Below are 142,776 nucleotides of genomic sequence, written 5' to 3' on the forward strand. Positions count from 1 at the left end.
ATTATCTAAGACCTGCCATCAAATGTCTCTCACTTCTTTACAATCATCTGTGTTCGCTGCTCCCAGAATGTAACTCTTGCGCACTTTTATGCCTAACTCCAGAATATTCAACTCCAGAGATTTGCCATGTGTATATATATATATATTTGTTTGTTTTTTCTGTCGTGTTATTGAATTTTATTTTATTTTTTACAAAATTAACAGAGATCGGAACTTTACTGATAATTCGTCTAAGCAAAAAAAATATCCCCATTCAAAAATGTCATGTCACAACCTCATTGACTTACGGAATGATGCTGTTTGGTAAGATCAAAACTAAATATTAATGAGGACAAAAGGAATCAGAAGCTCCAAAGACAACTCGATGAAGCACCGGAAAGAAATGAAGAAATTCTTCATGAGGAGGAAGAACAGGACATGAAGCAGAGAGACATGGAGCGCAAACTCAAAGACGTGGAGGAAAAATACAGAGTGGTGGAAATAAAGCTTGATGAAACAACGTGCCAGACAGTTACTTCAAGAGAAAGAAGAACAACTTATTCTCCAGGACTTTGAGAGTAAAAATCTAAAACTGCAAGAATTTTCTAATGAAATAAAAGGACAAAACAACAGAACTGGAAGCAGAAAAGGAAAAAAACCTCTCCTAATCACACAGTCGTGGTTTTAGCAATAAAATTATGCTTGTGTCAAAAACATAGACTGCATATGGACTTGAACACAAATATGTAACTTTAAGGGGAAAAATAAAAGCGATCTGTGTTTAAGATAAATAAATGATGTCTCATTGAGTAGGGAGATGGTGTAAGTGATACTGTAATAAAACGTGTGTGCAGTGCCATCCTCAGCTTTGTGCAGGCACGTCCTGCTTCCATTTAAGCAGCAGAGGGCACTCAAGAGTCGGTTGTTTGCACCATACACTCATCCATCCATCCATCCATCTTCATCCGCTTTATCCGGGGCCGGGTCGCGGGGGCAGCAGTCTAAGCAAAGAGGCCCAGACCTCCCTCTCCCCAGCCACCTCCTCCAGCTCGTCCGGGGGAACACCAAGGCGTTCCCAGGCCAGCCGAGAGATATAATCTCTCCAGCGTGTCCTGGGTCTGCCCCGGGGCCTCCTCCCGGTGGGACATGCCTGGAACACCTCACCCAGGAGGCGCCCAGGGGGCATCCTTGTCAGATGCCCAAACCACCTCAGCTGGCTCCTTTCGATGTGGAGCAGCAGCGGCTCTACTCTGAGCCCCTCCCGGATGGCCGAACTTCTCACCCTATCTCTAAGGGAGAGGCCAGAAACCCTTCGGAGGAAGCTCATTTCCGCCGCTTGTATCCGCGATCTCATCCTTTCGGTCACTACCCACAGCTCGTGGCCATAGGTGAGGGTAGGGACATAGATCGACCGGTAAATTGAGAGCTTCGCTTTTACACTCAGCTCCCTCTTCACCACGACAGACCGGTGCAGCGTCTGCATTACTGCAGCTGCAGCCCCAATCCGTCTGTCGATCTCCGGCTCCCTTCTCCCATCACTCGCGAACAAGACCCCGAGATACTTGAACTCCTCCACTTGGGGCAGGAACTCATCCCCGACCCGGAGTGGGCACTCCACCCTTTTCCGGCTGAGAACCATGGCCTCAGATTTGGAGGTGCTGATCCTCATTCCCGCTGCTTCACACTCGGCTGCGAACCGCTCCAGTGCGATCTGGAGGCCCTCACCCGATGAAGCCAACAGAACCACATCATCCGCAAAAATCAGAGATGAGATTCTGAGGCCACCAAAGTGAAAGCCCTCCGCCACTTGGCTGCGCCTAGAAATCCTGTCCATAAAAATTATGAACAGAACCGGTGACAAAGGGCAGCCCTGGCGGAGCCCATCACCCACCGGGAACGAGTCCGACTTATTGCCGGCAATGCGAACCAAGCTCTTGCAACGGTTGTATAGGGATCGAATGGCCCGTAGCAATGGGCCAGACACCCCATACTCCCGCAACACCTCCCACAGGACACCCCGAGGGACACGGTCGAATGCCTTCTCCAAGTCCACAAAACACATGTAGACTGGTTGGGAAAACTCCCATGCACCCTCAAGTATCCTCGAGAGGATAAAGAGCTGGTCCAGTGTTCCGCGACCAGGACGAAAACCGCATTGTTCCTCCTGCATCCGAGGTTCGACTAGCGGACGAACTCTCCTTTCCAGCACCCTGGCATAGACTTTCCCGGGGAGGCTGAGGAGTGTGATCCCCCTGTAGTTGGAACACACCCTCCGGTCCCCCTTCTTAAAGATGGGGACCACCACCCCGGTCTGCCAATCCACGGGTACTGCCCCTGATCTCCACGCAACATTGCAGAGGCGTGTCAACCAGGACAGCCCTACAACGTCCAGAGCCTTCAGGAACTCGGGGCGGACCTCATCAACACCAGGGGCTCTGCCACCAAGGAGTTGTTTAACTGCCTCAGTGACCTCGCCCCCAGAAATTGGCGGGTCATTCCCCTCATCCCCAGACTCTGCTTCCTCCTCGGAAGACGCGTCAGTGGGATTAAGGAGGTCCTCGAAGTATTCCTTCCACCGCCTGACAATTTTCTCAGTCGACGTCAGCAGCGCTCCGCCAGCACCATACACTCAGTGGCTCTGAAAGACAACTTTCACTGTGGAGGTCACTAAAACACCACACACGTTAGCAAAATACTTTGGTTCTTTCATTTGACAAACAGAGCAAAATCGAACAGCAGAATCTGAAGAATAAGCATCTGTAACATTTTAAAGATGTACTATGTTGCACACCTTGTAATCCTCACTTAAGATTCAATTCAATTTTATTTATACGGCGCCAAATCACAGCAACAGTCGCCTCAAGGTGCTTCATATTGTAAGGTGAAGACACAGTAAAAACCACAACAATCAGACACCCCCCTAGTAAAAAACTGGTGACAATGGCAAGAAAAACTCCCTTTTAACAGGAACAAACCTTGGGCTCAACAAGGCTCAGGAAGGGGGAAGCAATCTGCCATCTGGTTGGGTATGAGGGCAGATGTTGTGAAAATTTGCACTTAATAGGTCAACATGACGGACTACAAGAGAAGCATTGCACACAGATGTTTTGGGTGATGACTGAGAGATTACTCCAGCATTAGCATAATGCCTTCTGCATTATACCGATTCTTCACACTGATCAACTTAAAATAACATAATAAACCTGCTGTTTATACTGAGATGTAATCTGAGATTTTTGGACTTTGAACAGATGAGACCGAAAGTTTCAAATCTCTAAATCAAGCAAACAGAAACGAGGCTTTTATCTGTTTTCACACTGCCAGTGCTACTAGGCTCTTCAAACCATCCACCTGGCTCCGGGATCATTTATGGCCTCTACATAGGCCCACGTCAACCAATTGGCTCTCAAAGTTGCAGTTCTGTCATTTTAGACTGAAAATCTGCACCACTTTGTCTTGAAAGTGGTAAAAAAAAACAACCTAACCCTCTACTGCATGACTTTTTAATTTTTTGGAAAAAAAATATTTCTCCCTATTTTGGGGGAGCTTTAGGGTCCCTAATAATATATCAATCATAAAATTTGACACCCTGCCCCCCCCTCCCCCAAACAGATATTGGTTTGTTGCTTCAAGGCAACACTGTGCGACAAGGGTAGTAAAAGGCCAAGTTATTCTATAATAAGTTGTATTAGTACAACAAGGATGAACAAATAAATAAACAACAAATAAACAATGCAAACATTTCACAGAACAATAAAACACCAAAATACATTCAACATTTGACCCTAACCCCATGCACGCGCGCACACACACACACACACACACACGTTGTGTTTCCATCACTTTTGGGGACATTACATTAACTTACATTCATTTCCTGGAGACTTATTTTGACTCTACCCATCACAAGTCCCTGCCTGAACCTTACCCTAACCCTGACTCAAGCCTTCACCCTAAAATTAAATGATTTACCTTGCAATTTGTCCCCATAAAGTAGGCAAGACCTCACAATGGGAGTGTGTAAACAAATTTGTGTCCCCACAACAATAAGTAATACACGTGTACACACACACACACACACAGCAAAATTGGTATGGCACGGATCTGGCCCACACAATGTGCTTACACATGGCCCACATACCGCAAAGAATGACGGCCCTTTGGTGGCCCAGACCTGGTTTGCCAGAGGTGGCCCACACATGGGCCAGCACAAGGCCAGTTTCAGACACACTGGTGGTCCTGTGCTGGCCCATGTGTGGATTACCTCTGGCAAACCTGATCTGGGCCACCAAAGGGCCGTCATTCATTGCAGTATGTGGGCCATCTGTAGGTGATGTGCAGCCACGGGCCAGTTGTAGACACACTGCTGGCCCTGTGCTTGCCCAGAACGGTTTCAGCTCTGGCCCCAGATGTCAGCCTAGTGTGTACCTTAATCAAGCCATGCAATAACAACATGTGCCAGAACATGCAAAACAGTGCAAAAGTAACATGCCGAAACTGTTCAGACAGTGAATGGACTGATTTTTATATAGCGCTTTTCTACTCTCCCAGATTGCTCAAACTGCTCTATACAACATGCCGCATTCACCCACTTTTGCTTAACTGAGTGCTCCCTAACTACATTCATACATATTCACACTCTTGACATGTAGACTGGAGGAGCCAGGGATCGAACCACTAACCTTCCTATCAGTTTGTAACCTGCTCTACTGTTTAGGCATGCCATCGCATAAACAGTGGCATCATTGCCAGACCTGGCACACATCTGGTTGGCATACACTCTGCCAAAACACCAGTCAGTCAGAAGTGCCCGCTTGATGCCAGACCTGTTTTCTGTAGGCCTGGGCCACATAAACCAAGCCACAATCAAGCCAGATATGGCATGCCATCACATAGACAGTGCCATCTATGCCAGGCCTGATGACATACGTCTTATCATGCCAGAAGTCGGCCAGCAGTGCCGACTTGATACCAGATCCTGGCCAGACCTGCTTGCTATGTGGGCACTAACACACACACAGACACAGTTACTTTACCAACTGACCCCTGAGCTCCTAAGTATCCCCCAAACCTCATTCAGGGATCCACTACTCTACTTCAATGTCACTCCCTGAAAGCTCACTGTCCTCATTTCTGAGGACAGAAAGTGCACATTCCCTTGGTTTCCTTCCATAAAAGGTATTTACATCCATGTCCTGTAATTATGAGTAGATTGTAAAGTAAAAAACATTGACTATGATCATATAAATGCACACAAATACATCTCTACACTCATATGCAAATGCATTATAATGCCTGAAGATTTTTGGGCTAACTGCGCAGTGTTGCCTTGAGGCAACGAATGAAAATTAACAGTTTTACTGTATAAATAAATTTACAAAAGCAGAACAAACAATCAAATATGCTTCTTAACATATTCATGCACAAACAAGTATTTTTTAATATACATTTATTTCACTATAAACATGTAAAATAGTGATCTTTATCTTGCCCCCTAATGGAGATGTCCCTCATGTAGTGCAGCTTGCAGAAAGGGGTCCTCCCCGACCAAAATAAAAGTCACACCACCTTCAACTCATCATTTTATTGGAAAGAGATGTGTCTGGTAGCATTATTTGAAAAAAAAAAGTTTGGTTTTTTTTGAATAGCCAGTGTAAGGCATGAAAATGTGGTTTGTTGCCTCAGGGCAACGCTATGCTGTAGAGGACTAAATATCTATTTCAACATAATGTCACCTATATGTATAGAAATGTTGCAAAAGGTTCTAAAAGTTAACTGCCCGTTTATAATCTCCTTTCTCTGTGACTCCCTCTGTGTTCATACAGGCTGACTGTAAGAGAGAAATTGCTGATTTGCCAGCAGATGGAGACTGAGAGTCCAAATGATCTGACTCTTGATTAAGTAGATCAGAGGGGATTCCCGCAGAATTTTCCTTGTTGTTAAGTGAAGATCAGGTCTTGATAACATTATGAAAGTTGTTGTGCCACATTTTGGCACACTTTTGCTTTCTGTTTGTCTAATCGCAGGCTAATGTGTAGAGCAAAGCAAAAAACAAAAAAAGCTAAACTATGATGCAACATTGGGTTATGGAGTTTAAGTGATTAAAAAAGGGTGTATGCTACAAACTAGACCCAGCTGGTAAGGCTGGTCGCCAGAGAGCCTTCACTGCTCAATGTTTTTCTACAGCAACAAGGTCTGTAAAACCACATATCGTTGTGTTGTTTTACAGGCTTTAAGGTGTATTCTGTGTGCATTTTGTCAAAGAAACTGCAAAATAAAATGCAAAAACAGGCAAAGGAAACACACTGGTCACAGCAATAAAAATTGTAAATCATCTGTGTCTTTAAATGATTTTATTGGATTCTCTTCCCAAAGTAAAAAGAATAAATCAATCATTGCAAACATTCCAAAGTGTATTCAAACGAGATAGACAGCAGGTTGTAACAGGCTGGACTCTGATGTTGATTTAATAGTTTCTCAACTGAGCTTGTGTTTCCGTTCACTGCGAAACTGCTGTTTTGCCCACATGTGGTTAGTAAACCAATATAGTTATCCCCATGACAAAAGACCTAATTAAGCTTTGCGACAACAACTCTGGAACACAAAGCTCATTTGTTACTGATGGGAAATCAGCCGGGACTGTCATGTGAATGTGACTCTGCCGTCTATGCATGAACCTCAGGCAGTAATGTGAAGGGAGGGTGGTCAGTATCCTGAATGCAACCTTTGTATTTGTGAAGCTTTTTCCCCACAGCGAGCCTTTTGTTGGCCTGGTCTGTGTCACCAAAAACTGTGACCCACCATAATGTTCAATACGTAGATGGTGCTGATGAGATACACAGTGATAATTATACTGTCATACAGATGATGTGCTAGTAAAATGAATTTATGATGAGTGCAGCCTCATGTTGTTTATGTTTAATATTTAAATATCTTTATATTACTATTTATATGTAATACACTCTATCGTAGTGTCATAGTACTTCATAGTACTGAAGTAGTTTTTTTTTTTACTGCACTACAGTACACAACACCACACAAGAACATACTGTATGGTTTGGTAAAGTATAGTATATGGTGAAACTGCACAATATACTACTGTAAACTTTAAAAATCCATCATTGTGCTGTAAGACTACTCTCACATAAAACCCTGCCTGAAACAATTACATGAAATTTAAACACAACAATATTATTCTACGGACAGCTGAAACTGAAAGCGAAAGTATAACACAGTGATGGAGGAGTGGAGAGGCAAATTTCGTGGTACTAACTCTTAAATAGTACTGTAATATTAGTAATAGTTATTATTATTATTATTAGTAGTAGTAGTAGTAGAGATAATAATAGTAGTATTTATTGCTAATAAAGTAATAGAGCTTTAAGTTTGTCAACTCCAAACCACTGATTTTAACACAAAAGATTCTTTTTTCACACATTTATCTTCACTCACAGTGTAAACAGAAACTGTGACAGGACCAGATTGTTTGCTGTATTTTTTCCCAATTAACTGTATTTACATTTGTCACTCATTAAACCTTTGTTGACAAAAAACAAGGCCCCAGGTGCTCATATATTCCATTCATGCCCATTCCAGTTGTTAACAATTACCTAATGTTATTGTATTTTTGTCATTACAGACCATCAAATACTGCTGTTTAAACCCAGCTACCTCCGCTCAGGGAAACAAGGAAGTAGCCCTGGGAGGTACACGGAGCAGTTCTTGTCTTACAACCAAATTATCTCATTTGAACCAAAACCACGTTTTCCTAAACATAATTAAATACTCTTGGAGCCAAACCTAAACCTCACAGCTGCCAAAAATAACAGAGAACAAGAAGTGAGAACGAACATAAGCTGCAAGTGAAACAGAAGAAAGTGCAAGTGTGAACAGGCCTGTGGTTCTACTCACACATTCAAGCTAGGCGAGCTAAGCTAAGCAAGCTAAGCTAAAAGATAAACAAGCTAAGGTTTAGTCAAACATCACTTGATCATTTATGAATCATGGAACTAATACCTGTTTCCAAAATCTTCCAAGGGTTAAAAGAAATTTATTCACTTTCTTAGTTCCTTTTTCACTATTAAGCCATTTGACCGCATACATGTGTGGAAGTTTGATGATGCAAATAAAATTGCGCTTATGCCAAAATCACATGATGAAGAAAATTTACCCCTTTCATGTTCTGCACGCATGGAAGGCCTTACTTCCCATTTCTGATATTTCTTTACTTTCCTCTAATTTTCACACCCTCACAGGACATAAATAGCATGTATGTAGCGTGTATCTTTATTGTTATTATGCGGTGCAAAAAAATTTGGTTTGTATCTCCACAGATTTTAATTTGATTAAGTTAAACACACACACGCACACATACACATATACTATGCAGATATGATTGCAAATATGTAAATTATAATGTGTATTTTTTTTCCATCAAAGCTTGTTGCACACTGCAAATTAATATGGTCTGCTGGTCTCAGGCAGGGGTCTCATGCTTGTTGAATCAAATGCTGTGGGAAAGAATTCTAATTGCTCACTGAGTGACACAGCTAAGCAACAATAGAGCAGTGTTGTCTGCTCATCAGCTCCCTATCATATGCGCGTCACACAGACATACACGGAAGCAGTCTTGGTTATAAACTTGTTTGATGACCTCTTCAGAAAAAAGAGAGGCTTTATAACACATATCATAACAAAAACCTAGTGTGTATCTACATCACATTTATGCTGAAAGACATGTGCCATTGTTTAGTTTTAAAAAAAAAATAAACCCATAAATTACAAGAAACAATTCCACTGAAGGAAGCAGCAAAAAGTACCACAAAGAACGGCCTTCTTAATATGGCACAGACTCATCCCTGTGGGGATATGACATGGATATTACACATATTTCACATGAGGAGGATGTTTTAAACGCTTTCAGAGCCCACAAGAAGGCAACACCCTTAAGTGACCCAATGTCACAGAGTTCTGCAACAAAAGGGCTGTGCGTCTTATCACATCACAACACGTTTGACAAGTTCAGACAGGAAGAGCCACACACTGCCAGGCTCTCACTGAATGCAGCAGCATATTAGTTTGTTTATCAAGCAGTCCTTCACAGTTTAACACAGCAGGAAAGATATAAAGGAGATAAACAGTACTGCTGCATTCAGGTGCCTCTGGTGATTTTCCAAACCTTTGCTTGTTCTCTGTGTTTTCCTGAGCGAAACTTAGTTTTGTATACAGTGTTCCTGTCAATAATGCCATCTACCCACCATGTAACTATTGTAACTATCACTGAACCAGAAGGAGTGAACTGCCTATTTATTTTTGTAGTTTTTTTTCTTGTGCTTTGGTGAGTTAGGGAAACCACGTCTTTTTTTCTTCTTTTTAAATTTTGTTTCACATAGGGTTAGGTAACACTTCCTCTTACTGGTTGGTTTTGTTTTTAGCTTTGCCTATGCCTTCAGTTTTGGGTACTGACCTTTTGACCAAGAGTCACTGCTCTTGCTCTTGACGAAGGCGGTCGCACTTTTCTCCTCCCCTCCCTTAGTTTCCCTGCTTAGCCTCTTGTGTCCTTGTCTAGTCTCGTGTTTTTTGTATTACTTTTCCCTGGAACACTCTCTCACAGTCTGTTCTCTAAAACCTAAAAGAGGAATTATGGATTTGATCAACTCGTCCCTAAATGCAATTGACACCCCTTTCTCAACGAGAAGTTTGGGCTTGGGTGAGCCTGAGTGATGAAGATAGTGGTAACCATGGTAACAGGGTTCTGGCTGATCGGAGCTGGCTTGGCCCTGACTTATCGAAGAATTAAGAAAGCGGAACCGGCTGTTCAAACCCCCACAAGGCTGCCCGCTGGGATTGAAACGATGGGAAGAGGCGTGAGTTTCTCAAAATGGGCTCATTGAGTGCAGCACGGATAAGATCTTGGAGAGGCTACGGCTGCTGTGAATACTCAGAATAAGATCTCTGAGTGCAGACTGGATTACATCTGGAGGGGCTCGCTCGGAATAACATCTCTGAGCGCAAATTGGATTACATCTTGGGGAGGCTCACTGTGGTCGTGAGTTCTCAGAATTGGCTCTTTGAGCACAAGAATGACAACATCACAGAGCGCAAGTTTGATAACATCATGGAGAAGCTCACGGCTCTCCAACGGGAGATTGAGAGACCAGTGTTGGACTGTTAGAACAGCTTTGAAATTCATATGAGCTGTTCGCACTAAAGTAAAAAGCACCATCACTTCATGCGGATACCCTTTCGGCGCCAGCTGCGGTCTCAAGCCTGGAGCCAAACAAAAACGCCCTGATAACGACTGTGTTTAGACTGTTCCTTCCCATTCCATGCAAGGCCACCTGGGTTGGCTGGAAGACTGTTTACTTAGCCTGGCAGGGCGAAAGACACTGTCTCAGCTGAACTCTGGACACGCACACCCATACATATACACTGATATGCACACACTCATCCCCCCTCCCTTTCCAAACGCCTTCGATGCTTGTTCCTGGGAACACGGCGGGTCTGAGCCCGCGCTGGAATGGTAGCGCTGGGCAGGACGGCTGCTGTGTTTGCTTCAGATTACTCCTCACCCCCCACCCAACCCTGTGGCTTGTCACGTGTTCCATAATGTTGTGCTGTGGACTTTTTTGTGCAGAGGAGTTTTTTTGTTTCCTGCTGTCCTTCCAGTAGCCCAGCATGAGTAGAGGTCTCTTTTTTCCTCTTGTACTTTCCCATTGTAGTGTATATTTCAGTGTTGTTGTTTTTTCAGTGTTGTTGGAGATCGCTACCGATCTCCAACCTGTATCCCCATGTAATGTGTGTGTTGTGTGTGTAAGGTCGGGGGGGGGGGGGGGGGGGGTCCTATTTCACTGCAGGGCAACCTGCACATGGCGAATAAAGCCTTGATTGATTGATTGATAGATTGATTGATTGAGTAGTAACAAACCACACCTTTAATTGTGACTGGCAGCTGGACCTGGCTGCAGCTGTTCCATTTCCCTACCTCTGGACCTGGGTATTTCAGAAATCTTCACTTATTCTCATTCATATATAGTCCTTCTTCGTGATTTCTTCCAGCTTGATTAGACTCTCAGTTCCAGACACACTGAAGCATCCCCGCAACATAAACATCTACCGTGTTTCTTTGTGGGTAACACTGTTCTTTGTACACCTCTCCCTTCTTTCTCCAAACATAAGCAGCAACTTTGTGGCCAAGAAGCTCTAGTTCCATCTTATCTGACCAAATCATGCACTTCCAGTATACATAATCTGTCTCCTGGTTGTCCTTAACATGTTTTAGTCTGACTTGAAGGTGTTTCTTTGGCAGAAGTGGAGTTTTTCTTGGTCTGCACCCTCACAGTCCATTACTGTGCAGGGCTGATTGTTTCTTTGAGACTACAAGTCCTGACTTGGCTACGTCATTTATAAGTGTCTTTTTGTTTTTGTTTGTTTTTTGCATTTTTTCCCCCAGAGTCTTTGAAATCTTTCTCCTTTTTCTCAACTCTATTTATTTTATTTTTGGCATGATGCTTTCTCTTTTCTGCACCATAACACTGCGACAAATTCCTTGTTTGTATACAAATCCGGCAATAAAAGTGATTCTGATTCAAGAAACCATCACTGAAGTTTTTATACTGTATGTTAATTTGAAGATAACCCTCAGTTTTAACTCGATTTTACAAGCTTTAACTATTACAAAGCTAAAGCACACTGGTATTGTGTGCAGATAGAAATAACTTATGCTCTCTGAAGAAAACTACTATGTTTAGAAATGCTATGTTGGAAATCCACATTAAAAAGAATGCAGTTTTTATACTTTTTATAAGATAGGTTGACATGAAATAAAAGTTCTGTTGTGCCAAACATGTCATATGCATATTTCTCAGGTCACATGGGGGTTCACAATACTACAAATTCATAAAAAAAATACTGAGGGGAGCATACGCAAAACAGGCTCCTCCACAGCTCTACATCAAATTTCATATCTGGCTTACACAAACATATAATGCTTTAGAAATCAAACAAAGCTTAAACAAAGCTTAGAGACATATATCTAAACACTGAAGCATTTCAGTGTGTGCTTAGCCATTTCATGTAAAACTGACATTTGTAGATCATCTATAACAAACAAGAGAACCCACTTCCTGCATCTCCACAGTCACATACACGCATTTCCTGTGTCTGAATAGTTACATCCAAACGACAAAGCCATCGTTATCTGTGCTAATGAAGTTATGAACTGTGCACATGCAAACCAAGTCTGGATATACAGAGCCCCTGTCAAGGTAAAGGTAACATAACATAACATAAGCTCTGGATATAGCTATAAAGCACAATAAGACACAATAAATACGGGAAAGGTTTTTGGTCATCTATCCATCTATAGTCTTAACCGCTTAACCGCTTCAGGGTCGCGGGCTCTAACGCAGATGCCACTGGGTGGGGTACACCCATCTATCAGACAGATGGAGAGATATCAGACAGATGATGAGTTATCAGCCAGTTTAGAATCCCTAATTAACCAAACATACATGTCTTTGAACTGTAGGGAAAAGCCGGAGTAAACTTACAACTCCACGCAAGGAAGCTCGAGCCGGACAGCGGTTCTTGCCTCTTACTATGAGGCAAGCAGCGCAAACCACTGTTTCACCACTAACAGTAAATCCCACGATCTGCGTTGGGTGCACCCAACCCTAACCCTAACTCAACGTGCTACATTTGTACCAATTCACATGTGAATTGGTACAAATGTAGCACAGAAATGCCAAATATTCCCCAGATTTTACTGATACTTAAGCACGTAAAATTAATTTAATGCAGCTGTCATGGTTTGAATATAAATCGTTATTTGCAATGCATTCATAGGTGTAGTAATATATGTATTTAAAACATTTATACTTATATAGATGAGTATAACGGATATTAAGTGTAAAAATGAATAAAAAAAGAAATAAGTAAAATCTCTTGTCTAAACTATAAACTACTTGGTGCATACATTATACAGTTGCATAGACTGTGGTACAGCGCGGGGGAAATCCGGGAGTTTTTCACCACCGTTTTGCATTTGACGTTGTACGTAATATGATTTTTCAGAAACACGAGGTTTCCGGGAATACCTCGAACGCCTCACAACCAAAGCGCAAACAAGTTGTGAAGCCACAGGAGAGAGAAGTGAAAGTGAGTAAGGTGAGCTCGAGCGCAGAAAAGAGGATACGGATAAAAGAAAACAGCGAAATATCTCTCTGTCTTAATTTGTGACATTAGTCCGGATAGAGCAGCGGAGCCTGGGTGTTCCTCTTACTGCAAAGTTGAGTCGACTCTCCCCTTTTAAATGCGGACTCTGTGACAGTTTGGACGCAAACAGCACGAGACAACATGGACTCGGTAAGTGAATACAAGCCTCCTCTGAGCTAAAGGACATTTAAATGGCTTGCACAAAAAACACGAGATGAATGAGAGATAAAGTTTGTTAGAGCTGCCGTTTTCTTTCTTTCTTTTGTATTTTCTTTACTTTTAAGAACGCCTAAAGTACGCTGTGACCATTTATAGTCTGTTATGGTACTAATGAACAGGCAGGTCAACCTTCAGTTCTCTTAGCTTAGCTTAGCTTTTTACAACCCAAACTAACGTACTCATTCAGAGACTCGGTACAGCGAGATAACATGACGTTAATTTATACATTAACAATGTGAAGGTGAAGAGAGGCGAACCCATTTTCAGTCAAGAGAGGCACCAGGTCATGTGTGAAATGAGATAGATGTAAACTAAATGAATGGAATGAATTTAATTTGTTATATTTCTTCTCTTTTAATTTTTAAACCTGCTCATTTAACACATCCTGCTTTAAGAGTAAACATATAAGATTATAACAATTTATGGACCAGCAGAACACTTAAAACAGTGCCATGATAGAACATACTGAGCATGTTATAACATGATTTGGCTTACTGGGATAATATCAGGTACCTGAATGCGGGCAGGCAGGAGGGAGGGAGTGAGGGAAGGAAGGAAGGAAGCAAGGAGGGGAACTGGAATGGGCAGCATTTCCTGTGTCAAGACACCGCCATCTGAATTTTAAACATACACCATTGTTCAGCTGCTATTTGCTATGCCCAGGATGAGATAAGCCCGGCATAAATCAGTTGTCACCATTGCTGGGTGAGATGCAAGTTTCTTAGCCAGGTCCAATGAAAAGCAGACCGCACTATGGGAGACCTACGAAAGCCTTTAGAGAAACAGACAGCTGAGCGTGAAGTGAATCAAGGTGCTGAGGCGTATTTGTTTTGCTCTGTCTGTCAGTTTCCTGTTCCTGTCAGTATCTGAGATGTCGGTTTCCTCTCACACCCCAGAGGACGAAGGTGAAGGAGAGAGCTGTCAGGATACCAATGGCCCTTTGGCCATTCAACTATCCTTGAAAGTAGTTCAAGGATAATTTGACTTGACAAATATCCTTGAAAATCATCCCTCTTGTTGTTGTTCTGCTCATTTGCTGTCTAATAAACAGCTGGTACCAGTCTGAGTGGCAACACGTTTTCTTTTTAATAGTTTTAACATGTCAGAACATGTTCGCTTTACTATGTAAGTTAGTTTGTTCTGTGAGTTGCTTCCAGAAATATATTTGTAGCTATACAGTTTAACAATTAACATATCCCTGCTTAAGCACGCTTAAAAAGCAGGTGACGGGTGGAGAAGAGTGCTGCTGTGTTTATAAAACAAGATGCCAGTCTGACCTGTATCAGGCAGCCTAGATCTTGTTGGTGCTGGTTGCCATTTTTTTTATTTGGCAGCTTAATATTTGATTTGATTTCTTTTCAAAAAATAAAAAGTAATATAGTAATAGAATTAGAAGTAACTAAACATCCAGTGTTGCTACTTGTTCTGTTTAAAAAAGCCTTTCCACAAAAGCCCACTGAAACATCTCAGCTCCATTAAAGGAGACCTATTATTATTTTTCTTACTTTCTCTCATATATACAGTTACAATGGTAGAGGCTCTTAATTAACTTAAGCAGAGACATTATAAGATAAGTGACTTCTGCAACAGCAAGGTAGAAGTATAATTTTAAACTCTTAAACTCTCGATCTAATTTATTTAACCTTAATTGAACCAGATCCTTGAGATTAAAATTGTGTATTGGTGGCAGATGAGGGGCTGCACAAAGACACAGGCTAAATTAGGATTATTCTTGACCATGAATGATATGAAGCTCTACTCTAATTTGATATTTGATAGCACATATTTGAAAGTGATGCACAACAGGAACAAAAACTGGAGTCATCCAAATTAGAAATCCAATCTTGTGACTTCCTTCTTTTTTTAAAATTTGATCTTAGTTGTGACATAAGGATGTGCGCTGACCTGCATTTTTTGGCTACACAGATGACTTCCACAGTCACTGTGGGCATGTTCACTGAGATCCTCTGTTTATCCAAAAACACAAAAAGCATCACAGCTTGTGTGTCAACTGACATCTGTCATTATCTCACCATGAGAAAGTTTAAATAATATGAGCACATAATTCCTGCGAGGGTCCTAGGAGGTTGGGTTGGTTTAGTTTTAATCAAACTGTGTGTTCTGATTGGACAGGAGAACGGGAAGAGCCGCCTGCAGAAGACCCAGAAGGAAGTGGAGGAGGTGAAAGTCATCATGCTGGACAACATGAACAAAGCTGAAGAAAGATCTGGCAAACTCAATGAGCTTGAAGACAGGGCTGATCTGCTGCTGGAAGAGGTACACCGTCCAAGTGGAAAAGCATCATCTCTTAGCACAGCTCTATTTTGCCTACATGTTCCTTGTAAAAGTCTTTGGCTTTTATTTTGAAGGTGAATAACTGGGGAAAATGGCATACAGATCCCCTCTCCACTAGCACCTTTGGATTAATACTAAGACATGTCACATTGATGTCTATAAATATGCTTTAGGTGGAGCTGGAGAGGAAAGCAAATGTGCGATTTACATCCTGATTCTGTTTTATGGTGCTATATTTAGAAAGGTATTTCCTATTGTTTCTTAAGATGAATGAAGCAAGCTGGTCTCCCTGGGTATGAATATCCTTCCAGGGGTCAACAGCGAGGTTGCATCATTCCCACATTGCCCCATTGGCTGCGTTACATGACACTGGTGAGAAGCCAGAGGGAGAACTAAAAAAGCAGACAGGCAGATTGAAGTTCAAGAAGCACACTGAGCTACTTTTGAATATTGTAGACTGTGAAAAAACAAGGTTCAGTTCCTATGTGTTTCAAAGAAAATGCCTAAATCCTACAGCTGCACTCATACATTCTTACAGAGGATCTCACCGATACAAAAAAGGAACAGGCTTACCCCAGACAGAAGTAAGCAAGTTTGACAAAACTGGGATCAGCTAAATCGAAAACATTAAAACTCTTCAGTCCAGAGCTTTCATTTACACAGCTTTGCTCACTGACATTACTACCACCCTACTCAGCACCAGATCATTTGCATTGCACTCAGACTACAACACAGGAAAAAGATTCTGCCAAATGGTGACACCTGGAGGCAACTTTAAATCGTGGGTTATAATATAGTTAATCTATCCAGTTCAAGAGAACTATTAGAATAAAAACACCCCGAAAAATCATTTATCCCACTTCATGTATGCCATGATGAAAAAATATGATCAAACTGAACCAGAAATATTTGGGCCCTAAAGAGAAAACAAGATGAAAAAAGCTAAAAAATCAAAAGCTGAGACATAAAGCAAATCTCTGTGGATTTAACATTAACAGGTTTGAATAATTGCTGCAGTTATATCGAAGTCTCCATTTTGCTTGTACTTTCCTGTTTAATGAAAAACACGCTGACCTTCAGTCTGTGACTCGTTTGACCTAAAGATACAAGGACTTCCTCTGGATTTGTTTACGTGATACGTTTACTTGGAAGTGGCATGAGCGTGTCAGTTCTGGGTTTCATCTTTGTGATCACAGCTATTAGACATTTAGAAATGTAATTATACATGAACAAAATCTTAAACTTTTTAATTTTGTTTTTCGCAGAGTAAAAAGTTTGAAAAGACATCCACCCAGGTGAAGACACAGAAAAGATGGGAGAACAAGAAGATGAAAGTGGTGCTTATTGCAATTGCGGTGGTAGCAGGAATCATCATTCTGAGTCTTATAATCGTTGCTATTGTTCAAAGCACCAAAGGAAGTGACTAAAGGTAAAGCACCTGGGAAGAGGAGAGGAACTGTAACTGTGGAACTCCAGCATCTTGTCTGAACTGTTCTCTATGACATATTTATGGAGGATAATTCCTGTTCTTCACTCTACTGCACGCCTTAAGTTGATATGGTACCGTGGGTTGCTCAGCTGCTTTTTCTCTCTCCTTCTTTAAAAGGTGATGTTTTCAAAACACTGAACAGCCCACACGAGAGATTATAGGTGGATTTAAAGTCTTATAAGTTCACTGGATGAATATCAACAGAATGAAACTGGTCCACTGTCCTCCCAGTGAAATCTCACTGCCATGAATATTTATTCAAATGGTATCTACATACTAAGTAGATACCATTTGTGTTTTGCCCCCTTTCTTTTTTTTAAGGAAAACTCCAAGTATTTTTAATCAAATATCACCAGGCTCCTGCTGCGGTGCCCATTCATCTCTCAGAGATGATCAAGAGATGAAAGAAAACAGAACAGATGCCAAACTTTATAAATATGTATCCCCCTCAGATAGCTCCACGTGGGAAAGGAGAAATAAATGTCTAAATGTGATAAGTTTAGGTGTAAAACTTACTGTCCTCACAATCATTAAAATGTTTTTGTGTTTGTTATTTTTGAGTGGTTTATTTTAGTGTCAGGTTGCTCTTCTTTTCTTTGCTCAGATACAATCTCCAGATTTCTTGTACATGTTGTACTTACAAACAGAATGTAAGGTCTCCACGTGCCACGTCAGTATGTCATGTGACCAGCACATGTGGATGGAGAACAGATTCACTCCTTGATCGTCTCATGTTTGGAGTCGTATTGTTAATAATTTGAAAGTCTGAGCTTGGAGCCCTCAATAACGGGAAAGACAGTTTTTGTTTATCTGTAGTCAGAACGAAGAGTATTAGAGGAAGCAGTGACCCCTGGTGACTGATGTTTTCATTTTAGAGAAACATGCTAGGTAGAGGCCAAAAACCTCTGTGGAACCATAATATTTATATGTGTGGAACTTTCCAAATAATCAGGTGACTTGGTTTGTTAACATAAGAACTATGTTCACTGTTATTACTAACTGTCAGTCTGTAACCAAATAATAGAAACCCCATGAAGATATTAACATTTGCTTACCCACACACATGTTGTAACTCGACATATAATAAAAGAGTGGATTACTCTTACAGTTCACTAATGTGTAGGCATGTGTCACCTTCACTCTAGCAGGAAATTACAAAGACACGCTGTGCAGCAAGGCCAGACAGTGATATTGCGAGGTGAAAGGTGATTGTTTTAGAGCTTTAATATGTTTACACGATTCACTGTGGCTGCACTACTGTGCTTGGAGTTCATGCTGTTAGAATCTGTGTTACCTGCATTATTATGGTTAATGATTGTGTAATAGTCTGCATGTCAAAGTTACCAATTCTGTGTTCTTTTGTTAGCTCATTAGACCAAAATCATTTCTGGATAACCGTGAGAGCTGACTGACAACAGTTTCCCTGGGAATAAAATATGTTATCAACACAATGTGCTTTATAGCAAACTGGGTCAGGAATCTCTGTATATTTGCCTCTGAACTCCTCCTACATGATAAGGAACTGAGCAACCAGAATTGGCACGTAGCTTCTTGCTCACCAGAAGATTCTAATCTATATCAGATATTATGATCTTGTAATGTTGCCTAGCAACCACGTACAACATCTGAAGCTTTTTCTTTTGTATCTGCAGCTCTTTATAAATGCATGTTCATGGCAACATCTCATTTATAACAATAATCTTATAATCTTACAGTGATAACATGATAACTGTCATTTTATTTATCAATGATGCTTAGCATGTTACCTAGCAACCACCTAACAACATACTGAAACCACAGATCAAGCATTACTACAGCATGGTCATTACTTGAGAGATAAATATAAGGGTCTGTTTTTAAGTTTGGATCATGATAATAAATAAAAATATGGATTTTTGAATGAGCAGAATATATTCACTTTTATTTATATATTAACGGTATTAATCATTTAATTTTGCACACGTATTAACACAATATATGCGTATCCTGGATTCTCATTTTACTACACTTAAAAAAAAGCAAACAGATTACAGTTTTCAGTATCAGCATACCCACATTTACATATGGCAGTGACATATGTGCCCATATACATGTTTCCTTACACTTTGTCTTCATAGCATAAGCCTTTATCTTTAGGCTTTGTGAAACGTTATGAACAGACTTTCAGTAAGTGGACTTGAATTTTTCTTCAGTTTGAGACTCCATTGTGTAAAGAAATAATTAAATAAAAACAACAACAACAAAAAAGAAATAATTAAATAACACTAAAATGACAAATGGTAAAAAAAAAAAAAAAAAAATACATAAATAAATAAATTATACAAGTCAAACACCACAAGTTAGATACACACAACAGGAAGAATAGCAATAACGGCCTTGTATAAATTAATTAGAGGACACATAAAATCATGTGAGCAAATGTTAAAGCTAAAAAATGAACAGCTTTTATAATCTGACATAATCTTTGTGAAATTTACCAAATGCAAATGTTAAACAATTTTCTAATCCCCCCTGTCGCGGGATTTTGTGAATAAAGTCTGAAACGCTGAAAAAGCTGTGTTCAAGCTATTCATTACTGCGCGCAGGAAAGCCAGCACACACATCAAACATTACAGTTCACAGTCATGCCAGCTTTGCCTACACACAACTCTTCTTCTCCTTCTGAGCAAAAGAGTTAGCAGATATCATAGCGAAACATCGTTAAGCAGAGCTAAGCAGTTTCCCCAAGTCACGCTGACACATACACATACATTCATCTGAGCATACAAAAATGTTTTACAAAATCATACAATGACGTTCTAACCGCCTAAATCTACATGTGAGGTTAAACTAGAATTTTTCTGCAACACTCCAAGACACAGGAGAGAACAAAACTGTGAGGGGACATGACGATGACAATGATTTGCAATGGATAAAGCTGCTGCAGCAACACACATCATTGTTATTGCTGCTCTTTCAAGACTTTGTTGCTGTTATTACTGCTCTTTCTTATGTTGGGGAAAAGATTTGAACCCAACACCATTTACTTACTCACACCACAGGTTAAAAAGAAAATAAATGTGGTTTACACACTGTTCAATCGCAGACAAATTTCCTTCGCGATTGCGTCAGGAGAACTACGCCAAATCAGTCAAGGAGCTATCCGCTGTGGCGACAAGGGAACAGCTGAAAGTGGCATTTTTTTTTAAATTAATTAATTAATTTTTTAAATAAAGAGGGGTTTCATAGCTGCAAGAGTAATAACCTGAGCTCATGACGAGGGCAGGGCGTACAGAAGCTTATCTTATATGGAACTGTGTGTTTGATATTATAAAGAAAGCAGGACTGAGCGCGGTTTAAGGTGTGGTGCGTGTGGGTTTATGGGGTTGCATTCATAGTGCCTCGTGCATAAAAGTTTGCAATTACAAAATTAGGTGTTACAGATTAATATTGTGTTTTCTTTATGATTTCTCTTGTTACTAAATTGGAACTTGAACTTTCCCAGTTCTCAAGAATGCAGCAGAAGCATACGTAGCCGCCGTGACCCGGAAGTGGCGCTAACAAGTCCTTCCTGCATCAAGACCGGCAAGATGGCGGCGGACACGCAGGTTTGTGTGGCAGGATTTTATTAACTACTTTTACTATAGCTTTCAGGTGAGGCAGAAACAAAAATGGTGGTGTCTTGGGGGTCCATTTATTTGAACATCTCGACGGGTTTCGGTGTTCGCCACGAGACTCGAGCGGCCCTCTACAGCAGCTAACTAGCAAGCCGTTAGCTTTGTGCTACGTCGCATCAAGTGTGACTGGATGAGGCTGAGCTGTTGCAGCTGACGAGAGCAGAGGAGCGAGTCGGTACTCAGCAGAGGACCGCCTCAAACTTTTGTTTTCATCGTCTCCGACCATGTTCATAGCCCTCTGACATGAACGTTCACGTATGAGGGACAAACATTTTAGCAGAGCAGTTCAGCAGTCATTTAAGACACCATCCAATAAAAAAGACACCCAAGTATTCTTATCAAGCCCATTCTCTGATGTGTTACTGAACCCCCCTCCTCTGCCTCACATGACCACAAGCTGCACATTTTTAGCTCTTACACAAGACTGCTGTCATGTTTTCCTTTCTCATTGTGAATGTTGCTTCAGGTTTCAGACACGCTGAAGAAATTTGCTGTGAAAGTGAATACAGCCAGCGTGAAGGAGCGAAAGGAGATATTCGGAGACCTGAAACGGTGTATAAAGGGCAAAGGTGAGAGCTTATGTCTTTTTTTTAAAATCTCTCCACTGTTCGGTCTTCAGTGAACAATAACAAGCTGTGAAATGCTTTTGTTTTAGCGTTACCAGAGCCCGCCATTAAAGGACTATGCAAGCTCTTCTGCCTCACTCCACACAGATATCGGTGGGTTTCTGACATCATCTGTAAGAGTGAAGGTGAATCTTTACACTCAGTTGTTGTCAGGGGTTTCAACCCTTTCTATCCTGTGTGCGCTCTTCAGGGATGCTGCATCACGCAGAGAGCTGCTCTCTGTTATTGGCCAGCTGGCTGAAAGTCAGCCTGACATCCTGGTAACCAGCCTGCTCCACTGCCTGCTCAACAGTGGAGTCATCAGCAAAACTGGAGAGCCCAGGTAATGACCCAAACTTCAGGGTGCATCTAGTTGGCTTTAAACATTGCAGATGTTCACTGGTAATAAATTCCTGCTTTTACAGACTTACAGAAGAGAAGAGTCATAAACATCTTTAATCTTTCTGTGTTTGCCTGGTACAGTAAACACAATTTATATAACTTAGTGTAGCGGCTTTAATTAAAATAATGTGGGTGCATTACTTTATGGCATAGTAAATAGTGTTCATTCGATTTCTCGTTGCACACACTACTCCACAATCCTCTTGACATGGCAAGAGGGTTTGAGTGTTTTCTAAGTGTATGAAAAGTAAAAACTGAATATTTAGATTCTTTGCTTGGGTGAAGCATTGACAGCATCGACGCCGTAAAGTTGCCTTGGATCATAAAAGCTTGGATTTTTTTTTTCTAAACCTTTGAGAAGGGCATCAGCACACAGCAGGGCAGCAGTCCAGAGCTTTTTGAAGACACTGCTTTCTTCTCATATTCTTGAGTTTCTGAAATGTGAGATCTGGGGCACTCTGGAAGAAACGTTTTCACTGTATTTTTCTGCATCCATCCTTCCATCTGTGTGATCCTGTCACAGAACAACAGCCTGCAGCATGTTGCTGCCATGACCATGTTTGACTGTAGGTATTCTGTAGGGTCTTGTCCATCTGGGAATTACTGCCGCCTCACAGCAAGAAGGTAGTGGGTTCCAGTGTGCTTACTGGGGGTCCTGAACTAACAACTTCTCCACTTCTTGCCCTACGACAATTGGGATAGCCTCCTTCAACATTACCATAAAAACTTACGGGGTGGAGTGCTGTTTTTTTTTTTTGTTTTTTGTTTTCCAAGGTTCTCACATCTCCTTTCAAATTTGGAAAACTTGAAGTGTTCTTCCATTTTTCTGGATGCACTGTGGAAAAATGTAATTTTTCTGTTTACATATTGTTCTGTTTGATTCCTTTGTTGTATTTGCAGTAAAGCCACAGGCTCCGCTGCCTTCGTTGGCCTGTCTTGGACCTGCCTTTTAGTGTCCAGTGTGTTCTCTGCCCCAGAGAAAAGAGAAGGACCGACCTGGAAGAAAATGGTCAGTGAAAAGGCTTTTTCTTTTCTTTTTTCTCTTTGTGACAAATAGCATTATTTAAACATTTTATCAACAGGATTTGCCCGCATGAGACCAGGGCCATATTCCAGGAAGCATGGTCAACAAACTGAGTTTAAAAATAAAGTCTGACATCAGCAGCTCTTAGTTTCTCTTTCTGAAACAGCTGATCAGAGCAAGTTCAATTTTAAGACCGTTCCCCTGAGTTAAGCGCATAATTAAGTAAAGAAAGCTTCATCAATGGAGCTCCAATACCACAATTCACCATGGTAACGGATAAATATAAAAGTTGAGGGTAAAGAGCAGAGGAACACATCAGTGTGGACGGATATCTGTCTTCAGAAATTGGAGGAGGAAAAGAGTTTTAATCAGCTTGCACCATGATGGCCTCTGACATCATCACAGACTGTATAAAAGTTTGACATAAAATTTATGTCTGTGGCCGTCATTTACCCAACTTGAACTTTTTATGAGGTCAAGATGGAGTCCTAGTTTGGCATTTAATGTTTATATTCTAATTGTTGTGCCCTTACCTGACAGGAGCAAATTTAGGTGACAGAATCTGTTTTATTAGTAAAAGCAAACGTTCTGATCCGGACTGAATCCATTTAGCATCCGTCCTGCACTCCAAGTGGACTCTGACATGGACACAGTTTGCTGATCTGTTACAGTCTTTTACCTGTTCTGGTTCTGGGTCAACTCACTGGGAGTGATTTAGATCCTCTTCACTTGAAAATATGTTAAAGTTAAGACTCTAAATGGCTGAATCTCAATCTGTGAACAAATTTCAACATTTTGAGATTTTTAAACCTCAGACTGTCTGCAGCTGCATTTAAAACGTCCATTTAAAATACATTTTGTTCAGTTTGTAGAGTCTTAAAATCATTTAATTTAATTTCAGCCTCATCTTCATTGAAATAATCACATGTCCAAGATCCACCTGTAACGGACATTTTTCCACCAGAGTGATGACAACACAACAAATGACTGTTTAAAGCTTCATATACAGAGATGTTTTATTTAAACTGTGAATGCTCCAATAAGATACAATAATTGTTTGCAGTGCAGGGACAGCTGACAGGAATAGCTGTGTTATTGTCCACAGAGTCAGAAACATGGAAACTGAAATTTTATTCTGAGCTGATGATAAATCTGTGCTGCAGTCGCTGTCTCCATCCTTTTAGAAAGCACTCGTTTTAATACAAAAATCAAGCAAACTTACATCTACCTGTGACTTCAGTGTTTGTAAAAACATGAAGGTCTGCAGGTGAATCCACTCCAATGTGCGCTTTTAAACTTTATGAATGAGGAAATGAATCTGAGTGTCAGTCAGCTGGTTCAGGTGCACCAGGAGGGGAGGAAGAAAACCTGAATGCGAGTCCGTTAGCTCTCTTTCTAGAACAGAAAACCAAATCTCAAGGTTAACAAACTCAGAGTTGTTCACTAAACCTGCTTCCTGTAATAGAGCACAGGTTTTACTTGGATGTTGGTCTCACCCCTGGGTGTTTTGGCTTCTCTTTCAGGTGGAGGTTCAGAGTCTTCTTGTGGCTGAGGTTGTGGGTGGAGCCAAGGCCACCGCTAAGAAGTCAAGCCTCAAGAATCTCAGTCACTTGTGGAAAGGAGTGAGTTAGAACACATTCTTGGATCTGACCTGCTTTTTTTCACATGTCACTTTCATTCACTTCACCTAAAGGTGCAGTATATTAAATTCACAAGCACCAGATCATGTCAGCTGTCACAGAGAGCACTTAATAAACAGTTTGTTATGGCTTTAATTATGCATGCGAAGCTGATTTCATTAGCTCAGCATACACAAACAGAAATTGTCCTTTGCTTACATGGGTTCATTTCAGCATAACTTAGCGTGCGTGTGCACACACGGTGAGGCTACAGTGAAGGTGATAAGTTTTAGTTAAAAACCCAAACTTTACAAACACATAAAAATGGCCAATTTGAATATCATATTCCAGATGATTTTGTACTGCTGAAGTGTTTTCATATGATGTAGCTGCATGTATTTAACACTGTTATAGAAAGCTGGCCATTTCTTACTCCATATTCAAAGTGATATGTAAACTATCTCACTACTTGATTTAATGGCAAATTTCAAAAAAAGTAACTGTAGTTCAATAATCGAGATGGACCAGCTGTGAAATTCTGGGCTGATACAGATGTTTAAAACAGCAGTTCTGCTAACAGTAAAGCTGATACTCAGTTTTCTTTTTTTTGTTATTTCCCAGTTTTTCCCACTGAAACAAAGACAGTGTGTTTATAAAAATAAGTCACTTTTTCTTTTAGGTTCTTTTTTCCTCCATGTTTTAATATTTAGTTACCACTGAACATGACATTGATATAAATATGGTGTAGAACAGGCTGCAGAAACTTTAACTGCTTTTAGCTTTAGGTTTAGCCATCTAGCCATTTGATGATTCACACAGGTTTTCTAACAGTCATTTCTCTTTACCAGAACCCGGGGATGGTCAATCAGTACATCAGCACCCTGTTGACTCTGGAGCAGAGCCCCACGACTCTGGCTTTGCTGGGGGTGTGTTTCGACTTCTGCTCTGCTCAAAAGGACAACGCTACTATAGAGAAACACAAGGTGAGTTTTTATTTATTTTCCATTTTTAGCAGTTCTTTCTGATATCTCTTTGTACCCTGATGTTCTTTGTGTGCTTCTTTCAGAGCGCGCTGCTGGACCTGTACGTGAAATCGGTCCTCATGAGCAAGACGAAACCACAGCAGCACATTCTGGACAAAAGCGCTTCATTACTGCGTCACGTGTCTCACCCTGAGTTTAAGGAGACACTGCTCCCTACCCTGCAGAAGACGATGCTCCGCAGCCCGGAGAACGCCATGCAGAGTGAGCTGCCTTTAGCATTTGGTCATAGTGTTTAATCCTCACCTGTCTGAGGCTCATGCAGCAAATGGGGAAAAAAACAAACAAACTCTTTGATGTCATTGCAGCCGTTTCCTGTCTGCTGTCTGCTGTAACGCTCGACCTCAGTCAGTATGCCATGGATATCGGAAAGGCACTCGCAAGTAAGGCTTCGGCTGGTGCTCTTTATTTCTTGAGCAACATGATTTTAAACCACACACTCAGCCTGTGTGATGCTATGCTTTAGGTATCGTTGTGCTTTGTGTTGCAGGTCAGCTGAAAGCTAATAATGCCCAGCTGATGGAGGGAGCAGTCCAGGCCGTGCAGAACTTGGCCCAGCAGTGCAGCGACCCCACAGCTGTGCAGGATGTCGTCACACATCTCTTCAAAATCCTCGGAGGTGAACTAACTATTTCCCAAATAATGAAGATTTTTATGTTTGGGTTTGTTGAGCTGAAGCAGCATTGTTGTGGTTGCAGGTTCTGAAGGAAAGCTCACAGTTGTTGCCCAAAAGATGAGCGTGTTGTCAGGTATGCAGGCTTTCAAACACTTTGTATTTATGAGCTTGGCTGTTTAACATGAGAAAAGAAAGGCAAGCATTTGCTCTAAATGTTGTAGGGATTGCCAGCTGCAGCCATCATACCGTGTCAGGAGCCTCCAACCAGACTCTGAGCTCTGCAGTCACTGTGATGTTCATCCCCTATTTACAGCAGGAAGGTAACGCTCATCTTCCTCACCTTCCTCTCTTGGTCCTGTGTCTCTGTGAGCTCAAAATCCAGGGTTACTCTAAACTTGTTGCACATTAATTCTGACTTCTCCTTCTTTTGTTTAGTCCATGAGGGCACCTTGGTGCACGCAGTGTCTGTGCTCTCCCAGTGGAGCAACCGCCTCACGGTGGAAGTTCCCGTCGCTCTGCTGGATTGGTTCAAGAAGGCGTTCACCCTGAAGACCTCCACCTCTCTGGTTCGGCATGCCTACCTTCAAGCCATGCTGGGGGCCTTCAAAGGTCAGTGAGACGCAAGGAGACATTATGCTGCATCACACGTGTGCAGCTGGCTTAAAGGAAGTCTAACCTTATTTGTCTGTTGTCCAGGTGACACTCTGGCCCAAGCCTCAGACCTCATACCGTTGCTGCTCCAGACAATTGAGAAAGCTGCAGCACAGAACTCCCAGCATGCTCTGCTCGCGGAAGGCGTGGCGGCGTCTGTTCTCTTGAGTCGATTGGCTCTGCTGGAGACACAAACAGGTGAGGCTTTTGTTCCAGCTGTGGCTTTTTGTCACTTATAGAGCCTCTAAGAGAATATGAAGTGACAGAGGCTGTTTTTGTCCCTGCAGAGACCAAATTCACCAGCTTTTGGAATCTGATCTTGGATGAGAAGAAGCCATTATTCACTACAGAGAAGTTCCTCTCCCAGGGCAGTGAAGAAAGTAAGAGCATTTTAAAAATGCTGTTATATAGTTTTACATTGCTTATGAGTGATTTAAAAATGTCTCATTTCTATTTTGCACTCTGTCTCTAGCTCTGCTCACAGTGCTGCAGCTCTGTGAACGGCTGTTTTTAGATCATGCCCACAGACTGAACAGCAGCAAAACACAGTGAGTCTAACTTCAGTGTTCATTCACACCAGAAACACTTAGATATCAAAATACTGTCCTCACACATCGTGTGCCCTTCTTTGTTATTTCTACAAAGCAGCTTTTTGAACGAACTGAATAGGTTAATATTCAGTCTGTATTACTGATCAGTGGGGTTGAAGGTGAACTCAGAGCCTTTCTAATGTCTCTTCTTTATGGCTGATACAGATTGATTGATTGAAAAGATTGAGTAAAAGCTTTAAAGGCTTTTGACGATAGCACTTATCAACAACATACCAGTATCCGCTGTCAGTGCCTACATCAGCTGACTGATATCAGCCCAGTTATGTTAACTGAAACCTGAGATGGTACTTTTTTTAGTGGGCAGTGAAATAGGGTTTAAAATGTAGTGCACAACAAGGACCTTACACAACTTGCTTATGCTCTTTTACATATTCCCATGGTATTAATACTGTTGGGGCAGTGCTTTTACTGTATGAAGGAGCCTAAATGCAAGAAATTGTTGTGTGAAAAAGTCCTCACATGCGATGCTTGATCCTGTAGTTTGTTTTGCTTGTTGTTATTTATTCCCCTTAGGCTAGTAACAAGTCTTAATAAGAAAAAAACTGTTTTAAATCTTTTCATCATACCATCTTTTAACATTTAAGCAGTAAAAAAGTGGAAACAACAGAAAAACATCCGTCTGTTATTTAGATACAGGTCTGGAAGGCAATATTGGCCCATGACAGTGTTTGGTTGGTATATAGATACAACCCCAATTCCAAAAGAGTTGTTGAAGTAAACAGGACAAAACCCAAACTTGCTGACTTGCTGAAATTAAAAGTCACCTAGTGTTGTTTTTATGCAGGAAACACGCAGTCTGCCTTTTATCCCGTTTTGCTTTAATGACATTTGTCCTTTTGTGCGCTCTAGGATGTATCATCAGGCCACGGTTGCGGCTCTGTTGTCTCGAAGCTGGCGTGTGAGGAAGAGAGCACAGCAGACAATCAGGAAGCTTCTTTCCTCTTTGGGAGGATCTAGTCTTGCTCATGGCCTTCTTGGGGAACTGCGGGTGGTCATCAACAAACACAAAGTACACAATCACTTATCATTTCCAGCCGCTTTCCAGCCTCTTTCTACTCACTTTATTTTTATCTTACTGACACTACTGTAAACTTTTAGGTTTTACCCCAGGACAGCGTGGTGTCAGAGTCCGGAGAGCTGACTGAGCTGGGTCGCAGCTATGTGCCCCCTCGCGTCCTGTTCAACGCACTGTGTGTTGTTTGCTCCTCTGCCAGCCAGTGGGGCGATCCTGCTGAAGCAGAGAGTTTGGCTATGGAGACCCTGATAGTTTCTCATCATCCATCTATAGGTACATGGTTTTCACTGTTTGATAACCCAGAGTTTTGTTGCTATAGTGCTTTGGTGGTGGTAGCAGCATCTGAAATGTCTCACTCCACATTTATCTTTTTCAGTGGAAGCTCGCCGTGGCCTCTGGCCTGTTCTCCTCTCCTCCATGAACTTGAAAGCTGAAGAGTTCATAGAAAACAACCTGGAGGCTATTCTCCCACAGCTGCTCAAAGTCAATGCCGACAACCAGGTTTGACAATCGTACAGCTTCATTTCTTGTAACAGAATGAAACAGCTTAATGTAGCATCTAGATCCAGGAAAGGAGACGTGTTCAGATGATGATAACAAACATGCACCTCTTTACATTTGCTCTCCAGCTAAAAAGCAGCATTTCTTTTTTTATTTCATCTTAAATTGAAGAACAGTTTTTCTTACTGTTCACTAAACTCGTACACTTGCAGACTTTCTGTTTGTTTCTTAAGTGATGAATAAGGTCTTGGATTATTTAGTGATTTTATTTATGTATTTGTTTTTATTTTCTTCCTTTTTCCTCAGGCGGTCAGAAATGCAGTGGGCTCCCTTTCACGCCTCTCCCCAAACAAGCTGTTGCCGCGGGTGATCAGTCACATCACTGAAGGGTTTTCCAAACCGGCACTGCTTCAGGTCACCAGGGAGGAGTACGCCATCATGTTGACACCCGAGGGAGAACTCTATGACAAGAGTATCATCCAGAGGTAAATGCACAGTTTCACTCACCTGCAGCTGAACTCGGAGCTCCGTCTGTGGGACATTTATTCACTCCTGTCTCCCCTCTGTTAACCTGCTGCAGTGCCCAGAAGGAAAACACTAAGAAAGTAAACATGAAGCGAGAGAACAAGGCGTACTCATACAAGGAACAGATCATTGAACTGGAGTTACAGGAGGTAGATTAATTATCGTTTTTTTTTTTTTTAAGGACCTTAATGTTTGAAACTATTTGAATGTGTTAATTTCCTTTTTGATGTGACAGGAGCTCAAGAAGAAGAAAGGTATCAAAGAGGAGATCCAGCTAACTACCAAACAGAAGGAAATGATGCAAATCCAGCTGGAAAAAGAGTCTGCTACTCGCAAAAGACTCCAAGAGGTAAGGAGCTCTAAAGTCTGTCCACTAAATCAGGTCATTAAACAGATTGCCCCCAGTGTGACATTTTAAAATTCCCTGTTTGCTGTTTGCAGCTGGATGGAGAGCTGCAGAGTGTGGTGGGTCTCCTGGAAGCCACTCTGATAGAGAGACCTGCTCAGATCACCAGGGAGCTCCCTGCTGTCCTCCAGGTCCTAATGCCCCTGCTGCATTCCCCCCTGGCTGCTCCAAGCATCCAGCAGGTCTTCTTGGATATTGGAGTGTGCCTCATGCCCAAGAGCCTTCAACATCTGGGTACAAAGTCTGTCTTGGTGTAGTTTTAAAACACTGTTTCTGGCATCTCAGTTTAAAATCACTTTTGTTTTTCTTTCCCCCATCCAGCTGTCCTTGTGGGTCATGTGACTTTACGGTTACTGAAGCCGGAGTGTGATCTGGATAAGGCCTGGGAACAAGAGGACCTGGCTACAGCTGCTCACCGCACCGTGATGCTGCTGCACAACCACACCGTCCCACAGAGAGAGGGCAAGACTGCCGGTGAGTACACGTGGTTCACAAAATGAAATGAATGTGAGTCAATAAATCTGAAAGGCTTGAACCAACACCACACTGATGATTAAAAACATTAAAAGATGAGAATAAAATCTAAAGAACACAAACTAAAGCGCTGCTCACTGTGTCCACAGTATAACTCCTTAATGTGATGAATATTAAACTGGTTTCAGTTTCATATTTTTCCCCCAAAATATGAAAATAATTCAGATGAAAACTCAGATAAAGGAGACAGGTTTATAATAGACATGTCCCTGTGCAGAAAATACAAACCTAAAATCTAAAAAGTATGTAAAAAATGGTCATACCTTATGGGTCTGAAAACCTGAATTCTTTCAAACGTCCAGCAGAGGGCGCCTGCTCTAGTTTAAAAAACAAAAAAGTCCCAGTCTTTAAAAGTCTAAGATCAGCTGATCTCTGTAAATACTTTACTGATGAGTTTGTGCCGTTTAACGGTAATTTTGATCCTTCTTGAAAACAGTGATGTTCATTTAGGTTTGGTCAGTACTCTTGACTATCAACAGACATCAGTGACCCGAAAAATATATTCAGGCCTTGTAGTGAACAAGGCTATCAAGTATAAACTAGAAAAATTTGCATTTCCTGTGAAAATGCTGTGTGGATGCCTTAATGCTGAAGCTGTCTGATGAAAAAGCTGAAAAAGTTAAAAACTTGCAAAAAGTTGTATGGCAGCGAAGAAACTTAAAATTCTGCTGAAAACAGGTGAAGAAGCAGAAATTTTTTGCTGAAAAGTGGTGAAAAGCAATAAATTCTACTGAAAAGGGGTAGAGAAGCTGAAATTTGTACTGAAAAGAAATTTTGCCATGAGCAGGTTTCGAATCCAGCCCTCCTGTTCTGAAGGCGGCTAGTCATCTCACTGAGCCAAACTCATTCTCTCAAGAAAAGAGATGGAGAGACTTACAATTCTGCTGAAATGAGCAGAAGCTACTGAGAATTATGCTGATAAGAGGTGAAATGGTTGAAAATTTTGCAGAAAAGAGGTAAATCAGCAGAATTTCTGCTGAAAATAGGAAAAGAAGCAGAAAATTTGCTGATTGACCTCTCAATCAGCAGAATTTCTGCTGAAAAGTGGTAAAGAAGCAGGACGTTGCACTGAAAAGAGGTGCATCAGCAGAATTTCTACTGAAAAGAGGTTTTTGCTGAAAACATCTGAAAGAACTGGAATTTGTGCTGAAAATGGGTGAACAAGCTAAAATCTGTGCCGAAAAGAGTTAAAGTTCAACTGTGAACTAAAAATATTGTTGCCATAAGCAGGATTTGAACCCCGGCCTCCCGCTCTGAGAACGGCTGCTCATCTCACTGAGCTAAAACACAGCTCAACCGGGCAAGGAAAACTAGTGACCCCACTGATAATGTGGCAGAAATGGGCAAAAAATATTGCATAAAAAATTCATAATCTCAAAAAGTATAGAAGTTATGAGCACCAAAAGTCATAGCAATAATTATCAGCGGCAAAAAACGTACGGAAGCAACTAGAATAATAAAGAATAAAGAGAAACAGGAACTCAATAGTGGATGCCTTTGAGGGCATCCACACAATTACCCTAATAGCATACATGTGTAAATAATTTAAAATTATAAGATACTAAAAATAATTATCCGGGCACATAAAGAAGGCACATGAGATTCTGAGGAACATAAAAATGATAGAAAACAAACTGTTAAAAAAACCCAGAATTGAGCGTTACCTTGGCGTGTGTGTTGGGCGGCGTCAAGCAAGCGTCGTTCAGGAGAGGGATGACCTTCTCTTCCTTTCCTTTCAATATGTATTTTTTATTTTTTCCTCAGATGCGGCGCCTCTATCTGCTCCTGCCTTTTCCTTCTGCTTCCCTCTCCTCAACGCTACGCTCAGGGAGTCTTCAGACAGCACCGAGGAGACGGAGAACACCATGATGAGAGCACTGCAGGTCATCAATGAACACTCTCAGCTTCGGGCTGACACCGACAATGATGACGTTGCCATAGATGAGGTACAGACAAATGGCTTTATTCCATTTTCTGTGTGGTGGCTGTTATCTGCACAGAGCGAGGTCTAAACAAGTTGGGAGTCTGTGTGAAGTGTAAATAAAAAGAGAATGCAATCATATGCAGAAACCCATATTTTATTCATATAGTGCACATAAAAACATATCAAACATTTAAGAGGAGAAAATATTCAACTTCAAGGAAGATTTTGGCTCATTTTGGTATTTAATGGCAGCAACTCGTGTCGTGAAAGTTGGCACAGGGTAGAGTTCCCTGTTCTTTTAACAACAGTCTGTAAACATCTGGGGAAACCAGGTGCTGGACGTTTGGGAGATGAATGTTGTCTCACTCTCGCCTCGTAAAGGATTCTAGCTACTTAACAGTCGCCATACTTTGTGGTGTTTCGTGTTACATGACGCACTGAAATGTTTTCAGTTGGTGAAAGGTCTGAACTGCACGCAGGTCGGTGAACTCTTCTACTATGAAGTCATGCTGTTGTAATAGATGGAAGAACGCAGTCTTACATATTAAACAAATATGTAAGACTGCGTTCTTCCATTTGCGCAACATCTCTAAAATTAGAAATATCCTGTCTCAGAGTGACGCTGAAAAACTAGTTCATGTATTTATTACTTCCAGGCTGGACTACTGCAATTCATTATTATCAGGATGTCCAAAAAACTCACTGAAAAGCCTTCAGTTAATCCAAAATGCTGCAGCAAGAGTACTGACAGGGACTAGAAAGAGAGAGCATATTTCTCCTGTTTTGGCTTCCCTTCATTGGCTTCCTGTTAAATCCAGAATTGAATTCAAAATCCTGCTCCTCACATACAAGGTCTTAAATAATCAGGCCCCATCTTATCTTAATGACCTTGTAGTACCATATCACCCTATTAGAGCACTTCGCTCTCGCTCTGCAGGCCTACTTGTTGTTCCTAGAGTATTTAAAAGTAGAATGGGAGGGAGAGCCTTCAGTTTTCAGGCCCCTCTTCTGTGGAACCAGCTTCCAGTTTGGATTCGGGAGACAGACACTATCTCTACTTTTAAGATTAGGCTTAAAACTTTCCTTTTTGCTAAAGCATATAGTTAGGGCTGGACCAGGTGACCCTGAATCCTCCCTTAGTTATGCTGCAATAGACGTAGGCTGCCGGGGGATTCCCATGATGCATTGAGTTTTTCCTTTCCAGTCACCTTTCTCACTCACTATGTGTTAACAGACCTCTCTGTATTGAATCGTATCTGTTATTAATCTCTGTCTCTCTTCCACAGCATGTCTTTTATCCTGTCTTCCTTCTCTCACCCCAACCGGTCGCAGCAGATGGCCGCCCCTCCCTGAGCCTGGTTCTGCCGGAGGTTTCTTCCTGTTAAAAGGGAGTTTTTCCTTCCCACTGTCGCCAAAGTGCTTGCTCATAGGGGGTCATATGATTGTTGGGCTTTTCTCTGTATCTATGAAGCGCCTTGAGGCGACATTTGTTGTGATTTGGCGCTATATAAATAAAATTGAATTGAATTGAATTGAATTAGATGCAGGATGAGATTTAGCAGCGTCTTGTTGACCTTTCCTGAAATGCATCCTGTCTGCATGGGAGCACACGATATGCCTTTCAGCATTGTGCCTGGTTCCAGATGTACAGTCTGACATTTCTATAAACACCAATGCACCCGTATACAATCAGGATGTTGGCTTCAAGGCTGATGGCTAGCCGGATGATCCCTCTCCTCTTTAATCCGGAGGAGGCAGCGTCACTGTTTTCCAAAGAGAATTTCCGATTTAATTCATCTGACCACAGAACAGTTTTCCACTTTACCTCGGTCCATGTTAAACGAGTTTATGCCCAGAGAAAGATGGCAGCATTTCTAGATCAGGTTCACATAGAGCTTCTTTACATGATCGAGCTTTAACCTGCTTTTGTGAACGGCACAGTGAACTGTGTTCATAGAGAACAGTTTCTGAAGTGTTCCTGAGTCACGACAGAATCGTGTCTGCTTTTTAATTCAGTGCAGCCCGAGGGCCCAGAGATCATGTGGTATCCAGTATTGATTTTTCCACCTTGTTCCCGTTTCAAGTTAACCTGATTAGCTGTCAAAAGTTCTTCTAGCCCAGTTTTTTAGCACCACAGTCTTTTTAATTTTTTTTATGAATTTTGTTTGTTTTTTTCCTGTCCCAACATTTTTGGTCATGTGTTGCCACCATCAATTTCAGAGTAAGCTGAAATGTATTTTGAGAAATGGTAAAATGTTTCAGTTTAAGATGTTTTCTATGTAATAAATCTAAGTTAATGAGATTTGTAAATCTTTGGGTTCCTTTTTTTTTTTTTTTTTAATTACGCTTTACATACCATCCCCCTTTTTTCTTGGCCTGGATCTGTTTATTTCATTTTACTGTGAATGTTTTTATATGCAAATATTTGTCTTAACATACAGTGCTGTGCAAAAGTCTTGAGCCACCCTCATTTCTTTAAATATAACATCGTTTCTAAAGATACAATTTAAAATCATTTGTTTACTCTGTGTAAACACAACACAGGTTTATTCTTTGAGTTAGGGCCTTTGTTGTTTGCATGATTCATATATCAATGTTAAGTAACTTAACAACATATTTACCCTTGACCTTCCTTTAAAAATGCTCAGCTACAAGCGCTGGACTGAAAGTGAAAAAACAGCCAGTGTCCAAAGAAAGGCCTTCAGAAAGTCTGGAGAATTATTGCCCAAGAGCACTTTAAAAATGACAAAGTTTGGCTCTTTGCAGTGTAAATAAAATGAAGAGTGGCTCTAGACTTGCACGATATAGAGTACATTTCCAAACACTGCATAGTATCATTTCTTTGTTGTTTTCTTGTCATAGAACGGCCCAGAGCTGCTTCCACGTGTCAGCATGTTGTTGCTACTGACCAGAGTTATTTCCACCGCAGCACCGAGGCTCCAGGTAAATGCCAGAGTGTAGAGTTTGTGTATCCAAACATTTGGACTCTTTCTAATGCTTCAGTGGGACATCAAGTCATTTTGAATGTTACCTTTTAGGTCTTGTTTTACTCTGCTCCAGAATTATTGCGTAGCTCCACAGTGTGACACTTTGCACACTTTGTGTTTCAGGTGTTGGCGTCTCAGTGCCTGACGGCTCTGTGTGCCAGTGCTGGAGGAGAAGAGGGCTGCACTGTAGCAGAGCAGCCAGAGATCGATGTCTTACTCAACGCCCTGCTTTCACCCTGCTTCTCAGTCCGTGACGCCGCCCTCAGGGTGAGCCTGGATCACTTCATTTTGATATTTGCTGAAGTGTCTCTGTGTCTCTCTGTCTTGCATTTCACTGGCCATGTTTCCATTACAGAACAGTTCAGAGCCTTTGTCCCTGACTGCCACAGATTTCTCTGAATTAACTTAGTCTTTTAATAAATTAATGAAGTTAATTTAATTGTTCAGCTGTATTCCTGAAAGCCTTGGTCTCTCTGGGTTGCTCTTTTTATACACACTTATGTAATTAACCTGGTTTTAAGAGATTCCACCAGATTTTTTTCAGTCTTTCAGTGCCTCGTCCCAACTTTTTTGAAGCATTTTAGCAAATTAAAATGTGAAGCAAACATATGTTTTTCAAGAAAATCAACATTTTAAGTTTAACGGTTCGTCCTGTTTGTTTTCAGGGGCTGTTGGAAATGGAGTTTGCCCTGCCTACAGACTGCACAGACGCTAGCGGGATGAGTTTGCTGCGGAGGCTTTGGGTTGCCAGATTCGATGTTGAGGAGGAAGGTCAAGCCTTGGCTGAAAAGTATGTAACACACGTTCCTAACTTCCTGCAAACAGTCACTGACTGAAAATGTTTGACTTTTGTTCTTCAGCCTGTTTGTTCGTTCATGTTTCATTCAGTCCCATGTTGCATGTCTGCAATAACATTGTTTGATAATTTACATTTTAACCATTCTGGTTTTTATATTCGAGTCAAAACATGATGAAAATGTTTGATTTGTGCTGTGGAGAAACAATGTTGTAAATTGGCCAGTTCCCCTGTTTGTTCCTCCTGCTCAGGCTCTGGGAGTCTCTGGGTCTGGAGTTGGTCCCTGAGATCTGCTCACTGCTGATCGGGGACGTCACTCACCACGAGGAAGCCATCCGCTCTGCAGCAGCTGACGCTCTGTCGAGTGCCGTGTCCCAGTACAGAGACCAGTCTGCCACGGTGCTCTGCCAGCTCACTGAGCTCTACCATCAAAAACTTTATGTAAGAACATGTTCCACCCACCGATTTACATAGATTTTTATTGCTGTAAGAATTTTACCCCCAGTAACAATATAAGTTTGTTTTGATTGGTTCTTTCTTCTCTTTTTTTCCTTCTAAAGAGACCACCGCCTGTGCTGGATGCACTGGGCAGAGTCATCTCTGAAGCCCCACCTGACCAGTGGGAGGCCAGGTAATTAAATCTGGGTCTGATGGAATTTAAGGAAAGAAAAAAAGCTCTGAGTGCCACACAGTTCTGTATTACCTAAATGTAAATGACGGGAAAACATCAGGACTCCGACTTAAGAAGTGTTCCTAAAGACTGTGGTTGAATGCAGTGTTGCTCTTGTGCACTGATTATGTTTTTTATTCCCAGGTGTGGCATTGCTCTGGCTCTGAACAAGCTCTCTCAGTACCTGGATGAATCTCAGGTCACCCCTCTCTTCCTTTTCTTCGTTCCCGATGCTCTGAACGATCGCCACACTGATGTACGGCGCTGCATGCTGGACGCCGCCCTTTCAGCGCTCAACACACACGGCAAGGTAACGCTCAGTTCTATTTTTCTAGACGTTGTTTTCAGACAGCTATCATTTCTGTATTCCTCGGCATCTCATGCGCCTTCCTTATGTGTCAGGATAACGTGAGCTCCCTGCTGCCAGTGTTTGAGGAGTTCTTGAAGAACGCCCCGCAGGATGCCAGCTACGACTCTGTGCGTCAGAGCGTGGTTATTCTCATGGGCTCATTGGCCAAACATTTGGACAAAAACGACCCCAAAGTCAAACCCATTGTGGCCAAGCTTATTACCGCACTCTCTACACCATCACAGCAGGTGAAGGCCTACTTTGGCTCCTTTTCTACCCACTCAACCTGCACTACTCCGATTTTCACAACGTCATCTTGTGTGGTATGTCGTCCTTCACCAGGTCCAGGAGTCTGTTGCCAGCTGTTTGCCTCCTTTGGTCCCCGCCATCAAAGAGGATGCTGCAGGGATTGTTAAAAACCTGCTTCAGCTGCTGCTTGAGAGCGACAAATACGCAGAGAGGAAGGGTGCAGCATACGGGCTAGCTGGACTGGTCAAAGGACTCGGGATCCTGGCGCTTAAACAGCAGGACATCATGACCACACTTACTGAGGCCATCCAGGATAAGAAAAACTTCAGACGCAGGGAAGGTCAGCAAGAATTCATGAGTCATTGAACTGTCTGGTTTTGAATTATCCTCTTTATACCAGATGCCACCATTATTAGCACAGCTCAGAGTATCCGGTTTATTTTTGGTGTGTTGCAGGGGCGCTGTTTGCCTTTGAGATGCTGTGTAATATGTTGGGAAAACTGTTTGAGCCCTACGTGGTCCATGTGCTGCCACACCTCCTGCTCTGTTTTGGAGACGGGAACCAGTATGTTAGAGAGGTGAGCAGGCAGGTCGTGTTGTTGTCTAAATATTAGTTGTTGGAGGCTTTTCCTCAAGTGGGACATTTTACCACCCCTCTTGCTTGTCCTCCCAGGCTGCAGATGACTGTGCCAAGGCTGTGATGAGGAACCTGAGTGCCCATGGGGTGAAGCTGGTCCTGCCCTCCCTGCTGGTGGCCCTGGAGGAGGAGTCTTGGAGAACAAAAGCAGGTAAAGCGCATCTTCAGTCAAAGGGTGTCACAGCAGGTCTTGAATATAGTGATGTATTTAGAATGGGCTCTAGTTTTTTTTTTTATTTTTAACACACACACACGTAACTAGAGAACAATAGCTACACGTGTGGTTTTCAGCTGTTGTAACCAGAGATGGGCAGTAACACGTTACTTGTAACGCGTTACTATAATCTGATTACTTTTTAAAGTAACGTGTAAAGTAAGGGATTACTATTGCAAAAACAGTAATTAAATTACTGTTACTTTCCCGTAGGAACGCTGAGTTACTAAAACCGTGATTTTTTTTTTTTTTTTTTTTTTTTTGTGAGAATGTCTCATGACAACAGCTGTGTGCAGATCAACAATGGATCATATATCGAGTGCGGGAGAGAGTATGAGCGTGCAGCGTTTAAAGCGTGGAAGTACTGACTTTACTTTGAGTTTGATTCCATAAAAAGTGACAAAAACATTAGTGTCCATTGTGCGGGGGAAGAAAACTTCTTTTTACAGCGGAAAAAAAAACAAACCCTAAACAAGCACCAGTGCGCTACCACGTAACGGGAAATTCACAGAGAAACTCGCGGATTCTTTCACTGACCACTGCGGCACACCTGCACCAGGGTAAACCTCCGCCTACCTCACTCCTGCTTTACAGGTGAAAATAGAGCAAAAGGACCGCTGAGTCTTTGACTTTATTTATTTTCTGCTGTTTTACTTGCATCTATTTGAAAGACTGAGTGTAAACACAAAACATATTTTATTTTATGTGCTGGAATGTGCAGAAAATATTTGTGTTAAACTAATTTCTTCAAGTCAGAGAATGGTGCATATAATTAAATTTTTGCTTGATGCATAAAGTTAAAAGATTAAAACTGATAAAACAAGTTTAAAAAAAAGAGACTTTTCCATTTGATTACATTTTGTATGATGGATTATGCAGAAAGTAGAATTGGGCTGAAAGATCTATCACTTTATCACCTATTCAGGTTGTAAATCGTGTTTTTAAAAAGTAACTAAGTAATTAATTACTTTTGAAAATAAGTAATCAGTAAAGTAACAGGATTACTTTTTGGGGGGAAGTAATCAGTAATTAGTTACTGATTATTTTTTTCAAGTAACTTGACCAACACTGGTTGTAACAGCACTGAAGAGTTCATAAATGGGTAATAATCTCAGTCAGATGACTACTCCAATCCCGTCGCTCACCCCTCTTGTTCCTGCAGGTTCTGTGGAGTTATTGGGTGCCATGGCTTACTGTGCACCCAAGCAGCTGTCCTCCTGCCTGCCCAGCATTGTGCCCAAGCTGACGGAGGTGCTGACTGACTCCCATGTGAAGGTGCAGAAGGCCGGCCAGCAGGCCCTCCGACAGATTGGCTCAGTCATCCGCAACCCAGAGATCCTGGGTAAGTGATTCAGTGTTTTGAGGCACAGCTGCCAATGCAGAAGGCTTGTTGCTCATAGACAGTCATAAAATATGGACCCAAAGAAACTGAATATTTCCTTTGTCTTCATTCAGAAGCTACTGTTTCAGGTAGTGTCGATGAAGAGCAAATAAAATGAAAGCTATACTCTGCTGCAATGAGTTTAATCCTTTTTTAACACAGGAATGCATTCCTAAATTTGAATACACTTTTTAGAGTGGAAATATTGCACTTTCCCTTATTTTGTCATGTATACTTTCCAGCAGTGAATGCTAAGCTTTAACATGCTCAAAGTTTCAAATGAGGTCAGTGTACAGCTAATCTCCGTGAGCCAAAACTTCAGCCCAAAGCATGAAAAGCTCAGCTTCAGACAGTCCTTTTGAACTCTTTGCGTGATAATAATGAGAACAGATGTCCTTAATCTCAGAGCACTGAAGCCCACCCACCTGGTAAAATCTGCAGTTTGCAAGTAGAAAAAATAATCATCTGAGGGGCTGCACCAAATACAGTCTAACAATAAAAACAGAATGTAAATAACCATAATTGGCTCACTCTAAAATATTTAGCCAAAAAGGTTTGTTTTTGTTCTGAGTGACTGGAACAAATCATCTCAACAATGTCAAGTACATCTAGTACAACACCTTATGATATGACGAGTTGCATATTAATTTAATTCAGTTTTATTTATACAGCGCCACATCACAACAACAGTCGCCTCAAGGCGCTTTATTTTGTAAGGTAGACCCTACAATAATACACAGAGAAAAATCCAACAATCATACGACCTTAAGCATGCAGTTATTCACCCCTTACTTAAGAAGCCAGGCTCAGATATTTCAGTAATGTCAAACTTTAGACCCATCTCTAAACTTCCGTTTCTGAGTAAGATCTTGGAAAAAGTTGTTCATGCAGAGCCAGGATTAGGGAGGGCGACCATCTGTAATCTACTGGTAATATACCAGTGGTAGGTACAGTAATGCTAACAGCTAAGTTTGTTTTTCTCTTCCAGCTATCACCCCCATCCTATTGGATGCTCTCACCGACCCGTCCAGGAAAACCCAGACGTGCCTGCAGACGCTGCTGGACACCAAGTTTGTGCACTTCATCGACGCCCCCTCTCTCGCCCTCATCATGCCCATCGTCCAGAGAGCCTTCCAGGATCGCTCCACTGACACTCGCAAGATGGCTGCTCAGATCATTGGAAACATGTACTCGCTCACTGACCAGAAGGTAACGGGGATAAGCGAAATATCAGAGTAGTCCATTCAGTAAAACTAGCGTTTTTCAAAGCTTTTTCTTAATGATTTGTTTGCTTTGTTTTGTTTTTGTTTTCTTCTGCTCCTTACAGGATCTGTCACCATACCTACCCAGTGTTATTCCTGGACTGAAGGCCTCCTTGTTGGACCCGGTGCCTGAGGTGTGTTTGGTATTCTTAAATAATCCTGTATGTGTGTAGCTGACGATGAAGCAGCAGTTCACTCCGTGTTTTCTTTTTTTTTTTTAACTTCATTTTATCTCCTCTCATTTTTTCCTTTCATCTTTTATCATGTTTCCTTCTCTTTCCCCCTTCAGGTTCGTACAGTATCAGCTAAAGCCCTGGGTGCCATGGTTAAGGGGATGGGTGAGTCCTGCTTTGACGACCTGCTGCCGTGGCTCATGGAGACGCTGGCCTCTGAGCAGAGCTCTGTGGACCGCTCAGGAGCTGCACAAGGTGGGTTCTTCTCTACTCTGTCCTCGTGTTTCTGATTTGTGCTCAAAGCCAAGAGCTCAGTGGTTTGTGTGACGGTCTTTATAGGTCTGGCTGAGGTCATGGCTGGACTGGGAGTAGAGAAGCTGGACAAGCTAATGCCAGACGTAGTGCAAACTGCCAGCAAGGTGGACATTGCTTCCCACGTCAGAGATGGCTACATCATGATGTTCATCTACCTGCCGCTCACTTTTGGAGATAAATTTACTCCCTATGTTGGTCCCATCATCCCTTGCATTCTCAAGGTACTGGTTACTAAGAGCTACTTACTGCTAAGAGTAAAACATTTTAAAATCACAATGAATAATAATATAAAAATGTTTCTTTTTTTGTATAGCTATTTTCAGTTAGCAAAGACAGTTTTTCACTGTGTATCATGTTCACGTACATGTTTCACTGCAGCCTCATGCACTCTCTCGTCCACCAGGCGCTGGCCGATGAGAACGAGTACGTGCGAGACACGGCACTGCGAGCCGGCCAGAGAATCATCAGCATGTACGCTGAGACCGCCATCGCACTGCTGCTTCCCGAGCTGGAACAAGGACTGTTTGATGACCTGTGGAGAATCAGGTCAGATAAATGCGCGGTAACATGTTGGCAGTTCAATAAATGTCACTCATAGAGCTGCTGACCTGCTGACTCGTGCCCTTGTTGGTTTATAGATTCAGCTCTGTGCAGCTGCTTGGCGACCTGCTGTTCCATATCTCTGGAGTAACCGGAAAGATGACCACAGAGACGGCGTCAGAGGACGACAACTTTGGAACTGCTGCATCCAATAAAGTATGAATGTATATATTTTTTTCTCAGCAGTTCATTTCCTATTAACTGTGATATTGGTTGAATTTTGTTTGCTGATCTTTGACCTTTACCCCTCTCAGGCTATAATTAGTGCTCTGGGAGCTGAGCGTCGTAACCGCGTCCTCTCAGGCCTCTACATGGGCCGTTCAGATACCCAGCTCGTGGTTCGACAAGCTTCTCTCCACGTGTGGAAGATCGTGGTGTCCAACACCCCCAGAACTTTGAGAGAAATCCTCCCGACCCTCTTCACACTCTTGCTGGGCTTCCTGGCTTCTACGTGTCCTGACAAAAGAACAGTAATGCTTGTTTTTCTTTAACTCTTTTTATGATTTCTGGTGTTTCTGTTTGGCTCTTGACGTGAAAGTAGTCATACAGAGCTTTTTGTTAACGTCATTTGTCTGCACGGTTTTAGATCGCTGCTCGGACGCTGGGGGATCTGGTGAGGAAACTTGGAGAGAAGATTCTCCCGGAGATCATTCCCATCCTGGAGGAGGGCCTGCGCTCTGACAAGAGCGATGAGAGGCAAGGAGTCTGCATCGGCCTCAGTGAAATCATGAAGTCCACCAGTAAAGACGCTGTGAGTCACACTGCTGTTGTAACACACATTTTTGCTCGTGGGATTGAATTGGAACTTTTACAATGATTTTATTTATTAAAAACGGTTCTGAATCAAGCAGTGGGGCCTGTTTTAGCTTAAGCTGAAAATTCTAGTAAACTTAAAACCTTAAATCTGATGATGCTTGTGTTGCAGGTGCTTGTTTTCTCTGAGTCACTCGTCCCTACAGTGAGGAAGGCTCTGTGTGACCCTCTGGAGGAGGTCCGAGAGGCTGCGGCCAAAACCTTTGAGCAGCTCCATGCAACCATCGGTCACCAGGCGCTGGATGACATCCTGCCTACCCTGCTCAAACAGCTGGTGAGGGAGTGAGGGGGAAAATGTAATATGAAATCTGTAGGATTTAAGAAGCTTTGCGGTCTAGTCTGTATCTCATACCGAACATGTTTTTGCAGGATGATGAGGAAACGGCTGAGTTTGCTTTGGATGGCCTGAAGCAAGTCATGGCAGTAAAGAGTCGTTCTGTGCTGCCTTACTTGGTTCCAAAGGTAAAGCATCACACGTGATTTCCTTTTAAAGGCCTTTATGTCATTTTTATGTTGTGTGACTATAATCCAGTGTTCTCTGTGCTTCTGCTAGCTGACTGCTCCTCCTGTAAACACCCGAGTACTGGCCTTCCTGTCTGCTGTGGCTGGAGATGCTCTGACACGTCATCTAGGGGTCATCCTCCCTGCCCTGCTCTCTTCCCTCAAAGGAAAACTGGGAACAGAGGACGAAGCACAGGTACAACCAGCAATCTCCAAATATAAAGCTTCCCTACTGATTCTGTTGTTTGAGGATTTTGTTAACGTCCTTTGGTCAGATTTTTCTTATTTGCTTGTTTGTTTTTTAATACAGTACCACAGCACTCAAGAGCTGCAGTTCCTCGAAGATAAATATGGAGAACTGCAAGGCTTTTGATCAGGGCTTATTTTATTTTTCCTGTATATGTTAACTTTGAGACAATACTCCAGCACTACTGCTGGCGCCCCGTTCTGCTCAGTGGCTTCTTCTATTTTAAATCAACTGGACAATTAAAATCCTTATCTGCTAAACAGGCCATATGTCCTACTTTGATTTCCTCTTATTGTCATTCAAAATGCAGCTGCAGACGTACCAGAACACCATGTCTCCCCTCTAGGCTCAGATTATTTTTTTTCCCCTTTTAAAGCACAGCTTTGACCATCACCAGGTTAAATGAGTTACTATCCAGTCTGCGGTCTCCCTGTCTTTTAAAACCTTAATTTATTTCAAAACATTTTGTACACAAAGGAATTGGCAGTGATTTAGAAAGAGCTGCAGTTTTGTGGCGTAAATATTTACAACGCATTTAAACCCTGAAACACTTTTCAGATCTATGCGAGAAGTGAGCTCCATTAAAATGTCAACGTGTTGCTTCTATTAACTCAGACTTTTTGGTGGTTATTTTACTGTGAACACTGCATATTTTAAACTGCCTTTCTGAATGATATGACTGGATGTTGTTACCTTTGCACCAGGAATTGTGCAGCTGTCAGACGGTGATCCTTTCTGTGGAGGATGAAGTGGGCCAGCGGATCATCATAGAAGACCTGCTGGAGGCCACACGGGGCACCGATCCTGGCCTCAGACAGGCTGCCGTCACCATCCTCAATGCCTACTTTGCGCGCACCCGACTGGACTACAGTGCCCACACACGCACGCTGCTGTCAGGCCTCATCCGCCTTCTTAACGATTCCAACCCAGAGGTTTTGTCTCAGAGTTGGGACACCATCAACTCCATCACCAAGGTGTGTTCCTATAAAAAATTCTTTCCATTTGCATGAGCTTTCATAGTTTAGTACAAAATATGGTAGTAAATAAAACAGTGGACCTTTTGATTGTTTTTAAATCAAAGGTGAAATGCAAACTCACTGTGGCTTTGATGTGTTCTTTAGAAACTGGATGCAAGCAGCCAGCTGGCTCTAATCGACGATCTGCATCGAGACATTAGATCAGTAGCCGGAGACGTGAAGGGTCAGCACCTTCCTGGTTTCTGTCTGCCCAAGAAGGTAAGAGGGCAGCACCTGACACAATAAACACTATTGCTACATTATTACAGCATGGTGATGTCATTCTACAGCAGCTCATTCATCCTATTGAGTTCTTGTTCTGTCAAGTGAGCAGAGCTTTGTGTGGGCACATTTGTGACATGAACTGTGTCCACATAATTAGAAACTCATTAATAGTGATCATTCATGTGGAGGTCTTTCTATTGATTTGCTCAATAAGGGCACTGCAATGGGCCAAGTGTGTTTTAACCTGGCTCACACACTTTCAGTAATAATCTGATGTTCTTTAGTTCTTCAAAAAAGCAAAGTACCACATGTTTACTGGATCCAGCTTTCAAAAGGTGTTTATATCATTGTGTATATATATTATCTGTGGATTCTTGACTGTTCAGGAAACAAAAAAGCAATTTCAATATGCCACCAATTAAAAATGAATTGGAAAATGTTGGTTTCTTTCAGCTCTGTTCAGTTGATATTTTTATTTTTATCTCGATGCTTACATAGGGTGTGACCTGTATCCTGCCAGTCCTGAGAGAAGGTGTCCTCACTGGCACCCCTGAACAGAAAGAAGAGGCGGCTAAAGCATTAGGAGGGGTCATCAAACTGACGTCTCCCGAGGCTCTGCGGCCGTCTGTAGTCAACATCACTGGACCTCTTATTCGTATCTTAGGAGACCGCTTTGCCTGGACTGTGAAGACTGCTCTATTAGAGACTCTCACCCTGCTGCTGGCAAAGGTCTGGTGGAAGACAAAATGGCCAACGGTTCCTCTCCAAAGCTGGTCAAAGTTTCTGTCAGAAGGCTCTAACCTCTGCACTGCGTTCCTCTTCCAGGTGGGCATAGCCCTGAAGCCTTTCCTGCCTCAGCTCCAGACCACCTTCCTGAAAGCCCTGCAGGATTCAAGCCGTGCTGTAAGACTAAGGGCGGCAGAGGCTCTGGGTCAGCTGGTTTCCATCCACACCAAGGTCGATCCACTCTTCACTGAGCAGCTCTCTGCAATTCGCAATGCCGAGGACTCTGGAGTCAGGTTTGTGTGCAGTCTGGTATTGTTCAGTACAGAATCAGCAACAATAAACATCCCCAACAGAATTTTCAAAATGTGTAAGCCTGTGATGTTAATATTTTAAATCATTTTATCTCCACAAATAGAGAAGTTGAATCTGATTAAAGATGCTGCTTTGTCTTAATGTTACAAGCACAGACAGGGAGCCATTAGTCTGAAAATGTGTGTATGAAGCATAGCCTGTATATTAAAGAGGGCAGTTCACTCCTTTATTTTGGAATAATCATTTAGACAATAGAATAAGCTAAGAAAGCATTTACGTGCTAATTACTGCCAAACACCAGAACCAAACCTTCAGGGCACAGAGCACAAACTTCAGGATGGACTGAATCACCCAGAAAGTAATTTTATTTGTCACTTAATGTCATCATGAAGACTCCAAAAGGCACCATGAGCACAAAAAATATGGAGAAGTCATAAACTGGGCACAGTACAGCTCTTTATATTGGCACATGTGTCATTGAAAGAATGATATATTTTTTTTAAATACTCTCCAGTACAGCTGTTATTAAATGGTTGATTGGTTGTAAATATGTTGGATTGTACCTGATCGAGTCTGGTCGTACCCACCGGGATGTCACCTGAAACCTAGTGGAGGCTTGTTGTATCGTCAACATTAACTTCTATAAAGTAGAATACAACAGCGTTTGTTTTTTGTAACTTTTTGGCTCTAATAGGGAACATAAAGAGCATTTATTTAATTTATCGGTAGGATTAAATTAGTGACCAGTATTTGCTATTTGCCACTCTACCGATCTCCACACTGATAAAAATTAAATAGTAAAGAAGAGGCTGGAGAAACACTCTTCAGTTGTTATGGGTGTTGACATTGCACAGTTTGTCCATCAGAGGGCACTCTGTAGCGTCACTGTTTGCAAGAAATGCGACAACCATCTGATCTGAGCAGTGTCGAGCAGAGCGCAATTAATAAATAAGTACACATATCAAATGTTAGGAAAATCTGCTAAAGAAGCATAAGCAGTAATAATATCAGCCAATAAGTTAGAATTTGGCCTCTGCTGGCTTCAGTTTTCTAGTTGCTGCTTGGTTTGGAGTCAGTATTAAAGCCTGAGACATTTCTCCCAAAATATTATTAACTAGAAGCTGAAAGTGCAGCCTGACACCAGCTTAAATCTAAAAAGTGTACGATGGAAGGAGAGCCAGAGTACAGAAATGCAAATGTTTGGATTTATCTTTAAAAAAAATAGTTCCTCATTACATCCTTTGTGCACCAGAAAGCACTGACAAATTTACTTCAAATCTTCTATCATATTTCTGGGAAGTTGAGTTTTAACATATAATTAGCAAAAACTAGTTTGTGCTGTGTGTTTATATCCAAAATACAATATCTGCTTACATGTTTTTATACGAAATAACAAATATTTGCTTTTGTCTTTTAGTTTAATTCTCCTGTTTGTGTTCACAGGGAGACTATGCTCCAGGCCTTAAGGTTTGTCATCCAGGGGGCCGGATCAAAGGTGGACCCAGCCATCCGCAAAAACATCACCACCACATTGCTAGGCATGTTGGGACATGACGAGGTATGATGAGCAGCCCTCAAAGACTTCTTTTGAATGTGTTGCAACCCTTTTTTCCAACCCAGAACCTGCAGTAGCTACTGGATACAAAGTAATTAGCAGTGAAGTACGTGTATAAGCAGATTTCAGAGTTATTCACAAGTAGAGTTTCCTCTGTGATCTCAGTAGAAAAACGGAAGTTAGACAAAGAGGATGTGGTTTTCTAAAAAGGTGGTTTTAGTCTTCGTGTCAGTTTGAGAATAAATGACACACAACCTGTCTCTGTCTGGCTGTCTTATTGGTGTGTGTGTCTGTGTGTGCACTTGCAGGATGCAACTCGTATGGCCTCAGCCGGCTGTGTTGGTGAGCTGTGTGCCTTCCTGTCAGAGGAGGAGCTGAAGAGTGTGTTACTTCAGCATGTCTTAGGTTGGTATTTGTGTGCAAAGTTATTTTACACCTCTCAGGATCTCATTGTAAGTGTGTGTAGTATTGCTTTGCCATTGTGACATCATCAGATGTCCTTTTTTCTGCTCATTGTGAGTTATAGAGTGAAATAATTATAGCGCTAAGAAATTTGAAATTTAAAAAATCCTTTTATAAAAACATTTAATGTATGTTTGTCCAGTTTATCTGCATCAAAAAAAGCTTCAGGTTGTTATTGTCTGCTGCTGTGTGCGTTAGCCGAGCAGTGATGCCACGAGCTCATGAACGGTCTGCCTCTCTTTAGCCGACGTGTCTGGTGTGGACTGGATGGTGCGTCACGGTCGCAGCTTGGCCATGGCCATCGCCGTCAAATCTGCTCCCGGGAAGCTGTGTGGGAACGAGTACTGTGACACTGTGAGAGAGACCATCTTGGCCAATGCCACTGCTGATAGGGTGAGCAGAGAGTTTACTCATAGATACCCACAGGGAGATTGGAAAACAGTAGAAGTAGTTGCCATTTTGGGAAGTGTGTTGTGATTTTGTTCTGGTAATGTCTCCTCGGCTAACAGCGAAGTTTGAAATGGAAACATCAAGGTAACACAGTCACTTCTGAAAAACACCAGATCAAAAAATATATTTCAAACCACTGTTAATAAATCAATGTATTCTTTTACTATAAGGATTAAACAACTGAGATGTGACAGGCGGTAATGGAAAAATCCCCGTAATGCCTCGCAGTAAGGTGTCACCAGTACAGCTTCAGTGCTTCTCCACTCTGATTCTCCAGGTTTGAACTCTGAAGAGTTGGACCCCTTTCCTCCAAAGTATTTCATGTTTTGATGAAGGTCGAGCCACAGGAATCCTCCATAGGTGTTTAATTTGGTTGAATAAAGAAATTACATTCATGTCATTGTCACTGTTCAGCGGCCCCATATAACCATTGTCATGCATGCCTTCAGTATAGAAATACTTTATACTGTTCTATAAAAAACTCTTAGTGCTGGAGTAGAAAAGCGCTGTATATGAACCGGTTCATTCACTATTACCATCCATCATAATACAGTGATTCTGTGATACTCTGTACATCCAGATATTAAGTAACATAAGAAGGAAAAAAATATTCCTGCACACTCAAAAAGGAGGAATTGGGTATCTGTTTGCTGCACTGTGGTGGTGTCAGTGTGTGTTTGACTACTAACTTTTTATAGAATCTACTTTTGGCTCCCTTAGTCGCAAGGGGTCATTTGATTTGGCAGATTTTGACACCGGGTGTGCTTCCCAGTGCAACCCCAGTGTGTGAAGCACTATGGACCTGCTGTTATTATTACATTTTAATAATGTTTCACTTGAATTAATGAGCTCACTGATTTATTTTCCTGTGCATGACACTATTTTAAACCTATCTGTTTCTTCTTTGTCACCATAGTTTTATTTCCATTAATGAGATGGTTTCTGTGGTTAGTCAGATTAGTGGAGAGCACCTGTTGTTTTAATAAAAAATATCAATATTTGGTTGCAGGCTATTGAATAGCGAAGCACCAAAAGTAAGCGAAAGTTAGTCACTTCATCTGGACACAGCGTTTTCAGCGGGAAAAATATTTCATCACATCCAGTTTCAGCTGACTGTAGGTTCCCCAACCTCGTAAACTGTACAGTTATGTAACAATCAGTGCTACTGCACAGCAATGAGCCACACAGTCATCATGACTGATATGCAAATGGCTACAGAGTACTGAGGACTGGCTGCAAACACAGCATTGTAAGGTTGTGAATAATGAAGCATTTCTCTGTCCACGTAAACGAATTCGTAAACGAATACTTTTTGGCATTAAAGCGCTATACAAATATGGGTATATTTGGTGGTCGAGCGAGCGTTAAGATATAGCACAGGAAGAACATAGCGCGAGACAATCTATTGCTCTAGATTGTCTCATTACTGTTGATTGGTCTATTTTCAATATTGTATATTTTGATGTTTTGTCCTTTTAATGCACTGTGCGATTATCTTTTTTGTGTGTGTGTGTGTGTGTGTATGTGTGTTCTTAATCTCATTGATGTATTCCTAATGTAATTATTTGCATTTTCATTTTATCTTTCATATCTTTTTAATTGAATTTACTTGTTAAGTTTCTTTTTTCATATAATATGTTACTGTCTTATCAGCTTGTCAGTCATCCTTGTAGCAATTTCAGCTGCACTGATCGATCTTCTAGCATTATCTTAGATTCTTTTTGTCCTCACGCGTGGCATTTTGTTCCTCTTCCAGATTCCCATTGCTACCAGTGGGATCAGAGCTATGGGATACCTGATGAAGCATCATTTGAGAACAGAGGGGAGCAGTGGTGTTTCCCAGCAGATGATTACACAATTTGTTAAGGTAAAGCAGAGAATCAAACCCTGTCCTCTTCCCATTTCTATATTTGTACAGGTGAGGAAGTGGGAGCAGTCAAGTTGCCAAAAATGGGCTCGTGCCCACTGTGTATAATGTTGGAAAAAGGTGTAGCTGTTTAAATTAATACTTCTCACAGTAAAATTATGTGTAATACAAACATAGTTGCTTGTAGTAGAGTTGAGCTGTAGTATTATCATTTTTGGTTTTATAGCTCACGCTCATTGTTTTATTTAGGCTCACAGCTCTTCTTAGTCTTTAGGTAGAAAACTGAACACTAAGAGAAAGAACCTGCACAGTACAGAGGACCAGGAAGAAACTAAGCAGTGTGCTCAACAGGATATTCAGCATCTGTAAATGAGGAGTGTAGAAAACATTTATTTTTGTGTGTGAGTGATTAGTGTGTACATTTCCACACTAAAAGCACAGCATGAAAGCTGATATCAGTCTGATCAGGTGTTTGCTGTGAAGCCTGTGTATTTATAAGAAGATGATTCCTTTGAGTATCTTTTTGAACAGTGTGTATTGTGCCATTATATCTGTTGTCTGCGTGACCCTGCAGTGTCTTCAGAACCAGTCTAGTGATGTCAGACTGGTGTCAGAGCGGGTGCTGTGGTGGGTATTCAAAGAACCATCACTGCCCTCCGTGGACGTGAATCTCATCAAACCTCTGCTGAAAACTCTGCTGGACAACACCAAGGACAAGAACACGAGCGTCCGGGCCCAGAGCGAACACACAATCGTCAACCTGCTACGGCTTCGCCAGGGGGAGGAAACCATGCAGGTGCGACTATCAACTCCCTACTGTAATCTGCACACAGATATTACATCTGTGTGCAGACTGTAGAGCAAAACATTTTTACACGCTCCTCTCTCTGCATTTCAGACTATTACTGCCATTCTCGACTCTGCCAGCAATGACCTACTGTCAGAGTGTCACCGCCGGTCTTTGAAAAAAATCGCCAGCCAGCCAGACTCCAATGAAGAGATCGATGACACAATCCTAACATGATGGACTAAACAACGAAGTGCTCTGATCTGCAGAAAGCAGCAGAAGATTTACTGACATATTAAACAAATCCGTGTATGAGAACCTCAGACACACTGGGAGCCTGAGATGAGAAGTGTTTTGGCTGTATTCCCCAGAAAATGTAATGTTGTTTTTGCCGTTTTTCTTTTTTCTGCTTCCCCCCCCCCCCCCCCCCCCCAACTTTAAATCCTTGTTTTAGCGGCCTTTAAGCCCAATTTATTTTATCATATGATGCACAGGTTGTTCTCTTGTACCGAGCAACAATAGGAAGACACGATGCCAAATCTGTTTTGATATTTCAGTGTTTTGCTACTTATTTTACCAAAATGATATCAAGTATTGCCACTGTTAATGAAACAGAGCCCCCCTATCTTTACCTTTTATTTGAACTTTGAGTGTGACGGTTGTTTGGGGAAAGCAACTTCTTATAAAAACACAAATCATTCTTATGTCAGTGATGCGGTTGTAAAAAGGCAATACATAATAAAAGGTTCTGGATTTCATAATGTAGTGTGTGAAATATTGGATGCCTGGTTTTTCTCAGGTTGGCGTCTCTCAGACTTTGTCACACCTCACTTGAATTCCACCAAGTTCTTTGATTCACCAGTTGCTGGATTTTACTCTTGAAGCTTCAGCAGACAAAAACTTTTGGCTTCCAGTTAAAACCTCGCCACTCTCTTGCTTTCTATGTGGCATTTTCTCTCTTTTCTAGTCTGGTGATTTGGTCTGAAGTCTCTCTAGGTTTTCCAAACCAGGAACACAGAGCCTAGAGGAGATGCAGGAGTACATTCACATCTGAAATATTATCAAGTGGCCTTAAGTGTCTGAAGAAAAAGGTTTCAGGATTGGTTTTCCACTTGTATATTAAGAGGAAGAAGGGGAACTATTATGCCTTTCATTTTTTCTGCCATATGTATGCTCCTACAGCAGTGGACACTTATTAAATGAGGCTAGTTTCAGTTAATGAGGTTGGTGTTTGTCCTTGCTCTAAATTCCGTTTAAGGCTTTTTTTTCCCTTCTACGTTTGGCTTTGTGTGATCTCACTGAGAGCAGATACCCTTTATCTCAGGCACACCACTTTAAGTTGGCAGCTAAAACAGTCCATTTCAGACAGGATGCACTGAGGGGAAACGCCAAGGATAAGTGTAAGATGAATAAGAATTATGTAAAAGGTTAAATTACCCATATCTCCTACTATAGAGCTGGAAATGGTCATAATGAAAGCCTTTTCACTAAAATTGCTCAAATAAGTATTTTGAAATACTTAAGGGGAAATGATCAAGCTGGCAATGTATCCAGTTATAAGTGATATCGGATAATTTCTAGTTTTGGACATATTTAAATGAAGTAACAGGTACCCCAGTCTAGGGGAAATCTGTGAAGCCTGGTGTGTCTGCGCAACAATCCGGATGAAATAAAAGGTGGAGCAGACTGGAGAAAGGTAATTCAGCTACTGTGATACAAATAATATATAAAAACCATGAGACAACAGCGAAATAAAATGTCTTTCCCCCTTTTATGGCTCCAAATTATTTCTAGTTGATTACACAAAACTGACAAACTGAGTTTCCTCTCTATGCAAATACGAATTAAGTTCAACTTCCTGTAAACTACTGCAATGTGGAGTTAAACTACGAGTTTAATAACACGTGCTTCTCAGTATTGTGTGGTTTAAGTTGTTTTCAGTGCATTAAAAAGAAGCATGAATCCGCGGGACGGCACGACTCTCCAGCGTTTCTCCTGGCGTGATTCTTGTGTTCATCAATGACATGGGACCGCTGTGCTGTAGCTCGAGTCTGCGCAGTGAGACTGGGTCACAGTTGGGTGCAGCTCCACCAGAGGAGGAAGCGGAGTTTCCGGCTGTTTGCAGCGGAGAGTGAGGATTGCTGACGCCGCGAAACCCCGAGAAAAAACGCCGCCGGCTCGGGGGGCTAACAGTTTGTGATATCCTTAGTGGTGGTGGTGTTTTATACCGGGGGGATCTGGGGGCTGGTGATTTTCTTTACGCACCGAGGGAGTCCGACAGCTAACCGAGCAAAGAAGCGGTACACGGCGGGGGTGAGCCACCAGCTACCGGCATGGCCAGGGACTACGATTACCTCTTCAAGCTGCTCATCATCGGTGACAGCGGTAAGCCGACGCCGGGGATGCAGGACGGGAAGTGGGCCTTGTCTTATTTTTTTTTACAATGGGGGAAGCAGAAGTACTCTTTTAACCCGGCTATGTACCATCCGGGCGCTTTTGCAGTGTATTGTTTTGTCTTTTAGGCACTGAAATTACTTGTTAAACGTACACATCCGCCATATTTTCGTGTCAGCTACAGGGCGGAGGTTGTGTGTCCGGGCTGGGCATGTCAGCCGATGAGGCCGGATACCGCCTCCAGACACTAAGGATTTATCTCTTGAAAATGTCCTATTTTGTTCTTATATCGGCTTACATAATTGTTTTACCGCCGTAACACAACACGTACTGTGACCTATACCGTTCCTGGGGTAGTAGGATGTAGTTTTGGCCTTTTGTTTGTATCTACAGTTAGCTAGGTTGTGTTGGCTAGCTATGAGCTAGGCTAACATGACAATTCCTTGCCTGGTTATATGTTGATAACTGTTAGTTATCATTTGCTGCACCGGGAAGGTTAAATGCTAAGAAGTTCCCGGCACAGATGTAAATTCAACTAAGTCCGGTTAAGATGTTGCAATGGGTTTTGTTATTTATTTAGTTAGCTAGTTAGCTTGTGAGACCTAGGAGGTTGACAGTGGAGGAATGCTGCACTGCAAAGACATGTTTGCATCTAGTTAGTCAGACTACAGTGAAGTGAGACTGACACCGCGGTTAGTGTCAACCAAAGTGCCCTTTGGTGTATAAGCTAAGTATATAAGGTATAACAGCACAAAGACTCTGACTGCTTCTTTATGTCTAGCACCTTTTTATCATGTTAATAATTAGAACAAACAGCCACAGGTAGATGCATAACTAAGATCTGTGTATATATGGAAAAAAAATGTTTGCCCCTCTTGTTTTTAAGTGGAAAACATGCTTTAAGAAAAGCGGGAAAATAAAAAAAAAGTATTCCACCCTCAGCAGCTAGAGCCTCATCCCGCTGAACTTCTTTTGTGAGCAATGGTCTTTGGATTCATTGACAGCTCCGGTCCTGGCACTGCCCCATCAGCTGGCTTCTCACAGTGGAGAGACAAGGCAGTACAGCAAGCCCTTCACTGCATGTCACACACAGGGGCCAGTGTGCCCTCAGCTGCAGCATGGAAGCACTACTGTTTGCCGTGCTGCACAGAGATTTTTATTTATTTATTTGGGGGTCTCTGACCTTGTGCCCTTGTTCTGTTGTCAGACCTGCTGCTGGGAATCAGATTCTCCACTCACTGAATCCCTAGTTGAACGTGAACACCCTCTAACCTATGACAAGTTAGAGGACATACAAAATTTCACATGAACATCATTCTCTAAATGGAAATTTGAGCAACATTTCATGTATCAGATCTGTATTACCTTTTTTCCATGGTCTGTGGTTAATTTATGCTCCATTGATGTAGAGATATAATTACAGGCTGACAACAGAGGTGTCCTGGATATTTTTACACCTGACAGTTTGTTTTGTTTTTTTGGGGGGGGGGGGGGTTTGCCAAGCTAAAGGCCCACACGACATGTTAAAGCTGATGAATGCTCTTCTGCTTTGAAGCTTTGGTCATTGTATGTTTGAATAAAACTCTGTAGTGCTGAGATCACAGGAACCTGATAGCTTTTTATGTAAGGACAAATCAAACATGAAATGACAATAACACAATAGATAACCTGTGTAACTGGGCTGCAGGTTCAGTCCCACCTCAGGCCAGCAGAGTGACTTCCTAACTTTCAGTTGTAACCTCACAATCAATCTTACTCACACTTATAAACTAACCTCATTTTCAGTCCCTTTCTCTTTTTTTTGTCCTCTCCTGTCATCTTTTATTACTCTTATTTCTTTCTGAATTCCACTGTTTCATATCTGAATTTTTTAAGAAGCCTCCCGGTGTCTGCCTCACTGAGGTTAAATCGATTAAGATTCTAGAGCTACCTTCGTCATCAGAATGAGTATGTAGGGTGTAGTCTTGCTTACCCGAAGCCTTCAGCTTGTACACTATGCAGCAGGTTAGATCCGTGTTTATGTCTTGAAGAACTAAATCTTTATTTACACAAAGATTAGAGGAACGATTCAGCTTGACATCCCCCACTTTTCTTTTTTGTGTGTGTGTGTGTGCGTGCCGTCATCACGTGATGCTGCTCTTGGTTAACTAGGATATAATATGCGAAACCAAAACTCTTGCTCTGTTGTGGTGCAAAAAAAGTGTTTTCAGACTTGCCAGTATCAAAAATGCAGAGTTGTTATAGTGTATATTTTTTTTGCTGTGCCGCTGTACTTTAAACCTCTTCCTGTGCTTGTGTTTCCTCCTCAGGAGTGGGGAAGAGCAGTCTCCTCCTGCGATTTGCAGACAACACATTTTCAGGTGCGGGGCTCAACAAAAGCAGCGATGTATAATCAGGACTCATCTCCGTTTTAGTTTCCATGTTTTCATAATAAATTCGATCTTGTGTTCGCGTGCCCACTCGCAGGTAGCTATATCACCACGATCGGTGTGGACTTCAAGATCCGGACAGTGGAGATCAATGGGGAGAAGGTGAAGCTACAGATCTGGGACACAGCAGGGCAGGAACGTTTTCGCACCATCACCTCAACGTAAGTGGATCCATTCACACACACGTCCCCCTCCTTTGCTTGGAGTTTTCAGGTGAAACTTTTTGTTTATGTTTCAACAATTAAGTCTGAAACCATGAAAGGCTCTTTGCGGTCCTGACATTAGGTTTTATATGAGGAAGCAGTAGAATAAGTCATTGCTGTTCTATGAAACTGGGTGGAATTCCCCACACATCCTAATTACAGATGTGAGAGGGAGGCTCCTTGTTGTGTGCTGTAGTGCTCCATGACGGTGCCGAGTGTACGTCATTACCCTCTTACACTTGCAGCGCGTTTCACACTGCTGTCCATGTGCCCTGAGGGTTCACAATGATCGGCACTCCCACGCTTTAAGAAGGAACGTTAGCCTAAATTTTTATTTTCTCCACAGTTTACCTGAATAGACCAAGAACACAGACTGCTGTCTGTCCCAGAAGTTCACTGCTGTTCAGAAAGCCTCTAAAAACACAAAGTGCTGCTGCTACTCTTGCAAATTTTAATTTCTGTTTTTGAGAGCTTTTAAGCATTGGTCGACTTTCACGACAAATAAACATGAAGTCTGCCAGGATATAGAGATAGCAGTTGTTAACAGCATAAATTTGGTTTTGGTCTGTGCAGGCTTTTTTTTTTTTTTTATATAGAACTATTATCGCTTCAGTTTGGTCTTGTGGTTTGATGGCAGCCTACAGAAAGATGCTCTCTAAGCTTTCAGAAGACGTCCCATCATTTAAGTCAACCCACATAGCTCGCAATACCACGAGTGGAAGTCTGGAGTCTATTACATTTGTTTTAAGGTTGGATGATGCAGCAGTAGTTGACCTCCAGGTGACAGATGGTAGGTTAGTGGGCAAAAAAACCCTTGATGCAAATGAATATGATCCCAAACTAATGAAAAAGTAAAGCGATTTCAGCATTTAGTGCTCATGACTATTACCACGACCACTAATGTTGCTTCTAATAATGATATCAAACTATAACGATTGTTTTTATTATGGATAACATGTTTTTAGACTCTTAAAATTTCAGTAATCTTTGCCATTGTATCAAGAGAAATAGTCTGCATTCATAGGTTTCTATATTCATGACAAATAGTCACTCACTCAGTGCTCTGAGCAGCACTGATAGGAACATCATTGATGTGACCTACAGCTTAAACTGCAGTCATCTCACATGCTTACCCCTTTTTGACTTTGACTGAAGCAGACACAGACTGCGCTTGGGAGATATTGGAGCGTCATTTGCCTCCCGAGTATCGTCTTGAATGGGACCAGGAGGGCATGTTTGACTCTTATGTACTAGCACTGCTGCAGGGAGGCCAATCAGAATGCTAAAATCATCCAGAAAGCGTGAAATCCTTAACGCTTTAGCTCTTGTGGAGCATAGCCGTCCTAGTTTGGAAGGATTGTTGCGACTTGTTCTGCAGGAATCCCTCCAGCGAGCAGGCTGCCTATTAAGGGTGATTGTTCCCTGTGCTGAACTAGAGTGGCATGGTGCCTCATTAGATCCTAAATGAATGTTTCTGTGGAGATGGATCATGGGCAGTGACCTGCTGAGTCTACTCAGGCAGACTAACCTGAGGTGGTAGCCATATGTCAGTGAGCAGCTGTGTGTTTTCAGCCTCAGGCTTCAGTCACAGCATAATATCACTTTAACTTTATCTTTTTCTCTTTTAGACACTTTTACGCTGTTGTTTTTCTCATAATTATTTACTGTTTTGCACTGTAAATAAAAGAGCACATAATGAGATTAACTATAGTAAAAAGTCCACAGGTGGACTCCTACCGAGAGCATCTAGGTCCCATGTTCAAGCGCCAGCAGAGGTCCACCTGAATGATGACTCTTTCAGTGAGTTCAGTATGCTAACCCTTTACAGAAAAGGGTACATCAGGTTGGGCTGTGAGGCTGTTTGTGTGTTTGGCAGTTTAAGGTTCTTTATTCATGTGCACTGAGCAGACATAAACGCACAGCCAACACCGCTGCTGTGTGTCTGTCCATCATTGATGGACATTGGGGACAAACCCAGACAACAGGCTTGGGTGGTATCTTTTTACTGAGGATACAGTAGTATCCTCAGTGTGTGTTGTGGTGTTTGTTTGGTTTTGTCATTGTAGTTTTAATTAAACAATTAGATGTTTCCACCCATACTAGTCAGCACTATTAATACCAGTCTGCTAGCAGGAGCAGTGCAGAACAATTGTCAGTACAGTAAGGCAGTCTGATTTGTTTAGCCAGAAAATTGGACTCTACAAACTTCACTAATTGTAGCATGTATGTATAATAGGAAGCGCTCTCCTTCCATAAATGAGAACCGAGCTTGGTCTGCGTTGGCTTTACACTTTACTCTTGTATTGGCAGTCTTTGCAGTACAAAACATCTCATCAGATCATCCTTGTATCAGTTTCAGTAGTAAGAATAGTTTTTTATGGTATTGAAAATCATGCCCAATAATGTTAATTTACATTAATAACATAGTGTGATGTAAATCCTTGATGCCACCAAACCCTATCAAAACAAGCTGTATCCCCAAACTATCACAACACACACACACACACACACACAGAGAATCCCTGACAAAAGTTTCTTTGTGTTTGTTTGGCGTAGTGCAGTGGTACTGGGGATTCACTCTCTCAGATCTGGCCTCTGTTTTTGAAGCTGGTTCATTTGTCTGTGCGGTATAAATGTAGTGCTGTTGCTTTTTCCTTCACACAGTCATACACTCTGTCCTGATGAATGTATTTATTAAGTTGTGCCCCTTCAAGTGTCTTTCCCTTCGCTGGATAACATTAGTTATTAGCTCAGAAAGTTAGGGATGACTTCAAATTAAAATTATACCGAAGGTCAGGCCATTGCATACTTAAACTGTTACACGGTGTAGTGGTATCAAAAACTCTTCACACATCAATCCTGTTGGCCTTTTTTTATTTTATGTTTTTTAATGTTCCAGTCTGTTTTGTGTGTTAGCCATTTCAGCTGTGTATTTTATTTTCATCTATTAACTTTAAAAAATTATTTTTTACATATTTATTTGCCAACTTTAGCTTTAATAATTCCTTTTATTTGTTATTACCTTTACCAAACTATCTCTGCTGTTTATTTGTTAATCCTATCTAACAGTTTCTATTGAGGCATTACTTTTAGATTTACTTTTAAATTTATCGGTTACTTTCCTTCACCATCATGTGGTGTTCAGAAAAAATGCAGGTCAAAGGGTTTTTTTCCACCGAAGCTACGTCCATGTTTTACCCTGTTATCTTTTATCTTTAGGTAATCAGTTATACTGTTGTTCATACTCTTCGGCCAACACTTTTAGCGTTCTCTAGCCTTGCTGCTATACTACCATTTCTCTGTAGTAAAAGTAGAAGTCATTATAACTGTTCAGCTAATTAGAAATATTTTATCTAACTAGTCACAGCAGACGGACGCGCCGCCCTGAGCCTGGTTCTGTTGGCGGTTTCTTCCAATGTTACCAAGTTCTTGCTCAAAGGGTGTTGTATGACTGTTAGGGGTTTTCTCTTTATTATTGTAGGGTCTTAACTCCAGAATTTAAAGCGCCTTGAGGTGACTGTTGTTGTGATTTTAGCATTATATGAATAAAATTAAAATGAATTCAAATGATCTTTTTCGCAAACTGTAAGCTGACTGTTTCCCCTTTCTTCTGTCTTTAGATATTACAGGGGAACACATGGGGTCATAGTGGTATATGACGTCACGAGTGCTGAGTCCTTTGTCAATGTAAAACGATGGTTACATGAAATCAACCAGAACTGTGACGACGTGTGCCGAATATTAGGTGAGTGCGCTCCAAAGAAACACCTTGGCACTGTTCTCGCCTCGTCTTCTTTAGCTTAAAAATAGACTCTGCCCTTCCCTCCAGTGCACGCCTCTTGTATTTGCTGGCAGTATGGGAATAATTTCTTGCTCCATTATTTTGCACTGAGCTGTTTTCTATTTTTAGTGGGAAACAAGAACGACGACCCAAACTCTAAGGTGGTCGAGACGACTGACGCGCAGAAGTTTGCAGAGCAGATGGGAATCAGCCTTTTCGAGACGAGTGCAAAAGAGAACGTAAATGTTGAAGAGGTAACTAGTTGTTTTGTGTTATTTGTAGCCTCAGACTGATAAGCTTGTCTGGAGCTGTTCGCCAGACATGCCAGGCATGCACAGAAGCTCTGTGATAACTGCTGATCAGCTTGTCACTGCACAAAGCATCGCTGAAAGTTACTGTTTTTGCCCTGACAAAACAATCTGCTAATCGTTTACTCAGTTAATTCAAGTGAGTGCTATTATTTAAAACGGTTCACAATCACACAGCACAAAGAATAGTGTCATTATTTTTGAAAAGCTAAGAGTGTATTTTATTACTTTTTAACCAAAGGCTGTTAATGTGCTCTTCTGCTTTATTGCAGTGTTAGATTGGCTTCAGATTTATAGGAATAGCAATAAGAATGGTGTCGAGTTTGCTAGCCTGCTTGTGTACATAGGTAAACAAATCCACCCCAAGACTCGCTAATCAAAACAAAATAACATCTATGTGGAAACTCATCATCAAAGGTTTTCCAGCATTGTGAACAGCTGTGGGTGGATTTTTGTTGCTGGATTTTTGTTGCCTGATTCTTAAGTTCAGTTATCCAGGCTGCAGCTTCATATTTAGAAATAAGACTCAAGCGAGGCTTTGAACTGTTCCTTTAAATACTCCTTTGTCACCATTATGACACACAAATCTGACCGCTCTAATCTGTTCATGCTTTTTGGTTTGTGCCTCTCTCGGCAGATGTTCAACTGCATCACGGAGCTAGTGCTAAAAGCCAAGAAGGAAGTGCTAGCCAAGCAGCAGCAGCAGCAACAAAACGACGTGGTCAAACTCACCCGGAACAGTAAACGAAAGAAAAAGTGCTGCTAACAAACTCGAAGCCATCCACAGAAAAGCGGGCGGCGTCTTCACATGCATATACACACATACACAATGGGACTCAGAGCATCTAAATTAAAGAGCAGATAAAGATTTAATAAATATATGGTGAAAGATTTAAAAAATGATGGCAAAAATGTCCCCTTTGGACAAACTAATCATGAAGACTTTAATAAAAAAAAATTGTACAGATTTTATTAGACATCAGATCAAGTTTTATTTGGAATTCAGCAGATGGGCACTATTGACCTGAGGTCCTAATCTTTTGTTCAAGGATCTGCAACTGACAGCTGTAATGCTCCAATTTGTATCCACTTCCACAACCCTGTTTCTCTCACATCAGTATCTCATCTCTCCTTCTCATTCCACTGCACACGGGACATTCAGAGTCGGGTTGGACTCTGCGTCTGAGGAGGAGGAGGGCTCACCTTTCCTGGATTTATTTGGGTTTGTTTTCTGGGGAGGGGGGGGCAGTTTTTGGAACAGGTGTCTCTCCACTGAACATCTCCATTGAACATTTCTGTGTTACGATGGCTTCACGCCAACAGATCATGAACTTCTAGGTTTTGTTTTATTTGACTTGTTGGGGGGAAAAAATCACTTGGAGGAGGAGAAGGATCATTGGTAGTCAATCTTTAGCAACTAATCTGATGGACAGAACTGGTGACTTTTTTTCTTCTTTTTTGTCTGTATTTTGCCAAGTTTTCCCTTGTTTCCTTTCTAACTTCCAGTAGTGCTGAGCCATCCATAATAGATTTTTTTTTTTTTTTTTTTTTTTTTTTAGTGCAGCGGAGCAGTTGAACCACTCTCGGAGCTCTGGGACGTCGAGCTCCTCGTGCACCTTTCACTGCAGTCTTACTATGCTTCAGAGTTTGCTTTAAAACCTTCCCCCAAAATCGTCTTTTTTTTTTCCTCCCATTTTTTTAAAACCGTGATACTGCCAATATTACATATATTAAAAAAGAAATATTAGGAGCTGCAGCGCCTCTCATTGGACTGTTGCCATAGTGGCCAGTGGCTGGCCAAGACGTTTGGTGAATTGAGTCCTCAGGCGCTCCCTCCATCTCTCTCCCTCTTTTACTTCTTTTTTCCTGCAGCGACCAGCCTTCTCTCCCCTGATGCCCACATATCAGCACCCCTCTCAGTGATGGACTCCTGCATTTGGTCCAGCGACGGTGCATGGAATTTCTTCGCCAAGACACCTGTGCAACCACCCAAACCTCCCAAATACATTGCAGACTGTGGTTTTCAATCTTGTGTTTTTGAGCATGTAACACTGTTTGATTGGGTGTGTTTAGAAAAAAAAAAAAGATATGCCATGCATTTTAGCATTCAAACTCTTGTGGATTTCCTGCGTTTTCTCTTGCAGAATATTCTAAACAGTCGACTAAAGCATTAAGGTTTATCGCTTTTCTTTTCATGGTCATGACCTGCACTATCTGCCCAAATTGAAGTGTTACAGGACAGTGTTTTTTGGCGACCCTCCACATTGAGAGTGTGGCGCACAGTGGGACTGTTAATATAAGAACAAATGGGGATGAACTGCAGCACTGGATCCGCTCCCTCCCGCCCGGATTTGCCACAGAGGCCGAAGCGTTGTACAATGTCTTACTGACATTATTATTAATTTTTTTTCTGTCTTTGGAATTGGGAGCGAGCTTGGTGTTGCACAAGCTTCTGTCGAAAACGCTTCGTTTTCCTCCTCTGGGCAGGCTCCGGCAGCTGGTTTGGGATCCCGATACGTGTCAAAAGGTCACCGCGACCTCAAGGGCCTCGAAATGATATCAGATCTCACACTTTATGATTTCTCTTCATTATGTGTATGTATATATAAATATATTTGTGTGTTTATATTCAATATAGAACATACACACATGATTAGCACACCAACTGCACATGTGTTAAACATGGGCCGTGTGCTGTGGTTGAAAGACACTTGTCAGCTGTGGTTTGCTGTACACTGGAGACAAAGATGTACTATTCATTTTTCCCTACATGAATTTAATCAGTAATAAACGTTTTAAAAGAATAAATATTTGACACATAATGACTGATCTCATTTGTCAGTGGTCGGAGGCTCAGTCCCAACTTGAGTTTAAACCTGTGTCCGTTTTATTTTTGCCTTTCTCTGAGAGTGTTTTATGGTCTTAGGAAAACCTGTGACTACTTAACTCTTATGTGGGTTGTTCATATTCATTTAAAGGAGGTTTATGGCCACTTAAGGAGCACCAAGTGGAGCAGATACCCTCATCTTATACTAAACATCATTAGTACTCATACCTGCCTGATTTTACATGGTCAGTGCAACTAGCTTCTTTTTTCAGTCACTGTGAAGTAATGAGAAGGATTTGATAAATTACTCATATCCTTCGAATTGTTTATTAAAATGTTTTATATGACTAGTTTGTAATACTGTGAGAAAATAAGCAAACTGGTCAATCAGTCATTGAGTGTTTTTGTTTTTTTCAGTTTCTGAATGCTTGAATAATTGAATCATTTAACTTTTTCAAAATTATTATTATTATTATGGCTTTTGTATCTTTTGGGTTGAACCTAAAATTTCTGCACAGAGGAAAAACATGATTTATGATTTTCATATTTATAAACAGTTTTACTGATGGAAATCATAAAAACTAAAAATACCGTAATTAAAAGAAGCTTCATGTGGAACGTGCTCGTGATAAAAGCAACACTTTTTGTGATTTTAAGATGAAATTATACATCTACAGTGTTTTGAGAAGTAAAAAAAATTTTCATCTATAACTTATTTTAAACTTAAATTTAACATAATGTATTCCAAGTTATATGTTACAGTTTATCGTGTAAGTTATAATACATGCATACCATGCCCAATTATGTCTCAGAAGATAAGCAGGGTTTTCTACCAATTGGAATGTCAGTGGTTTGATCCCTGCCTATGACATTTGCATGTTAACGATTCCTTGGGCTGAACCCGTAGTGCTAAATAAGTACCAGTTTAGCACTGGACTCCCAGCCAACCAACCAACCAACAAAGCAAAGTTGTCTGAGTAATTTGCACTCAGACACATAGTCACATCTAAACAGGAAGTTGGTATTAGCAGTTTAATATTTCTCAATCAAACTTAAAATCTCAACCAATGCTCATAACTAATCCCTAAAGCATTAGTAAGCAATTTAGTGGTAGTTAAACTACTCCTGATATTTTATGAACTATTTATATGGGATGCCTTGTCAAAAAGTTGTATGAGAACGTGTCAGATAAACTGAAGGTTTTTGGTCATAAACTAAAGAATATGACAAATGAAGACTTGATGAAAAGTTAAGGCATTATCTAAGCTCGAATGAAATTCATCTGGTTCATCTGTTTGCGAATCACATCAGATCCCAAACATGACATGGATGTGTCACTTCCTGGATTCCTCGGCCAACAGGATTTCATTTATATCGGTATAACTTTATTCATCTTTCCTTGACACACACATACGTGTATATAAAAATACAACTTTTGTAAAACTGCTTTTACCTGCTTAAAACATGTGTGGCTCTGAGAACCACAGGCAGAAAGTGTCCCGGTTTCAAATCCAAGTCAGCAGAGACAAGTTGATTGTAAGGTATTTATTCGTACAAAAACAAACCCAAAAAAAAGTCTTAAGAAAATTGCATGATTAATATTTTGAATAGTTTGAAGCGTTTTCTAACTGAAACAGTGCCGTTAGTCATGGGTGAATGGAAGCACTCACATGGAGCACAATGGGCCCAACAAAAGCTCTAAATTCCTAAACAACATCCGCCCAAGGAGACACAAGCAAACATTCAATGGCATGTCTGTCTGCCCCTGGACACACACTCGATCCACGGTGGCAGCAGCGTGATGTTTACCACAGAGACACAGCACACAGAGTTTTAAAAATGCTTTCAGTCGGAAAATGAAGGAGCGGATAAACCGAGGAAAAGAACACGATGCTGACAACTGAATATGGTACACAGTATGATTTCTCTACATGAAAAAACAAACAAATTGAAGTCTGGTGATGGGCAGGAGCCACTGGTGTTGAGTCAGAGCTTTCTCACACCGGTCATCCAGTCACAAATCTGAAGGTCCAGTTTTTAAATCCATATGCCATCACACTTCCTGCTTATTTCTGCCAGAAGGGGGAACACGTTTCTGATCACAACACATCAGGAAAGAACTTTGTGATAAGACACCCCTAAATGGAGGGATTTTTCAAAGGCTGCATTAAAGGTCAAAAAACTATCACCGATATTTTTGTAATTATGCAGACTCTTATTGGGATCTTTAAAATAAGTCACCAATTTCTGTGTTATGAGCAAGTGGCCTGTTGATTCATTTACACAGGACTTCTAAAGGAATATGTCATAAATGTCATATTTGCACTCAGACATATAGTCACATCTAAACAAACAGCTACCAACAGGAAGTTGGTATTAGCAGTTTAATATTTCTCAATCAAACTTAAAATCTCAACCAATGCTCATAACTAATCCCTAAAGCATTAGTAAGCAATTTAGTGGTAGTTAAACTACTCCTGATATTTTATGAACTATTTATATGGGATGCCTTGTCAAAAAGTTGTATTAGAACGTGTCAGATAAACTGAAGTGAGGTGATGTTTTTAAGGGTTTACTGTAGATATGATGCAAAGTTTAGGTTGTTTGATCTCCTGGGATTGACTTGACTGGGACTATAATCTCAACTGCATGCCACACCAGAACAACAAAAACAGAAGAAAATAAAATACAGTCTACAAACAACATTATACAGGTGTTCTTCTGTCTACAAAAAGACTTTCATTCAAAAGGTACACATTTTTTGTCATATAAATATATCAATTTCATCCAAACCTATTCCATTTTTTTATCTATATAAAAATCACTCTTTGGGTTGATCCTCCCCCTACAACCAGCTGAGACAACACAAAGACATCTGCATAGGTTTGCGCAGCTGCGTTAGACGTGAGTTCAAACACAGACAGACATGAGAGACATCGCTGCACCACTGGGAGTCGTCCATGCATTTTCAGGTCAACGCCTGCTTTTCGACGACAGACGTCACCTACGGAAAGAACGGAAGCCCGCGGCCGAGAAATCAAAGTGCCCGTGAAGTACTGAAGCAATGAGAATGGAGGTAGAACTTCTCTGATAGTGGTAAACGCAAAGCAAAGCAGCAAATGCTGACCACTGTGGAGGACGTTTTGTGGAGTTACTGTACACTGACATGCCTTTTAACAATGCGAAATTCAACACGTTGTTGACACGGAGAGCTGATGAGCACTCTACATACAGCAGTTCTGCTTTCTTCTCAAGCTGATGTAAACATATTGGAAATTTTGGTCAACTAGGAAGATGATTGACATCATGGGGACAACATTCAACAGTAGATTATCATTTTAAAAAAATTATACATTTTTAAATCTTAAATATAACATTAAATGTAGAAAAATAACAGCTGGACAGACTTTGTAAATTACTTGAGCTACCCAAAGGTTTATTCAGGTGTCAGAGGTGAGCATGGAGGCCTGACTGTGTTCATAACACAGATCATTACACATTCACGCAATTCAGAAATTCTCTTAATATAATACAGATATTATGATCCTTTTCTTTTTGGGTTAGGAAGCTAGAAACTTACACTAACCCGAAAAAAGTGTTGTAAAGTACAACAGGTAAAAGGTAGGCTGGAGAGGTGTCAGAGAGTGTTGGTTGCATTATACAAAAAAAAACAACTTAGGATTTGAGTTTCTTCTCCTGCTTTCAATGGAAAAATAATTACTTTAAAACTAAACCAACTGTTGCAAATGGAACTATCTGCAAATACTTCAAAAACACATAATGTCACATTTTATTAAAATTGTTTGGCAACATGACCACATCCCCAGAGCTGAAAAAGCAGTTTCAAAAACTACCTGCAGCAGTCACTTAACAATGGCTCCAAAAGTGTGTGATTCCCCTAAAGTCTCATGTTAACATGGACGTTAAAATCCATGTTTACAGCCTTATAATTAACTCTTCCATTAGGGTATAAACCCAAGGCTAAAAACTTGGGTGTAGACCTTTTGACTAGCAGGTGTGCTAACAGCTAGCTAGAAGCTGTATAGCTACTAGGCTTCACCTCTTCTAAATTGAACTAAACACCATATATGTGGTTTCTTTTCTTTTTGAACTTTTTTAAGTAGAATCTTATGAAAATATATACGGCAGCTGTGCCATACAGAACATCTGCTGGAGTTTTGGTTAATGAATTTCTGGTACGTTCTTAATGCTACTTAGCACTAATTAGCTTATCAACGCAGTTTGCTAATCATGCTAGCATGACTTAGCACTCCAGCCTCTGATCCAAGCTCTGGCTCCAAAAACACAACATGCAGTGGCCAAAATGCTTAAATTGAAGTTTCAAAACTATAAAGTCCAGAATTTTCCATAAAGTCTATGGTTCACTGATCCATTGGGCAATGGGCTGTAGCATTAGCAGTCGTTTTAAAAATACGTTTCTTTGTGCCAAATAAATTTCAGGGCCAAAAAAGTTGGAATCAAAATAATGGAATAAAGATAGTGATGTCTTGGTGGATTTAATGAGAAAAAGCAAACAAACGTTAAGCTATTTGTTTCTATAAAAATATTGCTTAGTGCAGCTTTAATAGTATGTATATATTTGTGATATCCGTGTAGAGATATCGTTTCTTACTCTGAGTGTTTGGATGTGGGGCTATAAATGATGGGGCTCCCCCCCACTCACTTAAGCCAAGTAAACAACACTCTATATTCCTGATACATCAGGCCTCATGTTCCCCTGAACAAATGAATAAACCTGAGAGATCACATAGGCTGACTGGAGCATTGTTGCTCTGTACCTAGAGGATAGCAATCATATTCTGTCATGTCTTATAGTATTATAGACTTATAGCTTTCTCCAACTATCCTCATCTTTTCTTCGTGATCCTGCTTGGTCCCACGTATCTGCCCGTCTTTCCCCAGGCTCCTTGGCCCGCTAACTGGGATGCATACAGTAAGAGTTAATAAATAGTCTTCTTTCTCTACAGAGTTGGCAGTGGGGTAGTAGAGATAGTTTTAGGCACTACAAGGAAACCTCCCCTTCTGGAGGTACATTTCATGACCCTGTTCATGCTCTGTAAGATCAATAGCTTTCTATGTGAGGGGCCTTAAGCCAAAGCCTCTGGGGAAGTTCTCAACATTTCACTCACTGTCAGCAGTCACCAATTAATCACTAGGGGAATAATAATGGGACAGATAAAGTGCAAAATGACCCCCCCCCCCCCCCCCCCAAAAAAAAAAACCAAAACAAAACAAAAAACCTCAGTGTGCATGTGCCACTGCCTGTCTTTGGCTGTGTTTTTACCCCCTGTATTGTGATGCCACTACCCTCCTTGTCCTGCACCTCGTCCGTCTGCGTCTGTCGTCTGTGCTCAGGGCCAGCATGATAGGGTTCAGTTCTTTTTGAAAAAAGAGAAAAGTCTCTTGTCCCGGTCGGAGATACGCTGAGCTCTTCTTGAGGACTGACCCCTGTGGGTTACGGACGACCCTGACAGAGATGTAGGGGCTGCGCGCCACTCGTCCTGGTGCTTGTCCATCAGCTGCTGGTCAATCACTCTGTGCATGTCATCCTAAAAGCAGAAAGGTAAATGAGTGAATGACAAGAAGGAAAGGTCATGCGGAGAGGGCGTGCGGTGAGATGTTACAAGCACTTCTGGAAACATTGGACCCACTGAACAAGTTACCTGTTGGATAGTAATTATAGAAACACCACCATTACCTTTCACCTGTGGTAGATTTTTCTGTTCTGTGTCCTGTTCTTTTTTGTATATGTGTGTTTTTTGTTTTGCTGCTGATACAACCAAATTTCCCCTTGTGGGACAATTAAGGGATTATTCTATTGGATTATTCGATTCTATTCTAGATCATACGAACCTTACTACACTGTAATGTCTTGACAAAAAGTAGTTTCCCCTCAGAATACATTATTTAAATCATTTTTGAGAGGCACGGGAATTTAAAATTATTCAGTAATTCACTAAACAAAGTAAAGGATTGAAAAAAAAAGAAAGAATAAAACAAACATAATTTTGGCACATTGTGTAAGAGTCCACTGTTCCGAACTGCACCAAACACTTTGAATCTGATGCCAGATTCATTCTTGGTTGTTGTTGTTGAGGTATAAAGCCACCAGAGGGCACTAACAAGCTGTTTAATAAAGTGGGAACCAATTGTGATGTCAGACTGAGACTTACACTTGGTACCTGGAAAAACAAACAAACCATAATTTAATTTATCCCCTAATGTCACCGACATACAGTAGCACAACTATAACCATACACAATTCAAATATTGTGACCTGCACTTCTGAAAGGGGTGTTCTCTCAACAGGTAAGCTGACCAGTGGACCGGCATATGCAAGTGAAAGCAGAGAGGACACAAACAGGTGGTAAGAGAGGAGGTGGTGGGTTTAGATGGTTCTCTGTGCTGGTTAATGGTTTCAGATGGGGAGGGAAAAAAGAGCTGAAATGGGCATTTCTCTTGGCATGGAATGGCTCAGCGGTGGCTGGTTTAGTTGGTGCGAGGTAAAACGGCGAGATGGCACTGCCCGGCTCACCTCTAAGGCAGGAGGGGGGGTGGGTACCACAGGGGAGAAGGGGTGGTGCAGAAGCTGAGAAAGGCCACTAGATCAGAAACCACAAGAGCCAAACAGTAAAGAGCCCTGAGGAGGCAAACTGTGGGTAGGAAGGAGAGAGAGGAAAGAGCAGCTTGTTACAGATAAAGGGGATGGGGAGGGAACACGCACACACAATATGTTCAAGCAAAAAGTCTAATACAGTACTGTGTGAAAGTGTTGAGTCACCCCTTGTGGGTGGGGGTAGAAATTTATTGAAACACAGTCTTGAAAGTCAATATTTGTTATCACTGACTTTATTCTTCAACACAGCTTGAACTGTTCAAAATGTCACACAAAATCTAAATCTTCTAATTTCTTTAAGTTGTCTATTGATAATGAATTGGACCAAAAAATTCAAATTTGGATTCATCACTCGATAAGACCTGTTGCCACTGATTTTCAGACCAGAGTCTTTTTTTCCCCGTTTCCCTTCTGTAGGAATGGATTCTTGACAGCCACCCTCCACCCGTACAACACTTCATCAAACAGTAGATGAATCAACTGAAGGGCCAGATGCCAGATCCCTCAGGTCCTGTGTCAGGTCTTTGCTGGATGTTTTTCTGATATCTTAAGGACATCACTTTCAGACACTTTCTGATAGCCTGAAGTTTAAAGGAGGGTTGCAACAGACTGCAAGTTGCAAAGTTCCTAAAGATAACATTTAAAATTCAGTCTTCACCAGGTTGTCTGTTATTTGAAGATATCACTGGTTCCTCCCTTGAGTTAGGTGCTTTTTTTATGCTTGACTGTTTCATGGCTCAGTGTTAAAACCTTTAAAAGACTCACAAATCCTGGAGAACTTTTCCTTGAGACCACTTTAAAAAATTGCCAGAAATTCTGGCTCCTTAGAAGCAAAAACTAAATAAATATTGGCTCAAGACTTTTACACAGCACTGTAATGTTCCTTTACTTTTGTCCATCACAGACGAGAAACGGACACTCTCCCTCCGCAGTAAAGTGAATAGCTCAGTTTGAATACACAGATGCTGTGAGTGGCTTTAAGGTAACAGACTGACACAAGCTACAGTGAAGACAGGGGGGATGGACAAACTGTTCTAGCAGCTAGACGCATTTTATTCATGTATAAGTGTATTTATAGTTGTCCGAACCTAATTTAGTCGCACTTCATCTTTTATTGCGTTGGCATTTACGTAACTTATGTTTTTAAAATGAGCTGTTCCAAAAAAAAAAAAAAATGCTGAATATAGCCTTTGACCCACCTGCCAAGCCTCCAGCTGCTGCGACAAATTGAGCTTCTGCTGGATGGCGTCCAACAGCTGGCTGTTCAGAGACATGATGTCTATTTTACATTTGGCCAGCTCCATTTCTACCGCTTTCTTCCTGCATTACACACACACAGACACACACACAGAGAGACACACACAACAATATGAATGAAGGCCACGCACAAAGTCAGCTCTGGCACTTTGCCACACAAATCAGTCATTACTCAGTGACAAAATAAGTTGACTTCTTGCAGCAAACCTCACAGTTATGTTGAATATATGCTGTATCAATTTGTACTTGCACAAGCAGCAGAGTTTAGATGGATAAGAGCACTTTGTCAGTATGTATGTCACAGTTCTAGATCATGACATTATGGTCTAGAACAGCGGTCCCCAACGTTTTTTGCGCCACGGGCCGGTTTATGTCCAACAATATTTTCACAGACCTGCCTTTAAGGTGTTGTGAAAAAAAAAACCACAGCACCGGTAGGTATAAAAAAAGAAGATTTATTTATAATACATGGAAAAGACCCCGGAAAACTGAGTTAACGATTTAAAAAAAAAAGATTAAAAACCCTGAAAACCATAAATTTCACACCTGAGCCTCAACTCTCGCGGCCCGGTACCAAACGACTCACGGACCGGTACCGATCCGTGGCCCGGGGGTTGGGGACGGCTGGTCTAAAATTGTTTTTTCCATCTATCTAGACTCTAGAATAATAAGGTTTAGGGTTAGGGATTAACAGACTTGATAATTCAGTTATCAAACATATGATTAAAATCTGAAATGATGGCTGAAAATATTTACATCTCATTATGTTATAACTTGAAATAAATTCAAGCGCTGTCGCACTGTTTGATGAACTGAGGCATAAATTTAATGTAAATACAGTAAAAAGATAAAACTTTTAATCTTTTCAACAGTAAAATGAACTTACTAAACCCGTGCAAACACCTGTTGAAGTAGTGATAAAGGACTAAGCTAGTTGTGAAACCGTACAGTCTTACTTAGCTATGGCATCGTCTCGGTCTCTGATTGCACTCTGGAGCTGCTCGCTGGGTTCTCGAACATCAGCCATTGTCCTCATTCGCTCGTTCTCTTCTCGGAGAGAGTGCATCTCTACAGAGAGCAGCGCCACCTGTGGATTGTGCAGAGTGAATGCGAATGAAACATCCCTGTGAGATTGAGGCCATGTATTCAGGGTGCACGGTTGAATGGCAAAGTTAGACAACATGGTGCTCATGGGCGAGATATTTGTTTGACCTAGTTCGGCAGATGATGGAGTGCGTGAGCAGCTTGTGTCATTTAAATCATGCAAGACGGCATTTTAAACCCACAGGAGAGTGTGAGCTGTCCTGGCAGAGAGAAGGTTGAACAAGGTTGAAGCAATGTCCCACATTAGAAAAAGCATGCATCAAATTCAGACTGATGCACGACAGGGTGAGGACTACATCTGCTGCTCTACGTCAACACAGTGTTCTTGTTAGACATGAGAAACTCCTTAATGCAGCGTTATTACCCCAGAAAGACAGGAAAGGATCTTGACTTCAGCTACATTTATTATCTAAATCTCTGACTGACATGCACATACATGATGCACACACACGGTTGTTTTACCTGGTTGTGCAGCTGCAGCAGCTCCTCTTCATTGCCGCGTGTTTTGTCCTGCTCCGCCTCATGCAGCTCTCTGACTTCCCGCAACTCTTCTCCCAGTTTCCTCACCTGCTCCTCCAGAGCCTCCTCATCACTACGCCGTGAGCCCTTTGCACACAAAGCACACACATTACAACAAAGACTTACTGTGGACAGTATCGGCTTTATGAGAAAGGAACTCATGTGTAAAGTGACGATGATTTCTTTAATGCTAAAAATTTGCATTACATATTGTAAAGACAACGTGAGGTGAGCATTGCCTGTTTAACATAAAAACAGAGTAGTGGGAAAGTCTGTAGACATACAGTGTACCTGTCTCCTGGCCTCCTCCATACATACTGATGATAATTTGAACCAAATACTTCAAATTTAGATTCATGACTCCATAAGACTGTTTCCTGTCCCTAAGTATGGCTTCCTGACAGCTACCCTTCAACTGAGGCTAGGTCCACACGTACACGGGTATTTTTGAAAACGGAGATTTTCCGTTTTTGTTTTAAAAAATAATCCCGTCCACACGTAAACGCAGAAATGAAGGAAAACGCTGCTAGGAACATGCCAATGCAACAGGTGGCGATATATTCCTAACTGTGTAGAAATGTTGGCCAATCAGAAGTCTAGAAGCCTCGGTGGGAAAAAGTAAACAAAGCTGGGGCATAGAAGCAGAACCGAGTCGTATGTGTGGAGGGACAGTAACTGTGTGTGTATATGTAAGCATTTAAACACTGCAGAGAGTACAATTAACAGTAACAGTATTGTAGAAATTTATTTCACCGAAACAATAACGTGGCGCACACTGTGACGTCAAAAAAGGCGCACACCTTTGACGCTGTGTTTTCTGTGTTTTCTCCGTTTTTCTCGTCCACACGTAAATGCAAAAACTGAGTTTTAGAAAATATCCACCCTGGCCGGAGTTTTTAAAAATCTCCGTTTTCAGTGACCGAAAACGCCATTTATGTGTGGACGAAAGATGCAAACGCATAGAAAAATGCGGGTACGTGTGGACGTAGCCTGAGACCATTTCTGATGGGGCTTCAGTGAACAGCGTCTCTCAGGTCTTTCCTGTTCCTGAAGGATGTGACTCTGGGATACTGCCCAACTTCTGCAGATAGCTTAGGCCAGGGGTGTCCAACTCCAGGCCTCGAGGGTCCTGCAGGTTTTAGATGTGTCCTTGATCCAACACAGCTGATTTAAATGGCTAAATTACCTCCTCAACATGTCTTGAAGTTCTCCTGGTAATGAACTAATCATTTGATTCAGGTGTGTTGACCCAGGGTGCTATCTAAAACCTGCAGGACACCGGCCCTTGAAGCCTGGAGTTGGACACAGCTGGCTTAGGCCCACCACTTCCACTTATCCAGTTTCCTCAGATTTTTTTAGGACACACTGCACACCAAGTGCCAAGTTTCATCTAATAGTTATAACAAATGTTTCTGTGACAGACTACTAGCACCAAAGGGCCTAAAGATAAAATTTAAAATGGAATTCTTTGTCTGTTGTGTGTAGTCACAACACTGGTTCCTTCCTTGTGTACCTTTCTTATGCTTGAATGATTCACAGGTCAGTGTTAGGTGGCTTAGCAAACAAAAGAAGTATTCCTCTGAAAAGCCTGGAGAACTATTGATGAGAACAAGCGGTGACTTTTGTCACACAGAAAATAAGATGCTGTATTGCCGTGTACAGTACTACATAAATAGTTCTTCTTTTGAAATGATTCAATCGCCAAAAATTACTAGTAGTCCAAAATTAGTCATTATCTCACTTTTTCAGGTAACACCTAATATTAGTCTAACAGCAACAATGCTGACTGCCAGCGTGTTGCTCATTACCGTAGACTCATTGCCATCCAGCAGATTCTGAGTGAGCCTCCGTAGCTCTAGCAAGCTGGTGTGGAGGCTCCCAGTAGGCACATCCTTGGCTGAGGAAGTCTCAGAGGACTCGTCCATGGAGGAGTCAGTGGACAGCGCTGAATCCGTGACATCGTTTCCCCGCAGATGAGAGCAAAGTGAGCGAACTTCACAGTAGGCCTCCCATAGCTGAAGACGTAGCTGATTGATCAACAAGACAAGATAGTTTAGATATTAGTCACCAACACTCCTGATGCTCACAGCGAGTTTAAACAAACTGACTGTGGATACGATCAGGCAGTCATAAACATCGCTACCTGCTCCCTCTCCTGCTCCTGCTCCTCCTGCTCCATACTTTGCTCTATCTCACACAGCAGGCTGGAAGGATGGGGGGTCAGAGTTTGGAGGCTGTGCTCCTCCGTCAGCTCCTCCAACCTAGCGGCCAGCTGCCTGTGGGACACCTGAACCTCCAGCAGCTCCAGCTGGCTCTGCCGCAACTGGACACAAGAGAGGAGTTAACTAAGACTTAACAGTGGCATTCATCTCATATTTTTATACTTGGGCTATATTAGAGTAGCTCTGGATGATAGATAGTTCAAAATCATTGTTATTTATGCAATACTGAACCTTAGTGGAGTTCATCAGCTCCTCCACTGTCTGAAACAAGCCGTTTTACCTCCCTTTCTCCTTCTTTTAAGTAACTTTTTCTGGTTGGCTATGCACTTAAAAACTCACAGGGATTACTTGTTTATACACTGATGTAATAGCTAGATATGAAAGAAAAGAAGGGAAAGCAAAATAATCTAAAATCACTCTAATCATTTGTAATAATAATAATAATAGGAATAATGTACACTATCTACTAAGGTAGCAATTATTCCCTGAAGCTTCATTTATGTGTCCGTACCTGGAGGTCCTTCTCGTGACACTGCTTCTCCAGCACCAGCGTCCTCTCCCGGAGCTCATCCACAGAATTCTGCAGCAACTCGTTCTCCTCGAGCATGGCGTGCACTCGGTGCTCCGACTCCATCTTCCGTTCTGACAGCATCTTAATCTAGCATTTCAAACAGTGACAGTTAGACCCTGCGCTGTGAGAAGCAGGCGTTACGTTTGGAATCCAAGCATTGCTCAGATTTTCTGGTCGATCGCAAACAAATGGGCAGCTATGGACCTGATTAAAGGCTGCATATTGTTTTTTCCCTGCCTGTGAGGGAAGCTGGGCTCTTGCACAAGATTAAAAGCACTCCCACTGGCCTAAAGAATGTTCGTTGCCTAGCACGGGTGTCTGCATTGGTCGCCACCCTCGTCTTCAGGAATGTTTTGGCGATGCTTTAGCATCTACACAAAGTTTCATAGCAGTGTACTGCTTACCGTGCCTGTGTAATGGCCTTATATTGAAGACACAAGATAGACTTCATGAATTGTCTTCCCTTGCAGCTGCCTGAGCAGCTTTGCCCATTAAACAAACATCAGCTCTGCTCATTTTTATCCCTCCTGCTTCTGACCTACATCTGATAACCTACTTCGCAGCACAGGGAGCTTTCATGCAGAACAGTTGTTTTTACTGGCACATGTGCATCTACATGATCAGGTTCTGGATATTTTGGGTTGTGCGATAGTCTCTGCTTTCACCCTAACAGGCCAAAAAGCCATTAGTCATCAAGAACATGTCATATAAAGGCAAAGCATTGGAATAAGGGGAGCACCCAGACATTGCAGTATCTCTAAATATAGAGCAGGAGCCTTTTCTCCCAATTATAGCACAGGCTCTGCAGTCTGGGTGTTTTCTCCCTGGCTTTGAAGAGAAGCTGCGGAACAACCTGAACTCTTACAGCACTGACGTAGAGGACATATCCATTCACATATGGCACAACTGACATCACAACACAGCTCATGCTCTGATAAAAAAAAAAAAAAAAGTATCCAAGCTTGGCCTCGGAAACAGGGATCGGCAAAAATGCTGCGCACATAACATATTACATACTATAAAGGTGAAAAGAGTCAGCACTTTGCCCCATCATCAAGACACATGACAAGCAATTGCAAAAATCAAAGCGAATATCAGCGCCTTCGCTGTTCCTGCTGTTTTACAGTGTTTCACATGCAGCATGCAGTCAGGCTGAGAGACGGTGCAGGGGAACCACTCACTTCTAGCCCTTGCTGCTCCAACCAAGAAGGAAGGAGGGTGAGGGGAATGGGAAATGGTGAGAAAGTCGAAAAAGATAAAGAAGAAAGGAAAGAAATCACACAAGTGCCTCGAGTTCAAAGTGAAGATCATCCCCTGAGAAGAAAATAATTTATTAAGGGAAGAAAGACTTTTCTTTTTCTTTTCATCATTAGTGGAGACTTTAAAGCAAGACTGTGTCTTTTATTGAACAAGTGGACACTGTGGCTACAGGTGGTAATTGCAAGATAATGGCATACTGACTCTTTAAAGTCATCATTAGGCAAGCAAAGTGAGGGGACCGGATGCAACATTTATACTTACCTACCTCGCAATCGATTACAATTAAAACTAATGATGCATCTCGAGTCTCCCACTTAAATGTTTGAACTCGCTATACTAACTAAATAAAAGATGGACCATAGACTGTGCTGTAACTCAAAACAAAGCCCTAGGTAAAGCCTCAGGTGAGACACGCAGTGGTTTCACTTTAGAGGCTGTTTTCTTATATACACTCCCTGGTCTACATGGTCTAAATATTTCAAAAACCCTACTGGGAAAATCCCAATAAATGAGCAATTTCTTGCTGATATCCCATGTCAGTGGAAAACTGCTTTAAGCTGAGGCTAAGGGAAGGATGAGAGCATCGCTGAGTTACAGCTTGTCAAACCCTGAAGCAGATGAGTTACAGCAACAGAAGACCACACCAGGTATCTCTGTTGTTAACTAAAAATAGGAAAGTGAGGCTACAATTCACACTGGCTCACCAAAATTGGACAAGACTGGAAAAATGTTGCCCGGTCTGATGAGTCCTGATGCGTTCGGATGGTAGGGTTGGAATTTAGAGTAAATAACATGAAGGTATGGATCCATCCTGTCGTGAATCAGCAGGTCAAGCTGGTATTGGTGGTTTAATGGTGTGGGGATATTTTCTTGGCACATTTTAGCCCCTTTTATGAATTACTCCTGTCAATAGAAAATTGTACTTAGTAGTCAGTATAATCTTTTAGTGATATAAGTTTGCATATTATAGAATACTGCATGATGACCCTTTTATGACTTAGACTGTTGTTGAAATCAAGACTTGCTTTATAAGTTCTTTCTCACAGTGATAATAGCTGAGCAAGCTGTTATCATTTCACTCCTGCCAGAAAGAGGGGAGCTGGAGGCTCTTATCTTCAAGAAGAGGGGCAACGTCCTTCAGAATAACACACACACACACACACACACCTGAACCACTTTTATCTTCACTCCCTACATACTAACATTCCTCTGTTAATGAATAGACGTATTCACTGTTGTATTACTTTTGTATATAAATAAAGGCAGGTGCAGGAGACAGAGCGCACATCACAGGGCCCCCACTCTGGTGTGAGCGTTCTGTGATCATGCCCTTGCAAGTAAAAACTGCAGCGTCTGTGTGTTTCTACCTTTAGATTCTTAGCTGAAGAAGTGTCTTTAGAATAAATCTCTTGACAACTCCTATTACAAATGGAGTATTAATTATATGCCAAAGCCTACTTGAGTATTGTTCCTGACCACGTCCATCCATTAAAGGTCAGAGTATGTCACAAAACTCAAATGATCTCCAACTGGTTGGCTGTACTTAAATGACCTTTGCTGTCACCAAATCACAATCCAATAGAGTAAATTGGGATTGCGGTGGAACAGGATTTTCATTATGAACGTGCAGTTGACAAACCTGCTGCAACTGCGTGACGCTATGATGTCAATATGGGCCAAATTCTCTGAGGAATGGTCCCAGCATCATTTTAAATCTGTGCCACAAAGAATTGAAGCAGCTCTGAATCAAAAGGGAACTAGCAAGTTGTACCTAATGAAGTGCCCTGTGAGTGTATCTCTGACAAGAATGACTTCATGCAGTGCACTGTAAGTAAAGAAATAGTGAAAATATGAAATATTTAAATAGCTGCGTGTATGTTTGCGATAGTTTCCAGCCAGCAGAATATCGTCAGCATCCAAGGGCAATGTCCACACTAGCTATTTAGCTATTTTAGCTAGATTAGCTATTTTAGCTAGATTAGCTATTTTAGTTTAGCTGTCTAGATTAGCAATCTTAGCAGAGCCATGCAGATTTTCTTTCCTTTTTAAATCAACCATTGATGTTAATGTGACATGCATGTGGCATAGTTTGGCGCTGGTGCGTATTCAAGCACCATCTTCAGTATAAAATTTTTTAGATAAGTGGTGACTGGCATAATGCATTTTAAATTTAAGTGCAAAATCCAACATTTCTGGTAAGTGTATAACTTGCCTTACTTGACTTGGGCCTGTCAAAAACAGTGTACTACATGGTTGTGGACAAAATGAAGTATCTGAACAGACCAGCTTATTCAAAAAATTGTACAGCTCTTGGTAACTAGAAATGACTTAAATTGCTTCTACTAGGCACCATGATTTTTTAACTCTTAAGTACCTAAGATAAATGATCCTGTTAGAAGTTCTAGTCAGCTTTAGGTGGAGTTTTCTCACTTTGTGCATGTTCAATCAACTGTACTTGTTATGAAGTTATGTATACAGTAGACAGGATGCACACAAGGCCGACCTCAGCCTGTAGAGTCTCTAGTCGTGTCATGTGCTGGCGTGTGGACACACTCTTCTCCCTGAAGTCATCCCGTAATGAATGGACCTGAGTGGACAGCTGCCTCTCCACCTCTGCAGCCTGGACAAAGACAGAAAGGGAAGGACAGAAACTGAGCTTAAAAGAGGCCTGCTTTTAGTTTGAAAGAATACAATTTAGCACTGTAAGACGTTGCTCATGTAAGCGTTGTTCGTGGTAATACTGGCATTAAAAATCAATGTTAACGTGTTGCAGAACTTGATAACTGAAATTAGAATACTGGCACTGCAACTCTTTTGTCTTTTCTCCCCCATGGTGACTCATTGGAGGCTAACACATGCAGACACTCAAACACATTGCCGTTCAGTTTGCACTCACACTGTGTTAGTGACACTGACGTGCTGTAAATCAGCCCTCCTCAGTCTGTTTTGGTAAATGGTGCATTTAATAGCTGGTTCTCTAAAAGCACAAATTCACCCAAAAGTCATGGCCCTTGCTAAAAGCCTCAAACAACAGAAATGATCTGCTCGCTATTTGTGCAATCCAGTGAAGCAGCAGCAGCAGCCTTAGTGCATCACTAGAGCTTATTGGACAGGTGGGATCAGACCACACAGAGCCAGGCTGTGCATCATTAGCATAAAGCTGCACTCAGGAAGCTACATTTTGCATTATCATCACTGCCATGGCAACAGCAAAATCCTAAAAAGCATACTTTATCTCTCTCAGGAGATGAAAATTGAGTAAATGGACTAACAAAAAAAAACTAGAAGCAGGAAGTCCGTTTATATTTCCTTATTGTTGTTGCCTTTTAATCACCGAGTGTTGAATGAAAGTGAGGATGACTTATTGCATCAATATCAATAAAAGCCTCTAGATGGCACTACACGCTGCTGCAGCTTTTTGAGGCACTCACAGAGAGATGAAAGGGCTCAACAGCTGGGCTGTACATGCATCAGGCCATTTTAGTTCACTTCTGTTTGTAAAGCAGCACTGTTTGTGGTGTCAGTGTTCTTTGGGAAGAAAGGACAGGCTGCCATTGTGACCATTTCTGGGGCTCCACTCTGAACAGCACCTAACAAGACAGTGTAAGCACCATGACTACTCATGTTTCTACTGCTTACCTGCAAAGGCCTATTTACCTTTAAATAAATCAGTTTATCATCCACTTCAATCCATCATGAATTCCAAAAGCACACAGCGCTAAAAAAAAATCCTGATTTACAGAACTTAGCGCCTCATGAACAATCAAATCCTTCCCTGCATGCATATGACCTGGATTAAATAATGAAAACAGGGGTTGCTATATGTTATTCTTTTAGAACAAGTCAATAATGTTTACATCAGAAGGGCAAAAAGTAAAAATAAGTTGAAAAGTGAAAGTTAATGAAATGAAAGTTGGTACTGATGGTCTAGAATAATCTCTGGATCCAGATAAGTTTGTGATATATTTGCAAAACATGATTCAGGTCCCGACTAACTCTAAAAGTTGAATCACTTCTAAGCTGAACAAGCACCATCTCTTAACTTTTTGAGTAATCCTACCAACAAGTAGATAAACTGAACCAATCGCATGAACTACTTGGCAGAGCAGTGATGATTAAGTGATGACTAAGCAATAACTTTAGTTTTTATAGGTCTAATTATTCATGTGTCAGCTTTGCACCTGGTACTTAAACACAGAATTGAAAACAAGCATGCTTTCTGTGCCATGCTGTAATAAAGGAGCCGAATGAGCTTTTATGAATCAAAAAAATATGGTGTGGAAAACCTTTTTACTTTTTACACAAAGCATGTAAACAAGAACCAACGTTGGATGTATATAACTTGGGAAAGCAGAGAGATGAAAAACTCCAAGTTATATCCCAAACACCAAAGATTCATGGATGTTTTGTTAGCTAAATGTGATTTCCATGGAGTTTTTCCCCCTCATAACACTTGTTTCTCTTTCCTGAACTGAGTGGTTTCATTCATATTTCAGGGCTGCTCAGGTGTGTGTGTGTTTCCTTATGTTTGATACCCCTAATCTACACGTTCTTTCAACTAGAGACTTTTTTGTCATAGTTTGTCATTAATTAGACTGTAATAATTGTCCTTTTAACATTTTGTTCAACAAGTGTTTGCTGGTTGGGTAGTTAATGTAGTTGACTCTTTGTAAACCTGTTGACAAACAGGTCATGTTTTCTGAAATAACACAAAAGGACACCTTTTTCAAACAATGTAAATGCAGGTATGGGATATGTCATTCCAAAAAACTTGCTGGGAAAAAGGAAAACATACAAATACTTGACAGTCTGATCTGATTAGTTCAGTCAAGAAGCCCAGATGTACTTATCTGGATGAACACTACATAGTGCCGTTGTCTTTGAGTGGAAAACAGGGGCAGGTAGCAGGAGCCAGTGTGACAAGCAGGCCAATGTGACATCTGACCCACTGGCCCAACAAGCTGACAGATTGAAATCGTTTTGGGAAAACCGCAGAGCCGACCGTGAAGTTCCAAACAGTCACTTAATCTGTGCATAAACTCCTCAGATTTCAGATCAAGTATTATCAACATGACAGGACAAACTGGAGGGAAAAGAAATCAGACTGCTGCGACTGAATCCAGGGCACCAAAGTAGGGCTGAGCAGAGAGACGTGTTACTGTAAAGCCTCTTTACTCTGGACATCACTTCCGGTAAATATGTGACATTCGCTTTTCCAAAGGTGGCAGGAGGAAGAGGAGTAGAGTCACTGCTGCTGATGCTGTTTGGGGCTTTCTGTGTGGGACCCAATTCAGGTGCATCAGGGGTCTTGGGTGACACAAGCTGGCATCAAACTATCTGTATCCTTGTGCCATTCTGTAGAGCACATTCCCATGGTAACAACACAGAGGGTTTCAATTTGCATGTCACTCTGGTTGTCATAGCAACCGCAGAGAAGTGGGATTGGCGGAGCTGCGACTTGGGGTCTCAGTACTTGTGGTATTTTCCGCATTCTCTTTCTCAGAGCGCCGTTCCTTGCATGGAAGGAGGAACCCTCCGTCTTAAACAGTTGCATAACAAATCCCACGTGACAATACGTGAGTGCGACAGCAGATCTTATAGGTGCTCCAGCAACTGCTCCATATGGTGTCAGCAAACGGATGGACAGATGAGCAGCACTGGCTGGAGTTTATAAATGTAAGGTTTGAACTAACCTGACAGGTAAATTTAAGTAAGTGATGAGGAAAAGAATTGCACTGACTCCTCCTGTACAGCCTCAAATGAATCAAACACAACGTTCAGAGTTTACTTAAGGAAACTCTGAACGTTGAGGGAAGTAGAATTGACCCCAAACATAAAGCGTGACGCTTTTTTTTGGCAGAGTCAGGGCACCCTCTGCTTTCTCCCAGCCTGTGTGGTAATGTAATTACAGAAAGGTCCCTTTTCCTGCTTGTTCGCTCTGATCAGATTAAGCCCGATGAGATTGGCTGCCCTGACACTCCAGACCCACGGAAACAAGCACACACCTCTTGAATCAATGACAGCCTATTTTCTCTGAGTGCACTGAAATAACATATAGCATTAATAGTCAGATCTGGACTCATTCAAAACACATACACACAAATATAGTGCCCAGACGGAAGAAAGCCATGAAGGAGGGGACTATTTTTATGATCTTCTTTGCTCAAATACCAGCGTTACCTGCTGCTGTTATTAATTAAGTAGAGTATGGATTGAAGTGGTTTTGGTTCCTGACTTAATGCATATAGCAAGGCTATTAGCTTGGATTATAGCTAATCCCTTCAGGACCGTATCTTACCCCATGACTTACATCACTTCCTATGAAGTGCCCTGGCTTGTCAAGGTCATCTTACTGGAGCCAAATGAAAAGAGCTTGTTAAGAGCTGATCCCTGTGTTGTTAAAAGAGCATAACACTGTTTTCTTGTATTTGCCTGTAGCTTTTACTTCCTCTGAAAAGCTGGCCATTTTACATAAACAGACTTTTTAATGGGCAAATGTATAAATAAAAGCATAAATCATGAAATATTTAGCATTTTTTTTAAAAATAACTGTCTAAAAAAGCTGAGATCAATTCACAAATTGACCTTAATGTGATTCACCAGAGAAATAAAAGCTAAAATAAACCTGCAAATATAATTAATGCTAATGATTTCTCTATTACTTTTTTTGTTGCTTCTACATTTTGTAAATCCATATATTTATGCTTTATTGGCAAACAGGTCTGATTTTGATCTCTGTGATTAAATTAGAGACAAGGCTGGATTTTCCGTGGCGTTGTGTCTGGTCCACTTGTTTGTGCAGTGATGTATAACACTTTTCCAAGAAAAGGTGCAAGGCTATGTAAAATGTAAACAAGAATGGCCAGTTATCAAATGTAGAAACTCAGACATTTTGATAACACAACGCATTTAGTGCATTGACGACTAGGAAAATATTATATCTTGGATTTTTATTTGTTTGTTTTTTGTTTGTTTGTTTGTTCGGGAGGGGGGGGGGGGTATTTGGTGAGATCTCAATGTGTGGGTGGAGGCTTTGGGAATACTATGACCTGACTATCTGCTGATGGTACTGGAAATTTAAGCTCTATGATAAGTCACAAGGACAGTTTGCAGCTTACTGATAGTCAAGAGACATACTGTGCTTCCTTATAAGGAGTATGTACTGAACCTGTGTGTGTTATTAGACCTTTAGAACTGGATGAGCAGCCCTGCTGTAACATGTAACTTTCTCTTTGACATTAAGTGACCAGAATACTGCACAGTATATTTTACACTGTTCGTCTTTATCGTTTGTTATTTCTGAGGAAAAACTCTGTCTCATCATAACAAATAGTGCAATAAGTGAAGTAACAGCTCACAAATGCAATTTAAAGCACTACAAAAAACCAAAAACACGCAGGCCCATTTAGGCCTATTAAGGAACTGTCTTGCTTGTCACCAGCACAGTGATCAAATCCCACCATCAATTCCAGTAGAAGAGTCCATTAGTTACTGTGCTCGATGTCACAGGTGCATGTTTGCAAAGACACCATAAGTGCTGTTTATTATACACAGGGTTTAGAGAGACATCTGCCATCCACACATTAACCATTGTGCACATCATCCAATCACATGGCTCCACAATGAAAACTAAACAAAAATAATAGTTTGTGAGCTGTTCCCGCCCACCTGCACGCTAGACTTTTGCATTTGTTTCCAAAATCCAACTTTTCAGTTTTCCAACTGTACCTTAGTAAAACAAGTGATGCAACACAGTGAAATGTGTCACTGTCCCAACTATTTTCAAACATTATGTCAGAATAAAATGAAAAATTTTGAAATATAATCTAATTTCTCATGTCATTCTCGAGGCATGTCTTCAATTAAAAATAAATGATGATTGCACAGCATCCCAACTTTTTTTTTTTTTTTTTTTTAGAAATCAGCAACATGATTGAAAACAATTAGTAGACGTGCTTCATTGTGATTTTTAGGAGGCATGGCTTACGCAACAGTGACAAGCTAGTTATCACTTAGCCAACTTATTTAACGGTTAATAGGACAACATATAGATCTACTTTTATTATGAATCTGTTTCACTAGAAAATTTAACCATTACAAGAAACAGGTCAGATGAAAATGAAAGGCCTTCTGTGGCTTTACTACTGCACAGTTTCCTCGGGGTAGCCTTACATTCCCTCCATTCATCCAGACATGTAAACAGCTAATATTACTTAGTCACAGGCCATTGCTTAGTAATGAGCCCAGACAGAAAGAGAAAGAAAAAGAAGAAAGATGCAAAGAAGAAAGAATAAAGTGAGATGGTGGGAGCACTGTGGCTGACCTCATTATTTTTACTAACCAGTAGGTCTTCCTCTGTCTGCCCAGCACCCTCAATCATGAGATCTGGATCGATGCAGTCAATTTGTTCTCATGAATTTCCCTGAGACCACAAAATCTGCTGTCCTCCTCAAAACATAACACAGACCACTTCTGGGAATATCTTCATAGTTTCCCATGCCAGGATTTCAGTGAAATAAATCCAGTTTAATTATTCTAAGTGTCTACTTTTGCTGCAATCCACAGTAACTGACTTGCCCAGCACCGCCCTTTGATTGCAATGCAATCGTGGTGTTGGAGCAAAACAGCTCAGGAGGCCGATTTAACCTGATGAAGATGAGGGGGAAACTGTGGGTTAAAAATCAACTGCACTGGGCCTTTCCCAAGTGCCTGGGAGCAGAACATATCTTCTCCCAGGAGGGGAAACAAGCACAATCCTGAGCGTCATCAGAGGCAGTAGTGACGGCATTATCGAAGCACCTGTACAGGCCTGTCAGTCGTTCTGTACAGGGGCCTTGGGGCACATTAAATTGTAGCTTCAGCACCCACTGTAAAGCTACATGACACCAGTCAGTACAATGATGCCTCTGTTTACAGCCTTCAAGTTGTTACACTAGCCTGACAGGTGCCGTATGTTTCTCTCACGTGCGAGACGAGCAGGATCAGGGGCGTTTCAAGAGTAAAAAAAAAAATCATAAAATTCTGTCTGAAATAAATATAAAACCATACCACTTGACAGATTTCCAGCCTCCATAAACATGAACTCTAACACATAGCTGGCCTGTAAGAAGTGATGGCAGCGACACTGATTCAACAGCGAGGTACTGGATCTTAGGAAATGCAGCGTATGAAACGAATGATGCTTCACAGGTCCGTTGTTTAAAGGTCACTTTTAAAGTTTTAAAGGAGACAGAAAGTGGACCAAGCCACTGTTAGGCATATGAGGGGGAGTCGATTTTTTCAACATGTAGAATATATAGTTGTTCATCGGCTATAATTAGCACAAAAGGACTTCAGGGCATATTGTTGCATTGCTAAATATCATACTAGATAATGCATTAAGGTAGACGACACAAAGAAAGGGGGATCTGGCCTCCACCGTCCCCCCATGATCTCCACCCACGGTTACACTGATATGACAATTCAATTCTGGGAGGGGGCAATTAAATTTCATGTGCAAAGGAACAGGGCACACCACAAGCCACCAAATCTAGCTACAAACACAAGCAGCATTCTGGTCTGTGAAAGCACAGCATTCCTATGACATCAGTTATTAAATACGATGACCTTTAACCACCAAGCAGAACATAAATAATATTAAACCGTTGTTTATTAAGTGGCAGTGCAATTATCACAGAGGTGAACAGTGTGAATAAAAGGACACTCTAATAGAGCAATTAAGTGTGCACTCGGTCTGAATAGAGGCTGCTTGTTTTGATGTTGATTGAACAGATTGAGGTGTTGTACTGAGCTCCTTAGGAAGGCTTAATCAGCTCTGGCTACAAACATTAGCATTCTCACTTCTGTCAGTCTCCACCTGCTGTCAGACTCAGTTTACCCTAATGTGTTTCCAGTATATCCAACAAGGATAGAGCCTGAAGCTTTCATGGTGACCCCGATCGCTGCTATATTATACATCTGAGTGCTCATCTACTGTAATGTGTCTGTCTGGAGATCTGCTATGAGACCTTTTCTACTGTGCCAGTCATAATAACTGCACTCAAATTACCTGTCAATATGCAGAGTGCTATTGCATAAGTGTGCAGTCCAATCGTTCTAAATTATTCCGCTTAAGACCTGGAAGCTACACTTTTATATTGATGAGTTAGCATAATTCAGGTGAAGTCAGAGAGAGATGGGCTGAATAAAGATAGATCCACCATGAGGGGTGATGAATCCTCACTTGGCTGAGCACCTTATGTCATATCAGCCAGGCAAACTGAGTTGTGGCCTCACTGGCCCTGAAGCCAGGCCAGGGAGAAACACTTGCCACATACTGGCATTTCTGTGAGTCGTGTTTCTCGGTGGGGTGGAAGGGCATTTACAGCGGCTTTAAGACCATGTGATTTGATGAGTCAAAGCCCAGACTAATTAAATCTTCCTTGAGGTTGGCCCAGGGAGCCTGAAGCAACACATTTGAAGCACAAACATGCACACAAGCACACAGGCTGAAGCATTCCTCACCCTACTGAGTTGCTCCAGCAGTCTGTGGTTCTGTTCTGAGAGCTCGCTGATGGCCTTGGTCTTGTCCCTGTCAGCTTCTTTCAGCTGGACTTGCTGTCGCTCCAGCTTGCCCTGCAGCTGCTGGACATCCGTCTCCAGCTCGGCCACCCGGCCCTCCCATTCCCCCTCCCGGCTTTCCAGACGCCGTCGCAGCTCATGCTTCTCTTGCTCCAGGTGCTGCATTATGTTGAGAAGAAGAAGAGGTCATCATGTTTAACTTTAAACACAAGTACCAAAAAAGAGTATTGGGGGTTTGACAATGACAAATACTGGTGGTTCTATGGACTGAGAAAGTAGATCTGTCTTGGGCAAGCACATTAGAGTATTGGTGGTTAAAAAACAAACAAAAAAAAGTTGAGACTGGAAACACCAGTTGAATCCACTGAACAGATATGACCCTAGCTATTGGAGTGACAGTTCGGATAATAAGATGCTTCTTTTTTCTGCAGTTAGCAGTGGACAGATGTGCATTGCACCACCAGCAGCTGCCGGCTGTTATGGTCCTAGGATCAAGCAATCACAAAAAAGAGGTATCACATAGACTCAAAACAAAACAACATCAAGCACTGCCAAAAAAAAATGAAACAACATCAATGATAAGGAGATGTTAGGGCTCAGCTTCTCTGAGGATAAATGTGGATCAAAGGGATGAACAGATGTACAGCAGATACACTAGGCCAGGATTAGTCCCGGTGTTTTTTCATGTGATTTGTTTTTTCTCTGCCCATGTGCCTGGTTGTTCGAAACATTTGGAAAACAACAAGAACAAAAGATCAGCTGTTAAGCCTTCATTGTAAACATGATGAGTTTATAGTGAATGCTGTGCTGGTCACTTTAGCCATAGACTGGACTGAGCAGCATGCCTATCTACACTGTATCCTATAACTAGGCTTGGAGCACATTGTGTACAATGACAGAACTTGCAAGTCTGCAGGCAGCATTTGTTGCTGAGTTTGTTTCCAAACAAGGCCTAAAGTTGACACAAACCAAAACCATACTTGAATTAAAACTTGTCAGGCGTACTTTCTTTAGATTACCTCCAATTTCTCGTTGAGATCTTTGTGCATTTTCTCATATTGCTTGGTCAAGTCTTGGTTTCTCTCCAGCAACGCTTTGCCGAGTTTAGCAGCTAAAACCAAGTCTTTTTCCTTTTGGCGAAAGAGCGACAGCAAGTCTGCGTTATGCCCCACCGCAGGCGTGTCTGGGTCTGACAGCTGCTCCTCACCTCCCCGCTCCCCGGTAAGCATGGCCAGTTCCTCCTCCAAGGCCATCCCGAGGCCTCCGGAACCGGCGTGCCGCAGCGGATGACCCTGAAAGCCGCCGGGCTCCTGAGCGGTGGGGCTACCCCGGGACTCCATGCAGTCGCTGTCCAGCTCCAGTGGTGCTGAAACCACGGCAGACGTCTGCAGGTCTAGGCAGAACGCGGACATCGCCGCCCGGCGGAGGAGAGGCCAACAGATTACAGCCGACTGATTTCACACCGGATGAACCCACCCTGCTCCGACTGTGTTGGGCTGACCGGGCCGGCTTCTAATCAACAATTCATCCATTATCGTCGCTCTTCGGATCCCGTGGTGTTTAAAAAGTGCTGCCTTCCCAATTTCCTCACGTCCCCCTCTCCTCGTTAACCTACCAGCCGCAACGGTGGCTCTGATTGAATCCCAGCAAACACCGCCTCCTCTGCAGCTCACTGACTGCTTGTTTATGATTGCTCACAACAAAATATTTTTATCCCGGTATGAACCGCCTCAGTGAATTCTTCGCAGCCGTCGGTCGGTCAGGGTCCATCCCGTCTCGGGGTCCTGGATCCCCCATAATGATCGGCCTCCACACCGGAGGAACTTAGCAGCCAAACATGATAAGCGCGATCACGATGCCTCTCAACCTCCTTCCTTTCCTAATGCGCGTTCCCGCCACGGCCGTGACGCCAGCTGAAACCTGTTACAAACGAGCAGCCGATTGGCTGAAAATGATAGCGCCATATTTTGGTGCTTCACACACACATCTGTGACATCCAGTAAATGAACACGTGAAGGGATAAAATGAAAACACTGTGCTGCCTTCAGCAGTGCAGGAGCCTAAAACCTACACACATAAGCGGGCACTTAAAAACAACAACAACAAAAAAAATACAACTTTTTTTTTAACATTGATTAATTTAAACTTAAGCTTTCACGATTTTTAAAAAAAAGAATCTTTCAACTTGATCGCTTGGTCCAAATAAATAGGCTGGTAAACATGGATTTATGTAAATGAACAAAAGGTAAATAAAAACAAAGAAAAGGTTAAAAAAAAACTACAACCACGACAGGGCCCTAAAAAACCTAGAGTTTAAATAAACATCAGTTATTTATTATAGGCCCTAGTGTTAATATATAGCTCTTTTTCCTAATAACATAAAAGTAAGGTTTTGCATTTATGTGTATTACGTGTGATATTACCTTGTGTATAATACCTTGTACGTTACCGTTTGTACTACTCTGGTCACTCTGTTGTATTACTCTGTATCACTGTGGGCACTTTTTTACTCTACCTGCACAGCTCTGTCAGTACATTGCGGTGCTAATATGGCACAAGACACTTTAACTTTCCACTCGCACAATGTGGATTTTCAGACTTTTAATTTTAAAAGTCCAGATTGTTTTATTTAATTTACTTAATGTATATAATTCACTACTTACTATATATAATGTCGAGGAGCGTTTCAGGACACGTTTAATTTCACTGCGCGTTGTACTTGTATAACTATGAACGTGACAAATAAAGAATCTTGACTATTACCTACATAAACCGATCTTACCACAGTTTGTGGGTATGTTTGGACTACAGGTGTAGCTGGATTACAGTGTCAGAGGATATTCAGGGGTATTTCTGGCAAAACTAGCCTGCAACACGAAGTTATCACGATATTTGATGACGCGCACATTTACAGTCTAGGTTCAAAATGTAATACCAAAGCAAAGTGACCAGTAAGGTTATCATATTACGTTTTGTTATGAATTCGTTTATTTGAAAAAATGTAATTATTTACACCATAAGATACATATGATACATTTTGGGGAATGAGTAACTTTATAACTTGTTTTTCGTTCTTTGAAAAATACACGCAGCCTCTCAGATGTTTCTAGATAAGCTAATTAGCATAATGAGCTAACAGCTGTCTGTGAAATGAAACGTCTGTACACCGTGTATCAAGATATAGCTAATTTAATTGTTTCAAATTTACACAAATTTAGCATTAGGCTATATTAATTAGTAGTTATAAATAGGTGCTGCGACCTCCGTCCACCCAGCAGTTTGATGTCTTCCAAAAGCGCCCACTAAATATAAACTAACACAAATTATAAGGAAGAAAATGGAGAAATGCATGATGGGAAACTGCTTATTAACTGCTTTAAGAGTTAAATTCAGGGTGAGTTGATAAATAAAGGATTAAGCCACAGGGATTAGGTTTAGGGTCATGTGTTTACAAGTTAAAGGTTTTTAATGGACTCGCTAAGTCCTTCACAGATACTGTAATATGTGTGTATGTAGTAATGAGGGGGATGGGGTTAAAGATGGGGTAGGGTCCTACAAACAAAGGCTCTACTGGGAGCACAAAAGAAGTGGGTCACGGCCTGCTGGCCCACCATGGCCTAACTTTGTGGATGGGGGTGCCATCATAGCTCAGTGGATAAACTCTGATTTGATAAACCTAAGCTTAATGAATTTATCCGTATTAATATTATATTATATTGTTTGCAAATATAAGGGAAAATGATAACATTTGTCCTATAGATAAATAGTTGTACAGTTCAGTTTTTTTTTTAATATAGTGCTAAATCACAACAACAGTTGCCTAAAGTCTCTTTATATTGTAAGGTAAACACTGTACAATAATAGAGAGAAAATACCAACAATTACACCACCACCTATGAGCAAGCACTTTGGCGACAGTGAGAAGGAAAAACGTACTTTTAATAGGAAGAAACGTCTGGCAGAACCAGGCTCAGGGAGTGGCATCTGCCATGGGGAAAGAGAGACAGGACAAAAGACACACTGTGGAAGAAAGCCTAACTAAAGTAGGTGTAAGCTGAAGGCTCGATCTCCCATTCTACTTTTAAATATACTAGGAACCAACCATCAGAGAGCTAAGTACTCTTTTGGGGTGATATGGTACTATAAGGTCTTTAAGAGAAAATGGGACTTGGTTATTCAAGACCTTGTATGTGGGGAGAAGGATTTTAAATTATTCTTTGTTAGCATAAGTTTATTAATTTTCCTTTTATTTTTTGATAATCATTTTTAAGGTTTAAGTAAATGCAAACCCCCTGGCCAAAAACAAGGTTTGAAACCTTTTCCAGTTTTTTAATAGAGGGTAAAAATTTCTTCAGAGGATACCAACGTTTTTATTTGCAAGAAAAATCATGAAAAATACATCTTTTTTCTTTTTCTTCTACTTCTTTTTTTTTGACTAATAAGGGATTAATCAACTGCTTAAAGCCTATTATTAGGGCTGATGATCAAAGAGACACAAATCAGACCAACCCCGGTGGTTCTTTATTATAGACTGTGGCTCCCTCTGTGGAAAAGATGATGATATTACATTCACCTTCCCCAAGTGATGAATAAGAGATGATCATCCTACTTTCCCTACTTGCAGCTCACTTGCTGCAGATCTGAAAAGTATTTTAGGATTGTGATGTGTTATAAATATTTATGCTATAAAACTGTATCTGAGCTCTTTCTGAATCATTGCCAATCCCTTTGTGTACAAAATGTTTTGAAACAAGTGAAGATTATTATAGAGATTCATGACCAAAATATGTAAATTGTTGACATATTCTGTGAAGCTTCAGTATTTAGAAGCAGTCGGAACGACCAGCAAAAGAAGACGAAGAGCTTTCTGCCTGTGCTGGATTGTGAGTGACAATTCTCCATCCCCTTTTCACGTCAGTTGCCTAATTAACTGATTGAGTAATCAATTTTAAAATCCTCTAAAGAGCAAAATTAGCTCCCTTAATAGTGACAGTTTGGAGTGAATATGAGCAGAGTCTTTTAGTACTTTGTGTTCCGTGCTTATGTAACACCAACCCTTAGTCATACAGTCCTGACTTTGCCTTTTTTTTCAACTGATGCAAGGTTTGGCTTCCTGTTATGTAACAGAACCAGGCTCTTCAAACCTCTAGATTACTGTATTTATTTCTCCGTGATAGCCCTCACCCTAAACCAACATAGCAGAACATACAGAATGCAGAAATGATGCAATATAAAATATTTTGCCAGTGGGTGGCAGTGTTTTTGCACTGCTCCTTCTGGTCAATGACTTGGAAAGCTTGTAACACCTGCAGAAGAGGTACTGCTGTTTTCCCCTGTTGATAGTTTCTGTCATTTGTATGCTCAATAATATTTCCTAATGTTTACAGGAACAAAATAACCCCTAAATTCAAGAATCTTGCTCGCTTTAAAACGATTTGACACCAATCATCAGTCAATACAATATGGATGGTGGTCCATCCATATTACTTAATGCATGAGCAGTGGTGTACATTACAGTGAAATACAAGTGAAAACAGCCTTGGAAAAGACCTGTTATTTTCCATCTTCACTTCAGAATTAAGCTGTGGTCTTAGACACATACAATACCTTGTTGCTAGGTAACATCAGCATGATGCCTGTGCTCAGCCCAGTACTCAAGATCACTTTGAAAATGCACCCTTATTTCACACTAATGCCAGTAAATCATGCTAACTAAAATATTCCATGAACAGTTTTGTCAGTAAATTGACTTCAATGTGACTTTAATGTTAATTGTAATCAGACTAACTTGTAATGACAGGTCAATTTTTACCATTCTATTCAATGTAGATCCACACTTGTATGTATATATATATATATATATATATATATATATATATATATATATATATATATATATATATATATATATATATATAAGCTATAAAGGTTGGGAAAAGTACCAAGTGGAAACTTTACATACCTTTAATAACATGCTGGATTGTGCAGTGGCGTAAGCTAGAAGTAGCTCTATTTATAAATCATCACACATTTTTTTCCTTCAGATATTTAAGGATCAACAAAACAAACATTCTGTAATACTCTACTCCACACATTTTGGTTTTCAGGTTTCCATAGCAGGTGTGTGTGCGCTGTTTCTGAGTGTCATCCCAAAGTCTGTATGCTGAACTCCCTAATTAAGGGCTCTTCCTGCATGTGTGCTTTTGCAGACACAGGCTGTTTCACAGTAACTGAAACAATGTAAAAGTGTTGTTAATGCACCAGATTCAAGGAGCAAAGAGGCAAAACTGGTCCGTTACCTACAGCAAGGAGGATGTGCAGAGTTGGAGATGAGAAAGTGGAGGTGTGAGCTGATTCAAGGCCAACATATGGGGGTATGCAGGCCTTAAGAAAGAAAAAAGATAGCTTTTGTTACACAACTAAGTCAGTGATTTCATAACCTTTTTTTAAGTATGAAAGACACGGAGATCTAATTAAGTCAGTACTGCCCATGTTCTCTGTCTGCCACTGATTACTGTCACACGCACTAAATGTACAGTACTGTATTTTCACCTTGATAGCACTTTGTCCCTTCTGTTGCACTGATGTAGTACTGCTTGCCAGGTTAGGTTCTGCCATCTGTTACAGAGTGTGTAATCTGTCACTGTGTGCGTGTAGTTTGCAAGTCAGTGCCACGGTGACGTGTCACTTAGATTGCCAGACACCAGGGACCTTGTTAAGTTGTGACATGACATGTACCATTATTCTGTTAGCCCTGGTTTCAGTACTTTAAGTGTACTTTGTTACAGAGCTATTAGACACCATTATGGTTTACTGCTTCTATTGGGCCTTACTGGGTTTCAGCTAAAAGAGGGAAAATATATGTGAAACTGCAACATGTGGCTGACTCAGCTGTTCACAGCTCCTGCCTTTATGTGGGAAAAGTCTTTCAGTCCATGCAAATGGGCTGATTAATTACTTTGCTGATTTAAAGTAATTTAAAAAATATTACTATTGTAGGTTACAAACCATATTTGACCGACAACCTTGGAGTACTTGAGTCTTTTTCCGTCAACTTGAAAATGAAAACAGATATTTGCTGTAATAGCACTCTTGTCCTGTCAGTTATTAGACTGCAGTTCTGCTCCTCAGTTAGAAGCTGTTTAATAATAGTCACTGCATTTAGAAACTAATGAGGTGCCCAGTTTAAGAAGTCTTAAGCACAATAAATGATGTACAGTACGTGGATCAGGCTGCTGACATTAGTGTGATTAGTTCTGGCTGCTACAGAATAGAGAGGAAGACAGAATTTGGGGAACGGTAAGGGTGAACAGATGAGAAATAAGTGAGAGAGATAGCTTCCTCTCATACTATGGTATGTGATCTGGTCTGCTGCATTACTCTACAATGCATTTTCTATGTAGTCCTCCACTCCCTCCCTCTCTCCACTCTCTGTAAGCAGTAATCTCCGGTCGCTCTCACTGCCTCGCAGCTTTCTGCCCTGCCACAGCGCATCTCTCTCTCTCTCTCTCTCTCTCATTCTATCTCTCTCTCTCACTCTCTCTCCTTTCGGCTCTACTTTCTCCCCAGTGAGGATGACAACCCCAAATTTGATGAACCAGCGAAGCTCTCATTCCGGCTGGTGGCTTCTGAGGGAGACCCCACATGAATGGGCTTACTGGACGAGGAGGTGCCGCGTCTAAGGAGCTTCTAAGGAAACCTGTCAGCTGTAGCAGTCGCTGAGTGAGTGTTATACTATTTTACTTCGGGTTTCTGTCAAGGATAAAGAATGAGTGAGGGTGATGACTGGATCGGGGAAAGAATGAAACCAGGATTTTATTGCTTTTCAGGTGTGACAGTGCATTATTTCCCCTTTAAGCATGCTGGAACCATTAGTTGACTGATTGATTGTCTGACACTACAGCTGAGGATTTATAGACTTATGAGATAACTAAGGCAGCGTTGAGCTTACGCAGCAGCTGTATCCCGTCTGTCAGGGCTGAGCACTGTTCTTGGTCACGACACTGAAATGCTGTGCCTTTGTTTGCCCATCTCTCTTCATCGCTGTGCTTACTGTAGCATACACTCATACAGATGGCTATCACTCCCTAGGGTTGTGTTCAAACTCACCATTGTTTGTATATGGTCAGATTACGATCACATCAGGCTTTTCCAAACATCTATCTATACTAAGAGTGGGGAAGTTTTGAAACAAAGTTGACATGACTATTTATCATGTAAGGATTTTTCAGATGATCTTAGCTCACTTTAACAATCCACTTGGCTGTAATAGTTATATATAAAAAAGGTCTGAAATAACAAAGTCTGATAAAGTCAGAAAAAGTGTAACAAGATGAAGGCTGTGGTTGGTGGAAGGCATCTCTATGGTAACAGCAGGTTGTGCCAAGGTTAGAAGAGAGGTGAAGGAAGCTTGCGGCTTCTTTCTGGCGCACATTTAGGTGGATTGCAAATTACGTTACTGACGGGACTTAAGAAGATCAGCAAAACCGAATATTAATGAGGAAATTGTGAAAGAAAACAGAGGAAATTTACATACAATAAACTGTGTAAAAGTATTAAACACAACTCAAACCAGAGGGGGGGGGGATTTCTAAACTTCATCTATAGTATTCTGACTATATTTAATTTAAAACAGTTCATCTGGAGGGTTGGTTTGTTGGAGTTTCATCTCTAGTTTCCTGTTTGCGGAGGCAGGCCAGTCTGATGGTAGAAGACACAGAGAAACTCTCGGCAGTAAAGATCTTCCAATGCTAATGCGAGCAGCGACGAGAGAGAGTTCGGCTGCACCACATCCTCAAGTGTCATTTCCCCAAAAGGCTCCTTTAGAAGCCCACACTGATCCTCTTTGTCATTTGGATTTGAAGTATAACGATGAGCTAGATTTGTGAAGTGGTTTTCCAAATGCTCAGCATAAATTGTAACATTCATTCAATTTGATCGCCGAAAATGGCTGTCTCTGGAGCTCCAGAGCATTCAGTAGCTAGTCCGTAGCACTGATGGAGCTAGTTAAAAGTAAAAGTGTTTTTGGTGCCACGTCGTGAATGTAGGACAGTTATCACCATCAATGAAGGTTTTAGGAAGGCTAACCAGTCAGTTAGTGATTAAAGTCTAACTGTGGTCTGCACATTTTAACATGGCAGCAGATCTGTCTGCAACTGGCTGCTTGGTAACTGGAAGCATTGAAGTGCAGCTCTGAATACCATTTTAACTGTTTCAGGGTGGTTTCCTATAAAGCTTATGTAACAAATGATATTTCTGGCCAGTGTTTATTTTGAATGTGCTAGTTCTTCATGCTGCAAGTATAAAAACCTCTAGTGTCACTTGAATTGCCTTAAAACCTCTATCTTATGGAAAATAGTATCTTATATCAATTTCTGATATTCCCATGCACTAGGCCTATGATGGACCTTCAAATTAATATTACTGTAGTCAAGCACTAAATAACATGGATAAGGCTATATTAGTAGCAGCCTTCAAAACTAAAATGCTAGCAGGAAACTGTGGAGCTAGAGAGCCTTGCACTGGGGTATTGTTAATTTGTCGTTGTCATGACAATCAGCAGTATACATGGAAAAGATGGCCTGAAAGATCAACTTAGAGGGAAGTGGTTGAAAGAAAGGCACTGAGCTTGTTCTTAGGGAGAATCTGTGCCACTACAAAGTTGCAACAGGTCTGTGATTCACCGCTGCCCATACAGTGGCCGTGGCCCTTGGTCACCTAGACTGAATGTGGAGCAACACCATGACTGGGATGCAACCTCTCTCCACTCTCCTCCTCTTCAACAACTCTGACTCACAGCCCAGCACGCATTATTCAGCCCACGAAAAAGAGCTCTTCGAATGAAGCCAGTGTTCTTCTCGGAGCTCTCATTTGTCTCATTTAAAGCTTTTCTGGAGTTGTTTTGATTGCACAAGCACGCCAAACTATGTTCAGGGTTTGAACACTGTTAAGTTTGAGCAACACAAATCTAGAGATGTTCAGTAGATACAGATTGGTTAGCTCAGAGGTCAAACTGTCTTTCCTGTTGTTGCAATGAGGTTTTAAAAGTATAGTTATTAGTAATTGCTTTGTGGGAGCTAATTATTGCTGAGGAGGAGCCCAGCTGCACAGTCTGTTAGCTCAGCTGATTATGGGCAGTCAGCTAGCACTCGAATTTTAGAGAAAGACAGCCAGATCTGAATCCCATCTGGTGCCTCATGCTCGGATGGCACCCCTAACCACCAACTTTACCACTGGCTGGCTGCTGATGAAGTTCTCCACATTGTTAAGAAGTGTCAGCACATATAGATTCATTAGTGGCTTTGAGCCTCTTAGACCCACGAGCAGACATGAACCAAAGACACATAAATCTTCTGTGCCTCTCTGAGTCAAAACAATTTCACAGGAGTGAAAATCTTTTGGGGATCACAGTTGCAAAATTGTTTTTCTAACCGCACCGTCACCGTTGAATACAAATGGGACTTTTTGACATCTCATATAAACTATACAGAGGGAACACGCGCCTCTGACGTGATGTGCTTACAGGCTGAAAAATCATCAGGTGCATGAGGAAGCTAACCTCATGCATCATCACCCGTTACAAGCCACCTGCTCCTGCATCATGTTGTGCCAGTGAAACTTGAACTCTAGGCTGATGCAGCTTGGGCACATGCTGCGTGGCCTGTTGTGATACCGGACAGAACACTCAAAAAAAAAAACCTTGAAGCATGATGATTACAGAATGTCAGATTTCCGGGGGAAGTATTAGTAAGCACCAGCAGCGTCTTTAGAAGTTCACAGTGTGTGTTGTTCATCTGCATAGTGTGCACAGCTTAGTTTCCACTTAGAAATCCATGCAATCTTCTGGTAAACATCCTGATTATGGAAAAAATAGCAAAATTTCACTAACAGAGGATTGTCGAGAAATGGAAGTGTTTCTGCTATGTTCATTTCTTTACAGACATTACCAGCCATCTAAACCCTAAGCTTAAACATTTTCTGTACATATTCTGACTTCATTATTTGAAATTTTGCTATCTTTAATATGACCATCCCCCACTGCAACAGCATTTATATGGCAGAGAATCAGAGGAACCAAACTAGATTCCCTTAAAACGAAATAATAAAGCATTTAAATAGTAAATTAAATCTCTTATGAACACAGTGCAGCGGCAGTAGAGCACATACAGTAGTTGAGCTTGAGCTGAGCTTGTTACTGTACCGAGGAGTGGGAGGTGAGCCTGTGCTTTTAATAGACATCCTGCCTCTGCCACTCATTCTTGTGCATGCTACTTGATCACAAAAGCTGCCAAATATATCCAGTGGTGGTAAAAGAGGCTGTTGTTGTGAACACAAGCGGGCTATTTTTAGTCTCTGCCAGGAGAGAATATACGATCACGTATTTGATCAGCACAGTGGTTTGCTTACTAAATATCTAAGCTGTGAACAGCATCCTTTATCTTCTAGTCATCTGTGGTATCATGTTAATGGAGTAAGTGTTAATGTATAAAGTGTCGCTGCTCTGGAATGACTGTGTGCTATGTGAATTTCGCAAGTCTTCAGTGCCTGTTTGATAAATGCTATTTTTGGTATGAAAGTGAGCATTTGAGTTGGGATTTAAATATACCACTTATTTACTTTTTAAATATGTAGACACATAGACACATGAATTCTGTTATGTATGGTCACAGGAAATATCCCAACTGACTTATGGAATAAGTCATCTATACAGTATGATTATGAAAGGTAAGTGTTTTACATAAGAGCACTGAGTCAGCCCTTCATATTTCAAGAGAGGGTTAGCAGAAACTGTTTATTGTAATGTGTCTCTAACTGCTCTCCGTTCACTCTCACCTACAGATTAATGACTGCATCTATCAACTCTCCTGATAAGACCATCTCCTTTGGCACAGCCTCATTACTTTAAAAGCACCAAAACAAAGGCCAGGATTGCCAGACACATGTCACAGGTATAACTTTTCACATGGTAAGAGTTTGTTTCTAGAGTCAGCCATCTGTTTGCCAGTTTGCCTTGCCTGGTGTGTTTTTCTGTATGTTTGGAATTTCTGGCTATTTACCCTTGTGGCTACACTATGTGCTTTACCTTTAACGGCTATGGTAAGAATAAAAATCTCTGAAGTTCAGCAACTGCTGTGAAAAATATACTAATTAATCCTGACTGATGTGATGTAAGTGATGCTTAGCAAAGAAGCTGCATAATCTTTCGCGTAAAGTAGTCATGATAAAGGTGATGAAACATTTAAAAATATTAAATTCAGTTTTATTTATATTGCATCAAATCACAACATCCATCCCATCAAGACACTTTATACTGGGAGGTAAAGACCTTACAATAATAGAGACAAACCCCAACAATCAGATGCCCTTGTGTGAGCATCCACTTGGTAACTGTGGGGAGGCAAAACTGAGAAGGTGCTCAGACATTTACAAGTGAAATAAGGATCATTATAAATTGTGAATCATGCTAAGCTACATTAGTCCAAGAATAAAAATATGGAGTTGAAAAATGGTCCCTTTTAATTTTTGTTTTGCTGCACAAGCTCATCAACAAATGTTACCATTTTATTTCATAGCTTACACAAGTTAATTCTCACAAACAGATATATTATTTTGTTGAATGTGCTCTACTGATTGGTGGTGAGATTCAGTTTTGTATTGACTGTTTGTTTTTGTATGCAACTCTATCAAAATACTCAGTTAGGCATCTGGTTCAGTACATCAAACCAAGCAGCTTGTGACACAAAGAATCCATCAGTGAAGGAACAGTAATATCTCAGCTACTTCAACACCTCCATCTCGTTGTTAAGCACATATTTAAACCTGTCAGAAGGAAACTTTGCTGACTTATAAGATCTGGCTAATGTAATCTGTATGACTCAAAACATACCTCTTATAACACCTCCACAAGCCCCAACCAGATGAAGATATAATGAGCAGTGTACTTCAGTGTCACATCTAAATGTGTGCAGATTTACACCAATCCACCTTTATTCATGTCACTGTATTTCTCTGAGCTGTCTGCTGAAAGACTTGTGAGTGACACATCATTTTGGATTCCTGTACCACACTGACCCTTTGGTTTTACTGGCTGCAACACCCATGCCGTGGTGCTGTGTTTTCGTGAGCATGTGTCTGCATTATGACTGTGTTAGTGCTGCCATAGACTAAGCGCTGTCACAGTATCTGTGACTGTGCTGCCTGTCCTGCTGTTTCTCTGCTTTCCAACCCTCCTCTTGGCCTGTAATGCTATAATGGCAAATGTAATTGTAACATCAATCACTACCAATGACATGTGGCACGAAACAAGTCTACTGCACTTTTACACAGACACACACAGACAGATAAGCATATTACATGCATGTTGTGACAATTGCACAAATGTACTGTTTTTCCTTTCAGGTTGAGCAAGAGATCTCGCTCATTCAGAGGAAGATGTCTGACCTTGAGTCAGTGCTCCAGCAAAAGGACATAGAGTTGAAGGCCTCAGAGACTCAGAGGACAATCCTAGAACAGGATCTGGCCACTTATATCACCGAATGCAGTGTGAGTATCTCCAGGGATTATAAGACAGAGACATAGCACTGGAAAGAACTGAAAGCACTGAAAACATTTGCTAAAAGCAAAACTGAAACTGAACTACCAGGTAAAAAGTTTTAGTACGCCTTATTTTGGGGCAAAATCAATTTTTATTAGATTTAACAGGAGATTTTATATTAACGTTTTTTATGATGTGTGACTGGAATTAATCAAGCACCAGAAGTGTCTCATGATGGTTGGGAAGTGGTAAGAACTGCTTCTACAAGAACTTTGTATTACTGCAATCGCTAACATATAGGCTGCTTCCTCATATGCATGTGTGTGTATGCCATATATACTATGACTCTTGCTGTCAATTCACTAAAATGCAATGGTAGATGAACAAGATATTGGAAATACTACTTAGCTGATGATAGTACAGCATCCAAAAAGTGAAACAACACCTATTTAACGCTAACTATTTATTTCAGGATTTTGATATCACGTTGATTTATTTTCAGCTGCGTATTCCCAACAAAGTGTCAGCTGACTGAACACAAGTTTGTCTTGATTTCAGAGTCTAAAGCGCAGTTTGGAACAGGCTCGTATGGAAGTGACACAGGAGGACGATAAAGCACTGCAGCTTCTTCATGACATCCGGGAGCAAAGCAACAAACTTCAGGAGATCAAAGAGCAGGTAGGACGACATTTCGGGTGTCACATAGGTCAGCTGGCTGAGAGTACGCCTGATGCTGTGGGCTCAGAATTGAATAATTAATGGAAATTAGTCTCTACTGTTGCAATCATTTTTTGATTTCATTAAGTTTTGTTCTTTTGAGTGAAAAGACTTTTCTTTAGTGACTGTTTTCCCCTTCGTTTTCCAATGAGTATTCATGCAGTACTTTGCAGTGAAGGGAAGTACTGTATTACATAAATAATGAATTATGTTTTTCAGAAAGAACATTTTAAGAGGATTTCATAATGGCAGTCAGATGGAGCAGGTCAAGCCACCAAGGCTGAGTGTGTGGGTTGTGAGTGTTAATTAGACAGGCACATGATGCTGAAACCCCACAGCTAGGGATGGGAATTGATAAGAATTTAGTGATTCCGATTGCACTATCTTTATCACGTATCTATTGTCATTGGGTTCTCATTAGCTCTGTTTTGAGAGTCAGCACCATCACTAAGCAGCAACGAAGAAATTACATTCATGCAATTGCAAGCTGTGGGTCAAATGTTTGTGCATGTTTGCTGAGCTATTTCCCCTCTTTGTTGTGATCAGTGAGGAGTCGTTACTCAAAAAGTCATCATTTAACATAATACACACTTTTATTTTTCATGTAATGCAGTACGTTTCTAAATTACTCCCAGGAGAAAGTAATTTGTTGTACTACCTGTTACATTACTTTCATGTTACTCTGTAAAAAGCTGAAACACACTGTCTCATAATCACTATTTTACAATATAAACAACCCCACACACCAACACAAATCCCTAACGAGGACACACGTCTCTAAGATCTTTCTCTTAACAGAATACAAAGCTGACCGCACAAAGCAAAGATGAAAACCAGCACAAAAAAGCGATCGCTGCAGTGATTCTGCTTTAGAAACATGAACAGGTAGAAAGGGAGGCTGCAGCCTGACTGCTCATCTGCTTGTTACCTGTTGAAGTTCAGGATCTGTCTGCATTCACTCAGCTTTCACCCTGGGTTCTTGGCTAGCTTAGCGTTAGCATGCTGTCTTGGCAGATGCTTGCAAAGAAAGTTGTGTTAGCAGCATAATGCGGTTGTTTCCGTCCTGGATGCAGTTTTAAGCTTCATCATTTATCTCTTTTGTGCAATAAAAATAAATGCGCATATCCAAGCTCTAGACTGCATCGCTATTTTCCTCTTCTGAAATCAGCTGATTGTAGCACAAGTGCAAGAAGGGATAACTGGGATCGACAGGCAGGGAGACTAACAGTTCCAATGAATTGGACTACTGGGAACTGGTTCCAAATTCCCATGCCTACCCACAACAGGCTGTAGGGGTGCAATCAGTATAGCATTACCTACATCATGTGTAGAAATGCCTCATGTTGGAGTACCCTCTTAATGTAAATGATTGTGTTTTTTTTAATCCTTGAAAATCCATTTTTTATACATGTATATATTCAAGTTACGGTATATGGATGGAGTGCATGTACAGCGCTTTATAGGAAAAAGGTTTGTTTACCACAAGACTGAGAAAGAACTCATCAAAGGTTTAGTTTACTCCTCTGTTTGTAAGACCTTGCTTTATTAGGCTAAGTTGATCGTGCAGTTTTTAAGATGTTAAAACACAGTGAGTCTGTAAAGTGCTTCGACTCAGTGAGTCTCTTTGGAATCAAAAATACGTCTGATATCAAATGAGACAGGAGTGTACACACAGCTCTTAATTAATGAAATCAAAAGTGATGAGTGTGGCATGTGTTTGTGCGAGCATGTATAGTTCTGCAGGGGTGACGGCACAACATGAAAGAATGTTGCCAGCTGTGAGAATCAAGCTGATACAAGATTGACAATTTAGGACAAGAGATAAGGAGCATGAAAAATCATCTTCCTGGCATTATGCACCATTTTTTTTCTTAAAAAGCAACCTGTTTTCCTCAGCCTACACTAGTGCCGGTTACCAAGCACTGAATACAGGGAATATAACTGGTTGCCATGGTGACGAGAGCCATATACCTACAAGTGAGGAGAGCGCTGATGCAGTGGGCAGGCTGTCGTGATGAGGTGTTGGGGCCTTAGCTCATACTGTTTGGAAAACAGAAATTTTGACCATCACTTTATATTCTCCTTAAACAAACAGTGATCCGTGTGATGGAAGAGATTGCAAAATACCACTCAGATTAATAAATTGTCCAGAAAAAAAGTGATGGAAGTATTTTCTGGAGGGGAAGAAAATGGGAAAAAAGCTTGAAATGGAGGGTGATATCCTGTCACAAAGCTGTAAAGTCACTTTGAGAAGTGAGGATAGTTATCACATTGTCTTTTTGGAAAGTTACAGAGATGTTGGACACAGAGCAGAATCAGTTTTCAGCTTGCTTTTCACGTAAAGCATACTGTGGCCGCGGGGATCCCTCAGCAGGAGTCTGAGTTGTTTCTTTTTCTCAACATTTCAGTACTATTATTCATTTTAGCGTGTTACTGTGCACAGCTCAGACTGATAACCTGAGAGTACAGTCAGTCTCACTGAGTTAAGTTAACAGCAGTGAGATTAGGGTTGTGGTTGATTGTGCTGGGGTACTAAAATATCAAACATTATTAGGTGTTTTCTTTTCAGTTTTCTTCTTATATGGAAGCCCTTCATGGATAAATTCACTACACTGTCAAATTTGTGAGGGTTTTCTGCTGCTCGTGTGTATTATACGGCTCTGTGTTCCCACTGGTGCCTCCCAGCAGGGTATTTACACCAGCTAAATCCTGCATTTCATCTTGAATAGCATCTGTCTCCCACGCTCTGTCACATGACTGCAGTGTTTATCACTTTTGTGCAAAAAATCATGCAGTGTTGGATCAACAAAGAGAGATTGGGGATAGATTCATTTACAAAGAGAAGAACTCTGTGCCAAAGCCAGGAAGACCTGCAAACATATAGAAAGAGACAGTTTCACTGAAGATACGAGAGTAAATAAGGCCCACAGAAAAGCACACGGCTCCTTTTTTCTGCTGTATCAACAAAAAAAGGTTAGAAGTCATGAAATTTAAGAAAGTACCAAGAAAGAGTGCATGTACTGTGTCTGCATATATACATAATAGAATACTGCATACAAAAAATGTTAGACTTTAAAAAACCCTGGCCAACAATGGTTTGAATTTAGTTTTGCTAATAGGTCCCTCTGTGGAACAGTCCCAAACTAAGCCATGAGATGAGCGAAGATTTTGGCCAGGACTGAGTCCTGTTGACTTTCATTGTTATCAGTTGCAAACTCATGCGAGTTTCAAGAGCCTAACATTTTTCTTACTGAGTGGGAATAACTAAAACAACATTTAAGACAAATTCAATTAAAAAAATTTAGTATAGCACAAAATCACAACAATGGTTGCCTGCTTTATATTGTAATATATTATAATAATAGAGAGAAAACTAATAAAGTAATGAAGAGAAAAACCACCAATCACACAATCGCCTACAGCATAAGCAAGAACTCGGCGACAGTGGGAAGGAGAAACTTCCTTTTAACAGGAAGAAATCTGAGGCAGGACCAGGCTCAGGGAGAGGCGGGGCCATCTGCTGCGACCGGTTGGAGGTGAGGAAAGAGGTGCGTCAAGGAGAAGTGCTCAGTGCATCATGGGAAATCCCCAACAGCCTATTGCTATTGCAGCACAACTAAGGGAGGATTAAGGGTCACCTGATCCAGCTCTTACTGCAAAACTAAAAAAAGGAAGAAAAAAGATTTAAACCTAACCTTACAAGTAAAGACAGTTTCTGTCTCCTGAATCCAACCTGGAAGCTGGTTCAATAGGAGAGGAACATGAAAGCTGAACACTCTGCTTTTAAATATCCTAGGAACCACAAATAACCCTGCACTCTGAGACTGAAATGCTCCATTAGGCTGATATGGTACAATGCAGTCCAAGTAAGCGCACCACCCAAATAAAACTAAAGACGCAAGATTTGAAACATCAGAACACAATTCAGAATCAGAATTTTTACCTCTGTGAATATTGGTGATGACGAGGGCAATTAAAATCCCCCACAGCTGTTCTTTTAGCTTAGGATCTGGTGACTGCAAAAGCCAAAGGTTATTTCATATGCATTTTTATATGCATACATATATATATAGTTAGGTAACTGCTTTTAACTGCATGCCACATGTATTATTATATTATTATAATTTAATTTTACGTCTTGTACATTTTTTAAAATTATTTTATTTATGATTAACAACAAAACTAAACTGGCACATAGCAATAACATTAGATTCACAATTTTATCTTTTGCTTTTAATTCATTTTCAAGGTGAAAATTGCAAACTACCTTAGAAACAATACATTTATGGATCCTTATATATTTGTCTTGTGAAGTGAGCAAGTAGGAACAATTTAATGTCATTAATTTGCTTCTTTTTCTTGTTTTTTTCTTTGAGTTTATCAATTCTTAAAAAACATCAGCATAGAAAAGAAAACAGATTTATTTATTTATTTACTTTTTTTTTGCTTGTTTGCTTTTTTCTTTACAAGTAAACACAGATTTGACGATCTCAGTCAGGGGTTGGAGGGTGTTAACAGTGGCTGCCTTCATTGCATCAGCTCATCTAAGTTTTGAATGTCATGTCTTGTCTCAGAGTTTTTTTTTTCTGTGCAGGTGTTTGAGCCACAATTATGTTCCATCTCAAGAAAAGACCGCCGCTGTGATTCAGCAATTCACAAGCTGTATTTGTTTAGCACACTGAAAGCTTTCTTTTTCATTTCTTTAGGCCAAATCATCATTCTGCTAAAGAATGACTGGAATTGGAGAAACATTTCTAACCCATAATCATGATTATTGTCACTATCAAATGGGAGATGTACCTATGGAGCCAATGAATTGTCACTATAATGGAAACTGCCTTGCTTTAATGGAGCCAAAGTGGTCATGGTGGAGGCAAATGTTTACTTTAACATGGTGCCAAACCAGCTCAGTGATGTTTTTCTTCCTGGCCCACAGCAGTACATTCTGACAATGTGGGGACTCTTCGGATCACCATGTCTGATGCTGTGTGCTTCCACATAGACCACTTTTAATCTGTGTCGGCTGAGCACCAATGCTCCCTGGATGCACAATGATGCTAGTTTTTATTAGACTGACAAACAGGCTGATGTACCCTGTAAGCAGATGAGGTGGTTAAAATTAGATTTGTTATGCAGTGACTAATTACTGTTTAACAGACATCTGCAAATGACTGTGGCCGATCATTGTTTCTACATTCTTTTCTCCTTTTTAACGGTCTTTTCATAAATGTTTATTTTCCTCTACTATGTGATGAGTTTTGAACGCGTGCCTGAGACTGCTATAAATAATGCAGTGATCTCTAACGAGGACATCTTCTTCAGGTTCTAGTCAAACAATGTTAAGGTTGTTTGAGAAAGCGTGCAGTATTTGGTCTAACCAAATATGCTACACTGGAATGAGGACAATCTTAATGGCTACTAAAAATATAGTTACGTTACCTGGATTAAGTGCTTATGATTAAGATATTAAATCCTTGCAATATTGTGCACAAGTATTAATTCAACCCTCATTTGTTCATTGTTTTGCTTCTAAGGAAACAGAGCTTCTTGCGAGTGTTTGTCTTTGTTGTCTACAGTATGTTCAACATGTTTTAGTAAGCTTTCATAAACCTTTAAGAAACCTTATTTCAAGGTTGAATCCTGTCACTGTGCATCTGGAAAGCCCTATTTGTCACCATGTATAAAACCATTTGTAAAAGTCCAATCGGACAATGCTCCCAGCTTTCTGACTGTAGTTTGATGAAGTCCAAATTTTGAAAAACATCACCATGCTTCCCTTGTGATGATTTAGATTCAAGTCTGAATTATGTGAGAGTACCTAATTTGGGTAGATGTGGTGTTGGGTCAGCATTTTGTGGGACTACTTGGACCCTTTAATTTCTGTTTGTGTTCAGCTTCACTTATCCAGTCATCTAAGGCAACGGTCCCCAACCCCCGGGCCTCGAACCGGTACCGGTCCGTGAGTCGTTTGGTACCGGGCCGCGAGAGTTGAGGCTCAGGTGTGAAATGTATAGTTTTCAGGGTTTTTATCAGTTTTCAGCGTTATTTTGTTATCGTTTTTATCGTTTACTCGGTTTTCCTTGGTCTTTTCACGTGTGTTATGAATAAATTTTCTTTTTTTCGGTACTGGTACTAGTTTTATTTTGTTGTATTTATCCACGACACCTTAAAGGCCGGTCCGTGAAAATATTGTCGGGCATAAACTGGTCCGTGGCGCAAAAAAGGTTGGGGACCGCTGATCTAAGGTTTCTCTTACCTGTGTGTAGGAATATCATGCCCAGCTGGAGGAGATGCGAGTTTCCATTAGACAGCTGGAAGAGGACCTGTCCGCTGCCCGTCGCCGTAGCGACCTTTATGAGGCAGAACTGAAAGACTCCCGCCAGGCCAGCGAAGAACTGAAGAGGAAAGCTGCAGAGTACCAGCACAGGATTCAGAAGGTCTGCACTGGAACTAAAGCTTTTAATGACTCAAAGGTTTTAGGAAGGCATCGGCGACACAAACTGTATGAACAGTTGTGGTCAGACGTTTGCATCATGGGCATGAATGTCATGGTATTGGGGGTTTTGATGACTTCTTTGAAATGTTCTTTCTTCACATTGTTGAGCAGTGATTGTATGGCATATATCTGTAATGGCTAAAACACAAGAATTGAGTGCCTAAGTTTGTGGACTACATTTAAAGGCAGGTTAGTTACAGGAAACCAAACAATTGTGCAACTTTCTAAGGGGCATTAAACCAAATATTAGTGTGGGTGTGTGCATATATTTGAGCCTCATTTTGACCCTTAGTGGATTTGATGAATGCTATGTAAACTACTGAGCATACCTGTAATCTGGCTATTGGCAATTATAGCGCTCACAGTGACAGAGCAACCACATGATCATGATTTGCAACTTTTCTAGTAAAGTAGTGATCATTTCTCTTCCTAATCTTCATCTTCACAGGCCAAAGATCAAGGGAAAGCAGAAGGAGATGAGACGATCACCAAGTTGGAGAAGGTAGCTCGTGAAGTTAATTTATTCGTGATAAAAACTGTGTGATTGGTGAGGGCGAAAATTTATTCTAGGTAAAGACACTGAAGAGTTTAAATGACTTTAATGTGGGATAATATTTCCATATTTAAATGATTTTTTTCCCCCTTTTTAGACAAATACTGAACAGCAGGTCAAGATCCAAGAGCTACAGGAAAAACTCACCAAGGTAAAATATTTTTGTTTAAAAGACCAATTAATAATTTATTTGAACTTGTATCCCAAATGGAAGAGATGCAGCAGTATTTTGCACTTTGAGAGGACTTTATAAACTTTTCATTACCCTTCCCAACCTCCTCCTTTCTCTCTCTGTCTCTTGAATAAACTTTGGTCTCCTGTCATATGTAGGCTATTGCCAGGGAACGATTAAACTGGAGTTACTGATTAATAATCAACAGTCAAACAGTTTTGGCTACAATTGGCCTAAATCTGACACAATGTGAACTAAATGTGAAATAATTAACATGTAGCATGTCATTTTCTTAAGGATTTGGTATGAGCAATGTAAAGTAGTTTATTTAAAAGTAAGAAAGAGAGCAAAAGTTTGGTTATTCCTTCTAAATGTTTTCTATCTTTTCCTTGTAATTACTAGGCATTAAAAGCAAATGCTGAGGCTACTGACCTCCTTCAGACTACAAAAATGGCCAAAGAGCGCACGGAGCGGGATCTAGAGAGGCTCCAGAATAAGGAAGACTCCAGTGACAGCCTACGCAGACGTCTCCGTGAGACTGAGGTACACACACACAAACACTGCTGTCACAGACGCTGTACACATGCACAAAGACTTTCATACATTTCATACGTTTTCAGTCATTCGTAGATTTGCACCGTCAAAATTTCTGTGTTAAAAGTCTTAGAAATAATAAATAATCTGATAGAAGCACAAACCTGTTCTGTAATGAATCGTTGCTTGTCAGAGAGCTTTTGTTTTGGGATTTGATTATTTCCTGGTTGTCGGGATCTCCCCCCGGTGTCCAGTTCTTGTGAGTGACACCAGATTAAACTAGACAAAAATGCTCAACAAACATTTATTTTCTTTAGTTTAAGGTCTTCAGTCTGTATCCATTATGTAGCGACTGTATGGTTTTGGACACAAGGACATTTTTTGTGATTGTTCCTGTGAAGCTAACCAGGCTGCCTATTATATTTTACTACATGATCATCGAGTGGCTGTTTCTGTATACAGTTTTATTCCAGGCTACATTCAGGCGACTATCTTAACATCTTTTTTTAAAGCAGCACATTCCTTTTTTAAGCCTTTTGTCCTGTTTTGACATAAAAAATTTAAGGATCTAAATCTGGATTATTTTGACAAAATGATTAGTCCTTTAACACAATTTAAATTCTAATTCAGATTTTATGAAGCAAATAAAAAATAAAACACTCCAGTGTGCAGACAATCAGGCACCAGCAGCATCATCTAAGTTTTAGTATCTTTCTGAGAGTACTAATCTGAATCTGAATGCACTGCTACGTCACACAACTGTCATGATAAATTAATGACATAAATTAAATGACATAAATATGCAGTCATATAGAAGCTCTGTTTCTAGGGTCTTTTTGTTATGACCATATCTTAGTACTTCTGTAAACAGCATAACTTAGAATCAGAGAAAAGAGAATATGCAACAAGGTCAAATTTATACAGCTCCAAAGATCTCCTACACCTCCCAACATGAAAGGAAATGAGCTCTGTGGAACTTTAGTTGGGAGTAACTTGAAATAATGAGATATAAACACAGCAGAGATGCATCCCTAACAAGCCAACTGGGTGTGACCATTACAGTATGTCGCCAGTTCTTCCTTGAAGTGGAAATTTAAAGTTAATTGCTGTTCGTATAATTGTGTGTTATGTCTAGATAGCAAAACAAACACTGTTTTAGAGCATTAATTCTTTTGACTTGTGGATGAATTTGAAAAAAATCATCGCTACTTTTTGTGCATAACTTTTGCTTGTTTTGTGTTATCCAGGATGGCAGGAAGACTCTTGAGAACCAGGTGAAGAGGCTCGAGATTGTTGAGCGCCGGGAGGCCAAACTGAAGGATGAAATCCAGAGCAAGGGCCAGCAGGTTCAGCAGATGGCAGATAAGATTCTGGTAACCCACCTTTCATCTTTCGAGCAGAGCAAAATGAAGAAGGAGGTGTGAAATAAACAGAACTCATTGTCATCATTGCAAAAGAAGTGCAAATTTACATCTAATATTTTTACATATGCAGTGCTCAGACACTCCAGATTTTTTATTTTAATTGCCTTACAGCTGTGATACAACCAGCGCTTTGAATCCGTTTACATCACCAGACTGTGTGTGATCAGATCTCGCTCTAACTTTTCCAATAGTTTTGTTGCACCTGTTATGAGAAATTACTCCTTTATTTCCATTATTTTCTGCATTATCAGCGTCTGAACTGTGTGCCTGAGATGAAAGTATTAAGCATATCCACTCGGAGCTGACAAAACCATTTCAAACAGACAGTTTAGAGGACTGTGAATCATGAGCTTTTGCCTCACAGCGATTATAGGGAAATTAATATGAGCAAGCACAAAATACATGCAGTCATCTGAAAAAAAAAAAGTTTTTACAAGACTCTTTGGTGTCCCGTGGAAAACTAAGAACACCTCGTACTATTCATATGAATTAACAGGGTGAGTGCATTTGCTGATAACCGACCGCATCATTCACATTAAGTGATGATCAGGAAGTGTGAGCACCTCCATAAAAGCAGTTTTTTGCCATGTTGCTGATCTGGATGATTCATGTGTTTATTGTCACAATGCCATAACAGTCCCCTGAGTGTGAATATTACGCAAATTCATATATTGTGCACTGCAGATTCACCTGAAATCAGACCGTGCAGTGCTCAGGAACAAAACCAAAAGCTGACAGCACAATTTGAAAAAAGACTGATCACATAGGGAGCTGGAGAAACCACAAGACATCTGAAACAATGTACTTTGGGCAGATGAGACCAAAGATGACGTTTGGCCATGATGCTCGACACCACGTTTGGCAAAAACCAAACACGGCATATCAGCACAAACACCTTATACCAGCTGTCGAGCACGGCGGTGAGCAGTGATGATTTGGGCTTGCTTTGCACTTACAGTGCACACAGAGTTCTTGCAGACCAAGAACTCTGTGTGCCAAATTATTCTAGATTTGAATGTGAGTGTCATGAAACCTGTGTGGCAGGCAGGAGATGAGGACTCAAAGTGCAGGACTCAGACTCAGGGGATGAACTCAAAATCACAGCTTTATTTGCTGGTCACAGAAAAACGAGCATACAAAGTAAACTAAGCTAAACTGGGAGAAATCAGAACTGACGAGACAAGGGAGCAAAGTAGGATACACTCACATGAGACACAGACCTTCAAAGTAAAACAGGAAGACGCAAACTAGACTAGGGGAGACAGAGCAACTAAGAAACACAGACAATACCAACAACAAAGAGACACAGAGGGCAGCTACTAAATACTCAGAGAACTAAACAAATTTCAAGAAAACCAAACTAAGACACTAAAGAATAAGCTGGGACAACAAAGAGAACTAAGAACATAATACAAAAAACTCAGAGGCACAAGAAACTCAAAACACTGGGTCACTGACCCAGGACCGTGACAGTGAGCCCATTTCTCTGAAGCTAGGTAAATGGTAACTGGACTGGCTTTTCTACTCTACCTGAGTGCTCAAAGTGCTTTAACTCATTCACACAAGCACTTAAATAGTTTCTGTCTTTCTAACTAACATTCACATGCCAGTGGATGCGTTGGAGACCAACTTGAGGTTAGTATCTTCCCAAGGATATTTGAGATGCAGACGGGAGCAGCCATTGATCAATACACCAACCTTCCCATTAGTAGACGACCTGCTCCACCTCCTGAGCTACAGCCACCCGTCGACCAAAACTTGTTCATGTAACAGGACAATGATGCCAAACACATCAGCAAATTTCTAAGAGAGAGGCTGAAAAAAACAGTCAAGGTTTAGTAATGATCTAGTCATGATCAATCTGATTGAAATGTTATACCTCAAGAGAGCTGTGCATTAATGGATGCCTGCAAACCTCGACAAACTGGAGCAACGCCTTAAGGAAGAGTGGGCCACAATTCAACCATAACGATCTGAAAGACATACAGAAAGTGATTATTTCAAGTAATTGCTGCTAAGGGTAGATCTATAAGGCACTAAATTATGGGCATGTTGTGTTGTGAAAACGTTCTGGTTCCCGTGTCTGCTTGTGACAATCAATAATAAAAGAAGTCCCTTTTAAAACTCTGAGAGAGTCACAAAGTTTCTCCGTTTACTTTTGATTAAAAAGAAGTCATAGAAATTGACCTTTTGCAGCAGTGTGTGTGAGGTCCACCTGTGCATTTCCTGCTGCGTCTCAGCCAAAACCTGTGCTATTAATAAAGCCCAAAAAAGAGAGGCGCTGACGCTGGACTCATTGATATAAATGACTTTGTGTTACTTGAGCTCCTCTACATCCATAGTAACAAAGACAAGGAAATTTTACACTGTAATCATTGCATTTTAATACTAATCTTTCTCCTTTATTGTATGAAGGATTAAAAAACAGCTGTGTGTTGGTGATTGAATCTCTCGCTGACTACCAAACACCACAATCAACCAGAGCAGAGCTAAATAAACAGTTGTTATAATTACATCTCAAAACTCTCAAAACCTGCTGGTGAGCAGCAGGAGCCATCACTGATTGTGATTAGGTGTTAGTGATTTTGAAGTCCTTTGCACTGCCTCTAACAAATGTGTGAGTTTTGTGATGAAATGCTTTATGCATTACCTTTATGCCAGAAATGATGGCTACTTTAGCGTTTGCGAGCATGGCTGCTGATGTCAACATGAAGCAAGTGACCTATTTGTATTTCGTGTAGGAGCTGGAGGAGAATTTGCGAGAGACTCAAGCCACAGCCCAGCGCCTGGAGACTCATCTGAAACAGAAAGAGAAGCTCTACGAAGACAAGATAAAGGTTCGATTTATAAATATGTACACACAATCATATACGCAGACCCACTGGTTTGATGTAAAACACCATGCAGAAATGTCCTGATAGACTTGCTGGAAGTGCTTTGTCTAGTGGTCGTGCCTTAGCCGGGGTGCTGGGAAGAGCAGCAATATGTCATATTCAAATTCATATTTTACCCTGTTAAGTGATATCCCGGCTATGGGTCTGTGGGTTGCCTGGCATTGAGCAGGTGCTAGAGGCCCAGATGAAGGCGGACATGGCCGATAAGGAGATGCTGGAGTCGAGTCAGAGCAAATATGAGGAGGAGGTGCGGGAGAAGTGCAGCATCATCAGTGAACAGAAGGCGGTAAGAACTGACCAGCTTGGGAGCACTATTTCAGGCGTATTTTAATATTTATCACACTGACATAGATTTCATGTTTGGAATAATGATTGTATAATTAAAAAGCACAAAAATCACCCCATTTAAACCTCTGATAGGAAGACCAAACTAAATGTTTGTTAAGCGTATGTTACAGCTTCCACATTTTCTTTTCAGACAATAAATGCAATGGACTCAAAGATGAACAGTCTGGAGCAGAGAATTGCTGAACTATCTGAGGCCAACAAACTAGCAGCTAACAGCAGTATCTATACCCAGAAAAACATGTAAGTACCCCAACACAAAGCATTGTTATTGTGCTCCATAATAACAATAAAATACAATAATAATACAATAGATACAAATATGCTTGTAAGCTTGTCCTTTTATTGGGCAGAGTGAAGCTGCAGCTTGTGCGCAATAATATCTTGAAGGTACTTAATTCTGACCTTGCTGTTGCTACATAGCCTTCTATTTAACCTTTTGCACATTTCGATGTTTTGGCTTGCAAGGAAAGCCCAAGAGGAGATGATCTCAGAGCTTCGCCAGCAGAAGTTCTACTTGGAGTCTCAGGCCGGGAAGCTGGAAGCTCAGAATGCCAAACTGGAAGAGCATCTAGAGAAAATGACTCAGCAAGAGCAAAGCAATAAGAGCCGCGTGCTGGAGCTGGAAACCAGGCTCCGAGAGGTGAGGAGACATTAGAACAGGTGCAGGATATCTCTGCTGATAGATGGTGGTGGATTTTCCAACTGTGTGACAACACTTTTCTTTGTATTTGCTCTGTTCCCTGTCTGTTTGTCACAGCACCATCCGCTTCATAGAGTCTTTTATTTCTATGCTTTATTTTGTACATATGAAGTAATCTTAGTTAATAATATATTGACTAATTATAGAGTATCTGCACAGATATTTTATCAAAGCATAAAAGGCATTTTTAAACATTAAATAGACAAAGCTGTGCAGTAAACCTCTTCCATCTGTGTTGATCTGGCTCCATGTAGTATAAACACACTTGCGTGGAACTGTGTTCCTAAGTGTATATTGAGGAAATAATTATAGTGTAGTATATATATCGTGACCTCTTGGGGAAGCAGGTGGTGCATATAAAATAGTTGTTTGGTAATATATGGACATTGAAAAGGTAGGGACCATTTGATGTACAGTGCATATTATGATATATGGAGTTTGGGACCCAGTAGCATAATGTAGGATACGTCCAGATGAACAGAATCAACTTTTTGGGATTTAGGATACAGGATATTTTCTACAGTACTCCATTTATCTCCATAGTAGCTTGTAATTTGAATTTCCCCGGGCCATAAAAGTCTCACTTGCTATTGTAAAGTCAGATGTTACAAAAAGTGAAGCCTAATAACTCAAGGCAGTCAGACATGTGTCAGGTGTAATGCTCTCACACCGAAGTGATGTCAGCATGTGTCTGACTGCGCTGGGGATGAATCGCCTCCTCCTCCTGATCCTGGTCTTTCTGTCTGCTTTTGTAGATTGGGCTGGAGCATGAGGAACAAAAGCTGGAGATTAAACGTCAGGTGACAGAGCTGACCCTTTCACTTCAAGAGCGTGAATCTCAGATCAGCAACCTGCAGGCAGCTCGCCATGCCCTGGAAAGCCAGCTGCAGCAGGCTAAGACCGAGCTGGAGGAGACCACTGCAGAGGCCGAGGAGGAGATAACTGTGCTCAGAGTAAGAGAAATGGAAAGGAAAAAAAGTAGCGAAGATGCTGTCTCATTGATGTTGTGTAATGTAGGCAGTAATATCTGTCCCTGCATCTCTCCTGTCATTCCTCCTAGGCACACAGAGATGAAATACAACGCAAATATGATGCCTTGAGAGACAGCTGCGCGGTAAGCTGCTCACACCCTTATTTCTGTCGTTCGCTCTTTACAGGAATAAACAGCTCTTCTGGCACCGAACACCAGCTGAATCATCGCACTAGAAGTAGCCTCGTTTCGGTCCATATGTGTTTCTGTCACTCTTGGATGAATTAAAATTTAAAATCATTTGACTCCGTGTCACTTTTAACACCTTCCCCGTTTCATCACGTTTGTCTGCCTTGTTGGTGATCTTTATGGAGATGTAAAGCTGACTGCATAAATGTGCATCCTTAAATATGAGCAGGTCTCCACCCTGTTTTCAAAACATTATGTTTCTGGTCAAAGTGAGAGTTGTTATTCCAGATACAATTTTTACAGTAATATTAGACTAACTCTCAGAACTGTTTGTTGTTTTCATGGCACCATTGTGCGCATTAACACAGAAACTAAGTGAACCAAAGTTAGCCCTACTGAATCAGAAAATAATGCCCTCTATTCGGTGATCATTGCTATTTGGGAGCTCCAATTTTTTTAATATATTTATTTGCTTTACGTTGTTATGAATGAACATTTCCTGGTAACTCTTTGGTTTGCTAACACAGGATCTTGTGACATGTGACTAACCTTGCGAAATTATGTTGTCATTTTTCAGGTATTTAGGTGCCGTCAAGTTTATGTATTTTGAATAAATACCAAAACCGTCACAGTCTTCCTTTATCCCATTGCCCTACTTTTGAGATCCTCCCACTCACAAACTGTTCAGAAAGCGACAACCATAGATTTAGCTGGCCAGTATTCAGGCAAGCACAGCCAAATTCAGCAACAAGCAGAGCTTGAAATGCCACTCTATTTTTTGCCCTGCTGACTTGCCGTGTTGGTTGAACCATTAGTCTGTGGAGCATTTTGGAGGAGAACAGGATATCTGGACAACTGTGAGCCAAAGTGTCATTTAATTTAGTGAGGTCTCCCGGAAATTATTAATGCATTATGGTGTGCGTTTTGTATTATGAGAGCACTGTAGCGACTAGTCACCGGATGTGGGAGCTCATGATGTTTTCACTGCTTTATGATCTTTTAAAAAAATCTGTATTCATTGAGGTTCATAGCATATCTTCACTTTTTTAACATTGTAGTTAATCAATATGTTAAATATGTGTAGAAACTGTATATTATAGGATTATAGCTGAAGCCATCATGGGTGTGTTAGACTGCTGTGGGCAATGTTTAAAACTGATAAAGACTGCAAATTCATTGGATGTAGTTATATATTGCCTGCATATCAGCATTGCATTTACACACTACAGCATTCACACTGCTCACTGAAAGAAAGATCCTCTGTGTTTTGTGGCAGAGGTAAACAATAAATGATATGTTAATTTTAATCAGTGAAAGTGTGTGACAGCCACAGATTTCACAAACAGCACTGAGCAGTTTGTATTCAGCAGCGTTGAGGATGCAGATCTAGATGTGATTTACCTTAGCTGTTTAAGTTGCTCTATAGATTTGGTTGACAGATGATTGGAATAGATTGCCAGATCACCGCTGCACTCATTCCACTGTTGACTTCTAGCCTTGCCTTAAGAATTTAGTCGCTGCTGTCAGTCCCCTGCCGAAAGGGAGCAGAAGCACTGAGTCAGTACAGAACAGGCAGCTAATTTATGTACTTAAAAGCTTTGCCTCTTCCCCCCTGCCACCTTGACGTTCTGTGTGGTCCCCTTGTTCCCACAAGAGCTGAGAATAAGGGGCTTTTAACAGACAGCCTCGTATAACCCTCATCTCTTTACAGTGTGCACTGTAGTCATGGCTGATTAAGGGAACAGACCGATGCTGATGAAATGATTATTCTCATTCTGAATGCTACTTGGGTTGAAACAGCAGCGTCGAAAAATGATTACTGCATTACATCACTAACCCAGATATCTGCATCATGTAATCATGCAGCAGTAGAGTTGAGATTGTGTGGGGTGTTGGGTCAGCTGTTATTGTGGAGGAGCAACGATCTGAGCATTATATGCACAACAGCACCAAAACTTTTTCTTATGTGCGAATTGTAAAATTAACATTTTTATTACTTTTCCCGAACATCCAGGGATTCTGCTTTTACAGTGTAGGTACACACTGCCTTTGGAGCAACAAAAACACCGTGTAAAGTGTCACATTACAGGCTTATAGTATTATACACAAATGCAGCAAAAGGTTTTGGGTTTTTGGGGGTAGTTGCAGATGGATACTGTGTGTGTATTCAGCCATTTAAATGTGAAATATGAATGTTCCCTTTACTCTGTAGGTGATCACAGACCTGGAGGAGCAGCTGACAACATTGACTCAGGAGAATGCAGAGCTTAACCGTCAGAACTTCTACCTGTCCAAGCAGCTGGATGAGGCCTCTGATGAGAGAGAAGATCGACTGCAGCTCAGCCAGGATGTGGACAGGCTGCGTCGGGAGGTGGCCGACCGTGAAATGCACCTTAACAACCAGAAACAGGTGCTGACTTCTGATGATGGCGTACAGTCCTAAAATGCAGATGGGTTTGTGAACCCTGAATAAAAACAGAAACTTAGTTACCAGAAAGCACACTGAACCTCTACTGTTAGCCCAGAGAGATTCAAGAGGCTTGTTGAATCTCTTGTTAGGGTTTCACCTGACTCAGGATGGGGCTTTAGAGGGCAACTACACAGGCCACTCACATTTCACCACATGCAGTAATACATTACTTTTTGTTGTTATTTTCCACTACAGTAAACATTAATATCTATTATTCTTAAAAATAAAACCCTAATTTCAAAAAAGGTCTAAAATCGGAATAAAAATGCAACGATTTGCGATTCTCATAAACACATATTTCATTCACAGTGGGAACATAGAAATAAAGAAATGGTTTAAAATGACAAAATGTAAATAATCACTCATTATGAATTTGATAGCAGAATGCATATATAAACACTGGGTCAGGAGGCATGTTTATCACTGTGTGGCATTCCCTCTTATTTAAACATTAGTCTGTAAATCACTGCGAGCAGCTGCTGGACTTTTGAATGAGAAAACTCATCCAACTGTTGTGTGATGTAGGATCCTTTGCTCAGCGGTCCTGGGTCTACTTTGTTGTGTTGTTTGTTTCTTGAGCCCCAAATCTTTTCAAGCCTGTATACAGCTTTTAGCACTGATGGTGCCTTTCCAGATGTCCAAAGACATAGGCAGTGATGCCCCCCATAATAAGCTGAATGGTCCCTCTCCTCTTAAATCTAGTTGATGTGGCGTCCATATTTTCCAAAAAGAATTTAAAAGTTGGGTTTGTCTCACCACAGAACAGCTTTCCACTTTGCCTCAGTCTATTTTAAATGAGCTTTGGACCAGAAAAGAGAACATTTGTGGAAGTGTTTCAGAATCATGTGTTTTTTTATTGGTAAATGGACTCATTCTTATATAGCACTTTTCTACTCAATCTGAGCACTTCCATAAGGCCTTTTCCCCCAAGTGCTTCCTATCTAATGTTCACATACATTTATACTCTGATGGACGCATCTGAGAGCAACATGGGGTTAGTTTATTGCCCAAGGATATGTGCCAGACGCACAGATATCCTCGTGTTGGTGTTGTTCCCACATCATCATAATAAATGTTGTTCCAGGTTCAACATTGCAAGTGACCAATCACATGGTTGTGACATCATACGTTTGCGACTTCGGAAAAAAACGTGTTAAACAAAAAATCTACTTAACTTGCAAGAAACCGCCTCTGTCCACCGATCCAGCAATTTGAATTCTTTGCATTTCATACTGTTCTTTAATAAACGGTAAGCATTATACATATTGTCCTTGCAACATTGGAATTTCATAAATGAATGAATCGCTTAGCTTGCAAAAGTATGACGTCAAACAATGTGATTGGTCACTTGCGATGTTGAACCTGGAACAACATTTATGATGATGATGTGGGAACAACACCAACACGAGGATATCACCAGCCTTCTGTTTGGTAGGTGATCTGCTCTACCACCCGAGCTACAGCCTCCCCTAATGCTGTTTCTTGTGAGGGCCCAGAGATCGCAGGCATCCAATATTAATTTTTGGCCTTGTCCTTTGTCCTCAGAGGTTTCTTCATATTCTAAGAATCTTTTGATGATATTATGTGCTGCAGATTATTCAGGAGAAATTGTTGCATAGCTTTTTGCAGATTGATGTCTCTAAGATGATCTTTTCGTACCCAGTTTTGTTTTGACCTGTTGCTGATTAACCTAAATACTTGCAAAATGTTTAATTTTAGTACCACTTCCATTTTTTTCGATGTTTTATTGCCCCCATCTCAACTTTGAAATAGCTGTTTCCATCAAATTAAAAATGAGCTATAATCTTTCATGAACTAGTAAAACATCTCAGTTTAAACATTTGATATATTTTCTGTTTTCTGTTGTGAATGAAATCACAGTATGCTGTTTTCATTTACATTTTACACAGACTGGATGTTCCTTTGGTGCTGGGAAAATTGTTATATGCAGGAACAACCCAGCTGGTATTTTTTATTACTTACCAGCAGATTTATTAGCTTCTGACACTGAATTTCCTGCTCAAAAGAAAAAGTCAGGCAGGTTCAAATCAAATAACTGTTTACTAAGCTCGGGTCAGTAACAGGAAGTCTGTCAGAGAAGGCGTGAGCATCAGATGAAGAGCAGCAAGCAAAACTACATGTACAGACAGGAACACTGTATTAGGCACAGGGAACACTAGACAACAATAACATGACAACCAGATGTGAAATAAAAACAGATTTTACTGCAAAGCAAGAGCACGAATCAGATAAGCGAGAAAGAAAAACACAAGCAAAACTCAGATAAAGTGTGAAGTCTGCATTCATTCTCTATATCATTTTGCACGGGCGGCCAGTCACTCAGCAAATAAACACATAAAGAGTTGACATCTGAACCCAGCATTTAGAGTCAGTCACTCCGCCAACATGCCACCGCTTTTGTGTGGCATGAAAGTTGAAGTCTGTGAGAAAACATCATTTTCTGTTTTCTAAAACACTTGTATTCCTTCCTCTTATTCAAGTTTCTTCACCCTGCCCACTTCCCACTCACAGTCAGACAGGAGCTTTTCACTTACACTCACATTATTTGATATCTCCACAACACCTGTGACAGGTGACCTAGACATCGCTCTCAGCTCCGAGAGTGCCAAGGGTAAATCAGGCAGCCGAAACACTGGAATAATTTTATTATTGTTATGCGTCGTATTCTCAACGCAGTGAGAAAGAGAGATGGAGAGAAAGAGAGAGGAGGCTGTGTGATGGTGTGTTGCCCCTGTGGGAGGATTTGTGTGTGGGTGTCCAGTAGCGCTCTCAGTCCTGCTGGTTGCGTAACCACCGATGGAAGTCATAGACGAGGGATGGGGTGGTGTGTGGGAGGGATGTGTCATCCCCATCACTCCCAGGTCGTGTCAGCTGTGGAAGCATTGGACTTCAGAGGGCCGTGGTGTTGCTGCAGCACCGGCAGAGGCTATATTTGTCTCCCCATGCTTTGTCTAAAGGAGTCTGTTGTAAGACATTAAACATGGAGCTTTGTGTAGGCCTGGTGAAAAATATAGGAAAACATTTCGAGGCATGAAAATAACTCCACTCAAAAGAAGGTTCAAATAGTCATTTACATGGAACGTTAGTTGTCAGACTTCATGTATATTATTTAAACAGTTTGTGAGTGCCTGGCTCTAGCATTGTGGTTTCTTTTTAACAGATTGTGAATGACAATGACAATTAGTTTTTTGCATATTTGTTACACCTACATTTTTCCAATCATCAGTTTTTGATACCCAGTGCCCGATGGGTGACGTGATACCCACGTTTGTGAATATGATAACTCAAGAACAAGGCAAATTACGATTTTCAAATTGATACCGTTGGTGCACCTACTAAAAATCTCTGATAAGTTTCAATCTCAGTAATTTTGACTTCAAGGTCAGGCTTAATATTTTATGAAAATCACCTAGGATGTTCACATTTATATCATAAGTGCATCTGCTGAGACAATTAGATATAAAATGCTGTTTAAATTCTAAATTCATTTTTAAGGGAAAAAAGCTCTCTAACCTTCCTGTTCCAATGTGAAAAAGTAATTAATAACTTAATATAACTGGATGTGCCACTCTTGAGAGCAAAAACAATCAAGTGTTTGTTATTCTTGGATTTCACATCGCTGTGGATGAATTTTGGCACACTCTACTTTGCAGAATTAAATTTTTATTCAGCCACATGGGGGGATTTTTCATCATGAAAGGCCTGTTTAAGATCGCCCTAAATGATGTCAATCTGATTAATGTCTGGACTTTGATTCGGCCAATCTAAAGCCTTCATTTAGTTTTGGGTTTTGAGTCATTCAGGAGGTGGACTTGCTGGTGTGCTTCGGATCATTGTCCTGCTTCGTGAACCAAGTGTGCTTGAGGTTCAGAGCATGAACTGATGGACATTCATTCTCTATAAGACTTTTATGGTAGAGAGCAGCATTCATGCTTCTGCTCTTTACTGTAATTCAATACAGACCTGGATGGAGTATTTAATTACGACCGTACAGGCAGCAAGCAGCAAAACAGCCCCAGACTATCACACTACCACCACCAGGAGGTAGTGTAGGAGTGATGTTCTGTGAAATGCTGTTATTTTTATACCAGTCAAAACCTTCCTAAAAACATCAACTTTTGTCTCATAAGTCCAAAAGTTTTACGGATCATCACATGTTTTTGGCAAATGTGAGACGAGCGTTTGTGTCCTGTTTGGTCAGAAGTGTTTTTCTCTGTGGAACGCTCCCATACATACTTTGCTGAACCTTAACTGAAGCGAGTGAGATCTGCTGTTCTTTAGCTGTGGTGTTTGGATCTTTTGTGACCTCCTGGATGAGAATAGCTCTCACAGTGGTTCACTGGAGTCCTAAAGCATTAGAAAGGCTTTGTAAACCTTTCTAAGCTGATAGATTTCAGTTACTTTGTTTGACTTTAAGTGATTTCTTGATTCAACAGCTCTGGCAGTAATCAGACCTGGGTGGGGCCAGTGAAATTGAATGCAGCTGTCCAACAGATGTGATTAGTTACAGTTAATTCATGATTTAACAGGGAGGGGCAATTACTTTCTCCAGGTAGGATTGGATAACTTTTTTTCCCCATAGTAAATGAAGCACCGGTCCCCAACCTTTTTTGCACCACAAACCGGTTTATGTCTGACAATATAATAATATAATAAAAACCAAAATAAAACAGTACTGGTACCAAAAAAAAAAGAAGATTTATTCATAACACATGGGAAAAGACCCAGGGAAACCGAGTTAATGATAAAAACAATTAAAAAATAACAATAAAAACCCTGAAAACCATAAATTTCCCACCTGAGCCTCAACTCTGTACCAGTTCGTGGCCCGGGGGGTTGGGGACTGCTGCTTACAGTATAGTAAAACCATAGCTGGGAATTTAAATGGCACCAGCTTACTTCCAGTTTCGCATTCTTACTAGAGTTGCTTTCCCACAGTCCTACAGTTTAAACAATCTTTATTTATCTTAAACTGAGTCTTGGTGCATCCACTCTGTTAATTGATTAATTCTTAAACAAGCCATTTTGACTCTTGTCAACTTTCTTCTGATTGGCAGCCTCTTGTAAACAGAAGGTTTGAACAGTGGGTGGGCGTGGCTTCTGGTTTCAAAAAAACAGAACTGTGTGCCTGGGCTGAACATTTTAAAGATGTGCCCTCTTGACGACCTCAAACAGGTCAAAAACAGTCTGAAACGTTCTCATCTGTTCACCAGAATCTTGAGACTCTGAAGACCACGTGTACCATGCTGGAGGAACAGGTCATGGAGCTGGAGACTATGAATGATGAACTGCTGGAGAAGGAGAGACAGTGGGATGCCTGGAGGTCAACACTGGAGGAGGAGAAGAACCAGGCTGAGCGGAGGACCAGAGAGATCCAGAGACTCTTAGACACTGAAAAACAGAATAGGTGACCACCACAAGATGTATCACTGTAACTGTGGGTGTTAACTAATGAATCCTAAATAGCCAAAATGTTTTCCTCAATGTTCTGTTTCTATTTTGCTTGTAATTTTCTTGCTACTATGAAAACAGTCTAGAGCACATTAACTTATATTCAGTGCACCTATAGTTGCCTCAAAGAAACGTTAGTATATTTATTTCTGCACATTGCAATAGTCCAGTTATGTAATCTTGCCACAAGACCTTTAAGAAGGCTTATCAGTTTCTTATTTCATCAGCAGAGAAAACTATTTTTGCTCTAAGTATTTCTCTTGCTATCAGTGTTGGATAAAGCTCCCTTCGCCTACACGCACTGGATTCGACAGGCTTTGCCGTATTGTCTAGGGTCTGTCAAAGCAGGAATTCTAGGTAAAATAGGAAATGATTTTCTGAGTTGCCTGGAACAGTGGAAAGTGTTGAAAATTAGGTAAACTTTAAAGCATTCAAAAACTGAAATTACATTTTTAGTGGTGTGTTTTTCTCTATCCAGAACCACACGACTTTACCCCAAACAAACCATTGAGTGAAACAGCAATATGAACATTACGAAATACTTTAGTCAGTTTGTTTCAAAGAGCCTGTAAACACATAATAGATGAACTTGAAGAGCATGCACTTGAAGGCTGAAAAATAACTGGCACTAACTTTTCTCCGATCCAGGCTCCGTGCAGAGCAGCGCAGCACCGAGTCTCGGCAGGCTGTGGAACAGGCAGTTAAAGAGCACAAAGCTGAGATCCTGGCCCTGCAGCAGGCCCTCAAAGACCAGAAACTCAAAGCCGAGAGCCTTGCAGACACTGTACGCATTTTCACACTCCTGAATAGCATCTGTTAAGTTTTGTGTAGTTAGCAGACATCGCGGCAAACTCTTCCTTTTCATTCCTCAGCTGAATGATCTGGAGAAGAAGCATGCCATGCTGGAGATGAACGCCCGCAGTTTGCAGCAAAAACTGGAGAGTGAGAGAGAGCTGAAGCAGAGGCTGCTGGAAGAGGCACAGTGTTTCATTATTTTCACAGAGCCACTGATCTGATCGTTTTATTACACTTTTATTACAGACATATGGTCAAAACCGGAAAATAAGTCGGTTCTATTTTTCAGAAATTCATAGCAGTAATAATAATAATAAACCTTTCTGTCGCTAAACCTTTCACGCTGAAATCAGTTGTAAGAAGTGTGTGTGGCTTAGTAAAGACATTCAGAGGGTGATGTAAAGGTGCTTTATCTCCACAGCAAGAGAAGCTGCAACAGCAGATGGATGCCCAGAAGACCCACATATTTCGTCTGACCCAGGGGCTGCAGGACGCTTTGGACCAGACTGACCTGTTGAAAACTGAAAGGACTGACCTGGAATACCAGCTGGAGAACATCCAGGTGCTGCTACACACATACATGCACACGCCTACTAAAGAGAAATGAAAAAAACCCACACATGTAGGAACCATGTGAGTTTTAAATCACTGCAGGTACATGTACGTTGCTGGACTGTGTCATTTTCAGTCTTGTTTCTCCCCCACTGTTCTGAGCCACATGTATGTGCACACATACTATTTGTTTTACAGCACACAACTCCCTCCCCTACTTTCTGTCTCTGTCAACCTCTCTGTATGAAATGAAGTACTTGAGGAGAAATTCATGGCAGTAGTGATGTTCACTTAGCTCCACCTGCAGGCTGTATACTCTCATGAGAAGGTGAAAATGGAGGGAACCATTACCCAGCAGACTAAGCTCATAGACTTCCTCCAGGCCCAGGCCCACGGTGGCTCCAAGAAGAAAAAGGTCAGATGGGATTAAATATCTCTCTCTCTCTCTCTTATCTTATCTTTCTTTTTCTTTTTGTTCATTTCTGGGCTCATTTCTTGTGTTTCTCCCTGTTTGTGTTTGCTTGTGTGCGTCTCAGGGTCTCTTTGGACGTCGTCGGGAGGACCTGTTGGCCGCCATGGCTGCTCAGGCTCAGTCTCAGGGTCAGACTCAGACTCAAGGCCAGGCTTCCCCTGTGCCTGCCATCCAGCCGGTGCCTCTGCAGTACAGCGACATGAAGGCAGCTCTAGACAAAGAACGTTCTCGTTGCACAGAGTTAGAAGATGCTCTGCAGAAAATGAGAGCAGAACTGCGAGCACTGAGAGAAGAAGGTGAGACTGCCCTGCGCCAATCTGTGGACTCCAATTTACACTCTGTTGTTCATTTATAATCATCAGTAGAAACTTGAACTAAGAATTTTTAAAAATTTTACTCAAAAAAAAATACTCAAAGTTAGTCTTTCCAACCCAGCTCTGCAGTATAAGGACCACGGAAGTTCTACAAACCCAGCCACAGCTCGGCAACAGATAATTATGTCTGCCATGGTGAAGTCTCCTGAGCACCAGCAGGGCCCCACCAACCTTGCACCCTCCAACTCTGGACGGAGGAAGGACACTCCCACACCCGAGGGTAAGGGAAGGGTGATTTTCATAGTAGCTCAGTGTGTTTTTTTAATCCAATGGCACAAACATGCAGGCTCACAGGAGATGCATAGAGGAGAGTGAGGTAAGATGAGCCGGCAGGTTTGTTATCTCATTTAGGCAACCATTCATAATTTTTGTCATGTGATTTTTTCTTCTTTTTCACCTTGCTGTGTAAGGAAGAACTATTTAAGAAGACGTGTAAAAAGCTCAAGTCAAAGCCTTTTTGGCAGCTGTGTATGTACTGTGTAGAAACATGTGAAGGAGTCAGTAAAGTGCTCTAGTTCACTCTAGTATAAGTGTGAGAAACACTGTGGTTGTGGTGTAACATGGGAAAGTGGTAAGCTGTGCTTACATCAAGTGAGATATTTGAGGCTTAAACTCGTTTCCATCATACCAGTGAGCAGATATTATTGTTCTCATTTTAGACGCGCTGTAGCCCGAGCACTATCATGCAGCATAATTACAGAAGAAAAAGAAACACAGGTCCCCTGCACCGCTATCTTTCAAACCTAGAGTATCTGCAGAAGTATACAGTATTGCATGCAGCAAGATTCTGAGCTCCTAGTGCTTGTTCTTGTTTGCTATTTTGAATAATGGTCAGCACAGCAGGTGCAATGGTTAGCACTGTCGCCTCACAGCAGGAAAGGACTTGATTTGGGCCCCCATGCATGGAGCCCGCATGTTCTCCTTGTGTCTGAGTGGGTTTCCTCTGAGCAATCTGTTGTCCTCCTACAGTCCAAAGACACGCTGTATACTTTAACTGGTAATTTTAATTGGATGTCGAAGTATATAGAATAAAGCATTGCGTAAATGTGTCTTGTTGTCACATTGATACAGTTCAGGCAGTTTTCTTCATCTCTCAAAACTGTGGACAAGTTGTACTCGTATTTATTTCATTATCACCAATAATATGAGTAGAATTGGGGATTTGATTATTTAATTATTAGTTTTTTGTAACTATATTTTTCAGACAGCTGTTAAATCTTCTTACAGTCACACTAGATCAATTTTGGGGGGTTGACTTGATCCCAAAGACCAGTCGTTTTTTGGTTGTCTATTTAAGTGAGGCACAACCGATAGGTATCATATGACTTGAGTGCAAAATGTCTTATCTCTTAGCTGACTCTCCTCTACTGCCTCTGCAGCACACACCTCACATTCAAAGGTTGATTTTTGAAGCTCTTACTGTCTCTTCTTTCACACACCTTTCAGAGGGAAGGAGGGTCACTTTTGAAAGTAAGTCATCCAAATTCATGGTTTCTGCAGCTTGGTCTCTTATCTCTCCTCTACTTTGCTACATCCACATCTTTGACAGGCCAGATTTTAAAAGCTCTGCACTTTTATAGTATAAAATGTCAGATCCAAACAGGTTTGTCAGATGAGGCTGAAGAACCTTCAGTGCAGAGCTTTAGAAATCTGAAGCATTTTATCTTGGTTGCTGAAGCGTGTGATTTGCAGAACCCTTCTACTTTATTTAACTCACTTTATTTCCACCTCAAATTCACATCATATACACAAATGTACCATATTAAAAATGCTGCAATGCAAAAACCACTGTATGCACTTTAAACCCACACTCTGATCTAAAGGTATTATCTAGCCATTTTGTTAGTCAAGGTTACAACAAGAAAAGAAAAGTCTCATATTGCCGTTTTATGTCATAGTGACCTGGTAGTCAAAAACAGAAACAACAGAAGCAAGAAAGGAAAGAAAGAAAAAGATGTACAGCTGTCAGTTACAATAGCAAATCTGATGGACACAAACAGCTTAGAGGCCTTGGGGAACAGACACAGGATCCCTGAGAGCGTCCTGAGTCAGATCCTCTGGGTTCTCTCTGGGATGCCGGATGAGATAACTGTGAATCTGACTTGTTCAGCACCTTTAGCTCATTGTTGTGTTCCTCAAGCTGTTCCTAAACAACTTTGCAGTCTGGGGGAAGGCCATTGCTGTCAGTGGGTGCCATTGCCAATGGGCAGGTGTATTTAGTTTGTAACAGCGCTTACCTTGGAGGTTTAACATCCGCATGAGTGCCAGCTGCACAGCAGTTTGAACACTAATGTATGTGTTTCATGCAAGAGGACCAAAGAAGATGACCAAGTTATTATGATTTATTTTAAATTGCTAGCTCTAATCATAAATAAGTGTAAAATGTACAAATTTTCAAAGTGCTTTTAAGAACTCGTTAATATAGATCAGAATCCAGAAGTGAAGTGATGCAGTTAAAATAAAAAGAACATAAATGCTGAACAGTGTGAACGGTATTACAAGTAAACACGGAAATAAATAAGTCCATAAAGAAGTGATAAGAAGATAAAACACTTTGATCAGTTGTCTGTAAATGTACGTTTGTAATGTAATCTAGATGTAAATGAAAGGTGAGTTTGCGAACATCAGCTCCTTTGATAGAGAACAGTTAAGGGCTCTGATCAGAGGAACAACCCAGCAGCTCGGTTCCTTGGGTCTGACTGTACATTTATAACACAGGTAAAAGCGTGACACAAGTTTAAAATCAGCTGAAATAGCTGGATAAAATAGATAGTATGCAGTAGCAAAACTGAGAGTGATATAGTGTTGTCTCTTTGATTTTGTTAAAAGTCTGGCAGCTGAGTTTAGGACAGACTGGAGGCGGGGGGAAAGACCAAGGCTTTACATTTTACTTAAGTCCAATTAGACTGTGATTTGCCTCCATTCCCCTGCTATTACAATAAAGGTCTAAACAACAGGCCCAGCACTATGTGATGCTAGGATTTCGGAGCTTATACGCATCTATTAGTGAGATATGGCTCTATTGATTATTCCATTCTACTCACTGATTTGGTCTCTTTCATACTTTTCTCATGCAATATCACATTAAGGTAGTTTTGTATGAGAAAAATACAAACGGGGTCATATTCATCAGTAACTTAACAACAATATTCAATAGATACATGAAATAAAGTGCTCACGTTTTTCTTTCTTTCCATGTTGGTTGTACACACAAGATTTGTAAATTTCATACTGATTGACATTATTATATCAATAAGCGCGATCGTTTTGTTGCCATAATCATGACGTGAAAATTTTCAACCATCTTTAATACAGAATGCAGTTCGCTGATGCTGACTGGATAATGCCTTTAAAATGCTGCAGTGTGTGGGCACAAGCAGAGGGACTGACAAAATGAAGAATCTGTTTCAAGCATTTCCGTCTTCAGAGTACTTGCATTAATGCATTTTGCCAAACATGTACCACTCCTTTTGGAAAGCTTTTGTTTTTTTTTGTTGAACTGATCTCATAGATGGTATGGCATGATGCACTGAGGTTTTAAAGCGACCTGACAGAGTAAGACATGCTGGCGCTGCCTGCCCTGACTGTGTTCCCTGCTGACTGTATTCAGAGTATAGCCGTCGCTTGAAGGACAGTCAGAGAGACAGAGAGAGGGAGAGAGAGAGGGTGATGCACCACAACACGCCTCACCGCTTCACAGTGGGACTCAACATGAGAGCTGCCAAGTGTACCGTGTGCCTGGATACTGTGCACTTTGGTCGCCAGGCAGCTACCTGTCTTGGTAAGTTACAGTTGTGCTCACAAGGACTTTCAACTAGACAGTGATGTATACCTTCACATAAACCATATTTTAACTTCTTGCTATATTACATTTTTTTCAATTGTTTACACACATTTTCTGAAAGCACGCCTCATACTGTCAGAACTCTACACACAAATCAAAAAACACACACGCAATGTGCAAAACCCTTCAATTCTCCTGCAAAATGAAACTTTACATTCAAAACAATGTAAATGGAATTTTGTTTTCAATGACACATGAATAGACATTTATAAGAACCAGCACATCAGTGAACACTGATGTGCTTAAAGTCATCATAATGACTTACTGTAAGCCTTTTGCATGGTGTTGCACTTACAGACACACAACATACAACAACAAACTTCTAGTAACATTCCTGATTGGTCCTGGATGGTGTGTCTTCCACCATACGCTCACTTTTTTTTACTGCAGTTCTTTTTTTGTTAAAATGTGAGTACAAGAATAAATGAATGAATAGAAAAATATTATTTTCCTGCAATCTCACAGTGTTTTGCATTTATTTCTGTAGTGTGTAATAGTTGCTAAGTTGTGTTTGCACATTGGCTGGTTTTGTGTGGCTTTTGACATTAGTGGTTGATTCTGAGTAAAGTTAAAATAGCTTTGGGTCAAATGTTTGGTTTTGCAAGACAAGTTAAAGGTTATGTGAGCGTAGGTTGAATTTTACAGTTTGTGTTTTGACACAAAGAGATGAGATTTTATCAAATGTGTTTTAGCAATTCAGAAAAACTGTTTCTTTTCTTTTTTTTCATTTATGTTTTATTGGTTTTCTTGTTTATACAACATATACAACAATACAACTTAATCACAGTGGGGGGAAACGAAACGAAACGAAACGAAACGAAACGAAACAAAACAAAACAAAACAAAACAAAACAAAACAAAACAAAACAAAACAAAACAAAACAAAACAAAACAAAACAAAACAAAACAAAACAAAACAAAACAAACCAGCAAATACAACGAGATTATAAAAAATCGGGCCTCCCATTTTGTACATAGTTCAACCATTTGGACCAGTATTCGTCAAATGAGTCCGCCTGCAACTTTAGCCTAAAAGTTATTCTTTCCATAACAAAAATAGTATCTATCACATCAATCCCTATTTTTCTTCTCCGGGAGCCTCACAGGTCTGCTTGGTCCTCACAGGAGTCGCTGCGTCACTGATCAGACCTTGAGTTTCCACCTGAACCCAACATGAAAGAGAAATCTTCAAAAACAAACTAACACAAACGCCCGTCTCTCACCTCCAAATGTCCTCTGCTGCACACACACTCACACACGGTTCATTATTACCATTATATATATATGTATCTCTATGTACTACTCTGCTTGAAACATTCAGAACATGAATCACTATTATTGCTGGGGCCAGTGATCGTTCTCGTTTATAGTAGGAGTATCCTCATTAAGTCAACGGCGGGTTATGGCATTTTTGGAAGCTACCAACATCACACTGAACAAATATTTATCCGGTTTACATAGATTAAGACTCTCTAAGTTACCTGGGTACAATACTGCAAAATGAAATTGGAAGATTGTTTCCAGGACATTATGTATTTCCTTTCACAAATAGAGCCACACGAGGACATTCCCAAAAGATGTGGAAATGATTTGCTGCTGCATGTCCACACTGCCTCCAGCATGTTGTCTTATGAGAATAATTGGATTTTTGAGCCGGGGTATTAAAATAACAAATTACATTCTTCCAACTGAATTCCCTCCACGAGTGGCAGCTTGTTACCGACCACTGCTGCCTACAGATCCCATCCCATTCCTCTCCTGTTAGGGATAGATTACCCTCTGTTTCCCATCTTGCTTTAACATATCTTGTATCATGACCCCTTAGGTTGATCAGTGAACGATATAATTTGGAAATCACTTTTTGATAGGATGCATCTCTATATGCATTCTCAAATATGTAAATAATTTCTTCATTCCTAGTCGATAACTGGGGATGTTTTAGCTTTTTATTCAAGAAGTCCCTCAGTTGCAAATATCTAAAAAAGTCTTGATTTTGCAACCCAAACTTATTCTTAAGGTCCTGGAAACTCATCACTTTTCTGTCTTTCAGCAAGATACTGTATGTGGTGAGACCTTTATTAGCCCATGTTTTAAATGTTGAGTCGGTCTTACTAGGCAAAAATTCTGGGTCATATGCAAACCACCTAAGGAATCCGGCCCTCTGATTTAATTGATACTTTTTAAGTACTCTTTTCCATGTCTTTATTGAGCTTACTATCCAAGGGTTGCCCTGGTCTCCCAGGAGACTTAACTCTGAGGGATCTCCTATCAGTGCCCCAACAAGGAAGTTACCTCCCAAGGAAAATTCCACTTCCTTCCATCTTGAACAATATCCAGGTTTACACCAGCCCACCAGACTCCTTAATTGGATTGCCCTATAATAGTCATGTAGGCAAGGGAGGCCTAGTCCTCCTTTATCCTTGGGAAGCTGAAGTGTTTTAAGCTTAACTCTTGGCTTTTTACCCGTCCATATAAATCTGGAGAGGATCCTATCCCATTCTGCAAAGTATCTATCAGGGCTTTCTATAGAAACAGACTGGAACAAAAAGCTCTGATTTCTTAATTGCAATTATGTGTGAAAGGTGTTTAGCAATGTGGTTAGTATGCAAAGTAGGGCAACTGAGTTTACAATTTTGAAAAGTGCAACACTGAACAGAAAAGGCTTATATTAAGTCATTATGATGACTGAAGACGAAGTGGTCATCAGTGTTTTACATTAAGCACATCAGTGTTTAACTGGTTCTTATAAATGTCTATTCATGTGATGTTTGTGTGTCATTTGAAAACAAAATGCCATTTTGACAAGAAATTACATTGTTTTGAATGTAGAGTTTCATTTTGCAGGAGAATTGAAGGGTTTTGCCCGTTGTGTGTGTATTTTTTTGTTTTGTGTGCAGAGTTCTGACAATATGAGGGATGTTTTCAGAAAATGTGTGTAAACAATTGGGAAAAAATGTATGTTACTGTCTCTCCATCTTCTATTTGCCAGACTGAACCCTGATTCATCTTTCAAAATATATCTCATGGAGGTTTCCATGGAATCCCTTTCAAACACTCTATAATAGATAATAGATAAGTAGTTATACAGAAAGACAGACTAATGAAATAGTGTATTTACAGTATATGCACTCCAGATATATGTGCATTACAATCTAGTCTACAGTACTGCAAGAGTACCATCTGTAGCAACCTAGCTAACAGTAAGAGTAGGCCTATGGGCACAGAACTGTACTGGAAGAGTCGCTGGTTACAGGTTACACTCGCACATACTGATATCGTAGATCTTTAAGTCTCGCAGAGGGTCTGATCACATCATTAGAAACATGTGTGTTCAGTTGTGAGTTGCTGTGTGTAAAAGATGACAGCTGTGTTGAAGTTGTGTTCACATTTTGCTGCCAGTGTTTACAGTTTTGCAATGTGTTTAGTGACTAAGGATACGTTTAAGGTTTTGAAAAACAGAGTGCATGAGTTTTGCAAATTGTGTCTAAGTACCTGAACCGTGTTTAAGGTTTGGCCAAAAGACTGTTTGGTGGCTTAGAGAATGGAGTTTAGTGTTTTACCAATTCAGAAAAACTGTGATAAGACCAAAGTTGACATTAGCCTTTCTGTCTGTGTTTTGAAGTTTTCCGTTTTACAATGAAAGTCATCCTTCTGGGTTTTATTAAGCTGAACACCCTGGTGACAGCTGCTTCTGCTGTTACCCAACACTCCTGATACTTTATGCCCTGCAAAAATAGCAGCATTTCATCTCTAAATCTTTACATCAGTGAACACATATACAAAATGTTCAGTCTTTGATGGTTTGCAGATGTTTAACAGTTAGAAAACACAAGCTTTTTTCACAAGAAGAGAGCATTTTTATGGACAGATAAACCTACTGTGCATTCTCCTTACACTGATAGTGTTAACACGCTCTCCTTTTAAACTGGTGGTGTCAGTAGTGTCGCTCTGCTCTCTTTAACAATGTTCTTTCTCCTCAGAATGCCATGCATTGTGCCACCCGAAATGCTCCCCCTGCCTTCCAGCCACATGCGGGATGTCCAGTGACTGCTCCCTGCATCTGTCTGAGGGCCTGTGTCGAGATAAGAGCAGCGCTCCGGGCCAGCAGCTGAAAGAGGCCGGCGGACACATGCACTTGGAGGGCTGGATGAAACAGCCCAGGTTAGCTGTGGACACAGTGGTGTCTGACTCAGTCTTTGCTCACTTGCATTATTATATATCAAGACCGTCCTACACATCACCTGCCGAAACAGCTGCACATAAATCTGCAGTTCTAATGTGCAGACTTCACACATACCTGTTTTTTTAAGTGAGATAAACCTCCAGCAGTGAGATGGAGATGAATGTGAGACACAATTTAACAAAATCTGACAAATTAGAGCATTATAGTGTCTGATAAATATCAACCTTATATTTTGAATATTAGTAGTAGTAAAAGTACAAAGTTCCAAACTTTTTTTTGCCTTTTTTTCTGTAATTCTCCAGTTCTCAGTTTCACTTTGTGTTAATGTGTATTTGGCTTCTTTTTATTGTTTTTTTTAATGCCATGTTTACAAACAGTGATTTTATCTGAGCGTCTGATCTTTTCATCCACATGTGTTACATTTCACAACGGTAGAGATTTACAAACGAGGAGTGTCTGTACAAACAGCTTTAAAAATTAAAAAAGACAACAAGAGTGGATGCCTCACACAGCATTTTATACATCTGGTCCCTGATGTTTCGTATGTACAGTCATGTGAAAAAGAAATGACACCCAAGACAGCAAAGTTATCTCAGGACTCACTTGGTCTTTAGCAGATCTTCTAGTTAAGTAAATACTAAATTAGGGGATTTACATATTGCATACGTCATTAACAAAAACGTAATAAATCAAACAATAGTTCAGCCAATATACAGAAACAGTGTGTGGAAAAACAAAGTCCACCTGTACTCAATTACGAGGGAACGTAGCAGCCAGCTGCTGCTAATCATATATTGATTAATTGATGATCAACAAGCGAGAGCAACTCACATGCTCACAGCTGTAAAAGCAGAAGTTTTGGAACATTTGGGTGTGTGTTACAGTGTCAAGGAGGAAAGACATCAGTGATGATCTTAAAGAAGCAATCGTTAGTACCTGCCAATCTGGGAAGGGCCATGAGTTACATACATTTCCATACAATATGGAGTCTGTCATTCTACAGTGAGGGAGTTATATGTGTAACACACGGGGGACACTAAAGCAGTCGCGCCAGAATGTCATGCTAAAAAGAAAGATTCTTTAAAATACAAGGGGGAGCAAGCGAGTCAGATACCCAGGGCAGTTTATTACTAGGCCAGGGAGCACAAATAAAACACCCTTAAAATGTACATAATAAAATGTTGTCAATCTACTAAAACAATCCTAAAAACCCGTAAAACTACCATTTTCTACATTCACTAAAAAACCCCTGCTATAATTATGCCACATGTTCATTATGGGTCCATCAACAGGCCAGGAATTCTGGCTTTAGAGCAGAGTCCACGCCAGCCCCATCTTCGGCAGACAAGGAAGAGCCTCCCATCTTCTTGTCCTTCCACTGGCCCATCATATCCCAGCCCAGCTTGCGTTCTGCACCCGAATCCATCATGCGACCACTGCCACAGCTCCCCTTGCGTCGGTGTCCTGTAAAATAACAAATAGGGGCCAGAACAATGGTTCCAGAAGCGGCCGTGGCTCATGGCCATGGCGACCTTCTCCCAACCCAGCTGCACCCAGTAAACAACAGTAGAGACCGAACTCACAAATGCAGGTAAACCTCTGCCCTGCTGCCAATCACACGCGTTGTCTCCTACTGTTGCCGTTCCATGAGGTCAGGAGTGGGTCGCCGTGTCATGCTGGCCATCTAGCATTAACTTTCCAGTCTGGGGCCTCTCTCCTTCAGTGCTCAGCTAGCCTGCTTTTAAAAGGTCTTTACACAGCTGATAGGCCGCCTCTGGACCAGTGTTGGTCAAGTTACTTGAAAAAAGTAATCAGTAACTAATTACTGATTATTTCCACTAAAAAGTGATCCCGTTACTTTACTGATTACTTATTTTCAAAAGTAATTAATTACTTAGTTACTTTTTAAAAACACGATTTTCAACCTGAATAGGTAATAAAGCAATAGATCTTTCAGCCCAATTCTACTTTTTCTGCATAATCCATCATACAAAATGTAATCAAATGGAAAAGTCCCTTTTTTTTTTTTAACTTGTTTTATTAGTTTTAATCTTTTAACTTTATGCATCAAGTAAAAATTAAATTATCTGCAACATTCTCTGACTGGAAGAAATTTGTTTAACATTTAAACTTATTTTCTGCACATTCCAGCACATAAAATAAAATATTTTTTGTGTTTACACTCAGTCTTTCAAATAGATGCAAGTAAAACACAGCAGAAAATAAATAAAGTCAAAGACTAGCAGTCCTGTTGCTCTATTTTCACCTGTAAAGCAGGAGTAGGGTAGGCGGAGGTTTACCATGGTGCAGGTGTGCCGCAGCGGTCAGTGGAAGGATAGGCAGTTTCTCTGTGAATTTCCCATTATGTCGTTGCGCACTCGGTGCTTGTTTAGGGTTTTTTTCGCTGTAAAAAGAAGTTTTCTTCCCAGCACAACGGACACTAATGTTTTTGTCACTTTTTATGGACTCAAACTCAAAGTAAGGTCAGTACATCCACGCTTTAAACGCTACACGCTCATACTCTCTCCCGCACTCGATATGTTATCCATTGTTGATCTGCACACAGGTGTTGTCAGGAACGTCGCACTTGCTTACGTCATTGTCATGAGACATTCTCGCAGAAAAATCACGGTTTTAGTAACGCAGTGTTCCTACAGGAAAGTAACGGTACTCAGATTACAGTAACGCGTTACTGCCCATCTCTGCTCTGGACACACCCATTCCTCAGCAGGTGATCCCTATCAGCTAATTTGTCCCATGTGTAGCCAGTCCACAGTGGATTAAAATCTATGTTACATAAAACACTAAAAACCATGCAATAGAAACAGAATAAAACCATGCAAATAAAACGACACCCATAAATAAACACTAAAAATCACTAAATCAGAATAAAAACAATATACAAGATAAATACAAATTTCCACTGTGTGTCATCTGCACCCATGTCCTCTAACTGATCAGGTGGCCTGATGTTACTGAGAACAACTCCTCATAGGGCCTCATAATACTCTGTCTGGTAAAATCCACTCATTTGGTATTTGAGCCTGTTTGAACTAAACCATCATCTGTCTTCACAGTGGTATTGTTGTCGTCTTATGTTTTTGCAGGAATGGCAAACGAGGCCAGGGCTGGGAGAGGAAATATGTGGTCCTGGATGGGACTAAAATATCCATCTATGAGATAGAGCCCAGAGAAGGTGACATGTTTACCTGTCTGGATTTTTAGATAGATGGAAAGTTATTCGAGTGGGCGCCAGTGCTTATGAATCTCCTTATGTGTGTTGCTCAGACTCAGTGAAACCACTGGAGGAGTTTGATCTGTGTCTGTCAGATGGGGAGGTGGTGGTTCATGGAGCAGTGGGAGCATCTGAACTACCAAACACTGCCAAGTCAGGTAGATGTGAAGTGTACCAGGCAGCCTTTGCCTTCCCAATGTTGTTCAAAAGTCTGTCAAATATGAATCATTCGAAGTCGTGTCATACTTTATTCTCTCTGTGTGTCAGATGTTCCTTATGTCCTAAAGCTGGAGTCACGGTGTCACACTCCCTGTTGGCCTGGTCAGGCTGTTTACTTCATGGCTCCCAGTTTCCCAGACAAACAGCGCTGGGTGGCTGTGATGGAGTCTGTGGTGGCTGCGGGCCGGGCCTCCCGGGAGAAGGCAGAGGCTGACGCAGTGAGTATCTCCAGAGCAGGCGAACGCAACCCGGGGCAGCTCGCTCTCTGTCTTTAATGTCTCCTGACTCAATTCATATCCGGCTGTGGTCACAGCTGTCGCGTCTGTGGTCGTAAACATGATATTTGACTGTGTCGGTGCTGTTCACCATGAGCAGATTTCCCCTCCGTAGTCTATTTAAGACGTAGGTTTCGAGTTTAAAGTTTAACGGGTAGTTTCGCTTACGTGCGTCATTAATTGTCCCTTTCTTCTCTCTTCTTTTCTCTTTCTCTCCTCTCTCTTTGTCTCTCTCGCCTGCGTTTGTTGCTTTTTCATCGTGACACATTGTATGTCCGGCATATGGGCGTGTTTTGTCAATTTGCTCCATTCCTACCCATGTGTCACTGCACACATAGGCTGCTGTGTCCAAAAGACAAATGGTTCTGTCTCCACTGGTCCAGGTAAACCGTTAGACACGAGACATTTTGACACACACGAGCACTGCACATCCTACACGAGGCACGCTGTAGTGCATGAGTCTGTCATTTCGTTGGCTGTCACCTGCCCCCCACCCTGCTGTCACTTCACTTGCTGTGACCACTTCTCACTTTCACTATCCTTTGCTGTATCCTGAACAAACTCTCAAATATTCTTCCCTGTCTCCGATGTCCTTTTTTCTAACCACAGTACACAAATATTCGCCAAGATGTCTGATCATCTTTGGGTTGAATCTCTGCAGCTGTCCTGTCCAGAGGAGCAGGGATCGCACTGCCGAGTTTTACCTGTTTGTGTACTTGTCTGCGCTGTTACCTCTGCCCTTTCTGCACACTCCTCTGAGGCTGGGACTCAAGTCACTTGACTTAACCGAGAGACGCAAGTCATATTAGTCTTTAAAGTCTTTAAAAATAAAAGCAACAACAGGATCTAGAGCTGAATGTGGTAATATTAAAATTACTTGAAGCTTATCTCATCCTCATTAGCTTGTAAATTCAGGTTGATATGAGTGAAACGACGAGTGAAACCTCGTGTCAGTCATCTGAAGTCACTTTATGGGCGACTCTGTAAACAGCAATGCTCATTTTTCATAACTTACTCTATTTATAGACCAATCACTGAAATTGCATAAGCACTATGAATGTGATGGACATGAGCTTAGTACATCTGTCATCCACATAAATCAGCACAGATGCTGATTGGGTACACAGGCGAGTGAGGCCTAAAGCTTCCTACTGTACTTCTACCCAATCCCTAAAGGAGTTCAAATTCCTATCAAACTCAATTGCCACATTTTAATATTAATAGTTTAAGTTGCTATGGCGACTGTCCTAATCTGCTTGACCCTCTCATCTCAGCTCGCAGCTGTATGTATCTGATGTAATTCTGTTGTATATGTGTAGAAGATATCAGAGCTGGAACACTGACTCAGTAATGAGGAAGCCGGCTGTGATGCTGATTAGTGTTAATAATGACTCTTGTTTAAACGCAGTAGAGCTTGTAGACTTTGATCCTTTCACTCTGATCATTTGTGTAAACATTACGTTTTTTGCAATCTGTACTTGACCACTGGCAAAATATTTACTTCATTTATTCATTTCAAATGTAACATCTTGTTCTCAGCTTCGTAGGAGTTACATGTGTTTTATTCCCTTTAATGCTGACAAGTGGTACAAAATTACTTTATTCCAAATGAAAGCATCGTTTCTTTGGTACTGTAGAGCCTCTGAATAAAAAGCGCGCTATTAAAGGTCTAACAAGTATAACTTTCTATCCGAGACCTGAAGCTGAAGACCGCTTGTGACTTGGTCCCACGTCTGACACTGTGATTCTGAACCCAGTCCTCCAGCCATCCAGCCCCTCCCGTCCTGCTCCTCTGTTCCCTCCTACCCAAGGTCACGTGGAGGTCGTGATCCAGCTGACCCCTCACCCCTCTCTGTTCTTTCAGAAGCTGCTGGGAAACTCTCTGCTGAAGCTGGAGGGAGATGACAGGCTGGACATTAACTGCACCCTTCCGCTCACAGATCAGGTAGGAACATGTTTTATATGCTATAAAATGATATTCATATGTAACTACATATATGTTTATTAGAAAATATGTTTACTTCTTAATTGTGCATTTTAAGCATTAGAAAATTACAATCTGCAGTTGCAGGTGCATTCAGGAGAAGAACGATGTATTGGAGCATGGAGCAGATGCTTGGGGCTCTCTGCCAGGATTTGCCGCATGTTGCTCCAGTTTGAAATGTCACCACGTTCACCTGAATATTTGTGTTTTTTTGTGTTTCGCTGCTGTGCCGCAGATCGTTCTGGTGGGCTCTGAAGAGGGGCTGTATGCACTGAATGTTATCAAGAACTCCCTGACTCACATTCCTGGCCTGGGGTCAGTCTTTCAGATCTACATCATCAAAGAGCAGGAGAAACTGCTGATGATTGTTGGTAAGAGGCCTAGCTGTGGTATTTTCAGTAGAAAATAAATGTCTGCTGAGCAGCAGGAGTCGACTCGAGATTTTCATTCGCTCAGACATTCACAGTGTCGGTCGTAAATCAAAAGGTCAATATCTGCTGCCATTACAAATAACTGGCATAATTGATGAAGTGCAATTATTATCCATAATTTAAACGGAAAGGTTGGTCTGCCATACTAATAACTTTGGAGAAACTTGTAAATATCTTGTTACACAAGACAGCAGGGTGCCTTAAAAGTGACTAATGTCTTTATCCTTGAACAAGCTATGTGTAATGTCTGTGTGCTGCAGGGGATGAGCGAGCGCTGTGTCTGGTGGAGATTAAAAGAGTGAAGCAGTCTCTGGCCCAGTCCCACCTGCCTAGCCAGTCTGAACTGGCTCCATACATCTTTGAGACTGTGAAAGGCTGCCATCTGTTTGCTGCAGGAAAGGTAGTTCTTCTGTCTCTGCATGAATGCTGTTTTCATGGTTGAAATGTGATCGCACATACGAGCGTGTGCATTCTCATTACAGATAGACAACACGCCTTGTATATGTGCTGCAATGCCAAACAAAATAACCATTCTGCGCTACAATGAAAATCTTAGCAAATACTGCATTCGTAAGGTGAGTATGACACAGTACAGTCTTTTATACTGTTGAAAGTATGTCATGCTTTTTTTCTTTTGACCAAACAAAGGTAACGTTTAAAGTGAATCAATCTTCTACCTTCAAAACATTTTCTACTACTAGATGTGCTTCAAAGTACTGGCTTTCCCTCACCACCTAATTCTTTACCTCACAGGAAATTGAAACTCTGGAGCCCTGCAGCTGCATCCATCTGACCAGTTACAGCATCATCATCGGCACAAACAAGTTCTACGAGATTGAAATGAAGCAATTTGTACTTGAGGGTGAAGTACTCCTTTATGCCTTTAATGCTTCCAGGATCAAATCAGTTACCAGCCAGTCACAGGATGATATTTTACGGTTGTTGGATCACTGTGTGGCTTTTAACATCAGCTTTTTCCGCTGCAGAATTCTTGGACAAGAACGACGTTTCGCTGGCCCCGGCTGTTTTTGCAGCCTCGTCTCACAGTTTTCCCATCGCCATCATGCAGGTGGCCAGCAGCATGCAGAAGGAGGAATATCTTCTGTGTTTTCACGGTAAATCCATAGGAACTGAGCTCCATGAGCTCATGAGATACGATTAGCCAAGTCAGTGCAACAGAAGGGGTTTTTCTTCTAACCTGGCTAGATCGAAACATGTTTCAGACTCCAAGTGTTTTACATTTTCAGCTGGGTGAATGTGTTTTACACACGCATCCTGTTGTGCTAGTAGTACTGCAGTTTCAGAAGCACAAACTGTTAGTGTCCCAGGATTTTTAATGCACTCGTTGCATAGTGGTTACCACTCCGACACTCCAAAGACATGTACTTACTGGGAATAGGTTACTGATTCTAAATGTCTATTCTAGGTATATATCTATAAATAATAAAGGTCTGATCTGGGTATATAAATATAAGCTGAATAACATTTTTGGGGATAAAAGCCATTATAAATGTAAGAGTGTGCTTAACATACTGCTGTCTGCACACAGTGTTTTATCTGTAAGAGTATGATGAAGAGTGCAGCAAATGTTTCTGTGGCAGAGTTAGGAGTGTTCGTGGACTCGTATGGACGAAGAAGCCGCACTGAGGAAATCAAGTGGAGCCGTTTGCCTCTGTCGTTTGGTAACTGCTGCTTCTTTCATCCTAATTCTCTCATTGGATTAAAAAAAAAAACCCACACACATTAACTGTACCAAATCCACTTAGCAAAGGTACCTTTTATAAGACTAAATGATTGTGTGTGTCGTCTGTTGCAGCCTACAGAGAGCCCTACCTGTTTGTCACCTACTTCAACTCCTTGGATGTCATCGAGGTGCAGGGGCACGCTGCTCTGGGGTGAGACACAGTGGCCTCTTTGTGCCACATCTTACACTCGTTGAGTTTACTTCTCAGCTGCATTTCCCTCAATTTGGTCTTTTCTTCCAGTCCTACAGTGCTGGCACACCTAGATATCCCAAATCCACGTTACCTGGGCCCAGCTATTTCCTCTGGGGCAATTTACCTCGCCTCCTCCTACCAGAACAAACTGCGGGTCATCTGCTGTAAGGGAAGTCTGATCAGAGAGTCTGGGGAGCTCCAGAGGACCGGGTCCAGTCGAGGGTCAGTTCACTCTGTCATGTTTGCTCACTTTAATCCAGTTTAAACAAAGAAAAATATATATTTCAGTGACAGTCGGAGTGAGTTAAACATTCAAACAAAATAAATCGCCTAAAAACTCCTGAGCGCTTGTAGTGTCTGCTGAAAATCACTGGAAGGTTGGCTTTGCTATGTCTGCTACCATCCATGGTGTGTTTTTGTTGTTGTTGTTAACAGTAGTCCCAGTAAGCGGTGTCCACCCACCTACACAGAGCACATCTCTAAGCGTCTGACCTCAGGCCCCGGCAGCCATGACGGCTTGCATCGGGAGCCGAGCACCCCACATCGTTATCGGGAGGGCCGCACAGAGTTCAGAAGAGACAAGTCTCCTGCCCGGCCTCTGGACCGGGAGAAGTCACCAGGCAGGGTGTTGGACAGCCGCAGGGAGAGGTCTCCTGGAAGATTCGGAGACAGCAGTCGACTCCACGCTGGTTCTGTCCGAACCCAGCTCGCACCTGTTAACAAGGTATGTAGAAGTTTCCAGTCGGCCTGTGGATGCGCTAAGGTGAAATATGAACAAAATCAAGCTGCCCTTCTGGTAGAAAGGGCATTCAAATATTTAATGAGTGTGTTCTGCCTTGGACTTGATCACAGACAAAAACAGTCCTATTCTTGATATGGTAACAAAGCTGTTCTGCTGAATGTGGATACATCATTCTGACATGTCTCCAGATGTCTTCTCCCCGGTTATTTCTGTCAATGTGCAGAAAAACACAGTTTATATCTGTAAAGTGCGGAGAATGTTGCGCTTT

The 142,776-nt window shown here is 41.1% G+C and overlaps 5 protein-coding genes across 15 annotated transcripts in view; 4 read left to right on the forward strand and 1 right to left on the reverse strand.

Moving 5' to 3' along the window:
* Positions 1-13,079: 13,079 nt before the first annotated feature.
* Positions 13,080-17,750, forward strand: vamp5 (vesicle-associated membrane protein 5). The gene is made up of 3 exons (XM_085179576.1): positions 13,080-13,344; positions 15,547-15,690; positions 16,974-17,750. The coding sequence occupies exons 1-3, from the start codon at positions 13,336-13,338 to the stop codon at positions 17,133-17,135; spliced, it is 315 nt and encodes a 104-aa protein (XP_085035702.1). The 5' UTR covers positions 13,080-13,335; the 3' UTR covers positions 17,136-17,750.
* Positions 17,751-20,653: 2,903 nt separating this feature from the next.
* Positions 20,654-51,681, forward strand: gcn1 (GCN1 activator of EIF2AK4). The gene is made up of 57 exons (XM_085179568.1): positions 20,654-20,784; positions 21,320-21,422; positions 21,509-21,572; positions 21,670-21,801; positions 22,761-22,869; positions 24,408-24,506; positions 25,352-25,486; positions 25,570-25,747; positions 25,852-25,926; positions 26,034-26,162; positions 26,242-26,292; positions 26,381-26,479; positions 26,595-26,768; positions 26,856-27,008; positions 27,098-27,190; positions 27,283-27,358; positions 28,271-28,430; positions 28,520-28,709; positions 28,813-28,937; positions 29,244-29,422; positions 29,518-29,611; positions 29,698-29,811; positions 29,904-30,102; positions 30,190-30,342; positions 32,167-32,348; positions 35,189-35,269; positions 35,437-35,580; positions 35,979-36,103; positions 36,361-36,550; positions 36,670-36,740; positions 36,924-37,089; positions 37,182-37,376; positions 37,471-37,717; positions 37,834-37,955; positions 38,051-38,165; positions 39,391-39,570; positions 40,598-40,818; positions 40,937-41,005; positions 41,161-41,299; positions 41,384-41,580; positions 41,763-41,905; positions 41,998-42,115; positions 42,214-42,429; positions 42,546-42,710; positions 42,885-43,046; positions 43,142-43,234; positions 43,326-43,469; positions 44,225-44,494; positions 44,642-44,755; positions 45,260-45,490; positions 45,587-45,780; positions 47,243-47,357; positions 47,663-47,759; positions 48,061-48,209; positions 50,023-50,133; positions 50,708-50,929; positions 51,032-51,681. Exons 1-57 carry the CDS (start codon positions 20,767-20,769, stop codon positions 51,155-51,157), a joined length of 8,016 nt encoding a protein of 2,671 aa, XP_085035694.1. The 5' UTR covers positions 20,654-20,766; the 3' UTR covers positions 51,158-51,681.
* bicdl1 (BICD family like cargo adaptor 1) lies at positions 51,315-88,874 on the reverse strand. 4 transcript variants are annotated; one of them, XM_085179573.1, is made up of 11 exons: positions 88,012-88,874; positions 86,936-87,151; positions 78,936-79,052; positions 75,113-75,259; positions 74,523-74,702; positions 74,188-74,406; positions 72,323-72,466; positions 71,713-71,843; positions 70,699-70,819; positions 69,419-69,472; positions 51,315-68,432 (listed from the first exon to the last, which is right to left on the reverse strand). In XM_085179573.1, exons 1-11 carry the CDS (start codon positions 88,402-88,404, stop codon positions 68,256-68,258), a joined length of 1,899 nt encoding a protein of 632 aa, XP_085035699.1. In that variant the 5' UTR covers positions 88,405-88,874; the 3' UTR covers positions 51,315-68,255. The 4 variants fall into 4 exon arrangements, 3 of the variants coding, with proteins under 3 accessions (XP_085035699.1, XP_085035697.1, XP_085035698.1); XR_014877141.1 differs by having other exon boundaries at positions 68,317-68,432; positions 69,419-69,536; XM_085179571.1 differs by lacking the exon at positions 69,419-69,472.
* On the forward strand, positions 53,168-60,935 carry rab35b (RAB35, member RAS oncogene family b). Its single transcript, XM_085179574.1, has 6 exons — positions 53,168-53,305; positions 55,624-55,674; positions 55,781-55,904; positions 59,567-59,691; positions 59,857-59,981; positions 60,673-60,935. The coding sequence occupies exons 1-6, from the start codon at positions 53,254-53,256 to the stop codon at positions 60,799-60,801; spliced, it is 606 nt and encodes a 201-aa protein (XP_085035700.1). The 5' UTR covers positions 53,168-53,253; the 3' UTR covers positions 60,802-60,935.
* A 5,518-nt stretch (positions 88,875-94,392) lies between the features above and the next one.
* The window catches only part of citb (citron rho-interacting serine/threonine kinase b), a 53,604-nt gene continuing 5,220 nt past the window's right edge, over positions 94,393-142,776 (forward strand). The window contains exons 1-40 of one of the 8 annotated variants that reach the window (XM_085181373.1): positions 94,393-94,714; positions 98,831-98,957; positions 100,391-100,534; positions 101,085-101,204; positions 107,510-107,680; positions 108,188-108,241; positions 108,390-108,443; positions 108,867-109,007; positions 110,246-110,371; positions 113,164-113,259; positions 113,486-113,602; positions 113,795-113,904; positions 114,130-114,304; positions 115,120-115,317; positions 115,425-115,478; positions 117,736-117,933; positions 123,228-123,421; positions 124,114-124,249; positions 124,338-124,442; positions 124,682-124,822; positions 125,108-125,227; positions 125,349-125,580; positions 125,720-125,878; positions 127,105-127,128; positions 129,269-129,439; positions 133,483-133,663; positions 136,793-136,881; positions 136,974-137,078; positions 137,188-137,357; positions 137,753-137,797; positions 139,279-139,359; positions 139,634-139,769; positions 140,090-140,229; positions 140,312-140,404; positions 140,583-140,691; positions 140,816-140,944; positions 141,431-141,511; positions 141,646-141,724; positions 141,815-141,988; positions 142,202-142,490. In XM_085181373.1, coding sequence (XP_085037499.1) covers positions 98,955-98,957; positions 100,391-100,534; positions 101,085-101,204; positions 107,510-107,680; positions 108,188-108,241; positions 108,390-108,443; positions 108,867-109,007; positions 110,246-110,371; positions 113,164-113,259; positions 113,486-113,602; positions 113,795-113,904; positions 114,130-114,304; positions 115,120-115,317; positions 115,425-115,478; positions 117,736-117,933; positions 123,228-123,421; positions 124,114-124,249; positions 124,338-124,442; positions 124,682-124,822; positions 125,108-125,227; positions 125,349-125,580; positions 125,720-125,878; positions 127,105-127,128; positions 129,269-129,439; positions 133,483-133,663; positions 136,793-136,881; positions 136,974-137,078; positions 137,188-137,357; positions 137,753-137,797; positions 139,279-139,359; positions 139,634-139,769; positions 140,090-140,229; positions 140,312-140,404; positions 140,583-140,691; positions 140,816-140,944; positions 141,431-141,511; positions 141,646-141,724; positions 141,815-141,988; positions 142,202-142,490 — 4,944 coding nt within the window. In that variant the 5' untranslated portion in view covers positions 94,393-94,714; positions 98,831-98,954. Of the gene's footprint in view, positions 94,715-98,830; positions 98,958-100,390; positions 100,535-101,084; positions 101,205-105,619; positions 107,161-107,488; positions 107,681-108,187; positions 108,242-108,389; positions 108,444-108,866; positions 109,008-110,245; positions 110,372-113,163; positions 113,260-113,485; positions 113,603-113,794; positions 113,905-114,129; positions 114,305-115,119; positions 115,318-115,424; positions 115,479-117,735; positions 117,934-123,227; positions 123,422-124,113; positions 124,250-124,337; positions 124,443-124,681; positions 124,823-125,107; positions 125,228-125,348; positions 125,581-125,719; positions 125,879-127,104; positions 127,129-129,268; positions 129,440-133,482; positions 133,664-136,792; positions 136,882-136,973; positions 137,079-137,187; positions 137,358-137,752; positions 137,798-139,278; positions 139,360-139,633; positions 139,770-140,089; positions 140,230-140,311; positions 140,405-140,582; positions 140,692-140,815; positions 140,945-141,430; positions 141,512-141,645; positions 141,725-141,814; positions 141,989-142,201; positions 142,491-142,776 lie in introns of those variants that run through there. The other 7 variants (XM_085181374.1, XM_085181372.1, XM_085181376.1 and 4 more) reach the window with 7 other exon arrangements.

The sequence above is a fragment of the Neolamprologus multifasciatus genome, chromosome 12 (assembly GCF_963576455.1).
Source record: "Neolamprologus multifasciatus chromosome 12, fNeoMul1.2, whole genome shotgun sequence".
Classification (NCBI taxonomy): Eukaryota; Metazoa; Chordata; class Actinopteri; order Cichliformes; family Cichlidae; genus Neolamprologus; species Neolamprologus multifasciatus.

Coding starts and splice junctions, on each gene's coding strand:
- rab35b (XM_085179574.1), top strand. CDS start 53,254: ATGGCCAGGGACTACGATTACCTCTTCAAGCTGCTCATCATCGGTGAC. Junction 55,675..55,780: donor TGCAGACAACACATTTTCAG/GTGCGGGGCTCA, acceptor GCCCACTCGCAG/GTAGCTATATCACCACGATC. Junction 59,692..59,856: donor CGACGTGTGCCGAATATTAG/GTGAGTGCGCTC, acceptor TTCTATTTTTAG/TGGGAAACAAGAACGACGAC.
- bicdl1 (XM_085179573.1), bottom strand. CDS start 88,404: ATGTCCGCGTTCTGCCTAGACCTGCAGACGTCTGCCGTGGTTTCAGCA. Junction 87,152..88,011: donor ATCTCAACGAGAAATTGGAG/GTAATCTAAAGA, acceptor AACATAATGCAG/CACCTGGAGCAAGAGAAGCA. Junction 74,407..74,522: donor AGGAGCAGGAGAGGGAGCAG/GTAGCGATGTTT, acceptor TTGATCAATCAG/CTACGTCTTCAGCTATGGGA.
- vamp5 (XM_085179576.1), top strand. Junction 15,691..16,973: donor CTGATCTGCTGCTGGAAGAG/GTACACCGTCCA, acceptor TGTTTTTCGCAG/AGTAAAAAGTTTGAAAAGAC.
- gcn1 (XM_085179568.1), top strand. Junction 44,756..45,259: donor GTTTCTGTCTGCCCAAGAAG/GTAAGAGGGCAG, acceptor ATGCTTACATAG/GGTGTGACCTGTATCCTGCC. Junction 50,134..50,707: donor TGATTACACAATTTGTTAAG/GTAAAGCAGAGA, acceptor GTGACCCTGCAG/TGTCTTCAGAACCAGTCTAG.